Genomic DNA, 114403 nt, shown 5'->3' with positions numbered 1-114403 from the left:
ATACCCTGGAGAAGGAAAGGACAACCCACTCCAATATTCTTGCCTGGGAAATCCCATGGGCAGAGAAGCCTGGTGGGCTACAGTCCATGGGGTCACAAGAGTCAGACACAATTTAGCGACTAAACCACCACCAAAGAGAAGACCAAGGCTAGGTTATCACTGGAAGAAGAGCAGCCAGCTGAACCGAGATGATTTGGGACCACAGAGGAAGATACACAGTAGGGGTGGTAGTGCCACCTAGGGGGCATCTTGGAAATTTATGGGGCATTTTTCAGTTGACAAAAATTGGAAGGGATGGGACTTACTGGCACTTAGCCTATATAGGAAGCTACACATCCAGAAAGGCTCGAGAACTCCCTTCTTATGAAGAATTCCCAAGGCAACTTTTGAATGACTGGGTGGACATCATGTATGACTGTTTATCTGAGCCTGGAACTACTTATTTTCTCTAAGCATGTGAACAGAATAGATTTTGCCCATTTGGAAAAAGACTCTGTTTCCCAGGAATGCATCTCTGTGTACATTAAATCTACGCTTTGTTCAGCACTTTACGAAGAACTTGTTCACTCTTTTGGAACATCGGGTCACAAATGGCCGCACTGCCGGTGGTACACATGTCATCAGGGAAGCACCAGTTTCAGTTGGAATTGTAGCTGTCACATCCATCCATGGCAATTCCACATGAAGGGTGGGCACTGGGCTACTTCATTGTCTTCCAGTTTAGTTGGACCCAAGCTTTCCCATGGTGAAATACGTTATTATAAATTACTTTGAGGACTTCCCTGGTGGTCCCGTGGCTAGGACTCCATGCTCCTGATGCAGGAGGCCTGGGTTTCATCCCTGGTCAGGGGAACTGGATCCCACATGCCACAACTTAAGAGTTTGCACGCCACAACTAAAGATCCCGCATGCTGCAGCAAGGATTGAGCATTCTGTTTAGGACTGGAGCAGCCAAATAAATATTTTAAAAATAAAGAAATCACTTTGATTTCTTCTTTATATTACAATGAGGACATTGTATACAGAGTTGTGATCACAGTTGTCATACATGACGAAGGGATGATTCCTCTTGAGGTAGTCCAGGGGGCTTGACCCTAAAAGGCTTGAGAACTACTGTGTAATTGTGATGGTCCCAAATGGCAGTGGTGAGGAGGTAGTACAGTCTATCAAACTTCCCCTGGCTACGCTAGGGGGGGTTTCCCCCCACCACTTCTATCCTGGGACAGGAGACCCAGATGGAGATTCTTGGGAGGGGGAGGGATTCACAACTTGGTTCCCAGTTAATGGGTGATGGAATTTGCACAAGAGCTGGGCAAAGGTGAAAGGGCTGCCTCCTGCCCTAAATCCCTCATCTCTTCGCTCTGCTTCATTGACACTCCCGCCCACTCCCCGCTCCAGGCAGCTAACTTCACACAAACTCTGACCTCTTACTCTCTCTCTCTCTCCCTACTTAACTCTGGCCCAGAGCGGCCAGGACAAGACAGAAGGCAGGGATCATGAGCCAGTCACCCCCCAACGCCATACCGCTCCAGTCTGTGGGTTCCCAGGGCATCCTGGCTCCCCTGCCACGGCCAACTGATGTCCAAAATCCCCCCTCTCACTCTTGGGCCTCTCTGTGCAGGCCTCCTCCCTGGGGCCTCAGCTGTCTTCTGGCTCTGCAGGTAGGAGGCAGAGGTGCCTGGGTTGTTGCTGGTTGAGGAGACTGTTTGGAGGGTGTAGGTGTGACATGAGAAACCCGCTGGAAATACGTATTTCTGCCCAATCGCCCGCAGCATATCTTGGTGTTGGCTTCTCTACTCTGCACCTCCCACCTGCTCCTGCTTCCAAGTCTCCCAGCAGGAGGACTCTCTTTCTCCCCTGCCCAGCTCCTGGCTTCCAGCATCTTTGCATGTGGCGTGTCTACCTCCCTGCAAACTTGGATGGGCAGCAGGTGAGAGGAACTCCCTGGAGAGAAGGTGACAGGGTCCCAGCAGGGAGGAGAGGCTCAGGGAGGCTGGCGACTGCCCCACATTACTAGACCTGCTGTTCCTACAGGCTGCCTCTTGTCCAGGCTCCATCCTTACAGTTTCTTATTCCCGCCCTGGTGCTGACCAGTCAGAAGTTACCTCTGGCTCTCCCGACACCTGGAAACTGTGAGCATAGAGCAAGGGCACAGGGCTAGGGTGGGGTTGGGTGCTCCTCTGAGCACACAGGTGGACTTGGGTGCAGAGTTGAGATGGAGCAATGATGAAAGGGCCAGGCGCCAGCCAGAACTGTAGAGCAATGGTTCTCCATCCTGTTTCCATCTCTCCTCTCCACGTCCCCAACTTCTCCCAGCCTCCCTTGTGCTGCGCCTCTGTGGGGGGCCTGGCTGCCATGGCTTGGAGCTCTGGAACACTTCTATCCGAGAGGTACGTGCTTGGGGATGTGGAGGAGGAGGGCTGGACTAAGAGTGTTCCTGGGGTTGGGGAGATTCTTGTTTCCATTTTGTAGGGACTGAGATGCTCTAGGGGAAAGAAGTGGTGGTGGGGATCCCTTCCTGGAATTGTTAGGTTTTTGTTTTTTTTTTTTTGCCACATCATGCAGCTTGTGGGATCTCAGTTCCCCAACTAGGGACTGAACCTGGTCCATGGCAGTGAAAGCCTGGAGTCCTAACCACTAGGATTCCAGTGAACTCCCTGGAATTATTTAAGAAGTCCAGGCTGAGGTCACCTTGATCAAGGAGAATGTTTTCTCTTTGTCCTTTTCTCCTCTCCACCAGGTGTCCGGGGCTGTGGTGGTCTCTGGGCTGCTGCAGGCCACTCTGGGGCTGTTGGGGGGTCCTGGCCACTTGTTCCCCCACTGTGGGCCCCTGGTGCTGGCCCCCAGCCTGGTTGTGGCAGGGCTCTCTGTCTACAGGGAAGTAGCTCTGCTCTGCTCTGCTCACTGGGGCCTGGCATCGCTGTAAGTCCTGAGAGGCATGGTGCATGGTGGGCTGTGTGGGAGCAGGGGGAGGGGAGAGTTGCTACTCTACCAGTCCAGCAGCCATCTCAGCAGGGATAACACTTGTGGGTTTGGAATCCAAGACTTTCACTGGATTCATTTGGTCACCTTGACTTGTATCTTGTCTCCCACTCACCCCCAAGGGGCCCTCCTTCCCTCTCCATGGGGGCATTCTTCTCTGGGACCCCCTTTCATGGTATTCTGCCCCTCCCATCTCCACTCCCTGCCTCAGGGGCAAGCTTCCTCTTGCTCCTAAAGCCTTTTCCCTTTTCTAGGCTGATTGTGCTCATGGTGGTCTGTTCTCAGCACCTGGGCTCCTGCCTGCTACCCCCACGCCCCTGGAGACCAGCTTCAACCTCTTCAACCCACACTCACATCCTGGCCTTCAGGCTCCTCTCGGTATGTGGGGGTTTGGGCTGGGCAGTTGGAGTTAGGAGGGCTGGCATGGATTGCTTACTTGGCCCCTACTTGGTTGTTGTCTACCCCTTTAAGAAGGTTGGAAGGTTCTGGGGGAGGGGTTCTTTTCTGAGTCTTGTCCCTCAGGTCCTGATCCCAGTGGCCTGTGTGTGGATTGTCTCTGCCCTTCTGGGTCTCAGCATCATCCCTGGGGAGTTGTCTGCCCCCACCAAGGCACCATGGTTTTGGCTGCCTCACCCAGGTAGGTTTTCTCCTAGAACTCAGAACCTGCACTCAGGAAGCTTATAATATGTCAGGGAATACAGATACTAATTCAATAGTTACCTAAGTGAATGTAGAATTGCATGTAGTAGATACAGCAAAGGACATGTACCTGGTATGATGAAGGTTTATAATGGGAAAAATCTGACTTTATTGGAGAGGTTAGGAAAGGCATTCTTTTTTTAATGGTTTTTACTTTTATTTATTTATTATTATTATTTTTTGACCATGCCACATGGCTTGTGGGATCTTAGTTCCCCGTCCAGGGATCGAACCTGGGCCCTCAGCAGTGAGAGATGGAGCCCTAACCACTGGACTGCCAGAGATTTCCCAGGAAAGGCATTCTTGAGGAAGCGATCACTAAGCTGAGATGTGAGAGATGAGTGGGAGCTTATTAGGGAAAGGCAAGAGACAAGAGCATTCTAGGTGGAGAGAACAGCATACGCAAAGGCCCTGTGGTGGCCAGCAGCACAGCAAGTACAAAGGCCTGAAACAAGGCAAGTGTATATGGAGTGAAAGAAATGATGAAGAGTGTGGTTGTAGATGAGGCTAGAGAAAGAGGTAAGGGTCAGACCAAAGGGACCTTGTAGATCGCAGTCAAGGGATGGGGTTTTACTCTGAGTTTGATGGTTTTGTCCCAAGACATTATCTTCAAAGACAATGGGGCCTTTAGGCTTCTTGTGTCACAGGCTTTTGCAGGCAGGGGGATGCTTCAGACTTGAATCTGGCCCCAAAGTGGCTCTTTCTCCCTCCCCAGCTGAGTGGGACTGGCCCTTGCTGACACCCAGGGCTCTGGCTGCAGGCATCTCCATGGCGTTGGCAGCCTCCACTAGCTCCTTGGGCTGCTATGCCCTCTGTGGCCAGCTGCTGCATTTGCCTTCTCCACCTCCGCATGCCTGTAGCCGAGGGCTGAGCCTGGAGGGACTGGGCAGTGTGCTGGCTGGGCTGTTGGGAAGCCCCATGGGCACTGCATCCAGCTTCCCCAATGTGGGCGCAGTGGGTCTTCTCCAGGTATGTAAAAAGGAGTGTGGGGAGAGGAGCTGGGGGTGCAAGAGAGGGAAGGGAACGGATGGCTTGCTGTGCCCAGCCCTCCGTCAGGCTCTTCACAACGGCCATCTCATTGAGAGAGGTGCCTAGAATTGGTGGGGACTAGGAGTGTGAGGGAGACACTAAATCACTACTGAGCTCCTTCTGTGCCTCAGGTGTTTGTACCAGGGCTGAGGTTCTAGAGAGAAAGGAGTCAGATGAAGTCCCTGTTCTCCTGAGGACTTCAAGAGAGAGAGAGGTGGACACGTTAGGAGAAAAGCAAGTAAGATACTTTCCAAAAGTGATAAGTGCTATTAAGAAAACAAAGCAGGCGATGGGAAGGGGGCTGAGTAAGAGAGATCCCTTTAGGATGCTTCTTGGGAGAGTAACATTTGAGTTGGGATCCAAAGGATGAGATGGGTTGGCCAAGCAAAAAGCTTGAGTGGTCGAGGAGGTGTGTTCCAGTGTCTCTTCATCACGTAGGCTGGACCTCGGCGAGTATCCCACTTGGTGGGGCTGTTCTGCGTGGCGCTGGGGCTCTCCCCGAGACTAGCCCAGCTCCTCACCACCATCCCGCTGCCTGTGCTTGGTGAGTGGGCCCGTGCTTGGTGAGCGGATGTCTCAGCAGCACTGGTATTGAACTAGGATCCCCCAGCAGGGCCCAACTGGTTGCTTGTGGTTGACACCCTTTCTTTCTGAGAAGCCTCCCTAGTATATGGCTGTGAGTATGTGGCAGATGCCCTCATTTTCTCAGCCACATCTTGGCCTCCTGACTGGGCTTCTGGGCTCCTGGGCTTTTTGGTTGTCTCTGCCCATCACAACCTGCCCCGCCCTATAGTAAGTACTCTGCTGTGTCAGCCCTCTCCCAACCTCTTCAATTACTTCTGTATGAGACAGGTGGGATGCTGGGGGTGACCCAGGCTGTGGTTCTCTCTACTGGATTCTCCAGCTTCCACTTGGCTGACATTGACTCTGGGCGGAATGTCTTCATTGTTGGCTTCTCCATCTTCACGGCCCTGTTGCTGCCGAGGTGGTTTCGGGAAGCTCCAGTCCTTCTGAGCACAGGTGAGAGAAGGGGGAGGGACAGAGGAGTGGCCAGGCAGTGGGCAAGCAAGGGCTCAAGGCTTGAGTTTCTTTGGACTCCAGGCCCCACACCCTTTTCTGGATCTTGGGGATAAACAGTCTGTCCATTTGTTTAGCAAGTATTTACTCAACACCATGCTAGCTTCCTTGGGATACAAAGGTGCCTATAGATTTACAATCCAGTAAAAGAGATGAGATATGTAGAAATGTAACTAGAAAGGTGCAGATAAAGAGCTGTGATGCTCTGCAGTGAGAGAGATGGCTTCTGTTGGAGATAATCCAGTAACGTTGGATTGTAACATTGAGTTGATCTTGAAGGATGGTAAGATTTAAACGTTTTTGGTGAGAAGGTCATTACTGGCAGGGGAACCACAGTAAACAAAGATGCTGAAGTAGGAAGTCATAGCATATGCCCCAGGAGCAGCAAATAACTTAGTTTGTTGGCTCAGCTTAGCAAACAGCAGTGATTTTAACTGAGGATGGTTTTGCCCCACAGAGAACATTTGGCAATATCTGGAGACATTTTTGGTTCTTATAAGCAGGAGAGAGGTTACTTGCATTTAGAGGTTACTTGCATTTAGTGGGTAGAAAGATGCTCCTAAACATCCTATAGTGCCCAGGACGGCCTCTCTCAAACAGAGAAGTATCTGGTCCAAAATGTCAGTAGTACTGAAGTTGAGGAACTTAGGCTAGAGCATAGAAGATGAGAAGTAGGAAATAAGGTTGGGGATTTTAATACCAAACTTTCCAAAGACAGGGAGCCTGGAATCAAAGCATATCTGGAGGGCACGTGGATGCTCAGAAGATAGGGTGTTAAGCAGGGGTCCTGTGGGAAGGGTCTGGGTGTGGGAAATAGAGAGCAGGGGGACAAAGTGGGGAGGGGGAGATAGAACAATTCAGAAAGATCTGTCCTCCACCCAGTACTTAAGCTTAGGTTGGAAGTATTAGACCCTTGGTTTTGCATAGTGTCAGAGTCCCCCTCCTGCCTGGTCCCAACCCCTTGTAGGCTGGAGCCCCTTGGATGTGCTACTGCGCTCACTGCTCACAGAGCCCATCTTCCTGGCGGGACTCTTGGGCTTCCTCCTAGAGAACACCATTCCTGGTAAGTTGAGGCCAGGCCCCAGCAGACTGGGGAGTGGCCAGGAAATCATCACTCCCTGGGTTGGGCAATGACCTGACCACTTTGTCTTTTGCAGGCACACGGCTTGAGCGAGGCCTAGGGCAAGGGGTGCCACCTCCTTTCACTGCCCAAGAGGCTCCAATGCCTCAGAAGTCCAGGGAGAAGGCGGATCAAGAGTACGAGCTTCCTTTCTCCATCCAAAACCTGTGTCCCTGCATCCCCCAACCCCTCCGTTGCCTCTGCCCGCTGCCCCAAGACTCTGGGAATGAGGAAAGAGGGCCCTCTGAGCCTGGAGAGACAGCTGACTTGCTGCCTGACTTTGGGGACCAGTGCCCTCAGCCTAGCAGAGGAAAGTCCCAGTAATTACTAGGACTCCTACTCTGGTTGGTTTAGTCCTACCTCCCAGCTTGCTGAAGAACCAGATCACAGGCTCCACTTTCTCCCAGGAAGAGGATGTATGTGTGTGTCTCACACGGGCCCCCCAAAAGTCTCACTTCCCAATAGGTGTGTTTGCCTTTTCCTTTCTTAGTTAGGCCTGTTCCAGAGCAGGGGTTGTGAATGAATGAATGATATTTTGCCTGTGAATGATCTATACTCGAACCCTAGCATTCACTTAACTGATATTTATTGAGTATCTCCTATGTGTAAGGTCCTGGAAATACAGATATGGATAAAACATGGTCCCTCCCCTCTCAAACACTTATGATTTAAAAAGACATGTAGTTACTGGACTTCCCTGGCAGTCCAGTGGTTAAGACTCTGAGCTTCCAATGCAAGGGGTGTGGATTTGATCCCTGGTGGGGGAACTACTAAGATCCTATAAGCTTCGTGGTGCATCAAAAAAACAACAACAGTTCGATGCATGATACAGGGTGCTTGGGGCTGGTGCACCGGGATGACCCAGAGGGATGGGATGGGGAGGGAGGTGGGAGGGGGGTTCTGGAAGGGGAAAACATGTACACCCATGGTGGATTCATGTCAATGTATGGCAAAACAAATACAATATTGTAAAGTTAAAAAATAGATAAACTAATTAAAAAAAACACAACAACAATAAAAGACATGTAATTACTAACTAAAATCCAAAGTGGAAGTCAGTCTTCAATAAAGATTAAAAGAATGCTGTGGGAGCAAAGAGGAAGAAACAATGAATTCTGATTGGGGACAGTGGGAAAGACTTTACATAGAAGCAGCACTGGGGCTGGCCTTAACAAGAGGACTTGGGTTGTGGAACATGGATGAGGAGAATTTTTCAGACTTCGGTGTCCAGATGGAGCAAAACTGTAAGTTACACAAGGTACAAGATGAGTTGGATTGGTGATGGAGCATAAGTATGACAGTGGATGGAGAAAGGAGGCAGGAGAGGTACAAGATAAGGTCAGACCAGGGGAGGTATGCATGGGAGACTCATCTCTTAAACAACCGGCGTGCTGGTGGGACCCAAGAGAGAGTATCTAGTGAAGTTCAATCCCCTCATTTTATTTAAAAACAAAACAACAAAAAAGACACGTAGGGTAGGGAAATTTGACTTTCGGTTTTTCAACAAATCCAAATTCGTGGTCCCCTCTCCTGCATTTCGTCTGGCATTCTTTCTACTCTGCCAGGGCAACTCTGCTGTGCGGTGCTTAGTCGCTGCTCAGTCGTGTCCGACTCTTTGTGACCCTATGGACTGTATCCAGCCAGGCTCCTCTGTCCATGGGATTCTCCAGGCAAGGATACCGGAGTGGGTTGCCATGCCCTCCTCCAGGGGATGCATCTCCCCAACCCTGGTCTCCCGCATTGCAGGCGAATTCTTTACTGTCTGAGCCACCAGGGAAGCAGGACAACTCTAAGGAGCGCCTTTATCCTTCCATCTCCCTGCCAGGGAGCCCTCCGGGCCCGGGTAGCTCTCCGGCTCCGAGCACTCCAGTTATCAGCTCCTGGGGCCCAGATGCCCCACCCACATCAGGCCTGGGCTCCGCCCCAGTGTCCCAAGACCCCACCTCCCTGTAGTGGGGGTGGGAAATGCTTCTACTCTAGGCCTTTTCGTTGGAGCGGGCGGGCCAGCCTGCCGCGGGGAGGGTGAGAGCTCTCCCGGTCGCTCACGGTAGGTGGGGCCGAGCTCTAATCCGGGCCAGGGCCGGGGCCAGGCAGCGAGAGACTTCTTGGGCCCTGCGGGCTAGTCCTAGCAATAGCGCCTCCTCCCCGCATGTGTTCTGCCAGGAGGGACCCGCGCGCGGCCAGCGTTCTGGGCCAGGCCTCCGGGGATGGGCGGCGGGGGTGGTGGCGCGGGCCGCGCGTGCGCAGCTCGTCTCCCGGCCGCGGGGCGGGGTTTGTGGAGGTTCTCCTACCGGGCAACTTGCTGCGATGAAGCCGCCGGTTTTGGGCCTTGTTGCCCCTTGGGGAGTCCGGAGCCGCGCCTCACGCAGCCGGCTCTGTAAAAATAGAAACGCGGACTGGAAGGCCTTTCTGGCGAGGGCGAATGGAAACTGGCTGCCACCAGGCGGGGCTCCTGGGGTGGGGCTGTGGTAAAGGGAGGGCGGGTCCGCCCTCTCCCAGAGGGGTGAGGCGGGGCTGGGTCTAGCCCGGACGGTCGTTGGCGTTCTGCTGCCCTCTGCAGGATGGCGGAGGAACTGCTCCTAGAGGGGCTCATGCCGACCCGTCTTAGGCAACCCCACTCCGCTGTTGGCCCTCCGCACTTCCCCTCCCTTCATTCAGTAATTATAACAGGTGTACACATGACTTCCCTCATAGCTCAGTAGATAAAGAATCTACCTGCAATGCTGGAGACCCAGGTTCGATTCCTGGGTCGGGAAGAGCCCCCGGAGAAGGAAATGGCAACCCACTCCAGTATTCTTGCCTGGAGAATCCCATGGACAGAGGAGCCTGACAGGCTACAGTCCCTGGGGTGGCAAGAGTCGGACACGACTTAGCGACTAAACCACCCACCACTACACTTGAAGCTAATGTAATATTGTAAATCAGCTATACTTCAATAAAAGTTATTATTAGAAAAAAAAAAAAGAATAAACGGGTGAATCTGGTTACTGTGAAGTCATCCTAGAAGGAAATAAGAAAAAGCTGAGATATAGAGACCTCAGAACTGGACGTGTGTGGTGGGAGCAGCTAACTCTAGGTGTGATGCTGAATTTCTCAAACCTTTTTGGGGGGCTTGTTGACCGCCCCCCCCAGCTGCATTTTAAACTCCTCCCCCGCCCACAAAACACCATACAGTGTGAGGGTCTTGAGCATCCAGGCTTTCTGAAGTGACAGGCTCAGATAATGTACCCAATTTTGGTGACTGAGAATGCACACTTGGGGAGTGCCTAGAAAGGAGAGAAGGGCTTGACGACTTGCCGTTTGTGACAGACTTGAGGTTTGTAATCTTGGGCAAAGTGGGACTCTGGTCTGGTGAGGACTGGCTTCATCATTCCCATATCTTCTCCTCCCAGTAGGAGCAGCAGGGGAAATGTGACTGAAATACCATCCTCCAAACAGAAGGTTTTGAGGCTGCAGATAAAAATCACAATATATGCATTTCTATTTCACCTGCCTAGTGACTGTACAAATTATGTTACAAGGCTGCACTAGGTTATAGTTGGAAAAATAATGGCTTAGATTGAGATGAAAATGACTGGAAGCGCGGAGCCATATTAACCATATTAATGAAATCTAAGGATTTTCATTGTTTTCTTTATATTCTTAAAGATCTGCCTCCCCCAACTTCAGTTTGTATTTCTAGACTTCATTATATCACTTTTTTTTAACCCACAGGAAAAATGATCAAACTGCCTGTAAAGTAGCCATAGTTACTGAACGAACATCTGTTAGGTTAAGGCTACACATTTAGTTGTTGAAGTGGAAAGGTTGACTTCCAGGATGTTCAGCAGGGCGTGATATCATTGATGGCAGTGCTTTTGGTGGGGAGGTAGATGATGAGGGAAGTGGAGTTATTTCATGGTCTCTACCTTTGCTATGTGTCTTATATTGACTTGTTAGTCATTCAGGATCTTCCTGAAATGGAGTTGGGGCTTTTCTCTTTGCTTTTGGACATGGAGTTATTAGCTCTTTATTTGACCATAACTGTGGACTTCTTCCCTCCAAATGGGTATATGCATGTATGCACAAATTTTGCTTATAATTCCAGAGAACTTACATGCATTGACTCTAGATTAAGAATCCTTGTCTTAGAGAATGTATGTATATTTAGGGAAAAATGTATTTAGGGGACATATAAATGTATATATATATATGCATACAGTAGTTTAGGGAATATATATATGTTTAGTGAATATACACACCTCTAGTATTCTTGCCTGGAGAATCCCCATGGACAGAGGAGCCTGGCAGGCTACAGTCAGTCCATAGGGTCAAAAAGAGTCAGACACGACTGAGCAACTACACACACACACACACACACACACACACATTTAAAATTCTGAGAGCTTCCAGAGTTTTGTTTTTAGATAATGATCAAATAATTTGAGTTTTCTGCTCATGACACTTATGATGTTTTATAAAGAAGAACAATTTCTTCTCTTTTAGAAATTCTGGGAAAGGATAGCACTGACATATTTATTAGGAATGTGATAAAGATGTGACAAGAATGGTGTAGGTTTCCACATTGCTTTACCATTAGAAAGCAGAAATACTAGTACCCATATATTGAGGCTTAAATGCTATAGAAGAAGGAGATATTTTATGGCCTCTAGGAATTTAATATGAGAAAAAAAACTGTCAAAATTCTAGATAGATTTTTAGTGATAGGAGGTAGTAAGGTTGGTGCTCAGCTTATTACATACCTGGTGGGTGGAGGAGAGGGGGAAGAAAGTAAATCCATTCCTTCTGTTTTCTTAGGATTTTCGCAAAGCGTATTTGATACAGAACTGTCTGAGTGGTGTCAGACCTGCAGGACCCTGGAGGCACTTTGCTAAATTAAGACTCTCCTACAGATGGAGGAATTGGAGCAAGGCCTGCTGATGCAGCCGTGGGCATGGCTACAGCTTGCTGAGAACTCCCTCCTGGCTAAGGCATATATCACCAGGCAAGGCTATGCCTTGCTGGTTTCAGATCTTCAACAGGTGTGGCATGAACAGGTGGACACTAGTGTGATCAGCCAGCGAGCCAAGGTAAGTGTGAAGAGAAGTACTGCTGTGGGTGGCAGTGGACATAATTTCTTCTCTAGTGAAGGTCACGGAACATTACCATCTCCCATCTTGTTGGCCTATAGGTTGCCAAGGAAGGTCAAATCAGGATAAAACAATTGCCACCAGTGTTCTGCACTTCCGCCTCTAACCCTTGGATCTTTCCATATGGGTGTGGGTGTGCGTATATTTCTGTAGTGTATTCAGTAGAAGGAAGAATTGTGAAGTAGGCCAGAATTGTTTTCTTCTTTCCTGTTCTGATGTTTTTATTTTCCCTCACCTTTCTCTTCTGCCTACTGTCTTCTCTTTTAAAAATATATCTTCATTTACATGGCTGCATCGGGTCTTAGTTGTGATATGCGGGATCTTTCATTCTGGCTTGAGGACTTCTTCTCTAGTTTCCGTGTGTGGGCTCCAGAGTGCACGGGCTCAGCAGTTTCTGCACACGGCTAGTTTCCCCTCAGCACAGGCCCCTCACTTGCCCCTCGAGGTTCGGGATCTTCCCGAACCAGGGACTGAACCCTCATACCCTGCGTTGCAAGGTGGATTCTTAACCCACTAGACCCCCAGGGAAGTCCCCTGCCCACTGTCTTCCTAGTAACCAGAGCTTTCCTTTGCTGTTACCTATGAGGGAGGCCCAGGTGGCGCTAGTGGTAAAGAACCTTCCTGCCAATGCAGGAGACATAAGAGACTTGGGTACATTCCCTGAGTTGGGAAGGCCCCCTGGAGGAAGGCAAGGCAACCCACTCCAGTATTATTTCCTGGGAAATCCCATGGACAGAGGAGCCAGGCAAGCTGCAGTACGTCGGGTCACAAAGAGTCGGACACGACTGAAGTGACTTAGCATGCGTGCACAAGGGAGTCAGTTTCCTTTCAGCATCCTCACTCTGTACAACCCCTGCTGTCTTTTTAGGAGCTGAATAAGCGCCTGACTGCTCCTCCCGAGGCTTTTCTTTGTCATTTGGATGATCTGCTTCGCCCGTTGTTGAAGGATGCTTCTTGCCCTGGCACGTCTACATTCTCCTGTGATCATGTGGCAGAGGCACTGATACTACGGGTGCGGAGTGAGCTTTCTGGCCTCCCATTCTATTGGAATTTCCACTGCATCCTAGCTAGCCCTTCGCTGGTAAGTGCAGTTTGAACATGGGGTAGGGAAAGGGGTGCCAGCTGCTCCTCTTTCTCAAAGCTTCTCATATGAAGCTTTTGGCACTCTCTTTTTTTTTTACTTTGTAAACCCCATTTGAAATTCTTCTCCAATTAGAAAACTTTTCTTAACTAGAAAGAAGGCATAAAGGTTTCTTGACTGGTATATCTTTTCCTTACAAAAGAAGCAGACTTTGGGTCTACATGCTTGACTGGGTATCTTTAATCACTACTTGATTTGTTGAACATTTATTAAGCATCTACTATGGGCTAATTGTTGGTGTTTAGATTTAAAACAATATAGCCTATTGGTGGCTCAGATGGTAAAGCCTCTGTCTACAATGTGGGAGACCTGGGTTCTATCCCTGTTTCAGGAAGATCCTCTGGAGAAGGAAATGGCAACCCACTTCAGTACTCTTGCCTGGAAAATCCCATGGACGGAGGAGCCTGGTAGGCTACAGTCCATGGGGTTGCAAAGAGTCGGACATGACTGAGTGACTTCACTTCACTTCACTTCAGCCTATTCCTGGATTCATAATCTAATGAGAAGACAGACAGAAAGTAGGATAAAGGATGGTATATATGTTGATCAAGATAAGCCCAGGATGATTGAGAAATCTGGAAAACGTTTTTGAAGAGAGCTTCTGTGCTGAGTTTTGAAGATGAGTAGGACTAATTGGAGAAAATGAAAAAATCATTCTAGGCAAAAGTGCATTTTGAGAGGAGTGGAGGTATATAAGTGTGGGGCAAGTGGGGGAACTTCATGACTCCAGGAAGTCGTGAGAAAAGAGGTAAACAATGGCGAGATCTTGAAAGATTCTAATGAGTTGGATTTGATCCCAAAGGCAACAGGGATTCATTGAAAAACTTTTAGTAGGGGTTTAAACTGATCCAATTTGTAATTTATTAAGATCACTCTGGTAGTAGGGTAGGGTATATACAGTGCTGAGTACCTTTCGGAACATTATCTTGTCTTTTAATCCTCACGACTGTTCTGCAAGGTAAATATTATTATTGACATTTTTCAGAGTAGGAAGCTGAGATTCAAGGGAATGTGTCCAAAGTCATCCAGTTTATGAATGAATGAGCTGGAATTTGACGCCCAGCTAGGCCTGATTCATGAACCCATTTTCAGGGACTTGGGAGATAATGTCCTCTGCTCACTTGTAGCTCACTTCTAGGTCCCAAGAGCTTTTATTTATTTATTTTTATCTTTTGACTGCACTGTGCAGCATGTGGGTTCTTAGTTCCCCGGCCAGGGATTGAACCCACGGCCTATACATTGGCAGCCTGGAGTCTTAACCACTGAACAGCCAGGGAAGTCTCCCCAAGAGCTTTTATTAGTGATTAGTTAGTTGAGAGTGAAGAACTAGTTTGCAGGAATTACTTCTGCTAGTCTTTCTACCCTTCTATATAAACAGAGCTTGTTTCAGCATTAGAGGACAGGATCTTCTGTGGGTGTTTGAAGGTTGTAGTTTTATCAGCAGAGAGAACTGAAGACAAGTGGGCATCATTTCTTACCTTCCTTCTTTAGTCTCTCAGAGGTGCTGTGATGCTTTGGCATCAATAGGGTGATGGGACAAAGTGCTTTTCAATAAACTGTTCTGTTTTTTATCTGTTATTTTTGACCCAAGCTAGACTTGAGTGTTTGGAGAACCACTGCACATTAACCTCTGTATTTTTAAGGCTCATTGACAGTGCTTAGCAGGTAATAATCACTCACATTTGTTGATTTTAGTTGAGCTTATGAAAATTTCCACCTTGCTTTAGATAGAATTTATGTTTTTGTTCAAAACCCCGCTACCTTTTTCTAAGTAACACCAGGGGGCACTGTTCCCTCAATGATGCTTGTTGTGGCACCAAAACATTTGGGCCGCCTTGGGGAAGCCCTGGCAATAGCTACTCTTATTTTGTATCACACAGCCTGGAAATTCAGACAAGTGAGACTGGAGAGGCAGTTCTTGTTGAAAGCTTATGGGCTCTAATAGTTATTTCTTTCAAAAGAATACAGTAAAGGATACTTGTATAATGATAGTATAATGGAAAGTAATATGTTAAGAATGCTTAGCTCTCCTAGGCAAATTTCTCTAGTTGGAGAGCGGCAATTTAAAAAGAAGCAGCAGTATTTAGAGTTGAATGAGTCTTGGTTGGCAATGGGACAACAATTTATTAATAATTATGCTTCAAGATATATTATTCAAAGAAGAAGAATGCCATCTCAGGGAAACCCCTGTACCTGAGAAAGCTTTATAGGGGAAAATTTAGAACCAGTGGACACGGGCGAGGATGTAGGTGGATTCTATTTCAGGCTTGTATGTGTCTGTGAGGTCACACAGTCATAATTTTTGTTTGTTACTCATTCTTGTCATAGTTCTTATTTAATTCTTTTTGAATGAGTAACTCATGCCAAAGGCAAACACTTCAAATGGCATTTAAGGGTATGTCGTTAAGAAATCAGTCTACTTTCTATTCCCTTCCCAGTCCCTCATTTTCCTTTTCTAAAACAACTACTGCTTTCACATTCTTGTGAATTCTTAAGGAAAGCTACATATATGTTTGTGTGTATGTATGTATCTATACATTCATATATGAATATACGTATATATATGAATATACTCATACAGTCAGATACTATCTTTGGATATGTATGTATTTTCACAAATGTCAACATGCTGTTCACAGTGTCCAATACCTTGCTTTTTTCACTTAGTTTTAGAACTTGGAAATCATTCACAGTAATACATTTAGAAGACCTGCCTTAATATTTTTTTAATGGCCACATAGCATTTTGATGAATGAATATATCAACATGTATTTAGTTGATCTGCTGCCAGTAGACACTTAAACTGTTTCCATTCTTTTGTTGTTATATGTAATAAACACCCTTATATTTACTTTTTCTATGTGTAAAGGTGTGAGTAAATTCCTAGAAGTGGAATAACTGAATCAAGGAATATTTGCATCTTTAATAAATCGCTAACATAATGCCGACTTGTCTTCTGGAGAGATTATGCGGTATAACTCCTCCTCGTCATACAGGGAGCTTCCCCACCTCCTCTACCACATGGTGTATTCAAGTTAGTAATGTGTTGATAATAGTTTTCCTATCTCTGCAAGATATTATGGGATATATAAAGCTTTCTAACACAGAGCCCATTTCCACTTCTGGTCAACCTCTCTTCATCACCCACTCCTTCCCACTGTTCAGTCTTTCTATTATCTAATCTAATTCTTTTTTGTTGTTGTTATCTTTTTTCCCAGTGTAATTCTTTTCTGTAAATAATTTTATTTCTTTGTTTTTGGCCGCGTTGGGTCTTTGTCGCTGTGCCGGCTTTTCTGTAGTTGCGGTGAGCAGAGGCCATTCCCTAGTTGCGGTGTATGGGCTTCTCTTTGTGGTGGTTTCTCTTACTGTGGAACACGGGCTCTGGAGCATTATGGCTTCAGTAGTTGTAGCACATGGGCTCAGTAGTTGTGGCTCGCGGGCTCTAGAGCACAGGCTTAGTAGTTGTGGCACATGGGCTTAGTTGCTCCAAGGTATCCAGGAGCTTCCTGGATCAGGGATTGAACCCATCTCTCCTGAATTGGCAGGTGGATTCTTTACCACTGAGCCACCAGGGAAGCCCTAATGTAATTCTTGGTATTCCATATTTTGAGTTTCAAATTTGTCACCTCTTTGGGAATTTTATGATTCCCAGGAGTCACATCCAAAGGTTTTTGTTTTTTTTTCTTTTTTGTAGTGGAAGGAGCACAGGGTTTGGAACCAGCAGACCTGAACTTGTAACTCCACCACTTTGACTACTTGTATCAGCTTGGATAAGTTACTAAATTTTTATGAAACTCAGTCTCTTCATCTGTAAAATGAAGATTCCAATCATGACCTTACTACGGAGTTATGAGGATTAGATAAGAGAATATGTGTCATATTACTTGGCCTTAGTATTAAAGTGGACCTATGAGAGCAAATATTCCAATTCCGTAATTTTTCTTTTTAAAAAAGACAGGGATCATGAGAGTACTTGGGGGTGAAGTCGTTTTCACATCCAGGTGTAGTTGGAACCAGGGCTAGCATGTTAATCTGATTCCCAGTCTACTGCCTTTTTCATTAAATCCAAACGTGCTGTGTTTCATCTTGGGATTGATAACTGCTGTCCTGCTCTTCTGACTCATGAACATGTCTATGGGAAATCTGAAGACGTTGGGGAAAATTATAAATAGCTTTTCCTCTGGACAAGATTGGCGACTCCTGCTTCTATATCCACCACACTTCCTGACTTCCTTAGCTGTTGGGAGCTCTGTAAGGGCAGAGGCCTCGCAGGGTCAGAGCACATATTCGACACCCGGTAGGTATTTATTGAATTGACTTATTGAACTGCATCTTTCCATATGTTGCTGTCCATAGATGAAGGGGAAGGAGCGTCCCTGGCCTCTTACAGCACTTCAGTGTTTTTCCTTGTAGTGTCTGTAGATTTGCTTTGAAATCTATTGCTTCAGCCACAATGTCTTATTCTAATTAATTGATCTAAGACAGGGTTCAGCTAATGTCGAAATGAGTTATACCCCAATGATTCAGAGTGGTGTGACCCAACTCTGTGAAATTATTTCAGAAGCTGAAATACTCAATGATAAAAAGCTTTTAAAAAATGCTGTATAGACATTGGAGTCCTATCAATAATTGAAATAATCACCACATTTGATTAGACATGGCATTGATTAAAAACTGCTTCTCATCATGTTTCATGCTGTTTTATTTACTACCGCTCAAAGGAATTGCTGTGAAAGTAACCCCCAGAGAAAGGTTGGTTATTAACTTTAGGAGTTTCTATTATTTGAGTGCTGCTACCAAATAGATGGTGACGCTGCTCGATTAGCAGTGGCAGTTATTTTCAATTCAGCCCACCGACCATTGACTTGCTTTCAGATAAGTATTCACCTATTTTTCCTCCTGGTCTCCCTTGAAAAGGTCCAAACTTAAAACAATTCCTAGGAAAGAGGGTTGAGTCTAGAACAGATACATTTTCCAAAAGCAGGACTTCTGCCACACTCTAAATAGTACTGCCTGGAGCTTTAAGTTCATGCTAAGGACTGAGCCGGGAGATAGTACTTGGTTGGGGTGTACTGTGTGACAGAAAGCAAGGACCTGTCTCTATGGCTGGACTTGATTCCTGGCCTCCCACGCTGCACTGTTACCCCTGCATTTCTTGGATCCTGGTGCTGATTCAAAAGCTGGTGCCGTTAACCCCTAACCTCCCTCACAGTATCACACACCCAGTGTCTTCTCTTCTAATCTGTCTGTACTGAAAGGTCTCTTCCTCTCAGTTTGAGCTGTGATACACTTGAAGCCTTTAGTAATAAGTTTTACTAGAAAATTAATGGAAATGCACACAGAAGAGTCTGAAGAATTCAGACTTCTGATCCTGGTCCAAATGAGTCTAGCTTGTACACTTACTGGCCACTTCAGTACCTTTTCTTCACTTTAAGCCTGTGTAGGCTATCTTGTCTAAAAGTTCTCCTGTTCAGGCCTAGGGAAGGGGTTGGCATACTGTGGTCAGCAGGCCAAACCTGGTGTGCTGCTTGTTTTTGTCAAGTTATATTGGAACCCAGCCACCCCCATTTATTACATGTTGTCTATGGTGGTCTTCTTGCTACAACAGCCAAGTTGAGTATTGTGGCAGGGACTGTATGGGCCACAGAGCTGAAAATATTGACCATCTTGCCCTTACAGAAAAAAATTTGCTGACCTCTGATCTAGGGCATTTCTTCTTAGTGCCTCTTAAAAGAAACAATTCTCCTTGAGGGAAAGGAAAGGAACTTTCATAATACTTCCCAGTCATAAATGATCGAATTTAGCTATTTTTTTTTTGACTGGCTGTTGTATACCATGTGTAGGTGAATGGAATAGTTATTCTATATAACTATGCATTATCATGTAAGCATCATCTGGCTGCATTGCCATATGGCCATGCATACATCCTTCTTTACCTCTGGTTAAGAGCAAGCTGTGTGGAGGGCTGGCTTATTCCTTCCTAGGCTGGTCTTTCGGTGACTGGCTTGCTTCAGTTACAACAATGATCTTAGACTTTGCTGCATTTGTGGGGACAGATTGAAGCTCTGGCCTCATTGTGGGCTGTTATCAGCCCTGAACATTCAAAAAGTTAAGATCATGGCATCCAGTCCCATCACTTCATGACAAATAGATAGGGAAACAATGGAAACAGTAATAGGCCTTATTTTCTTGGGTTCCAAAATCACTGCAGATGGTGACTGCAGCCATGAAATTAAAAGATGCTTGCTCCTTAGAAGAAAAGCGATGACTAACCTAGATAGCATATTAAAAAGCAGAGACATTACTTTGCTGACAAAGGTTTGTCTAGTCAAAGCTGTGGTTTTTCCAGTAGTCATGTGTGGATGTGAGAGTTGGACCATAAAGAAAACTGAGTGCCAAAGAATTGATGCTTTTGAACTGTGGTGTTGGAGAAGACTCTTGAGAGTCCCTTGGACTGCAAAAAGATCAAACCAGTGAATGCTAAAGGAAATCAGTCCTGAATATTCATTGGAAGGACTGATGCTGAAGCTGAAACTCCAATACTTTGGCCACCTGATCCGAAGAACTGACCCTGATGCTGGGAAAGATTGAAGGCAGGAGAAGGGGACGACAGAGGATGAGATGGTTGAATGGCATCACCAACTCAATGGACATGAGCTTGAGTAAGCTCCGGGAGTTGGTGATGAACAGGGACGCCTGGCATGCTGCAGTCCATAGGGTTGCAAAGAGTTGGACATGACTGAGTGACTGAACTGAACTGATCAGCCCTGAAATGGTTCATAATTAGTGTCTGGGTCTGATTTGACTTTCAAAGTTCTCTACTTTCTGCTGTTGTTTGTCTTCTGTTACACTCCAGCCAGCATACTCTATTTTAGCTGCACCTACTTTCTTGAAGGTTACCTGGATCTTCTGCTTTTGTCTCTAAATTTTTGCTGAGAGTTGAGTCCACACTTAGCTCTTATCACCTGTATCACAGCCTTCTCTTTACATCATGAGTGAGGTTATCTGTTCATGTTTGCTCTCCTTTATTCTTCCCATCCTCTAATCTGTGCCACAAAGAAAATCCCTGGACCTCTTTCACATACTTATTAAGTTATTATATTTGTGTTTACATTCATGTAAACATGTTGCATGCTTATGAAAATATAAATTCCTGTGAAAACATTTGGTTTTTTTTTTAGTATTTTGTCCTAATACCTTATACAGCGTTAGGGAGTACTTAATGTGAATCTGCTGACTAATTAGTATCTTTTCCATGGAAGGTCTCCCAACATTTGATTCGTCCTCTGATGGGCATGAGTCTGGCATTGCAGTGCCAGGTGAGGGACCTGACAACGTTGCTTCATATGAAAGATCTAGAGATCCAGGAGTACCAGGAGAGTGGGGCTACACTCAGCCGAGGTGAGAGGACATTCTTTTAGACATCATGTGGGGTTTTTCATTTGTTTTAAACAATTTTATTTATTTATTTTTGGCTGTGCTGGATCTTTGTTGCTGTGCGGGCTACTTACTAGTTGCGGCGAGTGGGGACTATTCTCTAGTTGTGGTGCACGTGCTTCTCATTGCAGTGGCTTCTCGTTGAGGAGCACAGGCTCTAGGGCACACAGGCGTTAGTAATTGCGGCTCCCGGGCTCTGGAGCACAGGCTCATGAGTTGTGGCGCATGGGCTTAGTTGTTCTGTGGCATGTGGGACATTCCCAGATCAGGGATCAAACTCATATCTCCTGCATTGGCAGGCAGATTCTTTACTACTGAGCCACCAGGGAAGCCCAGGACATTCTTTGGGAGTTGGGTGGGGAGTGGTTGAAGGGCCTTTGGAAAGGGGGAGACTCATTTGTATTAGGGAGGTGCTTCCCTGGGTGCTGGGTGCTAACCAGGAACTGGAGATTAGATGACACTTCTTTTGCTTCAAGTATCTGGCTGGGGCCCAGGTGTCTAAGAGATGCTATAACTGAGTCAGACATGCCCTAGGCAATGGCCAGGAAAGACTCTGGAAAGCGGCCAACAGCTATACAAAATTGCATGAGGGCAAACATGACTTGGGACTTTAGAAGGCTGCATAGCTCCAACTTCAGATTAAAAATTCAATCCAACCTGTCTTTGTGGTGGGAAGACCTTTGAGAGCACATGCTGCCACTGAACCTGTTGTTATGGCTAATCACCCTTTCCTCCTCCTGCTTGTGCTCTCTGGATGTTGCACCTTTATCCTTTTCCCCAAGAAGTCCTGGGCTCTGTTCCCTTTGCATCTCACAGGTAGGGAGCTCATTCTAAGACTCATATTTCCTTTTTGTCTCCCTTGTTACAGATCGGTTGAAGACAGAGCCGTTTGAAGAGAATTCCTTCTTGGAACGATTTATGGTGGAGGTAAAGTGTTCGTTATTTCCTTTCTCCTTGTGCAGTCTTCACTTTATTTCCTCAGGTGCCTGAGTGGTTACTTGCATTTTGGGTATTGGGTTTGATTGCATGATTGAAAAATCTATTTTCTAGAAAAGTCACCTATAGAAAGTCTGAAAAGCTTAAGATGGAAGCTGGGGAGAAGTAGGGGGAAAGATGTAAAAGGTAGAAGTGGGCTGATTAACATTTGTAAAACATCTCTGCTGCAGTACCTAGGCATTTTATTTGGAATTCTCTTGGAAAGCTTGGTTGACCAGTTGCTAAATTTTTGCTTATTGAGATCTGATCCCAGGTTTGGATTGTGGAGTGAGGGTCTAGTCATTATTACTTGTCCCCTTGTACATCCTGCAGTAGGGGAAGGTAAAAAGCGCAGGGCTACCAATTGGGGACGGTCTTGTGGGCTCAGTAGGCTGTGGAAAATCACAGTGTTTATGCAAGGGGACTGGCAAGGGAATGAATGGGGAGTAGATAATTGTGGCCTGTCAGAAGCTCCTTCCTAGGTTTCCCTTCTAAGGATTGAGCCTGGCCAAAAGAAACATCTATTAAATGCCAAGCAGGGGGAATATTAATAATAGTGACCTTTGATAATACCAGTCAATATTGATCTTTTTCTCTAACTCTTCTGGGAGTTGTTGGTTGTACAGTTAGTACCCTAGTATTACTGCACTATTTTCTAATTATACATGTTACCCAGGTTGGTACTTTTATTATGTAAGTAAATAATGCTGTTATAATATTTATTATATGTATGGATTATTCATTTTTCTGTCTTGTCTTCTAGGCTAATTTGTCAGCTCCTTGTGGGCAGAGACTGTGACTCATACTTCTTTTGAACCTGAAATTCGTGCTTTTCACAGGGCTGGGTAACAGGCAGGTGTTCTTGATTCGGATCCTTCCATCCTGCCTCTGTCTATTGACTGAGCAGTAGCTGCATGATGCTTGAGGTCTTAACAGTGAGAACCAAACATGTGAACGGAGCCCTCAGTCCCTCTACTAAAGCGATTGTAATTCTGGAGGAGGAGAGATGCGTTGCTAAGTCTTGAAGCAGAACAGGTTTTAGGTATTCATGGGGAAAGAGAGACCATTAAACTAAAACTTGGGACAGAGAGATTTCCTAGGCCATTTTTCTTTCAGATAGCTTCTCCTGTCTATAGGTTTAGGTATTAAGGAAGTTAACGTAGGCTGGTATGACATACTTGTTCCATGCCTCAGCCCCTTAGTCAAACAATGTTAGGCTTATTCTTAGCTCATCAGGGAGGTCCCTTCCTATCTAGTGCCTGCATACCTATTCAGCTTGGTTTCTCAGCATTTTTTTTCTGTATATTTTATGCGTCAGCCATATAGAGTGGCTTTGAATTGCCAAAAATGTTGTTTTCTCTCGCCTTTGTGTCTCTACACACATTGTTCCTTTATCTAGAATGCCCAATGCCCTGGTCTTTTCTACCTTGTAAACTTCTATTAATCTTTCAAATGTCAGCTTCAGCTTCTTTGGGAGACGTTTACACACTGTCCTTGTAAAGATAATCCTTCTTTCCTGAGATGATAGTGCCTGGGTTCATGCCTCTATTTTTCAGCAGTTATAGCTTCATAATGATGCTGTTTGTATGCTTGCAAGAGTATGTCTTTTTCCACTGAGCTATGGAGTCTTTGAGGGCAAGAACCATGTTGAATGTGTTTCCATGTTCCCAGCACCAAATATAGTGCCTAGAAGTAATAGGTTCTCAATGAGTTTGTGGGTGAATATGTTGATAAACCTATGCTAGAGGGATTTTATGAAAATTGTGGCTGTGTGGGCTGTGGATCCAGTGTTGCTTGTTAGACTCATTTGGGATCTTCAGTTTTTCTTCTGATTTATTTTGTGGCTTTGATAAATCACTTCTCTCAGAGCTTCTATTTTCTCATTTGTAAAATTGGAGGCTCATTGGGGTGGGGGGAACACTGTGGAACTGAATGAGAAAGCATGTAGAAAACAGGTGTTAGCCTAGGAAGGAGATTGGTGTTTTGGAACCAACTTCAAGAATACTGGTCCTCTAGATTCTGGGTGGATCACATCCAAACTGCATAGACTTGTAGAGTTTTATTATATTTGGAAAGGATCTGAGAGATAGATAGGAGATTTCCATTTCATAGCTTAAGAAATTGGGCCTCAGGGACTTTCCTGGTGCTCCAGTGTTTAAGAATCTGCCTCGCAATGCAGGGGGATGCAGGTTCAATCTCTGGTTGGGGAACAAAGATCCCATATGCTGTGGAGCATGTTGCAACTAAGACCTCACACAGCCAAATAAATAGATAAATAAATAAAAGAAATTGGGCCACAGAAAGGTTAAGTGACTTGCCTAAGGTCACATGGTGGTAGCTGTAGGTTTAGGACCATCCACACTTCTCGACTTATAGTCTAGGATTATCCCTATTTTGTTTTGCTGCTTTTACTGGTCATGCACACAAATTAGAGGAGAGTCAAGGGCTGGGATAATATAGAATTCTTGTGACCTCTGGGATCACTGCACTGTCCTCAGAATGTCCTACAGAGCTGCTGAAACTAAAAGATTTCTCCCAGGACTGCAGTATTTCTTATGGCCACTGCATCTTTTTAGCAACTCTGCTTGCCTGGGGTCCTACAAACAGGACACAGAAGGGTCATAGGGTCACCCAAGACTGAGCTGAAAGGATGTGCCATCAAAATAAGCAACATAGGAAGATAAACAAACTGGGGACAGAGAGCTCGGAATGAAGGTACAGGGGGCCAGGACCGATGTCAGAGGGCTGTGCAGTTAGTGCCTGGGGTCTGTTTTCCTGGTTCTCACTGGGACTATTGCAAGGCAAGAGGCCATCAAGATAGGGCGTAGGGGGCAGTGGATGGGAGGTTTCTAGGACACTAAGACCAGGAAAAATATTTAAGGATTGAACAGGGGTTACCTCTCCATATTTAGACCTTTTGTTTTTCCTCTTCCCTTAAGAGCCTGATTTTCATTTCCAGGGAGCCCAAAGGGGCCAATCGATGGTGACCTAACTAGAGGAGAAATCCTGGCAATGCCCATTCAAGTCAGGGCTGGCCCTGTTCTCACAGAGGACAATATCCCCATGTAAAGCGTTTCCTAGGACGAGGGGCTGAGAGGCCCCTTTAGGAATGGTAGAGCCGTCAAGGATCTGGGGGCTGCGACTACACGCCAGTCGGAACGGTGTTGAGAAGGAAGTTTAGGATGAGTGGGCTGGCATGGCCCTCGCTCAGCAGGGTCCACTGGAGGGAGTTCCTTCTCCTGGTCCTGTCCGTGCCTCCCTCTCTTCATCTGGTTGCCATCAGGCCGTGCGGCTGCTGGCGTCCTCTTTATTTATTTATCCCAGTGTAATGGGGTGAGGAGGGAGCTGGCCTAAGGCTGGCATTCCGAGGCTATGCCACGAGCCACAGGCGGTTTGCATGGGTGTGTGAGTCACTGGGGCTGCCTGCTGCTCAAACCAGACGCGGCCGGGCTCAGGGACAGCAGGCAGCCCAAAATAGAGCCCCGCCCTCTGCAGCTGGCAACCCCTGGCTGGGAATCAGCCCCGGACTCTGAAACCTGGGCAGTTGTGTGAAGTTGGCTTGCTCGGGGAGGGGAGCCTTCTCAGAGATAGAGATTTTGCAGTTCTTCTTCTCTGTCTTCAGAGGAGAATATTCAGCATAGCAGTTACTCCCATGCCTTGTCAGACTTAAATAATCTGTTCCATGTAATACCTTTACCAATTTCTTTTTTTTAACTTTTTATTTATTTTTTTCCACTTCTTTTTAAAATTTTTTTCTTAGTATATATATTTTATTGAACTAGAGTTGACTTGCAATGTTTCAGGTGCACAGCAAGGAGATTCAGTTATACATAGACACATATATTATTTTTGAAATTATTTTCCATTATAGGTTATTACAAGATATTGACTATAGCTCTCTGAGCTGTACAGTAAACCTTTGTTGCTTGTTGCATATCTAATTTTTAAATTAGAAATCTACCATTCTATTCATACTAAGTCAAACAAGTGGAATCAAATGTCAAATTTTTTTAGTTAGGCAAACATTCATGTGTTCTATAATATATATAGTCCATATTATTTATAAATATGTATACAAAGGCTTTTCTACCATGCTTGATAATAAACTTTTTATTCTGTACTGGGGTATAGCTGGTTAACAATGTTGTGATAGTTTCAGGTGAAGAGCGAAGGGACTCAGCCGTACACATATATGTATCCGTTCTCCCCCAGACTCCCCTCCCATCCAAGTTGCACATAACATTGAGCAGAGTTCCATGTGACCAATTTCTTTTATATAGTTCTAGTTCTGCAGCTATGATTCACATTGATTTGACTCAGCATCCTGAATGTAGCCATGTCCTTTGTGTCCTGTCTAGTTTTAGGTAGTATTTTCATCCCTTATCTGGTTCCAGCCTGATTCTAGAGCAGAGACCTCAAGCTCTGAAGATCTTCATGGCTGCTCTTATGAAGCTGGAGCTTATGTCAAAGACACTTGGGGAAGATGGGGAGTCCTTTCACCTGAAAACCGCTCTCCTGTTAAGTTCACAGACAACTTCTACTTGGTTTCCTTGGCTGACTGTCCATCCTTTCGCTGACCCTCACATGCTAGTGTCCGCCAGGGCTGGTAACCCTCCATCCTCCCAGCCTTCACTCTCTCTCTGGTGATCTCATCCAGACTCTAGCTCCAGCTGTCACTAGCACACCCCTGAGAACTGGTTTTCTATCTCCGTTAGGTTTCAGGCTCATATTTCTTTCTGTATCTTTGACATTTCCACTTGGATGTCCCACAGGCAATACCCTAAACGTGTACAGAATTAATCATCTACTCCCCCAAACCCAGTTCTCGTCTATATTCCTTATCTTGGGGGAACTTGTACCACTATCTGTTCAGTTTTCTAAGCTGGAAACTTGGGAGTTATCCCCTCTTCTGTTTGTCCTTACTTCCAGAGCCCAGCTTGTTAACCCCTTAAACATTTTTTAAAAATTTCTTTATTTTGGCTGCCCTGGGGCCTTCTTGCTGCTCATAGGCTTTCTCTGGTTGTGGCGAGTGGGGGCTTCTCTCTAGTTGTGGTACACGGGCTTCTCATCATGGTATCTTCTCTTGCTGCAGAACATAGGGTTCTAGGGCAAGCAGCCTTCCGTAGCGGCCTGTGGGCTCAGCAGTTGCAGTTTCCGGGCTCTAGAGCACAGGCTCAGTAGTTGTAGCACACGAGCTTAGTTGCTCTGTGCCATGTGGAATCTTCCTGGACCAGGGGTCAGCTGTGTCCCATGCACTGTCAAGTGGACTCTAAACCACTGGACCAACAGGGAAGTCCTTATTAACCCTTTTCTGAATCTACTCTTCTTCTCTATTCCAACTTCCATTGCCTAAGATTAGCCATCGTCTGCCCCATTTTTGGTTTGACCATGTCACAGCTTCCTAATTTGTCTCGCAGTTAGTACTTTTTTCCTCCAGTTGGACTGGAAGTTATGTCAGAGTGATCTCTTCGAAACAGAAACCTGATGGTGTCACTCTTCTCCTTAAAGTCCTTAACTGGTTCCCAATTGCCTGCAGAAGTGAAAGCATTAGTCCCTCAGTGTCTGAATCTTTGCAACCCCATGGCCTGTAGCCCACCAGGCTCCTCTGTCCATGGGATTCTCCAGGCAAGAATACTGGAGTGGGTTGCCATTCCCTTCTCCAGGGGAATCTTCCTGACCCAGGGATCGAATGTCGGTCTCCTGCATTGCAGGCAGTTTCTTTACTGTCTGAGCCCCCAGGGAAAGTTCAGACTCCTTGCATGCCACACAAGATGGTTCATGATTTGGTCCTCTGACCTCTTCGGCCTGACTTCTGTCTTTCCCCAGTAGCACCCTGCCCTTCATCATGTTCAAGTATTGACAGCTTCCTGTCCATACATCTCGTGATCCACTAGCCTGGTAGTCTCTTCTTTCTTGTCCTCATGGCAATCTCTTGTTCAGCTTTCCCAACTCCGCACTGGTGTCATCCCTTTGTGAGTCTCCCATGACAGTTTTTCCCTCTCTTAGTCTGCTCTCCTTTCTCCAGGCATAAGTATACTACCCCGTTATCCCTACAGCCCCTTGTACTTTTTCTTTTTGACTATACCACGTGGCATGTGGGATCTTAGTTCCCCAACCAGGGATCGAACCTCTGCCCCTTGCAGTGGAAGTGCAAGTCTTAACCACTGGACTGCCAAAGAAGTCCCACAGCCCCCTGTACTTACCACTGCTGTAAAATTTGTCAATAGGGAGGATGTGGAAATGAAAAGGAAGGGTAGGGAGGCAGAGGACAATTGAGTTGGCTAATCCTTTCCTATTTAGGTTTTTCCTTTATAATGCTTGTCAATTCCTTTTTCTCAGTATGCTTTCTTAACGTGGCTTCCACAGCGTAATACTCTCCTGTTTTTTCTGTCTCACTGGTTGTTCCTTCTAGACTCTTTTTCTGGTTCTTTTCCCTTACCTCTTAATGTTGGAGTGCCCTAGGACTCAATCCTTGATGCTCTGATCTTTTTTCACTCCTTAGTGATCTCATCTAGTCTCATGTCTTTGAATATCATTGCATTGATGAATCTCAAATTTAGTCTTCATTCTAGACCTGGCCCCCAACTCCAGGCTGCCTGCTCAACATTTTGACATGGAAGTCTAATAGGATCTCACCTTTAATATGTCCAAAACTGGACTCCTAATCGTAACCCTCAAATTTGCTTTTCTGAAACCCCCTTCTCATGTTGATGGAAAGGGCTTCCCAGGTGGTGCTAGTGGTAAAGAACCTGCCTGCTAATGCAGGAGACAGTAAGAGACATGGGTTTGATCCCTGGGTTGGGAAGATCCCCTAGAGAAGGGCAGGGTAACCCATTCCAGTATTCTTGCCTAGAGAATCCCATGGACAGAGGACAATTCACAGGGCTGCAAAGAATCAGAAACAATTGAAGTGACGTAGCACACCTAACACAGCATAAGTTGATGGACTCTTCATCCATTCACTTCCTAGAGCCAAAAACCTTGGAGTCATCTTTGGAGTGAAATCAGTCCTTTTCCATCCTACATCCAGTTCATCAGCCTCTTGGCTTTACCTTCAAAGCACACCTGTAATTTCACCTCTGCTGCTACTACTCTTGTCTGAATTACCAGTATCTCTTACCTGAAGTTTTACATGAACCTCTTTATTAGTATCCCTGTTGCCACTTCTGCTCTCTTCTGGGCCCATTACCAACAAAATGATCTTATTAAAACCAGATCCCATCATGATACTCTCCTGCTCAAAGATGGCTTCACATTTCATTTATGGAGTAAAACCCAAAGACCTGATGATGGTCTGCAAAACCCTACATGATCTGGACCTCATCTCTTCCCTCTCTACCCCCCATCACTTCACTGAAGCTACACTGAACTCTTTGCTGTTTTTCTACATTTTGAGCATCACCTCTTTTAGGCCTTTATATTCCTATTCCCTCTGCCTGGAATGCTCTTTCTTCAGGTATTTGTATGGCCAAAACCCTCCCTTCTTTTCTGTCTGTATTAGTTATCTATTGCTGTATAACAAATTACTCCAAAACTTCATGGCTTAAAACAACAAATATTTATCTTCTCACACGGTTTTGAAGGTTGGGAATTGAGAAGTGGCTGGCTGGGTGATTCTGGACTCAAGAGTTTCTTCTGAAACCGCAAGTCAGGATCTCAGTTGGAAAGGCCGTCATCAGAAGGGGCTGGAGAATTCATTTCCAAGCTCTCCCATGTGACTCTTGGCAGGAGGTGCCATTTCATTGCCACATGGCTTCTCCATAAGGCCACTCACATGACACAGCTCTGGCCTCCTCCAGAGCCAGTAATCAGAGAGGCAGACTGAGAGACCAAGACCAAGAAGGCAGCTGAAGTCTTTTTATAACTTAATCTCAGAAGTGACACCCCGTCTTGACACCATCTTGCTATATTCTCTTCCTTAGAAGTGAGTCACCAAGTCGAGGTCACACTCCAGGAAAGGGTAATTGAAGGGGAGGAGACTTCCCTGGTGGCTCAGATGGTAAAGAATCTGCCTGCAACGTGGGAGACTTGGGTTAGATCCCTGGGTCAGGAAGATCCCCTGGAGAAGGAAATGGCTACCCACTCCAGTATTCTTGCCTGGATAATTCCATGGACAGAGGAGCCTGGCAGGCTACAGTCCATGGGGTCACAAAGAGTCAGACACAATTGAGCAAGTAACACTTTCATGTTTTGTTTTGTTTTTTTCTGAAGGGGAGGCATGTCAAAAAATGTGTAGACATATCTACATGAACTACAATCATGTCTTTGTTCAGGTGTCACCTTCTCAGTGGGTTTACCCTGATTATACTATTTAAGATTGTAAGCCACATCCCCACCCTTCTGCATCTGGCACTCCCATTTCACTTCACCATGCTCTACTTTTTATTTTTTCACCATAGCACTTATATTCCATATTAACATCCATATTAACATATTTATTTTATTATGTTTATGGTTTATGGCCTGTCTTCCCCCTGCCAGAATGTTTAAACTCGGTGAGGACAAGGATGTGTATTTTGTGCACTAGTTTATCCAAAATACCTAGAACAGTGCTTCCACACATGGTGGGCACTCAGGCAGTATTTGTTAATGGATGAAGAAATCATATCTTCTCACTTTTCCTTATTTTTACTGTCTTATGAATAGTAAACCATGAGACCATCATCTTTTGGTAGCCTGAGACTTAGACAGTACTGCTATGAACAGATGAGTAGCTTAAGGAGAGGACCACTGTCAGATTCCTGTTCTAGTACCTGTCTTGTTTCTTTGGCACTTAGTTTACTGGGACATAGTCCCGACTTGGGAAAGAAGTATAAACCTTGAATCTTTCATTATTGAGAGATCCTGTGTGTGTGTGTGTGTGTGTTAGTCACTCAGTCATGTCTGACTCATTGCAACTCCATGGACTATAGCCTGCCAGGCTCCTCTGTCCATGGGATCCTCCAGGCAAGAATACTGGAGGGTGGCCATTCCCTTCTTCAAGGGATCTTTCTGACCCAGGGATTGAACTCGGGTCTCCTGCATTGTTGGCAGATTCTTTACCATCTGAGCCACCAGGGAAGCCCATTGAGAGATCCTAGAACCTCTTTTTTAAGAGCCTGTTAAGAAATTAAATATCTCAAAAACCAAAGGAATAAGAACCTGACAAAATCCTGGAAAGAACATTAGTCATAGAGCCCAAAGTAAGTTATTAAGTTTCTTCCTTCTTCAGTCTTTCCTCTCTCTGGGCTCTGCTTCCAAGGTTGGAAGGGCTGCTCCTCAGCCTTGTTTCTGTTTTTCAGTATGTAGAGGAAGACATAGCATTCAGAGGATGTTTTTTTTTCAGTCTCCTTCTTGGGTATCATGAAGAAGGGTAAGTCTAGGTGCATGAGGACATCCTCCCTACGATTGTGTGTGTCAGTTCTCTGATCCTTGCAGCTAGTTCATCCTTACAGTATTCAGTATTGTGCATGTGTACTATGCCAGGTTCTATGAGCATAAATGATAATGTTGCCATCAAAGAGCTCACTGTGCTTAATGAATGGTTATAGGGGCCACAGTAGTGGAGTGATTGGAAACAGCTTCCTGTAAGAGATAGGACTTGAACTGGACTTTAGTTTTTTTGGGGTTTTTTTCAGATTTTTTCTAGGGAACTATGTGGAAGACATTTTAGGTGGGAAACACATGGACAAAGGATGTAAATTAACAAGAGTGGGTGAGGATCAGTAGAAAATAAAGTTAGTAAGGTAATACTTGAGTTGGGGAGCAGGGGGCTTAAATGCTGGCCTAGAAGTTTGGTGCTTTGTGCTAGTGGTAAATGTTTTGTAGTTCTTTTCTGCCTGTAATCCATTCAGTCCAGTTATTAACATCTGTCATTACATTCAGTGATGTTCAAATAGGGGCACATCTCCTAGAAGGGAGATGGGGTGCTTCCTGCTTACAATTAACTACTGTTATAGAGAGTGGGAAATCATGGGAAGTTTTGACTGGATAAGTGACATATGAAAGTGATCTTTGAGGAAGATTAGGCTGTCAGTGCTTTGCCTATGTGATCTGAAGAATAGTGGTGCCATTGACAGACTGGAAAAATCATGGGTGGGGCTCAATTAAATCTAATCTTGGGCCTATAAAGGAATGGCTTTCCTTATTTAAAACACAAGCCCACCAGTATTTGAGGTCTGGAATTAAAATCTCCAGGGAGGCAGGGATGGCCGCACATGTTTCTCAGCCATACTTCTTCTGAATTTTGCCTTTTCTTTGGGGTTTTCTCATTGGGATTCCTGTAGTCACCATCGAGCCCTGCTATCAGGGGTCACCACTTCTTTTTTTTTCCCAAAGATGTATAGAAAGGCCTCTTTGTTTATTTTTCTTTTACAAAGTTTTATAAGGGCTGGTACTTTCAAAAGGAAATGTATTAAAAATATGAAAAAAACCCACCAAAAATCTGAGGGAAAAACTAAAAGGAAATTGATATAGAAAATACAATGGGTTAAAATTACTCATTCCCAGAAGATAGGCTCTGTGATTCTGGGAATCCCAATAGTGAAGGGCTCTGTCACATTTAAATTCTCTTATCCTTAGTGAAAGTGTAGTCACTCCGTAGTGTCCGACTTCTTGCAACCCCATAGACTGTAGCCCACCAGGCTCCTCTGTCCATGGAGTTCTTCAGGCAAGAACAGTGGAGTGGGTTGCCATTCCCTTCTCCAGAGGATCTTCCCAACCCAGGGATCGAACCCAGGTCTCCCACGTTGCAGGTAGATTCTTTACCATCTGAGCCATAAGGGAAGCCCTCTCTTATCCTAACACACTCAAACCCAGATAACTACATGGGATAGGTATAGTATAGAATCATGTATGTCAGACTGGATAAAAGACAGCAGGGTTTTGTAGGGACCTGTGGGAAACTAGATGGTGCACATCTAGATACATCTAGACCCAGATTGGCTAACACAGTATAACAAACACCGCTGCAGGGGTTGGGCATCTCGCTTCATTCAAAGGAAGTTATCCACTCTTCTAAAATGGAAAACACTTTTTTTTTTCTCTCTCTGTTTAGCTTCACCAAATCCATTTGGTTTTAACCTCTGGTCTGAGAAATCCACTTAGTTCAGAGTTGAGTCATGAGGCAATGATCATTGATGCCTTATTTCTGGCAAATATTGAGTCTTTTTAGGCCTAACCTATAAGCTTCATGGGCTTCCCAGATGGTGCGAGTGGTAAAGAACCTGCCTGCCAATGCGGAAGACATAAGAGACATAGGTTTGATCCCTGGGATGGGAAGATCCCCTGGAGGAGGGCATGGCAACCCACTCCTGTATTTTTGCCCAGAGAATCTCATGGACAGAGGAGCCTGGCGAGCTACAGTCCATGGGGTTACAAAGAGCCAGACATGCCTGAGCATTCACACACACAATAAAAGCTTCACACACCTCTGGAACATCTTGCCATGATTCACACAGTTGAGTCTCCCCCCTCATCCCCTAGTAGAGGAACAGTTTTGTAAAAGTCCATTCATTTCAGTATGACCGCTTAACATAAGCTTTAGCTTGTTGAAAAAATAGTCAATGCCTTATATATAATCAGAGTTAATTAAAAAAACATGAGATGAGGATCTTTTTTAATACATGTTGAATTTAAATTGATTATAAAAATAGAAGTGGGAATGTTCAGGAAAAGAGAAGAAATTGAGTTGAAGCTTAGGTTGATAAAAGGACCCCTAGAAATAGATTTTGGAATATTCTATAAAGGAGCAACATTTGAAGGCATTAGAATGGAAGCATCTTTTACTGGGAACAGCATGGAGAAAGGAACAAAAGTCCAGTGATTGAGATTTGGGGAACAAATGTAATTGGAAGGTCGTAGGAGCCAGTGAAGGAAATGTGGGTGAGATAGGAAGGGAATCTGGGTAGAGGAGTAAATTAGCTAAGGAAGGGGAAGTAGCAGTTATCTAATACATACTGCCTGTGCTAGACACAGTGATAGGTGCTTTAGCTAAGGTATAACTTTTAATCCTTACAACAAACCCCTGAGGTTGGTGATATTATCCTCATCTTAAAGAAGCAGAGGCTCAAGGGCTAATTTGCTGCAGGTCACTTCAGGTCATGGAGTTTGTCTTGTTTCAAATCCCTTGCTCTTCCCATCACTGGGGAGGTGATCCACCATACTACTCACAGGAGAGGGACCAGACTGCCTGCCTGAGGAAAGATCATCATGCTGTTCGGGATCTTGGGCAACATCAGCGGATCATAGGCAGCTAAAGAAGGGTTGATTGATATGATGGAGACAGTGAATATAGAACTTTCACTGGGAAGTTCCACAGTGAGAAGGTAATGAGAGCTAGTTGGAGAGCTAGAAGTGGCCCAACAACCCCCCTTTTTAAGATGAGAAGACACATATGTGTTTGAAAACAGAGGAGAAGCCACTGGAGAAGGAGACATTTACACTGGTGATGTGAAAATGACAGTGTGAAAGCAAGGACCTACGGAGTGGAGCAAAGTGAGGGGATAGGCCTTTCTCTGGGATTTGCAGGTAGAGTGAAGACACAGGTGATATTTTGAAGACTGAGGACTTGATTTCTGCCTATTTCCATCTTCTTTCCCCAGGAGACATAGCCTTTTCATCCAGGAATTTTGCAGTTCTTTCCAAGGGCATTTAATTCTCCTAACTTAAAAAGAGCATCAGATGGTTCCGTGATGTTTCTATAATGTCAGAAATAGTGAAATGGACAGAAGTCAAAGTATAAGCTATATTCTTTCCCTCCTCTGAGCTCCCACAACGCTTTGTATCTTTCCTGTGTCACGTCTCACTTTGGCCTTGTATATGAGAATCTCTATACTTATCCTTTTAGGTGATAAACTCTTTCAAGGGCAAAACCATCTTGCTCATTTTGTTTCCCTTCTGAGTCTACCACAATGCCCAGTAGTAGGAGGCTCAAAATAATGAATGCTTGTAGTTCGGAGGTCTTGGCATTGGAGAAGTTTCTCCCGTTGTTCAGTGTCTCTGGTTATAGAAATGAAGAGGGAAAACAAATGTGTCAAATGACTTACCTTTAAGCTTTGCCTTATCTATTGACTTTATAACTTCAGCCTTACACCCATGTTCTCTTATGATGGCTTTTGCTTGTGGGTGAAACCTCCTTTGGATAGTGAGCCACAGTGAAACGTGAGACAGGGAGGCCTGGCGTGCTGCAGTCCATGGGGTCGCAAAGAGTCAGATTGACTGAGCAACTGAACTGAACTGAACTGAAACGTGAGAGTGAGACTGAGGTCTGTAGGTTGGCAGCTCACCTGTCCAATGTTTAGGGCACAGACGGCAGGATTTGTGGATGTCCTTGCTATCTCTTATAATGAAACTGTCAAGGAGAAATTGCTCCAGAGTCTCAGAAAGCATTTTTTTCATTCTGTGTGGGAGATCTTTGGTCTATTTATTTGTTGTTGTTTTTTAATTTGGAAATTTAAGCTCTATGTGGGCAGTACTTTTTAAGCACCAGTGAAAATATTAAACAACATGGAGTCATACTGAAAAGTTAAAACATGGTCTCTGTCCTTTAAAGTTGGACTTTTGAGAGATTAGGCATATTTACACATATGCAAAGAATATTCTAAATACATAAAATATGTTGTCTGAGAGGAGGAAGAAATAGATTCATTTGGGTGACATCTGGGGTTCATACCAGGCTAGTTTGGGTAAGGTATTTCTGGAAGGGGGAAATCTTGAGCTAAAAGTTCAGAGGGTTTTTGTATGATGATAGGCTGTTGAAGGAAAGACATGTCTAGGGACTTTATTCAGTTACACAATCTGAGAAGCTCTCCCTAGATATGGTGGTTTGAGGGAATCCTGCAGAAACTAACGGGCTTCCCTCATAGCTCAGTTGGTAAAGAATCTGCCTGCAATACAGGAGACCCGGCTTCGATTCCTGGGTCAGGGAGATCTGCTGAAGAAGGGATAGGCTACCCACTCCAGTATTCTTGGGCTGCCCTTGTGGCTCAGTTGGTAAAGAATCCGCCCACAATGTGTGAGACCTGGGTTCTATTCCTGGGTTGGGAAGATCCCCTGGAGAAGGGAAAGGCTACCCACTCCAGTATTCTGGCCTGGAGAATTGTATGAACTGTATAGTCCATGGGGTCACAAAGCGTCAGACACGACTGAGCGACTTTCACTTTCACTTTTTCTTCAAACTCTTTGGCATCTGTTACTCTTACACTTGAAGGCCAAGCAGTTCTAATGCTGCTTCAAATCTTTTACTCCGATGAAATCCTTACAGCTTGGTGTAAGTGAGGCTAGGAATGAAGAGGAGCTTTTGAGACAAGGATGCTGCTGCTGCTTGGTGTAAAGAAGGAATAGTCAGGGACTTCCCTGGTGGTCCAGTGGCTAAGACTCTGTGCTCCCAATGCAGGGGCCTTGGGTTCGATCCCTGATCAGGGAACTGGATTCCATATGCTGCAACTAAGACCCAGCACAGCCAAATAAATAAATAATAATAATAAAAAGAAGAAATAGTCAATGAGCATCTTAGCATTTAGTTCTCTGCAGCGCCTGGCAGCCAGGGAAAGAGCAGAGTGAAACTGCTGAATTTAGTGGGTACCTAACGAGATGCTCGGAGAAGGCAATGGCACCCCACTCCAGTACTCTTGCCTGGAGAATCCCATGGACGGAGGAGCCTGGTAGGCTGCAGTCCATGGGGTCACTACGAGTCTGACACGACTGAGCGACTTCACTTTCACTTTTCACTTTCATGCATTGGAGAAGGCAATGGCAACCCACTCCAGTGTTCTTGCCTGGAGAATCCCAGGGACGGGGGAGCCTGGTGGGCTGCCGTCTACGGGGTCGCACGGAGTCGGACATGACTGAAGCGACTTGGCAGCAGCAGCAGCAACGAGATGCTAGTTTCAAGCAGAATATCCCCCTAGTTTGGGGTCATCTTTGATACTGAGATAAATAATAACCAATATAACATGAGTGAGATTAGCTATCTACAGAAGGAACCCACCCATCTGTTTGTAAATATATTGATTCTGAGATGAGGTTACAAATCTCAAGGGCCCAGGCTAGTACCTTAAGAAGGAAATCATGGTGTCTCAGATACCTTGTTGAGAAGATTAGAGCTATAGAATTTTAAGAGCCGGAAGGGGCTTTATCAATCTAAGGATATATCAAGCCTCTTTGTTTTACTCATAAGGAAATTAGAGCTTGCAAAGATAAAAGAATGTAATGGAAAATCAGTGGTAGATTGGCACTAGGACCCAGGGCTCTGAACTTGCTGCCCAGTATTCTTCCATTGTGTCCCATTGCCTTGTTACATATTACACAGCTACACATAGAACTTCATGTGGGCACTGGACAAGACTGAGACCCATCTATGAGCAGTAGGGAGACTTCTAACTACTTCATAACTTAATTACAAGATGGGGAATGGGCCATGGCTAGAGAACTGCCCCAAGAACTACCTCATTGCTTACTCCACATCCTTTTCTTCTCTTTGTCTTTCACACCTGTAGGCTCTCATAAGCGGTTTGAGAAAAGCTGTTATATAATTAATTCATGAAGTCTGAGGAGATGTACTAACAAAGATCAGAATTGTATAGAATTTAGGAAGAGAAAAACCAGGGAGTAACAGTTGATTAATTTGTCTACCCCAGTGCTGCAACAATGCTAGTGTAGAATAAGGATGAATGGCCAGCTTTTTCTGCAGTGTATATGAACTATTCCATAAAGTCATTTGTTGTTTTTGCCTTTTTTTCTTTGTTTAGCAAGGAGGGCTCTCGGTTTTTATCTATCTTCTCAGGAAAAATCAGTGCAAGGTGTATCAGCCACTGGAATGGTTATAGCCCCCACCTTATAAACTAATAAACTGGCATTTTAATTTCTAAATTGGTCTCTTGTGATTTTAGTTAGTATCAGTCAATCCTCTGGAGTCTGATTATCCCTAAATTAACCAGTGAAGACCAAGTTAGAGACTCTGGACCTTTTCTGACGCCTTCAAAGTATAGACTCCCACAAGATGCTGCTTTAGCAGCCATTTAGGGTCTCTCAAACTGTATATCTCTTTCCCTGCCTCAACACTTCTTATTGAAAGCCCTCAATCTCAGGGGCTCCTCTAACTGTCTCTTGGAGTATCAGGGTGATTTTAAATGCACCATAGATCAGTCCTTGGAGAGTGCTTATTGAAGGCTCTGCCTTTTGCTCAGTGTGATAGATGGACATGTGGCCCCTTTCATTGAACCTAACATGTACAGTAAGAAATCCTCCCATCAGTTTTGAGGCTTTGCCCAGCTGGAGAAGCTCTTTGGATGGTGGATGGGAGGTATGAAATGCTAACTGGAAGGGGGTCTCTCTCAGCACTCCCTTAACTCGTAGCCTTCCTTTCTTTGACTTCATCCACCAGCAGATGGGGAACATATTGGTGCCCCATTGTCTCTCTCTGTCCTCTCATGCCCGTTTTAGGAAATTTAGTATCAGAGGACTTCCTGGAGTTTTGTTCCCCTGATCTATTGAGCCCTGATACCTCAGAGTTCGAGGATTGGTTCTGGCTGTACTGATCTGGTCAGAACCGCCTGGCTCAACTAGCAATCAACTGACACACAGACCCCACAGCCTCTCTCTCCTGAATCAAATGGCCATTGTACTAACCTCGTATTGAGGCTCAGAATGTCAGTTTCAAGCTTGTCCTCATATATAAATATAGGTCTCTCTAGATATAAAAAGTGAGAGAGTCTGTAAGTTGTTTTTTTTTTTCTATACCCCCTTTCATGGGGAAAGCTAATGAGATGCATATCATTAAAGACCCGATGTTTTGTGGGACGGAGCCTTTTAAACTGGATGTGCCTGGCTTAGTCATGGCAAATATTTACCAAAAAAAAAAAAAAAAAGGGACATACCATATAAAATTAGAGTTCTGAAAATAGTACTGAGAGAGGGAGAAAGAAAAAAAAAAAACCCAGGACAGAAAATACAGGCCAGTCTGTTTGGGGAAAAGGGAAAAAGAGATAAAATGAGAGAAACCTCGCAGTAAAAACAGCATCTTGGTAAACAGACTATAAAAAAAATTGTGACCTGCTTTCTGGCAGGCCTGGCGGCTGTCAAGCGGGTGAAGGTGGCGGAGCTGGCGTCTGTGTGGACACACGGTGCCCCGGGCGCACGGCTCCCCTGGCCGCGCAGGGCGTTAAATTTAGCCACATAATGATGGGCTTGAGGACAGCCTCTTGTTGACCACACCATAATTACTGCTTCGCTTTATGAATTTTATTTTGCTTATTCTGTTTCCTCCTTCTTTGGCATGAAGGAGGCTTGGAGTGGGGGGGAGTCCCGCCCCCACACCCCTCCCCTTACTGGACAAATAAGTCTTCATAGAAACTTGGACTCTTGAGCCATCAGGGTAAAGAGTAAGCTCCCTTGATGAATCAGAAAGGGAGGAAGCTTTCCTGGTCCCCCAGGCGCTTGATGGATCCTCATAAAGTCATAAGTAGGACTTGCCAGCCCTACTTCTCAGTGCTCTTGGAGAAAATGTCCCGAAGTCTCTGGTCTTAGAAGACACTCTCCTGTGAATCTGGGAGGTTGACACTGTTACTCTGTTTATACCCCGAGAGCTAGACCAGCAGGTGCTGTCGGATGTTTGTTTGGGTCTTTGGTCCTTGCTCCCTAGCTGGCTGCTAGAAGTTTAGTTTTAACAACATTCTGTGTCATGAAGAGGTGCACTGTTTTATATACATTAGTCTTGGTGATAACTGGATTCTTGAAGCTGAGACTCTAATATAATTAACTCTTCAGATAACTTAAAAATACATGTTGAGAATAAGTTGTTGAAACCTCAGATATCGTTCTTCTTGGGCCCTTGGAGAGGTGCCAATCTTCTTGATTTTAGAGTTAAAATAGCATCATTGGCCAGAGCATACCATGGGCTTTGTTGGAATGGTGCTCTGAGGCCTAGCTTTACCTACCACTCCTCAGAAGTATGCTCTTGGTCTCAGACCAAAAGTACCATATTGGGAAGAGAAAGTAGGCTGTAGAAAAGGCATAGGAAGAGCTGTATGGAGAACGTACTGGGTCATGGGGGGTGAAGTTCTTGAGTAGTGACCTAGGCTGGCAGCTCCCTATGGCCCCACAGTGGCCCTCCAACTGAGGAAGTGGTGGAAAAGGAAAAGCAAACAGGGGTTGTGGTCAGGGTACTGGCTTGTGTCTCATTGGCCAGGACTGTCCTGTTTGTGTGTTAGGGGTGGTAGGGCTCCTCCCGAAGCCAGGCAAGAACGTGTCAAGGAGAGGCTTCTTGCAGCTCTTGTTTTCCCAAAACAAAGGAAGCTCCTTGCATTGCTGGAAGTCGCGTGCTTGGATGCTGAGTTTGTTATTGCCTGATAACCTGGCCGCCAACTCCTGCCCTCCTCTTCACCCCATACAGCCAGTGGCCTAGCGGGAGCAGCTTCCTGTTCCTCATCCTCCACAGCAGATTCACTCTTTATTGTACCCAGAAGGGGGAAAGAGCTGGTCCTCCTACCCCCAGACCTCTCCTCTTCTCTTCCCGTGAAACCTTCTAGAACGGTGCTTTTCAAAGTAACCTGGTGTTACTGTGCATAACTCATCGCAGCACATGGCACACATGACACGTTCAATGCTTGAACCGTTTTATACCCTGTTCACTGAGGTGAGTCCTCTGAACTTGTGTTTGGATGTCATGGCAATATCGGGTTGCTATACAGGCTTTCAAATGCGTACACTTAACTTCTATACTTAGCCTGTGTGTGGTAACAAGGAGTCCATGGACCAGGACCAGTTTACTGATAACACTTTGAATAGCATTATTCTAGAACCATAAGACCTAGTGAGTTACAGCCATTCCCTACTGGACATACAGGTCCTACCCTAGACCTGTCCAATGGGGGATGAAAAATAAGTTCTGAAGGAAATTTAAGGCGGTAAGAAATAATCTGATTTCAATTGCCATGTCACGTCAAAGGGCTGTGATACTCAGGTGGAAGGCTGGACTGGAGGATTAAAGGTTCCTTTCCCAGTGCCAAGGTTCTGCGATCCTAAGGTTAACTGGTGAGGCCAGGAGATAAAGTTAATGGCCATGATGCTTTCCCCTTAGGGTATTGATTCTAAGCCTTAAACTGTGGCTCTAGGTGACTTAATGAGGTAAAGAAAGAAAAGGAGGGGATGTTTTCCATACACTTCATTTGCTAGTCTGTCATTATCATCCAGATATGAGGTCTTTCTTATACAGATTGATCATGTGTCTGGGCAGTATTATCTTAGTCTTCTGTTAGGAGGCCCCCAAATTGCTTCTAGAGGTTGAAAGATCTAGGATTGAGGAGAAAGTAAATATTGGCAAACTTGGTGGAATTCGAGTAAGAGATAAGAAATGGGCCTTGGGTTAGAAATGTGAACTCTTGGATGGGTGACCCGACAGTCCTCATTGGAGAGTGGGGGGCTGGGTGGGGATTATACTCAAGAAAGGACAACAAACCAGGTGGAAGCTCCTGATTAAAGTAAATCTGGTCACGTGTGCCTGCTGAAAATTAATCGGTCACTCTCTATTGACTTTAGGATAAAGTCCAAGCTCCTTAGTGAAACCATGAAGGCCCGTAATGATCTGGCCTCTGCCTACCTCTCCCACTCTTTTGCTAGGCCACAGTTCAGTTCAGTCACTCAGTCATGTCTGACTCTTTGCAGCCCTATGAACTGCAGCACGCCAGGCTTCCCTGTCCATCACCAACTCCTGGAGTTTGCTCAGACTCATGTCCGTCGAGTCGGTTATGCCATCCAACCATTTCATTCCCTGTTGCCCCCTTCTCCTCCTGCCCTCAATCTTTCCCAGCATCCACGTCTTTTCTAATGAGTCAGTTCTTCGTATTAAGTGGCCAAAATATTGGAGCTTCAGCTTCAGCATCAGCCCCTCCAATGAATATTCAGGACTGATTTCCTTCAAGATTGACTGGTTTGATCTCCTTGCAGTCCAAGGGACTCTCAAGAGTCTTCTCCAACACCACAGTTCAAAAGCATCAATTTTCTGGTGCTCAGTTTTCTTTATGCTAGGCCACACTCACCCCCAAATCTACACTTCCAAATCTGTACCCCTAAACCCATCCCTGATCTTCACTTTAGTCCAGTGAACTATGGTCAGCTCCTCGAGCTCATTGTTGTCTTGTCTCTAGTCCTGGGCATGTGCTCTTCCTTCTGGAAGTGCCCTGCCAATCAGCAGCAAAGCCTTCTCATCTGGATGACTGCTGTTCATTGTTTGGGTTTCAGAGAGGATGTCATTTCTGCCAGGAAATTTGCCCTGGCCCTCTGAGCTCAGGTTGAAAAGTGAAAGTTGCTCAGTCCTGTCCGACCGACTCTTTGTAACCCTAAAGACTATACAGTCCATGGAATTCTCCAGGCTAGAATAGTGAAGTGGGTAGCCATTCCCTTCTCCAGGGGATCTTCCCAACCCAGGGATTGAACCTGGATCTCCCACACTGCACACGGATTCTTTACCATCTGAGCCACCAGGAAAGCCCAAGAATACTGAAGTGGGTAGCCTATCCCTTCTCCAGCGGATCTTCCCAACCCAGGAATCGAACCAGGGTCTCCTGCATTGCAGATGGATTCTTTACTCACTGAGTCATCAGGGAGCAAACATTAGTTGTCACCCCTTTTTTTTTTTAAGGCTACTCTGTGCGGCTTGTAGGATCTTAGTTCCCCGGCCAGGGATCCAACCTGGGCCCCCAGCAGTGGAAGCATGGAGTCCCAACCACTGGACTGCCAGGGAATTCTCTAGTTGCCCTTCTTATGTGTAACTTTATTTGTTCTATCATAGGCCCTATCAACACTGCACTGTAAGTACTAGTTTTTCTGGCTCCTTCCACTACATGTAAGTTCCCCAAGAGCAGGAATATTATCAGTCTTGTTTAATTTGTCTGGTCCATTTTAAGTACTCAGCAAATTTTTTGGTGCTATGTATTCTGCAGAGAATTATTGCCTTTATTATTTAATTTGATTCTCATAACTATCTGGTGAAATAAGCAGGTTTCATTGAGGAAAACTCAACGTAAATATATTGATCACCTACTCAGAATTTTTAAAAGGCTATAAAAAGAGAGAACAAACTTACATAAAAAAATTTTGTTTTCACTCCCCTCAGGCCACTTCAGGATAAGGAGATATGATGGATTGGCTCAGAGAAATTTAATGACCTTGTGTCCACAAGTCATTGCAGTTGAAGCCAGACCTCATCCTTTGACTTTCTAGGACAGAGCTTTTTCCACTATCTCACACTGTCTCCGAGACTCTGTTCTAATGAAATATATTTGAGAAGAGAGGATACTCAGAGAGTAAAAAGCGTTCCTGTGACTCCCCTTAAATGTGCCCACTGAAACAGAGGTCTGAAATGATAGAAAAACGGCCAAGTACCAAACCTGAGCATCATCACATAGAAGGTCAAGGAAAAATGTTAGGACCATGGGATGTCGACATGAGCTGAGACACAGTTAGAGGGGAATCCTCTCTCTAGAGGGGAATCTCTCTATCTGGAGAAGGATCTAAGAAACACTGACATTTTCAGCTGCCAAAATGTTTCCCTTGGGGCTACCCTGGGAACAGGATGGCCGAGTGGGATGAGAACAGAGGGGGGTAGGATACTTTCTTGCTCACCCTCTTCCAGCTCTAACAATTTCTCAGCCACTGAACAAGTAAGGCAGAGCTGGAACCATTCAGGCTGCCTCTTGGTCCTTTTTTATCCTTCAGCTCTTGGGAGCTGGAGGGAATTGGTATCACCCAAATCAGTGGAAACCTCGTCTGTAGGCAGAGCTGGCCACAAGGCCAGGTTTCAAAATTATCCCTGCACCCTAGCCGTTAGGTAGAGAAGAGCACAGCCGGGTTTTCTTGCCAGCAGGGATCAGTAAATTCTAGCCATACAGGACCCAGACGCTCTTTGTCCGGCAATGTTTTCCCAGTGTCTCCTGGGGAGTGATTCAGGGCCAAGGTGACAGTGGGTTTGGAGCTTAGATGAAAGGATCGCGGGGACCACAAGACAAGATCCCTTGTGTGGTGGCCGGCTGGAAAGAGGAGGGAGTGAGTGTGTGTGGAGGTCAGTGACGCAATTCCCCTGGCTTGCAGCGATGGAGGAGGAGAAGGCTCCACGGGTATGTCTCCTTATAAAGAGGCCCTTACCACATGAAGCAGGGGTGAAGGTGAGCCCACTGTGAGTCACCCCGGAAGGGACGCCGTGTGCCCGAGCCCAGAGGAGAGGACTTGTGGATTTCCCACCCTTTCCTTCTATGATTTTATGCGTAATATGGGTTGGTTTAGTCACTCAAGTTGCGCTGCTTCTCTTTCTGCCGTTGAATCCACTCTGTCTCGTCCCCCTGCACCATCCCTGACATGTGGAGATTCTAAATCAATTTGCTCTTGATTTTTATAGTTTGTTTTTTAAATCCGAAGTTTGATATCTGTTGATTTCAAGAAACCCAAAGCATTACTAATTGTGTTTGCCTTGGAGAAGATGGCCTGATGGCTCTTTGCCAAGCATGGTTGTTCTTAGACTATATTTGCTCTTCCTTCTTATCTTCCACCAAGGCAGGTTCATATCCTGGATTGGAATCTGAAGAGATTCTAGGGGCCCTCCGAATCCAATTGCTCCTCAGTTGAAAAGCGACTCTAGTCTGGGCTTTATTGAGGTCTGGGACTGCAGAGAGCTCCGGGGAGTGTCCCTGTAATCAGCCAGCCACCAACCCCACACTGCCTTGTAATAAAGCAGCTCTATATTTGTTCTGTTTATAGTCTCCTCTGTAATAATGCCACAGCCCTCACTGCGCTCTCTTTGGGGAGATTTTCTGGGTAATAGAAAATTTTGAAATGTTAAAGAGGGTGGTAGACTCAGAAAACATTTTTTATCTATGATGTGCCTTAAGTTGGGAAGATGCCTGGGAAATCCAGGCAGCCAGTGAGTGCTAGTGGGGAGGAGTGTGCTGTGGCGAGTCTGTTGTGTGTGAGATGCTGTTTCTCTAGGGACCGTGCAGGAGAAGGGGAGGTGTGGGAGACACTGTGGTTGTTGTAGGTGTGGAGCGCACCACGCTTGCCCGTGGTGGCTACAAGTGGAGCGTATGGTCGGAATGGGGAGTGTGAGAGGTGTGCAGAGGGGCCAGTGCAATTATGGAAAACCCTGTTTGGGCAAATTTCAAAGCTGTCAGGTATGTTGGATGGTGAGACTAGAAAGTTAACCTTTTAAAAGCTCACATTCCGTTCATTCTTTGACTGCCGTCCCCTGTCCCCTGTCCTCGGGTCCCCAACATTTTCAGGCCTCCAGTGGTGCTGACATTCCTTCTTCCTTCCTGTTCCTTTCAATTTCTCATCTCTTTCTTTGTTAAACCAGGAAGAAGTTAGAGACAGACTATTCAGGAGAAGCAGTGGATGGGGAGCCACACTGATCTGGGCCAGTGAGAGCCAGCCCAATGGCCCAGGCTGACGCTTTGAAGTCGAGCTACATGATGAATGCTGGGGGTTGTTGTCGCCAGGGCTCTCGTGAACAATTCTGATTCCTCCTTTTTCCCTCCCCACTTCTACCTCTGCCCACCCCCACCCCCCGGATTCTATAAATACTTTATTATATGGCACTAGTAAAACTTCAAGTATTTCTTTTATTAGAGCTGCATAATATGGTAATTGTGTGACAGAACACAGCTCCGTGAGCAGCCGCCACCCTCTTCCTAGGTGTGGCCTCTCACCACCTCAGCTGGGGCTCGGCCCACAGGCCTCTCTGTTCTTCTGCATGTGTGTGTAAAGGGGGCTGGGTCAGATTTGCAGACAGAGCTAAGGGGTCAAGGCCTTAAGTAGGATCAGACGAGAGGAGTAAAGAGGTGTTTGCTAGTTTTAAACAAAGTCTGTTTTGGGGTGTGAGTACAGCAGGAATCCAGTGATTAGCATTAATTCCCTGCATGGGGCACTTAACCTGCCTTTCAGTAGTATTGTCATGTGCCATAGAAGTAGAATTTTTAAAAAATTTTTATTTATTTTTTAATTGGAGGGTAATTACTTTACAATATTGTATTGATTTCTGCCATACATCAACATGAATAACGTATTTATTTTTGGCTGCGCTAGGTCTCCGTTGCTGTGTGATGGCTTTTTCATTGTGGTAGCTTGTCTTGTTGTGGAGCATAGTCTAGGGCACGCAGGCGTAAGTAGTTGTGGCTCATGGGCTTAGTTGCTCTGCAGCGTGTGGGATCTTCCTGGACCGGGGATCAAACCCCGTGTCCACTGCATTGGCAGGTCAGTTCCTCATCCCTGGACTCCCAGGGAAGTCTTGGCAGTAGGTTTTGAACTTAGACCCAGAGCCAGGGGTGCATGGGTTTCTTTGGTTGACTCTGATTCAGGGTACTTCTCCTTTATTTTTAATAACAGTCATCATTCTTTCTGGTGTCTCCTGGGTTCAGAATCTGTAAGTGCTAAAAGAACCCAGTCTCTTTATCTCTTTCTCCTTCGGTGTTAGAACATCTTTTCCCTTAAACCCAAGTCACTGGTCTCTATGTCCTCTTATTTCACGGAAGGTGTAGGGCTGGAAATTCCACAGCCTGTAGGTCTTTCATTACTGTTAATGTGTGACCTGCTAACTGTATTTTGTTGTCTAAATGAGCCTGATTATTTGATTCTGGTTTTTGTCCAACAAAATCTGACTTTGAACCTTCCCTAGCCCTCTCCAGTAGCTCTTGAACTAGGTCAGGGTATCCCTACCAGTTCTCTGCATTGAGGATGACTTGAGTTTTCTGCATCCTTACTTCTGCAGAGCTTGTGAACTGGGATTTCTGCCTGGATAGCAGCTAACAGTGCTCTTGGTGCCAGGGACGTGGGCACAATGTTTAGTCCTTTCTTAACTGCCCTTGTGCCCAGTGTTTGCATAGGGGCCAACCCCCAACCAGACTCTGCCATTCAGTCTTTACTCCGCATGGAGTCGTATGGGCATATGCTCTTCCCACCTTTTGGGGCTAGCCAAGGTTAATATTAGACCTTCTAGCTGGGCTGCTGTTCCCGAAAGCCACAGGGTGTTGTTAATATTCATGTGACCGCAGAGGCTCATCCATATTCATGAGGTATCTGCAGCCTTCCTTCGGGCCCTTAGCTTGGAGAAAACAAGAATGATTGGAGTTTCTAGAAGTTAAAACTAACCTTATTTCCTGGAGTCTGTTGAGGAGGAGGCAAGTCTTAAGAGTAAATGTCTGGGCCAAGAGAAAAAGGAGTTTTCATGCCAGTATCCTGAACTGGTCTGACGACTTAGTGGAGTTGTGCTGGATGGCTGCTGTTCCTGCCATTGTCCTTGTTCCAGTGTGTTGAGTACCACTGGGTTTAGGTTCTTGTACAAGGTGCTCTGAGGGGTAGGAAACTAGCATTGGTAAGTACTTAGTGAGTGCTAGGGATACAGTGATAACTGACATGATTTCTGCTCCAAGAAGCACGTGAAACAAGGGGAGATGGTTAGGTGTACACGAATCCAAAGTGAGAGTGCTGTTCTGGAGATAATACAGAAAGCTCTGAGCTAGGACAAGTGAGGAAGTCATTCTCTGTGGGGAAATCAGTGAAGGATTCCCTGGGAGCTCTTGAAAGGAAAGGAAAGTGGAATTTCCTGTGGTTCCTTTAATAACCCTCAACCAGGCGTAAAGCCCCTCTAAATGCTTGCCCTAGGCACCCTGCTTACCAGCTTTGCCTGCTACACCTTTTGTCGGATGCTTCGACCATTCCAGTATCTTATTTAATAGAACTTCTTTTCTCTATAAAGTATCCTTGTACTTCCTAGGTGAGAAAATTTCCCCCTTTTTTTCTTTCAGATTTAACTAGTAAGAGTTCCCAACTGCAACATAATTTTTGGCATAGTTTGGTTATTTAAAAACATTAACAGAATTCCAGATTATATAATTAAAAGAAGAGGAGGAGAGCCTGAGGCCATCCTTCTATTGCAGGATTTTGGCGTCATGTTTGAAAGATGCATAGAGCCTTAGTGCCCATAGGAAAATCAGAACAGTAGTAAGAGTGGTGGAAATAGAATTAAAAAAAAAAGTCCAAGGAAAATAGGATTAATTAAGAGAGTAGATTGAGTCATAGCTAATTCTTCTAAATATGAAAAATTAGTGCCTGTAGAATGTGCTTTTCAGCATTCCAAAATTTTATTACAAGAAAGGATGAACTTGTATTATAGCAATAAGGATATAGTTGAAGTAGAAAGAATAGTTTTTCACCTGACTAGAATGTTACCAGGGAAACTTTGGAAACTACCTTGCTAGAATTCTTTAAGACTCTTTCCCTAACAACAGGTGTCATCTAGCCCTGCTTAGAAAGCAATAGGAGAGGACATGGATAACCCTGAGATTCCATGGTTAACTCTCTATTCCCCACGATTTGCTGGCTTGTGCTACAGCCCAGCAGAAGCTTCTTCTTCTTCTACAAGATGACAATACTTTTTATGGAGCCCCACATATTTCCTGTGGTGACATTTGGGGAAATACTTGCATATAATTTAAGCTGTCAATCCCAGGCAGCCCTCCATACTTTCTACTAAAGACCTACTAAATCCTTCTTGAGGTCTGAGGAAGCTGACCTTGGAAGCTGACATGCAGTTCCTAGAGTTAGGTCCAGGAATGGGTTTTAGGGAAAAAACACTTCTTCATAAGGAATATGAGGAAGGAATAATATTAACAGTTCTTTTTCTGTACACATTCATTGTCCCACTCTGTGTATCTTTCTCCTTATATCCTCTTATATTTCTTCATTCTCTTTACAAAGTCTGTTTACATTTTTGTCTTGATCTTTGCTGTTCACCCAGATATTCTTTAAGACAGGTGAGAAATTGCTAGACTACCTTAAAGAATCAGATAAATGATGCTAAAATGAAGGATCCTTGAGAGCTGGGTGCTTGTATGTCTTATTCACCACTGTACCTCCGGCTTGTGCCTCCTAGGTGCTGCAGAAATATTTGTTAAATGGATGAACAAATGTTTATATTTGTAAGATGAACTGACTGCTCAATGAGCATATTGCTTATTAGAATGTTTGCCCAGACCATAGTGAGGACCACAGGAATGGTGGAGCAATGCGAAGTATCTAAGTCATTGCTTGTTGGTGACACTGCTTTCATTCTACTGTTGGATGACAAAGGATCATGTCATCTTGGTGCAAAATTAGAATTTCTACCAAAACCAAGAAAACCAGTATGATACAGAAATATTTTAAAACTATATAGAACTTATTAACTAGAGTAAAGGCTTGTTGAGTGTTCACAGTTCTCAAATCAGCAAGACTCTTGGAGAAGGAACTTCAGAGACCCATTGTTAAGACTGGAACTCAGAACCCAGTAAGACGGTTCTGGCTAACTGGAGTTCCTACGATGTTGGTCCAAGGGAACTAGGAGAAGTGTGGAGTCCTGAAGTTGTCCATTGTTTGGATTCCATTCCTTTAGGGCTTGTGATGAATTAAGGTGAATTTGAGGTCCATCCAGTTTTAGGATGTAGTGTACGCAGCTGTCAGGAAAAAGACAGCAGGTGGCGCCAAAACATTGTCCTACTTCTGGCTCTGGCTTGGGGAACATTTGAGGTGGAGAGGGTTCTCTCAGGGACAGGGAGGGGGGACTGGCTACCTCGGTTGTTGCTCAGGTAAGAAATCCTTGCGGACTCAGTGTCTGCTCCCTCCCCCTCTCCCAGGGTCTGGACCCCTACTGTCCTACTTCGGCCAGAGGACTGGTGAGGAGAGGGGGTTCCCAGCAAACCCAAGAGTGGAGGAGGAGCCCGTTAACTTCTGTCCCTGCCAAGACTGGGTCTCCTTCAGGGCCCAGTGCTGCCAAGATGCCCTGGTTCCTGAGGCTCTTGCCTCATTCTATGATCCTCTATTTTTTCCTTTCTGTGAATTTCATTCTATCTTTTGACAGATGTCCATCTTAGGATACCTTTCTTGTTTCGGGACACTTTCCTCATGGGTAGATCTCTTTTTTTTTTCGACCCCAGTTTCTCTGAGAGGCAGGGAGTGGTGAGTGGGGAACACTGGCTCCCAGACGAATTTAAACTGGAGGTACTGCCCAGAGGGCGGAGAAGGACAGGGAAAGCTGTTTCATGAGAGGCTCTTTGGTTCTGAGAAGGCGGCAGGACACTGTCCAGACCATGGGACACCAAAGCGAGTGTTACGAGTCACCTCAGGATCTGCCAGAACTCAGAGGCCGGCTCTTTGGCATCCAGGTGCTGGAGCAGGCACGGCTCCCCGGCCCTGACCAATTCCCACAGCCCCGTCACCAGCTCTCTTCCATCATTGTCCCCAGTGCCCCTGGCCTTCCCCACTCCCTGCGCACACCCGCCGGGCTGTCTCCAACCTTCATTCCTTGAGCTTGTTCCTTGGGCCTCCCCGCTTCCCCGGGGCGGGCTTAAGGGCTGGGCGGAGCTGTCCGCCCGAATCCCCTGTGGGCCCTTTGGTTCCCGGTTCTATATATATCCCTGTCCTTCTCTGCGCAGGGTTTGATACGGCTTTATGGGCATTTCCATGCGCTTCACAGGCACAGCCATCACAGAGGCGTGTTTCACCCGAGAAACCTCAGCGGAGCCTGGCCTGTGGCGGACTCAGTCTGGCCCCTGAATCAAGGCTCTCTTCTCTCCCTGCCCTCCCCCGCCCTCCCCCTCCGTGTCCCCACTGCCTACCCCCAAGTGAATAACAGAGCTCTGGGGAGCACTCAGCCTCATTGGCAAAGTGTTTTGGAACTCAAGAGACTCATGGAGAATTCTTGAGTGTCCAGTTTCTCCACTCAGTTAGCTGGGGAAGGTGTGAACCCTGACTTCTGGCTTAGACTCTGCTGTAATAGGGCAGGTGGGCATTCTCGAACAGAATGGAACCTAGTGGCTGCTGGCAGGTTCTCTTGAGGCATGTGAAAAAGGAAGAAGAGCCTCATGAACTGGGGCCAGAGGAGCCAATGGGGGCCTAGTGTGAGGATCAGAGGCAGACCTGGGTCATATGAGTTTAGAGTGATGAAAAGGGTACTCAACCCAGTGGGTAGGGAAGATGCTCCTCCAGGGGCCTTCCTTTTGGCTCATTCTCTGCCCAGTAGATGAACTGGTGGAATCTGGCTTAGAAAGAGAAAGTTTTCTTAGATTAAAGGGGAAACTTGTCAAGCAGGCTAAAATTTGCATGAGGAAGCAATAGACCCTCCCCCCATTTTAGGATGTCTAACATCCCCAGGAATCATAATAGGTACCATTTTAGGGGGTACCTTTGAGTGCTAGGCCCTCTGCTTATAAATCTTGTTGGGACTCTTCACCACCTTTTTATGAGTTGGTATTTCTCATGGTATAGAGAGAAACTGAGATTCAGAGAGTATAAGCTTCCTGAAATCACTTAGCTAATAAATAAGGGATGAAGCCAGCTTTCAAAGGAAGTCAGCTAAGTCTGAACCCATGCTCTTTCGTGCTGCTTCCCTAAGGAGCCCATATAAGCAGGTGACAGAGCTGCTCCTGACTTAGTTTGTGGTCTGAAAAATGTTTAGTCTCTTTCCGTTATTTAAAACTTCACATTTCCACGTGGTTCTCTGAACCTGACACCTGTGTTTACTTGTGAGTTTCCCTGACATTCTGGCTGATTCTTCCAGCCTGGGAATTCCCAGGGCACCGGGATGCTTGGCTGTGCCCATAAAGGATTGGCCCATCTGTGTGTGCATCTCTTTGTTATTATCCAGCTGAGCTCAGGCAAGAAGGCAGCGCACTGTACCGTTGTTGCCTCAAGGCCTTCTCCTCTGGCTTAGAGACATCGGTCCATTTGTGACTCTGCTGTCCAGAGTGGCCTGGCTAGGTATTTTCTTTTCCCTGCGATGTTTACTGTTCTTTCGTGGGATTTCAGATTTCCATGATGGCGGAAGGCTTGTAAAATGTAGGGGTGGGGAAGGGTTACAGTGGCAGGAGCCTGGGCCAGGCCAGGTCGAGCCAGCAGCACAGACAGCTTTTATAATGGTGTGCAGGGCTGGGAGGCTTGTAAAGGCGATGCAGGCAGATAGGGGGATAAATCATGCAAGCAGTGGGCAGGGTGGTGAGCCGAGGTTAGGAATTAACTTTGTGTTGGATGGAGCCCAGGTTGTGGGATGGGAAGAGAGGCCTCTCCTCTTTTCCTCTCCTCTCAGCTCTGTTCTTTGCCTCTCCTTTCTGTTGGCCCTATTCACTGCAGGCTGTGACATGTTTGCGTAGCCCTTCCTGTCCCTCCTCCAAGTTGCCTGAGCTAAATCAACAAAGGAGAGGGTACCCCAGAGCAAGGGAAGAAAGTCCTTCATGCTTCCACCAATCAGACTGCTTTGTTCTATTGCAAATACGGGATGGAACTGGCTGCCACTTTCCTTTCTATAGCCATGCGTATATCAGGGTGCCTATATCGAGTTCCCTTCTGCTTATTCTCATGTATTATGACTTTTACCTAGAAAATTGACCTGATTCCTTCAGGATCGTAAAGAAAGCAGAAAATACTCTTTCAGCCCTTGTGAGGTTACTCATCTTGAAGTAAGATCTTAGCCTGTCTGAGCCAGGGTGTAGACCTTGACAGGCTTATTTTGAGGGCTCAGGCAAATCCAGATTGCTTCTTTCAGGAATTATATTGGAGGATAGCCTCTTTTCCTCGTGGAGTCTCTGTGTCTCATGTATGGAAATGAGGAGGGAGCTGGGAGCAATGCAGAGTCAGGCCACATGAGCAGTCGGAGTGGACTTTGTGTGTGAAAGAAGTCAAGGTTAAATTTTCTCTGAAGACATGTGCATGTGTATATAGTGGCTGAGGGTTAGGTGGTAGGTGCTTTTGCAGGGGTAGTGTTTATAAGCCTCTTCAGGTCAGAGCTACATCTGTTACGATCTTTATTCTTCTTTATTCCTTCCTCTTTATTTGTGCAGCCCTTCATGTGATGCTTTACAAATTGCAAGTGATCAATAAATGTTTTTGACTGTGTGTTTTGGCTCCTGACTGGCATGAGCAGTCAGCCCCTTCTTCCATTGCTGTCTTCCCCCTCAGCATCTCTCACTGTAAATTGTCCCTCTAATCATCACAGCTTTCAAGTGGATGGCTCAGCCCAAACAAAAGTCATTGACTGCATTTCTTCCTCCTCAGATCTGTAATAATAGCACTGCCACTTTTCTTTCTAATTAGGCCCTGATTGAAAACTGGTTGTATGTGGACTTTTCTTCTTCTGTTCAGCTTTTTAGTTCCAGTGGTGGAAAAATATTCAGCTGAGGTTTGGGTTTTTCTTTTCTCCACCCCCCCAACCCCCAGTTTTTTTCTTCTCCTTTTTCCTTCTTCTTCTTTTTAATATGGTGGATTCTTTTGGAAAAGCTGTCCCCAGCCTGTTGGATCCCCACTCACAAACCCCAGCCTTCTCCTAGAAGACCGGGTCTTTTCAAGTGGTTTGCATTGAACACGTCGGAGCCCCCAATGCCTGTGACAGTTTCTGTTAATTATAGAGGCTCTTTCCCCCTCTCACATTAGTCAAAGGAGTTTTGTGTATTTTAACAGCGCTTTCCCTTGGCTTGAATAAGACTCTGTTCAGACATTTCCTAGGGCTGGTGAGTGGGCAGCTCTCACTGGTACCCGGTAGCAGTGTTTCCTTATTTACTTCTCTAGGGGCTTCAGAGATTACAGGGGGAAGGATCTTTCCTCATGTGCTCGAAATTTAGTTGTTTCTGGGTTACAGACATAGTTCTTACCCAGTCAAAAACTCCTGCAGTGTCTGAGCCTCAGATAGGGAAGAGATATGCACTAGTGTATGGAAATGCTCTCCAGGTCTGTGAGTCCCTTCTTTGTGCTTTCACTTCACTCCCAGCCTTATCTAGGCCCTGTGTGAGAGTCCCCTGCTTGTTTGAGCAAGCTCTGGGAGCTGGTGATGGACAGGGAAGCTTGGCGTGCTGCAGTCCATGGGGTCTCAAAGAGTCGGACACCACTGAACAACTGAACTGAACGTGATCTGCTGCGGGACTGCCCTGACAAGTCAGTCTCCCAGTTTGGCTAGGAGAGAGCGGAAGATCACGGAAACGACCAGTGTTCAACTGCATATCCTCAGTGGGGCTGAATCCTGTTGAATTTGGACAGCCAGAATTTAGTCCGGTAGGGGATTGAGAGGTTCTCACAGATGAAGCTGTGGGTAGGGTTAAAAGACCCCCTCATCAAGCATCTCTGAACATGTCAGTTTTTAAAAAAAATTTTATTGGAGTATAGTTGATTTACAATGTTGTGTTAGTTTCCGGTGTACAGCACAGTGAATCAGTTATACATATATCCAGTCTTTTTTAAGATTCTTTCCCCATATAGGGTATATTCTATATACTGTTTACAGAGTATTGAGTAGAGTTCCTTGTGCTATATAGTAGGTTCTTATTAGTTATCTATTTTATTTTATTTTTTTTTTTAGTTATCTATTTTCTATATAGTAGTGTGTATATGTCAGTCCGAATCTCCCAATTTATCCCTCGCCTCCTCTTATCCCCTGGTTATTTGGACCATAAAGAAGACTGAGCGCTGAAGAATTGATGCTTTTGAATTGTGGTGCTAGAGAAGACTCTTGAGAGTCCCTTGGACAGCAAGGAGATCACACTAGTCAATCCTAAAGGAAATCAACCTTGAATATTCATTGGAAGGACTGATGCTGAAGTTGAAGTTCCAATTCTTTGGCCACCCTGATGCAAAGAGCTGACTCATTAGAAAAGACCCTGATGCTGGGAAAGACTGAAGGCAGGAGAAGAAGGGGACGACAGGACGATATGGTTGGATGGCATCACCGACTCAATGGACATGAATTTGAGCAAACTCTGGGATATAGTGAAGGACGGGGAAGCCTGGTATGCTACAGTCCATGTGGTCGCAAAGAGTCAGACACAACGACTGAACAACAACCTTAAATTTGTTTTCTATATCTGTCACCCTCTTTCTGTTTTGTACCTAAAGAATATAAAAAAGATACGTTCATTTGTACCCTTTTTTTTAAGGTTCCACATAGAAGTGATATCGTGTACTTGTCTTCCCCTGGACATGTCACTTCTAATTGCTGGATAATAATCATTGGTCCCACTGTGACCTTTATTATTTTCTTGGAGATTTACTTAGCTGTGAATTTCTCCTTAAGAATAGCTTGCTTTTGAAGATCTTGTTTTCAGCTCCTACACGATTTTCTGAGCCAAGACACCCCCTCTGTCTGAAGCACTGGTTTTACTTTGGATGAGAACATTGAGGCAGGAGGATCTTGAAGAGTGACAGACTGGCATGTTCTGTTCAGGCTTCTCCTGGGAACACTGGCACTTAGAGTGAAGATGGATTTTTTGGAGTATTAAATGGGTGACACTTATAATTACGGTAACGCCTAGTTCCCTTTTTCTGGAAGTAGGGAATTCTTGAAAATGGTATCATTTCTGGCTATAGCTTAACAGGTAGGAAATCTTAGGTCCCTACAGAGAAGATCTGCTAGTTTAGCTAGCCCAGATTCTTCTACGTTCACAGAAGATGGAACTAAAACTTACAGGGGCGAGTCCTTTGCTCATGGAAAGAATGGGGCTGGAGTAAAGAAAGGACTCTTTTTGACAAAAGAATAGCACAAGCTCTTAGAAGTCCTGAGTGGCTGGGGGCATTCTCTTTGTCCCTGAAGAAGGGTAAAACCAGAGTGTTACAGAAATTCACAATGATTCCATTTTAAAATCACTTCTTGGGTCACAATCCAGGGAAACTGATTCCCCACATGGATTGCAACTTTCCCACTCGCTTCTTTTCTTTCTTGTCTCCCCCTCCCCAATTTGTTTGGAGTCTCTGCCTTAGCACGTGTTTGGTCTACCAAATGCAAGTCATCTTCCTGTCCTGTGACCACAGAGACTGCAGCGTTGGAAATTCCTCCTGAATTGCTGACATGGTTGTGCTGTACATTGTTTATGTTTTATGACACTCGTTTAACAATATAAACTGTAATATATTAAGGTAAAACATTGAACAAGTGAAGCAGAGTTGAAAGATACCAGTGACGTGTTTGCTTAGCACGGAGGAGGTAAAGGACTTCCATTTCATCACTGCCTTTCTCACTTGCCGTAAGTGATAGATACTGGTTTGCTCCATGCTTTTAAGGTGTGGAGTGTAAACAGTGCAAATAGTGTGCTGCATAAAGGCACAGGAGCTGTCTAGAAAACTGGTGATTAATTTCAGCAAAATCTATTCATGTATTGTTCAAAGTTGAAATACTTTCAGAGTTCTGATTCTTGATGGCACAACTAGAGGGGAAGGTGTTGTCATGCCTTATGTAGAGATTGGATCCAGGCATTTTTCGTGTATTCTTATTGGTCATGAAAGTCACAAGTATAAAGGAAAGTGTAAAAAAGGCATCAGAGGTTTGGAACAGAACTAAGTTACCCTGCATCTGTGATGTTTGTTCCTGAAAAACCTTAGTTTGTCAGAGATCAGCTTTCAGGGAAATAATATTGATGAGTCCTTTCTCCTCCTGCTTATCTAGATGTTTTGCAGCTGAGAGTGTGGCTTTGGGGGGCTATTTCAGCAAGCTGACCTCTTTGTCATCCTGTAGCAAGGAAAGGATTAGATATGTGCCTTTGTTGTTGCGTTAGTTGCTCAGTCATGTCTGACTCTTTGAGACCCCATGGACTGTAGCCTATCAGGCTCCTCTGGCCATGGAATTCTCCAGGCAATAGTGGAGTGGGTTGCCATTTCCTCCTCCAGGGGATGTTCCTGACCCAGGGAATTCGAGTCTCCTACATCTCCTGCATTGGCATGCAGATTCTTTACCACTGAGCCACCTGGGAAGCCTGTAGGTATATACCTTTAGGAGGCTTTTAAACAAGTCCAGAAGAAGCTTAGGCTCTCCCTTCTGACCCCTGACTTTGCTCTTAGAGAGACTGCAGTTTATTGGCCAGTTTGGAGCATAAAGCTGCACAGTTAGCTGGAATAGAATGAATAAAAAGAATGATTGATATCTGTGTGGTATTTATAGTTGGCAAAGTGCTTACACTCACATTGTCTTTCGGTTGTGGTCTTTGTGTAATTCACAAATTAGGGCAATGTTTTTATATTACCACCCCTATTTTATAGATGAGGAAGCTGGGGTCCCCAAATGTCCCAAGGTTACATAGCAAGTAAGCAGCGGAGCCAAGACTCAATCCAAGTCCATTTAGGTTGTTCCACTGGGTTAAGTTGGTCACCTGGTCTTCTACCTTATGACTCTTGGTTTGACTAAGGGCCAGGGTTCAAAAGGATAAGCTCCCCAGTGTTTTCTCCATTCAGTTTCAATCTCTGTTCTATTTCTCACTATTTTTAGCAGTTTTTCCTTCCTGACACTTCCTTTCCCCTCTCTATCCCTACTTCTCTGAGCCCCCACTTTCAGAGACAGCTTTATTTGCTTTCCTAGAAATTCCTCTTTTAAGGCTTTTGGGAACTTTGACCTACCAGTAGTAACTACGTTTAAGAGAGTGTTTAAAATGTCTCCTGCCCCTCTCATTCATCCCCCACCCCCAAAGCGTGGCCTCGCCCCATCCTGCCATCACGCCGGCCAAGCGCGTGGGGCAGCTGTGGTCAGTCCCATTTATAAAACTGGTAAATATGGGACCAGTTTCTGTCCCCTCCAAAGGTCAATATTTGTGCAGAGTTTAATTTTAACTTAACAAGCAGTTGTTTTCTGCAGCTGCCCTGGTGTGTTGTGTTGTGTGTGCTTTCCTTTTCCTTCATTCCCCCTGACTGTGTGCGTCTGTGTGTGTGTGTTTATCTGTATCCACACTGTAGACTTGGTCTGGTCTTCAGACCTGCAGCCCACTGGCTTAGCCAGGCTCTGTCTCACGAAGGACACTTGGACTGAAGGCAGCTAGATAAAGAGAAGTGGGCCTTGCATGTGGAGACAACAGATAGTTTTCTAGGGGGTCAGGGGACAGAGAACACTATTGAGCCTTCAGTGATTCTAGTATCATCATTAGGATGTCACCTTCCTCTGCAGGAAAGATTCTAGAAATGTGAGATTTGAGAGAAACGATCCCTTCTTTTAAAATCTGCACCATCCTCCTCTTTTGCTTTCTAAGGAGTGTTAACCCTCATGCAAGAACCCTGGGTTCTAAAGTTGCTTCTTGCATAAGGTGAGGGGAATGTGTAAGATAATCTCTTACGGCCTCTCCAGGTTTTTTTTTTTTTAAGTTTTTAAAAAAATTATTTATTTTTGGCTATGCTGGGTTTTCATTGCTGTGTGTGGGCTTTCTCTAGTTGCGGCAAGCAGGGGCTACACTCTAGTTGCAATGGGTGGGCTTCTCAATGCAGTGGCTTCTCTTGTTGCAGAGGGTGGGCTCTAGGTGAGTGGGCTTCAGTTACTGTGCCCCACAGCATATGGAATCTTCCTGGACCAGGGATCTAACCCGTGTCCCCTGCATTGGCAGGCAGATTCTTAACCACTGGACCACCAGGGAAGTCCTCCAGTTTTTAATATGGTATGATTTCCTGAATAATAAAGCATCCGCCTGGGTCAGTTCAGTTCAGTTCAGTCTCTCAGTCGTGTCTGACTCTTTGCAACCCCATGAACTGCAGCATGCCAGGCCTCCCTGTCCATCACCACCTCCAGGAGTCTACCCAAACCCATGTCCATCAAGTCGATGCCATCCAACCATCTCATCCTCTGTCGTCCCCTTCTCCTCCTGCCCTCAATCTTTCCCAGCATCAGGGACTTTTCAAATGAGTCAGTTCTTCACATCAGGTGGCCAAAGTATTGGATTTTCAGCTTCAACATCAGTCCTTCCAATGAACACCCAGGACTGATCTCCTTTAGGATGGACTGGTTGGATATCCTTGCAGTCCAAGGGACTCTGAAGAGTCTTCTCCAACACCACAGTTCAAAAGTATCAATTCTTTGGTGCTCAGCTTTCTTTATAGTCCAACTCTCACATCCATACATGACCACTGGAATCAAGAGTAAATTCTATTCCACTTTCTAGCTTTAAAATCATTTAACAATTGATTCTTGAGCTAGCCATTTTCCCCTCTAGCCCTTAGTTAAGGTGATAATGACCTTTGTTCCTTGGAAGGATTTTGTGTTAATGGGTGAGATTTTATTTAAAAGAACTCTGAGCTGTTTAAATAAAGAGAAATACTTTAATACTAAGTTCATCTTACCTAACTACCTGAGTCCCCTTTCACCAAGGTATTTACATTTTTTTTCCCTGCTTGTGATCAGTGGAATGTGGGCTTCAGCCTCAGTGGCCACCTCCTTACCGTTCCTTGGACATCCCAGACATGTGCCCCACCTTAGGACCTTCGTACTTGCTGGTCCCTCTTCTGAGAATGCTCTTTCCCCAGATACCTGCTTAGCTGGTTCCTCCACTTCCTCCAGGCCTTCTCCCTGTGCCTTCTAGTTGAGGACTTTCTGGCCACCCTATCTAAAATTGCGTTCCCACCCCTACCAGTACTTTCTGTTCCCTTTCCCTGCTCTTTTTCCTTAGCAATTATCATGACCCAACATACCCTCATGGCTCAGATGGTAAAGAATCTGCCTACAATGCAGGAGGCCAAGGTTCAATCCCTGAGTTGGGAAGATCCCATGGAGAAGGGCATGGCAACCCTCTCCAGTATTCTTGCCTAGAGAATCTCATGGACAGAGAAGCCTGGTGGACTACGGTCCATAGGGTTGCAGAGAGTCGGACACGACTGAAGCGACTTAGCATGCACAACATACCCCAGACTTTACTTCTTACTTTTTTTATTATGTTGTTTTCCTCCCCTGTGGAGTCATGGATTCTCAGTGAGGGCAGGGATCTTGTGTGTGTGTTCATTGCCATCTCACCAGTGCCCCTAGAACAATGCCTGGCATATGTATTTGTTGAATACATGGAAGGACGGAAGGGGGAGGGAAGGAGTAATTTTTCTAAACTGATGATTCTTCCTAGGGGGTACATAGCCCATAGAGGAGGTGAGGAGAACGCTTTGGAGGCCTTTTCAAATTCCGTTATGTGCCCCCACCAACTCCAGGATGGTTAAGAGTCATTGCATGATGACCTATAGTTGCCGATGAAAATATTTGGTATGGCTCATGTGTGTTGGTTGGGAAAAAAAGTCGAGAACCACTGCCCTAGGCAGGCTGACAGCCGTGCCCCCTCTTGGCCTGGGTGTTGCAGGCAGCCCTCATGGTAGGAGATTTGTTGTTTGCTGTTTTTCTCCTCCTTCCCACCTTTCCCTACCTCCTATATACCCCCAGCCTGTGCCCCCTTTCCCCTCCCTTTTCCTTTATTCTCAGCCAGACACCCACCCACCTCCAGCACACAGAGGCTGCCTACATTGTGAGTGGTTGCAGTCAGGACACAGAGAGCCCTTGACGGCAGCAGGCACTTCATGTGACATCAGCTCTGTGGCTTTAGGGGGAAGGCTGTGGCTCCAGGTCCCCAAGGGAGGGGGCTGTTTTTCTCTTCTTGATCGTTCACGTTGGTGCCCGTCTGACTTATAAACTTTAATGGCCAGTTTTAAAGGTTACTGCCATGGGGCACCTTTGTTGCCAGTTTTAGTTTTTTAATTTGGAAACTTTTTTCCCCTTGTGGTCTTGGGAGGAAAGATTTGGGGCCATTTGGGGCTGGGAATTGGTATTTGTGGGTGATGATGAGATAACATAGCAGCATTCTGGTTCTGGCTCCAATAACCAGAATCTCTGGCATATTATGCAGTGGCCCAAATGAACCCCAAAGTGAAAAGGGGAAGACTGACATTGGGCTGTATAGTCTTGGGCAGTATCAGTTGAGGGATGTAGAGGATTGGGAGCTTGTTGGGCAGTCTGAGAAGAAGGTCAACCAAAGTTTAGGCATTGGAGAACCAGGAAAGGAAGGAGACATCTCACTTTAATTCTAAGCCCCTTACCTCTTCCTCCATCTCTAGTTGTAATCCTTTGCTCTGAATATGAACATCATTGACAATGGTCAGGTATACTTGATAGTTGAGAATGTGGCCCATTTTTGGTTGCCTCAATGTATCATGGATATAGACCTAACACAGAAAGCTTCACCAAGTCTTTTTGCCAAGTCTTTTTGCTGTTAATCTGTATGCCTTCATTTATTTATTTATTACAAAAGCAAAAAAATGAAACAAAAACCTTTTTCCACTCCAGGTAACTTCACAAAGCTTCATATGTCCAAAAATGGTCATTGCCCACCTCAGAATCATCTGTATTCCTAGGGGAAAAGCCATAGGATAGAATAACACTCAAGTAGTAGCATCTTGGAATCAGAAGGGATTGTTTATAGATGGAACTCTAATAAAACTAAAAAGTACCCGGGTACTTGTCTTGTTGTGGGGTAGTAATACAAACAAATGGGTAGATCATCTAACAAATAGACCCCAAGAAGGGGCAAGCATAGCAATCCACGAATGCTTGAACACTTACTCAAGAGATATGCTCTTTATGGCCTGTTGGCTAAAGTCCTTGATAGCTAAAACCTGTATCTCCCTAGTATCTGAATGGATTAGCCTGAACTCAGCATTCATTTTTGGATGATCTTAAAGAATTCAGGAAAGGATGCTGGTGTAGAAGGAAGGGATAGGTGAGCTCCCCAAGATATGCAGTAGGCGGGCAGACTCCTTGGAACAGTTTTGATACCTTCCACAAGACCTATAAAATAGGGTCTTGGATTCAGATCTCACTCCAGGCTGTTCTTCCTGGGCTGGACAAAGCTGGGTTTGCTTCTTGTTCCCTGGGCGGGGGAGGAGGTGTGGGGGTTGGCTCGGGGCTGGGCCACAATTAGTGACCTGGAAGCTGGGCTGGGCACCCGAGAGGCTATAAATAGCAGGCATGGAGCAGTCGCTGAGCGGACTCGAAGCCCAGCCAGACTAGCCGCGTTTCAAGTGGTCTGGGTGGGATTTTTTTTTCCCCTCTGTTAACTATTTGTACATCTGGTTTCCTCAGTGTTAGTGGGGGCAAAGGAGGAGGGCGGGGCTGTGAGCAGAACCAGAAGTTCATATGTGGAGTAGCTTCTTGGTTAGTTTTGCCATGTATGTATCTTGGTGCTTTGGGTGTCCTTAGACTTGTAGGCATCTGGAACTAAAAATGGTGACGCCAGAAGATAAGATCTCAGAGCAGGACACGTGGTATGGGAAATGCAGAGCTCCCTAAAGCATGGTGAGCATTCCTGAAGAGGGAGAGAAGTGGAGTCTCACATGGAGCCACCCAGATTATTTTGGAATAGAGGGGGGCTTCTTAGTTCTCAGGACTCTATGAAACAAGCCCTCTGTCACAGCCAAGCCAGTCTGCTCACCTTCCTCCTTACAGGCATTGCTAATGCTTGCTTCTCTGCTTGAGTGCTTGTCATCTGCCCTGGATTTGAAGGCAGAATACTTTTTTTTAATTATTGCAATATGGTTGATGTACAGTGTTATGTCAGTTTCAAGTGCACTCCATAGTGATTTGACGTTTGTATACATTATGAAATGATCACCATTTAAGTCTAGGAACCATTTGTCCTCATATAAAGTTATTACGGTATCATTGACCATATTCCTTATGCTGTAGATGACATCTCTATGGCTTATTTATTTTATAACTGGGGATTTGTACTTCTTAATCCCCTTCACCTACTTTGCCCCCACCTTACCCATCTCTCCTCAAGCAGCCACCCAATTGTCCTCTGTGTTTATAAGTCTGTTTTCATTTTGTTTTATTTGTTTTGCTTTTTAAATTCCACTAATAGGTGAGATCATATAGTGTATGTCTTTGTCTGACTTATTTCACTTAGCATAATACTCTCTAGATTCATCCATGTTGTCACAAATGGCAAGATTTTATTTTTTGTGGCTGAATAACATTCCATTGTGTATATAAATATGTGTATGTGTGTGTGTAATATCCCATTATATTATATATATAGAACATATATATAATATTCCATTGTATATGTGTATGTACATATACAAATGTGTATATGTATATATTCGTTATTCATTCATCTATTGACACTTAGGTTGCTTCCTTAACTTGGCTCCTGTAATTAATGCTGCAGTGAACATTAGTGTTACTTTGACTTGAATTCCAGTTCTCCCACTCATTTATTTGTCACTTGGACTAACAAATATTTGAGTTCCCTGGGCTCCTGTTTAATACACCTGTCAATGAGCAATTTTAATAAAATACCCCCTAAGGTTTATACTAGCTTTTATAAACCCATATATTGATTTCAGTCAGTCCATTTCTATTTTTTCTTCTCCAGAACGTATATATCTCTTTTTCGTTTGCATATACCATATGTTTCCTTGCAGCTATTTTCTTGCTATTTTCACATATTTATATTTTGTCTCTTCAAGTAGATTACAAGTTCTTTGAAGCAGGAAGCCCTATCTTCTCTATTTCTACCACTCACTGCACTTACTATGAATGTTGTAGGCGGCATTGAAGCCCACTAACACTTCCCTGGGAGGCTAGCAGGCAGACTTGCAGGGGATTGGAACAGGAAGCAATGAATCTGTTTTCAGCAAACTGCACTTTGAGAGGTGACTTTGTTAGCATAAAATGGAAAACAGCGATTTAGAGCATAGATAGGAGATTGCATGTGTTTTTCTGAACCACAGGATTCCAGTCCTATTGCTTTCTGATTCTCTTTCTTTCTACTGTTTCTTCTTTTATCTTCCCTTGGAGGAGCTTTTACTTATGGGTACAGTGTGAAGCAGTGGTTTTTTTGGACACTGCTTTAATATAACCCTGAGTATGGGGCTATATTTTGCATAAGGGTAAAAGGACTTTCTGTTCCAAGCATAGGCTCTTTGTATTAGGTTTCAGTTCTTTCAGTTTCAGCAGTCCATCTGTTTGTAGACCTGTATGCCTGAAGATGAGGATAATAACACTTGTTGATAGCTGTGAAAATGTCTGTGACATTGTTTTCTCAGTCCAAGGAGAGCAGTGTCTCTCCTGGTTAGCTTTCCTGTCCCAGGGCTTTGATCTTCCATCCCTTGTTTCATCCTTTCTCCTACTTTTAGCTCTTTGGACCAGGCTAAACAATTCCTCCCCTCTTGGGTGTTTACACTCTCCCAAAGTTAGCAGCAGGTTATCGTGTCCAGTCTCAGGCGTCACTGAGGCCATCTGCCTGGCTTAAGCCCCTAATCACTCCTTTTTCATCCTTTCCTCTCCCACCTCAAGTCAGTTATGTGGCTCTTCCTAGAGCTCCCCCAAACTTATTTCCACAGTTTTGGTGCCAGAATGCCCGATACTCACCACATGAACCAAGGAAGAAAGAGACTGTTTCTCTAACCCCGAGGCATGATGCCTCCCAACCCTGGGATTTGAGGCCAGGAACTTAGTTTTGTTCTTCATGTAACAAACATTTATTGAGCACCTATTATATGCTTTCTTCTTATTAGACACCAAGAACGTAATTCTGTTTTATTAAACTTAGCAGACATTTAAGTAATGACTGTTTACAAGGTATTATGTTAGAAGATGGGAGTTCAAGAGTAACTGAATCCAGAACTTGGCCTTCAAGGAGCTTATAACCCATTAGAAGGGTCCCAGACATGTATATATTGAACTATAATGTAATGCAGAATGACATGAGAGCAAATGTGGGTCCAAGTAATGAGCTTTGGAAGGAAAGAATAAACTAGGCTTGATTTTGGCTCTTTGAAGGAGGTGGAGTTGTGGGCGGCAGGAGGGGATCAGAGAAGACTTTGAAAAAGAGAAAAATTTGAGCTGGACCTTAAAGGATAAGAACTTCCCTAAGTAAAGAATGTGGAAAGGGATATTAGGCAGAGTGAACCACATTCATTCTTTGTTCCCAGAAATATTTTTTGAGAAGATGGGAAAAGGACATATTAACCAGAACAGCACCTATTCCTTCTTTAGTTATTTGTGAGTGCCAGCTGTGTGCCAGTCACCGTTCTAGTGGCAGTGACAGAGCAATGACCAAAACAAAGTCCTAGCTCTCAGAGAACTGATAGTTTGGTGAGTTGTCTAAATGAATGTGGTCTTTTTTTCTCTGTCCCATTGCTATAGCATTCCTCATGCTTCCTACTGTGCTAAGTTCTTTGAACTGAGAAAGATTGTGTCTCTTAACTCTGTGGGCTTTGTAATCTATTTGGTGTCACCTACATCTTTCTATATTATTTCTTCTTAGCTAGAATTTTGATATGTCAGTAACAGGGACCAGATTCTGCACAATCCTTAGACAGCAATGATGACTGATACTTTTGATAAGCACCCCATGTCATTAGAGGGGCTTCTCTGGTGGCTCAGTTGGTAAAGAATCCTCCTATATTTTGATAAACACCCCATGTCATTAGAGGGGCTTCTCTGGTAAAGAATCCTCCTGTAATACAGGAGACCGCCTGCAATACAGGAGACCCAGGTTCAATCCCTGGGTCGGGAAGATCCCCTGGAGAAGGAAATGATAACCCACTCCAGTATTCTTGCCTGGAGAATCCCATGAACAGAGGAGCCTGTTAAGGTACAGTTCATGGGTCTCAAGAATCTGACACAACTTAGCAGATAAACCACCACCACCACCATGTCATTAGGAAGTGATAAGTTGTCTTTATTTTAGTGTTATTTTTATTTTACAATATACTTTCAAATTCTTTGAAAATTGATAATCTGTATATGTAACAAATAGTAAATATTAAACTAGAAAATGTGATTAACCAGAATATCCCCTTCTCAGTCAAGCATGTGATTGATAGTATAATCATAGTTACCTTGGCTGAATCTTCTCTGTTTCTTTCAGTTACTATACTGATTCTCAAGGCCCATATTCTGCCCACTGATGTATGTTTCTGTTTTACCCATGGTCTTTTTATGGCTTTAGGCCATTTTAATTTGGTCAAGTTAAGCCTTTCTTCCCAAGTCTGCAATTGCCTTTGCCTCAATTCTAAGAGAGGCTGACAGTAGGAATGAATCCAAAATTCCATTCATTTTATATTCACCACATCTGGGTTTCTTTTAGCATCATTTTTCCTCTTGAGAACATTTTCAAGGTTCTCCCAATTTTCTAGTTTTTTTGGGCAGAGGAGGGGTGCCTTTTATAAGATTACTAAGAAGTTTCCAGGACTGGTTATCTAGTCTTGAGTCTATTTATGTATATCTCCCTGCCTTCTCTCTTTTTTTAAAATTTATTTATTTTAATTGGAGGCTAATTACTTTACAATATTGTAGTGGTTTTTGCCATACATTGACATGAATCAGCCATGGGTTACATGTGTTCCCCATCCTGAACTCTCCCCGCCTTCTCTACCACCTTCTCTAGTTTGGTAAATTCTAAAATTTTATAAGGTAAATCCTTTCCTTTTTTCATTTACTCTGTAGGTATCTTATTCTTGAAACCCAGGATGTGGGTGATGTTTATCATCTCTTCCACTTTGTTTCCTATAGAACCATTGATTGTCTAAAGAGTAGTCTTGATATATCTTGCATGCTCTTAAAAAGGGACACTTCTAGGCAGCTAATGCTAAGTCACTTTAGTCGTGTCCGACTCTGTGCAACCCCATAGACGGCAGCCCACCAGGCTCCCCCGTCCCTGGGATTCTCCAGGCAAGAGTACTGGAGTGGGTTGCCATTTCCTTCTCCAATGCATGAAAGTGAAAAGAGTACTGGAGTGGGGTGCCATTGCCTTCTCCGCTTCTAGGCAGAGAGAGCAGCAATTAGTTTTCATGTCTCTTGATTTCACTATAGCAACTACCCTTGTTCAGCAGTTCTGGACTTCTCTAGCTAGATTTTGCAGTTGTTAACACCATTCTCAGCCACTAGGGGACACTCTGTTTCCCTTGGCTCTTTTGGCCTAATTGTGGGAGAAATATCCCCTTGCCTTTAATCAATTGGGCTTCCCTTGTGGGTCAGTTAGTAAAGAATATGCCTGCAATGCGGGAGACCTGGGTTCAAAACCAGGGTTGGGAAGATCCCCTGGAGAAGGGAAAAGCTACCCACTCCAGTATTCTGGCCTGGAGGATTCCATGAATTGTATAGTCCATGGGGTTCCAAATAGTTGGACACGACTGAGTGACTTTCACTTTCACTTTTACTTGGTTGGTATCTGGTCCTGGGGCCACCGCATTCGGCCCTGCGGGTTGTATACTGCACAAATAAGGTATGATGCCCTGGTATCACGAGATGCAGTGGTTCTGCATTTAGTTCAGCCAAGGCAATTTCACTTAAAACAAAAACAAAAAAAACCTTAGACAAAACAAAACCCAAAATACCAAAACCAGAATCAAAAAAACAAAAAACACATTTGGTTAGGAATAAATTCTTTCCCACACCATCACTACATTATTCATATAAATAATGCAAGTTCTACTAAACAAACACCTTACGTATGTGTGCTGTGTGAGTTAGGCAGGCCTGGGTTTGACAGTCAGGGTTGACTGTACCACATTTACTGGCCATATAATTTTGGTTGAGCAAGTTACTTAACTTTTCTGAATAGGGGCTCCAGAGTTCAGGTGGTTTGGGTCCAAAACATGGTTCTACTCAGTTATTAGCTATGTGACTTTAAGAAAATACTTAACCTATTTGGCTTCAGTTTTTTTCTGTAACATGGGCATATTAATGTACTCCATAGAGTTGTAAGAGCTCGATAAGATAATATACTTAGGTACTTTTCATAGTGTCTGGGCATGTAATAAACACTCAGAAGTATTGCTTATGTGTAGAACTGTTATTCTCATATTTCTTTCCATTTAGGAATCAGTGTATTTAATAAGGATGGTATCCCGTTGGTTCAATGTTTATGTATATAAGTAAATTTGAAATTGGTTTCCATTATCCTTAAACTGAAATATCCTTCCCCGCATAAACAGAAAAACAAAACAAAAAGAGTTCACATTAAATCAAGAATGAGATCTTCTTTTATCAGCTGGCAAAAATTAAGATTGATTATTATAACTTTGGCAGGAGTGTGGGGAATTGGGCTTTCCTTACACAGTTTTAGTGGGAAGGTAAGTTGATACATTATTTTGGGAGGGCAATTTTTAATCGAGCAGGTAGGAATGTAATCTGCAGAATTATTAAAATGCGAAGATGTGCACAAGTATGTTCAAAGGAGCCTTATTTGTAACAGGGAAAATCGGAAACAGTTTAAATGCCTATTGTTATGCAGATATGAAAAAATTATGGCTTATCCATTCAATGTAATACAAGGAAGCCATTAAAAAGAATGAGGTAGACCTTTCTATACATTGAAAAGGTGGCCATGATATACTATTAAGTGACCAGAGGAAAAAACATAAAGTCCCATTTTAGGGGAAAAATCATCTCTATGTATGTTTATGTAAGAATAGAAAAAAGTTTGGGAGGATATACACCAAGTTGTTCACAGCGATCGCCTCTGAGCAATGGATTGGAGATGAAGAGAGAGAATCTTTCACTTTTGTAGCATTTAAATTTAAGTGTTTAGTGTAGAACTTAGATATTGTCAGTATGTTTCTTTGTAATTTTTTTAAAAGGAAGAAAAAGTAAATTGATGAGTTTACCCAGCACCAATTCCATATCCTGAGAGAGTTCTTTGCCTTTTCTTAGTCCAGTTGGTTTAGCTTTCAGGGCTCACTGGTCCTTGTTCCTTTCTTCAGTCTTGTCTGGTTGGGTGGGTGTATTGTAGGGGTAATTCTCAGTCCCTCTGGGAATTTACACTCTAATTCTAGAGTGTAAGCTTTAGATCAAGTCCTCTGGATTCTTGGCCATATTCCATTGCTCCTTTAGAGCCTCTCTGGCCTTCATAGATCACCCTAATTTCTGATCTTCTAATAAGGAAAGCACTTTCCTAATTGGCCCCAAGAATTCTACTTACCTCTTTAGGCCTATCTGGACTAACCTTACATCAGTTTCACCCTTCTTAGCTCCTGGACCCTTGAAAACCCCCTTCTCATCTCCTGAGAGATATGCGTCTGGTTGGTTGACTTCCTAATATTAAAACTGGTGCAGAAATTTATCCTTTTGCTCTAGGCTAGTTCTAGCCTCCTAACAAAATAACAGAAGCCTTCCTTTTTCTCTGTTCTGAAGATTTGTGTCCTCTATACCACCACTCCCCTTAGTGGACCTCCCACTGGATTCCACTTTCCAGTTTGAGGAGCACATCTTGCATTTCCCTATTCTGTCCTCTTTTCTGACCTTTCCGCAATTCTGAACACTTCCACTGTGCCTTCTGGGATTAATACAACATCAGCAGACTCTTCTTTATCATCAGTCTCTTATCTGGGCATTTCTTTCTCCTTTCTGCTCAGAAACCTGGCTTTCCCCTGAGGATTCTTTTTTCCACCCCTCTCACATGTTGGCTATTCTCCCATAATCCTCTTACCGCTGAGTGGCTTCTCTGGTGGCTCAGATGGTAAAGAATCTGCCTACAATGTGGGAGACCTGGGTTCAATTCCTAGGTCAGGAAGATCCCCTGGAGAAGGGACTGGCAACCCATTCCAGTATTCTTGCTTTGGAGAATCCCATGGACAGAGTAACCTGGTGGGCTCTAGTCCATGGGGTCACAAAGAGTCAGACACGACTGAGCAACTAACAGACACACACATGAAAATGGGGGTTACGTGTCCTCGGTGCTTCTAATCGCTGCTTTCTGACCGTTCTCCCTCCTCTTCCGTAAAAAGCCTGGCTTTGAATCTCGAGTCATCAGATTATATCGTCCATTCTTCATTGCTGTCGTGATACACTGACTGAGTCATTCCAGTTCATTTCTTGAGGACTTTAGCTCCTGAATCACCATCACTTTCTCTAGTCTTCTATCTTGACGTCTGCTCTGTCTCGTTCATGATTGCTGTGGACATACTATAGAACACAGGTTCTCAACATGGGGAGACTTTTGCCTTGAGGGAACATTTGGCGACGTCTGGAGTCATTTTTGGTTGTTACCATTTGTGGTGTGGGTGCTGCTAGCATCTAGTGTAGTGTGTAGCATCCAGAAATATTGCTCAGCATCCTAGAGTGCACAGGATGTGGCCCCCATGACAAAAAATGTCTAACCCAAAGTGTCAGTAGTGCCACTGCTTAGAAGTTACCTTAGGATCTACTGTGGACTTTGTCATCAACAGGTAATCGCAACCCCTCCGTAATCTCAATTTTATACATCCTACTTTCTAACCATTTCCTTTTCTTATCATTCTGGCTCTCTCGCTCTACCTTGACTCAACATTCCTTTAATTCCACAGAGACCTCCAGTCCATTGATCTTACCCTCCTTTCATTGTCCTGACCCCTTTGATGTCCTGCTTCCTTTCTTTACCCAGTTTCTATGGTCAATCATTATAATCACTTCCTTATATGCACTTTTGATTCTATTGCCCATCTCTTGTGTTGTATACAGTTAAATCCAACTTTTCTACTTCTTCATACCTGCATATGCAGCCAAGCATAGTCAGGGGGAAAAAAAAACAAGCATGCCAAACTAATTTCAATTTCAATTTTTTTTTTCTTACTTTCGGCTGCATGGGCTCAGTTGTTGTGGTACTCAGACTTAGTCACCCAGCAGCATATGGGATCCTCATTCCCCGGCCAGGGATTGAACCTACATCCCCTGCATTGGAAGGCAGATTCTTAACCACTGGACCACCAGGGAATTTCCTCAATTTAGATTCTTGACCAAGACCCTCAGATGCACTCTTAATACTGCCAGGCAGTCATACTTCTCTAATCCATTCACTCTCCCATCATTCTAGATGACTATTTCATACCTTTTTCTCTTTGCTTAAGTCCCTCTCACCTTAAGCTTACTTTCTGATTTGCTGGGGGTTGGGGTTGGGGGAAGAATCAACAAGAAGTGAACTGTAACAGACTTACGTCTTCTACTTACTACTAACATATATACCCTCATCCACTGCCTTTCTGCTTGTTTGCATGGATAACTTAGCCATCTTCCTATCCAAAAACAATTCCTCTATTTGTGCAGTTAGATGCCATGTCATCTACTAAGGAAATTGCTCTAGTAATTCTTCCCTCTCTAACTTTTTGCTTTCTATAAGTTTATCATATTAGCGTACAAATATGCTATTATTTTTTCTATATTTTAAAATTTTATTTATTTATTTTTGACTGTGCTGGGTCTTTGTTGCTGTGCTGGTTTTTCTCTAGTTGCAGTGCACAGGCTTCTCATTGTGGTGGCTTCTCTTGTTGCAGAGCATGGGCTCAGTAGTTGTGGCTCCCAAGCTCTAGAACACAGGCTCAATAGTTGTGGCACATGGGTTTAGTTGCTCCATAGAAGGTGGTATCTGCCTGGACCAGGGATTGAACCTGTGTCTCTGGCATTGGCAGGCAGATTCTTTACCACTGAGCTACCTATTTTTCCTATCTTAAAAATCCTTTAAGATAGGATTTTTCTATTTTTTTCCTATCTTAAAAATCCTTCTTTTGATATTTTTTCTATCTTAAAAGGAAAGGGAAACCCTATTTTTCCTATCTTAAAAATCCTTCCTTTGATATCTTGCTTTACCCAGAAGTTACTCCCATACTTCTTTGCCCCCTTTGCTGCAAAACTCCTTTCAAGAACTATCGATTTTCATGATGTTCAATCTCTCTCTTGTTCTCTCTTAAAACCCCACTAAAGGGGTTTTGACTCCCCCCTCTAGTGAAGCTGTTCTTGAAAAGGTCATTGCTGACTGTCGCCTTGCAAAATACAATAGTGAGTTCTTGGTCCTCATCTTTTTTGATCTACAGGCAGCTTTTGATATAGTTGGTCACCCAGTCCTTTTCAACACACTGTCTTCCTTTGGCTTCCAGAGTTGTGCCCTTTCTTGGCTTTATCTTCAGCTTCTTGGTTACTTCCTCACAACTCCTTTGCTGATTCCTTCTCTTCTGCACTCTCTCTGGGGCTCAGTCCTTGGTCCTCTTCTCTACCCACATTCACTCTTATTGGTGATTGCATTCCATCTCATGGCTTTAAACACCATCTTTATGCGTGTATCTCCAGCCCAGATCTTCTTAAACCCCACGCTTGTGTTTCCAATTGCTCATTCAACATTTCCACTTCAAAGTCTAATAGACATCTCAAACTCAACCTATTCAAATTGAATATTTCCTCTGCTTTGTGCTCCCACAAATCTTAAAAAGCCACTCTGGAACTAAACTCAGTGGAAGTGGGGAAGGAAGAAAGCTGATTTGGCCAAGTGTTTCCTTAGCTTTTGTATCGTATCCACTGCCCACCTTTCCTTTCTAGAAAGGGACTAGTATAGCCTTTCACAACCCTTGGTCAATCTTTTCTTTTAGACCTTCCCTTTGGTGCCCTTCTACTCTGGCTGGTGGCCTTTGAGATGGAGTGGGGGATGGGGGTTGTTATTCTCTGGGGTAGGTATCAGAAGGAATAAAATTCCTCTCCCACCCTCTTCCTGTGTTTCTGTGGGTTGGAGGGCCAAAGCCTTGACAGATAATGTTTTATGATCGGCAGGTGTTCCCAATGCCCTGTAACCAGAGCTTAGATTTGGTCCTTCCTTCATCCTCTCACCTGGAGATGAACCCTGAAGTAGCTGTTCTATTCCCTTGGGTCAGCCTGGTGTCAGGGCTGCCTGTTCTCACCTCCTAAGTGAACCTGAGGGTAAGGGTTTAGCAAACTCAGTGGGAGCCTTAAACCCACAAGATTATGGCTTCCTGCAAGGAAGTGGAGAGTGTATCAGTTAGGAAATGCTTAATAAGGTAACCAGGGCTTTCTCTCCTCCTCAATGAAACCTGTATCCTAAGAAGTATGAGATGTACTGTACCTAGAAATGAGTCCCTGGTCTACACCTGGGAAAGCAGACAAGGAGTGCAGAAACCCCAGGCTGAGGGACTAGAAAACCTCAGGAAACACCTTTTAACCTCAAGCCTGATTATATCCATTTAGGAAAATTCCCTCTTAATCAAGCCTGCCTTGATCCCCCCATAGAGTCATTCTCTCTTTTTTCAGCCCCCTTCTCCCACCATCACCCTCAGCTCCACCATAGCATGACCTCACTCCTGAGTTGTGGTCTGATTGAAGTGCATCTTTTAACCTCCGCTTTTCTCCCAGTATTCCACCTTTTACTGATATCTCTTTAATCCTTGTTAGGCCTGCTTAGTTTTCCCCAGACACTGGATTTCAGAGTCATCATTGGACAACTTTGGGTCACACCCTCCATCACCACCCCAGCCATGCATTAGGCAGGTGCCCTGTTGTGAGTATTTTGTTGTGAGCTGAACTGGTAGCAAGAAACTGAGGTCTAGCAATAACCTGCTAACACTTCAACTTTCTAACCCTGAGGCCTCCTAGGCCTCTTGATTTTCTGGAAAATGACTTTGTATGCAGAATTTTTTTTATTAGAACCTCAGACTTCTTGGAATCTGTGCCCATCTTGAAACTCAGAGTCCAGGGGTGCCAGGAACTGGTACAAGTCTGAAGAACATGTGTCCCAATGGGTTTACTATGCTTGGACTTTGATGCAGTGTTATGTTAAGTATTTTTTACTTTTTCATTTGGATATTTGATTTGATTTGGTTTTCACTATCTTTTAAATACTCTTACTATAAAATGTTATTAGAAAATATATGACACATATAAGGTATGCTGTGCTGTTCTTAGTCTCTCAGTCGTGTCCGACTCTATTTGCCTCCTTGGACTGTAGCCCTTCAGGCTCCTCTGTCCATGGGGATTCTCCAGGCAAGAATTCAGGAGTGGGTTGCCATGCCCTCCTCCAAGGGAGCTTGCCAACCCAGGAATCACACCCAGGTCTCCCACACTGCAGGCAGATTCTTTACCATCTGAGCCATCAGGGAAGCCCAAGAATACTGGAGAGGGTAACCTATCCCTTCCCAATCCAACGAGCCAGGGTCTCCTGCATTGCAGGTGGATTCTTTACCAGCTGAGCTTCTAGGGAAGCCACTTGAGAGGTATATAAAGGATAATAAAACAAATACCATGTACCCAACACTCACTGAATTTTTGAACAATTGACAGTGATATTTGCTCCATTGTCCCCTCACTTCTCCTTTCCTCTTTTCCCCCAGGGGGATGACAAACAGTGGGAAGAGCAATGGGAGAAGCCTTGGAGGTCATTCTGTTCTCTTCTCCACAGAAGTGGCCCCAGGCCTACATCTGTCCAGGGGGAGTTAAGTGTTGACCATCAGCATTGCTTTTGTAGTAGGAAAGCTGTTCAGGACACAATTTATCCCCCTCAGTTTTTCCCCCTCAATGAAATGGAATATCTCTTAAAGATACATCTTCTAAGAGGCCTTCTGACAACTTTGGTTTCTTCTTCTGGCCATTTGTACCTTTTTCTTGCTCTTGCCCTCCCTAAACCTAGACCTCTACAATGATTCAGATGATACCAAAACGTCTTCGGTGATTTGTCATCCTAATCCATTTCATCGGGCTCCTACGAGCTCACTCTGTAAACTGCCCAGGTTTGCCTGCCAGGTTTAGCCACATAGGGAGAAGAAAGGCATGTTTCCCTCCTCCTCAGAGGCTTTGATATTGTCAGTATCTGCTATAGTGGGTTTGTGTACATCAGCAGCAATGGGCTATACAAAATTAAGATTATACATGTTCTGCGCTCTAAAGGAATTCATAATCCAGTAGGATGTTAATGTACACAAATAAACACAATGTATTATAAACACGGTTCAGTACACTCATTTGTTTAAAGGATTATCTCAGTAGTTAATTGTAAAGAAAAAAATCCCCTCAATTAGTTTAAGTAAAAAGGAAATGTAGTGAAAAGGCACAAGAAGATCTGTCAGTACCTAATTCAGGATGAGATGGTTGGATGGCATCACTGACTCAATGAACGTGAGTTTGAGCAAGCTTCGGGAGATGGTGAAGGACAGGGAAGCCTGGAGTGCCGCAGTCCATGGGGTCTCAGAGAGCCGGACATGACTGAGTGACTGAACAACAATGACAACCATGTCTCACAGAAACTGGAAAGGCAGTGTCTTTCCCCGGGACCTCCAGACCCACCCATCTCTGCTCTTCATAGTGACCTGCTGCCTGGTTTGTTTCTGATCCTTTAAGTTATTGACTGACATGTGGCTTTGGCTTGCCTTGTTACTCTGACTAGGTGTGCATTGTCTTTCTGTTGATAAGTAAGCAAGCACTGTTACCCAATGAGAATCTTTATAGCAGAAGTTTTTCACCCTGGTCCATAAGCCCTTTGAGAATTCGTGCTTAGGATTCAGGGTTCTGTGAATTGGATGGGAGGAAAGTTGCATCTTTATTTTCATTAACCTGTAACTGAAATTTAGCATTTCCTTCTATTATAAACGTAAGCAAGGTTAGAACAGTTATCATCAAAAAGCCTACAAATGATAAATACTGGAGAGGGTGTTGAGAAAAGGAAACCCTTCTACACCGTTAGTGGGAATGTAAATAGGTGCAGCGTTGTGGAAAACAATATGAATTCCCTAAAAAAACTAAAAATAAAGCTACCATATGACCCAGCAATCCCACTCCTGGGCATATATTCCAAAAAGATGAAAAATGTAATTCGAGAAGATATATACACCCCACTGTTCATAGCAGCATTATTTACCATAGCCAAGACATGGAAACAACCTAAGTGCCTATCAACGGATCATTTGTTTAAGAAAACATCACATATATATATATATATATATATATATATTTATATATATACATACACACACACATACATAGATATTGCAATATTAGCCACAAAAAAGAAAGACAAACATCATGTATCACTTATGTACAGAATCTTCCCTGGTGGCTCAGATGGTAAAGAATCCTCCTGCGTTGCGGGAGACCTGAGTTTGATTCCTGGGTTGGGAAGATCCCCTGTAGAAGGGAACAACTACCCACTCCAGTATTCTGGCCTAGAGAATTCCATGGACAGAGGAGCCTGGCAGGCCACAGTCCATGGGGTCGCAAAGAGTCAGACTTGACTGAGCCACTTTCACTTTTCATATACAAAACAGAAACAGACTCAAAGACAGAAAACAAATTTATGGGTTATCAAAGGAGAAACAGGGTAGGAGAGATAAATTAGGAATATGAGATTAACAGTTACAAACTACTATACATAAAATAGATAAACAATAAGGATTTACTGTATAGCACATGGAACTATATTCAGTATCTTAACCTATAGTGGAAAATAATCTGAGTATCTCTCTATCTATATCTGATCACTTTGCTGTAACCTGAAACTAACATAATTATTGTAAATGAACTATATTTCAATTAAAAAACTAAACAAATATATGCAGAAAATCACCATGTTATTAGCAGTTTCTGTGACTTTGTCACCAATAGAAATCACAGATCATCTTATAGTTGCTACAGATATTGTGAAATATAGTTTATGCTTATCACTGTATGAAATTCTGGTGGCTATTTGGTCCACTGTGAGAGCTTATAATTTAATATGTTAATAAAGAAGTACATGTATTACTCTGTTACACATTTTAAAAATATTTGATGGCATTTTAATGCCATATTCATATGAGCTAGTTATTCATATAAACATTCTAAAAGCAAGAATAATCGGTTCTGGCAAGGGATATATGTCTGGGGTGGGCTGGAGTGGGAGGTAGGGATAGGGAGGTGAGGGTTTCCTTTTAAGTCCTACAGAGAAGGAATAACTAGAGTCCTTAGCACTTTTCAAATTCAGTGTTCCAAGATTCTCACTATGGCTGCTTCCAGTAGTCTGAGCTTCTTTAGCATTGAACCTGACCATGCCAAGGTGGCTTCTTGCAAAAGCCAGCCTGAGCTCAAGGGATGCTCCATGAAGCTTTAGTTAATAGAGTCAGCGGCAAATTCTCTGGGAATAGGCCAAGGGAACACTGTTTTCCAGGACTGGGAGATAATAAAATGGAAAGAATTATTTTAAAAGCTGCTTCAGATTCTTTATTAAATGAACAAAGTGTGTATGCAAACACATACACACACATACATGGTCTCAGTCCTTTAATAGCAGGAGATGGTTGTGACCCTGATCCCCTAGTCCCGAATGCTGATAGGAATAGCTTTACAAGGAGAGAATTTGCTGAAATGGCTCCGAGGTTGTGTTGTTTGGCCTCGCTTAACCTCGGCTGGGCTGTGAGCATGGGAGTCTGGGACTGCAAAAGGATAAGATGTTCCTAGAGTTGCAGCCTCTTGTTTCTGGACTCAATGAGAGACTGGCAGCCCAGGACTCATCTCTGACTGGGCTAGTCTGAAGAGGTTCTCAGCCAGGATTAGATAAACGTCTATCCCAAAGCTCTGCAGCAAATATAGACTATAAGCTCTATGAGGGCAGCGGCCATGTCTCTACCCCCAAGCTGAATTCCCAGTGCATACTTCAGAGCCTGGCACACAGAGGTATTCAGTGAATATTTGCTGAATGAACCTGAACTCTAGGAGTTTATAATCTACTGGGAGAGATAGGAAACAAGTAAACAAATAATTGAAAATTATTATGACTGTTTTGAGGAAAAAGAATAGAGTGCTCTAAGAACAAATACTTTAGGTAAGGGTGCCAGGAGAGGTGCCATTTAAACTGAGATCTGAAAGATGAGAAAGAACCAGCCACTTGAAGAGTAGGGGAGATAGATACATAGGAGATGCCCGTAAGCCCCTGCCTGGTTAGTAGTAATGCTGAGAAGGAAGTCAAAGTCTGCCTGCCTGTTTATCTAGATTCTTGTAGGCTATTTGTAGAAAAAAGAAGGGGTCTACTGTTGATTCATGGTTAGTGTGTTCACCACTGCCCCCACCCTACCCCCGTTCTTCACATATCCAGCTTGGTTTTATAATGCCTCAGACCTAGTGTTTCTGACTGGCAGTCAAAGACTCCAGTGTGTGCCCAGCAATAAGAACAATTATTTGTTTATGTGACTGACTCCCCAACCAGACTATGAGCTCCTTGAAGGCAGAGAACTCTTTCTTATCCTTAGGACACAGCGTACTATCTGGCACAGTCAACAGTTTTTTTGTTCAATGACTTAATTAATAATAACAGTTAATATTTAGTGTGTGCTTTCTGGGCTTCCCTGGTGGCTCAAAAGGTAAAGAATCCCCCTGCAATGTGGGAGACCCAGGTTTGATCCCTGGGGCAGCAAAGTCCCCTGGAGAAGAGAATGGCAACCCACTCCAGTATTCTTGCCTGGAGAATTTTATGGACAGAGAAGCCTGATGGGCTACAGTCCATGGGGTCGCAAAGAGTTGGGCATGACTGAGCAACTAACACTTTTCTATGTGCAAAATGGTGTAGTGAGCATTTCACATGCATTACTTCATTTAATCCTCAAAATTACTCTAAAATGCAGGTAGTATTCTTATTCCCATTCTACAGTTGGAGAAATTAAAGCTTAGAAAGATAAAAGTGATGGACTTGGGATCTGAGTGTTTTGCCAAATTGAAGTACTTCTGGCTTCCCTGGTGGCTCAGAGGGTAAAGCGTCTGCCTGCAATGCGGGAGACCTGGGTTTGTTCCCTGGGTCGGGAAGATCCCCTGGAGAAGGAAATGGCAACCCACTCCAGTATTCTTGCCTGGAGAATCCCATGGACGGAGGAGCCTGGTAGGCTACAGTCCACGGGGTCGCAAAGAGTCGGACACGACTGAACGACTTCACTTTCACTTTTCACTTTGGTTGTATTCAAGTAGCTGAGGTTGCTTAGAACTTCAGGAGAGTGGAATTAATATGTTACATACATGATCTCATTTAACAGTCCTCGCAACAACCCTCATTGATAGGAATTATTCTACTCATTTTATAGAAAGAAAATTGAGGCTCAAAGAGATTAAGACACTTAGCCAAGATCATGAAAAGGGGGACTTCCCTGGAGGTCCAGTGGTTAAGACTTCACCTTCCAGTGCAGGGGGTGTGGATTCGATCCCTGGTGGGAGAACCAAGGTCCACATGCCTTGTGGCCAAAAAAGCAAAACACAAGACAAACAACATTGGAACAAATTCAACAAAGACTTCAAAAATGGTCCTCATTTTAAAAAATCTTTAAAAAAATATAAAGACACTTAGCCAAAAATATGTAAGTGGTGGGCTTATTTCCAAGGCTAAGCCTATGTGACTCTAGAGCCCATGCTCTGTCCCCATTGGGTGCTAACGCCAGTCACTCGGCCACTAGGCAGGAAACTACTGTCAAAATCCTTTGAAAGAAAAAAAAAATCCTTTGACAGTTGTCCAGGCCTGCCTGTTGGGAGGCTGAGAGTCTGTTCCAGAAAGAAGGAACAGAGAACAGACATAGGAGAGTGGAGAATAGAGACTTTATCTTTTCTAAAAAATAAAAATTTTTTTTTGAAAAATTGGGGTATGATTCACATACCATAATATTTACCGAAAGTATATACAATAAAAATGTACAATTCTGTGGTTTTACAAGATTCATAAGACTGTATAACTACAACTGCTATCTACCTCCAGGACCTTTTTATCACCCCCCCAAAAGAAATACTGTACCCACTTGCAGTCATTTTCCATTCCCTTCTCCCCCATTCTTAGATAACACTAATCTACTTTCTGTCTCTATTTGGAGTCACCTCTCCTAAATGTTTCATACAAATAGAATCATACAATATATGGTCTTCTGTGTCTGACTTCTTTCACTTAGCATTGTTTTCAAGGTCCATCTATTGAAGCAAGTATCTACTTTATTCCTTTTTATGGCAGAATAATATCCCTTTATATGGATATCTTAGAAGAAATGGAGTAGCCATCATGGTCAACGAAAGAGTCCAAAATGCAGTACTTGGATGCAATCTCAAAAATGACAGAATGATCTCTGTTCGTTTCCAAGGCAAACCATTCAGTATCACGGTAATCCAAGTCTATGCCCCGACCAGTAACGCCGAAGAAGCTGAAGTTGAACAGTTCTATGAAGACCTACAAGACCTTCTAGAACTAACACCCAAAAAAGATGTCCTTTTCATTATAGGGGACTGGAATGCAAAAGTAGGAAGTCAAGAAATACCTGGCATAACAGGCAAGTTTGGCCTTGGAGTACAGAATGAAGCAGGGCAAAGGCTAATAGAGTTTTGCCAAGAGAACGCACTGGTATTAGCAAACACCCTATTCCAACAACACAAGAGAAGACTCTACACGTGGACATCACCAGATGGTCAACACCGAAATCAGATTGATTATATTCTTTGCAGCCAAAGATGGAGAAGCTCTATACAGTCAGCAAAAACAAGACCAGGAGCAGACTGTGGCTCAGATCATGAACTGCTTATTGCCAAATTCAGACTTAAATTGAAGAAAGTAGGGAAAACAACTAGACCATTCAGGTATGACCTAGATCAAATCCCTTATGAGTATACAGTGGAAGTGACAAATAGATTTAAGGGACTAGACCTGATAGAGTGCCTGATGAACTATGGACAGAGGTTCGTGACATTGTACAGGAGACAGGGATCAAGACAATCCCCATGGAAAAGAAATGCAAAAAAGCAAAATAGCTGTCTGGGGAGGCCTTACAGATAGCTGGGAAGAGAAGAGAAGCAAAAAGCAAAGGAGAAAAGGAAAGATATTCCCATCTCAATGCAGAGTTCCAAAGAATAGCAAGGAGAGATAAGAAAGCCTTCCTCAGCGATCAGTGCAAAGAAATAGAGGAAAACAACAGATTGGGAAAGACTAGAGATCTCTTCAAGAAAATTAAGAGATACCAAAGGAACATTTCATGCAAAGATGGGCTCAATAAAGGACAGAAATGGTATGGACCTAACAGAAGCAGAGGATATTAAGAAGAGGTGGCAAGAATACACAGAAGAACTGTACAAAAAAGATCTTCACGACCCAGATAACCACGATGGTGTGATCACTCACCTAGAGCCAGACATCCTGGAATGTGAAGTCAAGTGGGCCTTAGAAAACATCACTACGAACAAAGCTAGTGGAGGTGATGGAATTCCAGTTGAGCTATTTCAAATCCTCAAAGGTGATGCTGTGAAAGTGCTGCACTCGATATGCCAGCAAATTTGGAAAACTCAGCAGTGGCCACAGGACTGGAAAAGGTCAGTTTTCGTTCCAATCCCAAAGAAAGGCAATGCCAAAGAATGCTCAAACTACCGCACAATTGCACTCATCTCACATGCTAGTAAAGTAATACTCAAAATTCTCCAAGCCAGGCTTCAGTAATACGTGAACCGTGAACTTCCAGATGTTCAAGCTGGTTTTAGAAAAGGCAGAGGAACCAGAGATCAAATTGCCAATATCCGCTGGATCATCGAAAAAGCAAGAGAGTTCCAGAAAAACATCTATTTCTGCTTTATTGACTATGCCAAAGCCTTTGACTGTGTGGATCACAATAAACTGTGGACAATTCTGAAAGAGATGGGAATACCAGACCATCTGACCTGTCTCTTGAGAAACCTGTATGCAGGTCAGGAAGCAACAGTTAGAACTGGACATGGAACAACAGACTGGTTCCAAATAGGAAAAGGAGTACATCAAGGCTGTATATTGTCCCCCTGCTTATTTAACTTATATGCAGAGTACATCATGAGAAACGCTGGGCTGGAAGAAACACAAGCTGGAATCAAGATTGCCGGGAGAAATATCAATAACCTCAGATATGCGGATGACACCACCCTTATGGCAGAGAGTGAAGAAGAACTAAAGAGCCTCTTGATGAAGGTGAAGGAAGAGAGTGAAAAAGTTGGCTTAAAGCTCAACGTTCAGAAAACTAAGATTATGGCATCTGGTCCCATCACTCCATGGGAAATAGATGGGGAAACAGTGGAAACAGTGTCAGACTTTATTTTTTTGGGCTCCAGAATCACTGCTGATGGTGACTGCAGCTGTGAAATTAAAAGACACTTACTCCTTGGAAGGGAGGTTATGGCCAACCTAGATAGCATATTTAAAAGCAGAGACATTACTTTGCCAACGAAAGTCCGTCTAGTCAAGGCTATGGTTTTTCCAGTGGTCATGTATGGATGTGAGAGTTGGATGGTGAAGAAAGCTGAGTGCCGCAGAATTGATGCTTTTGAACTGTGGTGCTGGAGAAGACTCTTGAGAGTCCCTTGGACTGCAAGGAGATCCAATCAATCCATCCTAAAAGAGATCAATCCTGGGTGTTCATTGGAAGGTCTGATGTTGAAGCTGAAACTCCAATACTTTGGCCACCTCATGCGAAGGGTTGACTCATTGGAAAAGACCCTAATGCTGGGTAGGATTGGGGGCAGGAGGAGAAGGGGACGACAGAGGATGAGATGGCTGGATGGTATCACCGACTCGATGGACATGGGTTTGGGTAGACTTCAGGAGTTGGTGATGGACAGAGAGGCCTGGCGTGCTGCAATTCATGGAGTCGCAAAGAGTCGGACACGACTGAGCGACTGAACTGAACTGATATGGATATACCACATTTTGTTTATTCATTCATCAGTTAATGGACAGTTGAGTTGTTTCCACTTTGGGGTTGTTATGAATAAAGCTGCCATGAACATTTGTGTATAAGTTTTGTATGAACATACATTTTCATTTCTCTTGGGTATATACCTAGGAGTGCAATTGCTCGGTCATATAGTAACTCTATTATTTAACTTTCAGGGGAATTGCCAAATGGTTTTTCTTATATTAATAAACTTTTAAAATAAAAGTATAAGATGCATATAGAAAAGTGCCTCTATCATAAACCAAGAGCTTGAAGAATTACAACATGAACATAGCTATGTAATCAGCACCCAAATCAGGAACTAGAAAATTACCAGTACTCAGTACCTACTGTCTCCAAAGGGTCACTGTCCTGACTTCTAATAAATAGATTAATTTTGTCTGTTTGTGGAATTATATGGTATATACTCTTGTGTGTCTGACTTCTTTCACTCAACAGATTTTTTTGGAAATTCATCCATGTTGATAGTACTTTGTTAATTTTCATTTTTGTATTTTATTGTAAGATTGGACCACAGTTTATTCATCCATTTGTGTTGAATGTTTCATGGTGGTGGTGGTTTAGTTGCTAAGTCATGTCCGACTCTTGGTGACCCCATGGACTATATATATAACCCACCAGGCTCCTTTGTCCATGGGATTTTCCAGGCAAGAATACTGGAGTGGGCTGCCATTTCCTTCTCCAGGGGATTGTCCCCACCCAAGGATTGAACCTGGGTCACCTGCATTGGTAAGACTGATTCTTTACCAACTGAACTAACTGGGAAGCCCTGGATGCGTCATAGTTATGCATATATTTAGATTTCATAGATACTGCCAAGCAGTTTTCCAAAGTGACTACATCAATTTATACACACACAAACAATATATAAGAGTTCTGGTTTGTACCACGTCCTTGCCAACACTTGTATTATCTGTCTTTTCCTTTTAGCCATTTATAGTGCATGTGTAGTGGTATCCTATTGTGGCTTTTTAACTCCCCCAGTAACTAAAGAGGTTCTGAACATTTTCATGTAATTATGGATCGTTTAGCTATGACCAAGCCTTTTGTCAGTTTTCTATTGGGTTATTTGACTTTTTCCTATTAATTTCTCAGAGTTCTTCAAATATTCTGAAAATGAGTCAGTCCTTTGTTGGTTGTATGTTTTACAAATATCTTCTCCCACTTTAGAGCTTGCTTTTTAACTCTCTAAATTGTATCTTCTGATGAACAGAAGTTCCTAACTTTTATGTAGTCCAATTTATCAATCTTTTCTTATGATTTATGTCCTGTTAAGAAATCTTTGCCTACCTAAGGTCATGAAGATAAGACCCTTATCATGAGCACGCGTGTGTGTGTGTGTGTGTGTGTGTGTGTGTGTGTGTGTGTTATGGGAGGGTGGTGCATCACCCTGTAAAGGAAGATTTCAGGAGGTGGAGAGGATGGGTGGGGTGGGGGTAGGGAAGCCCTGAGATCACAGCCTCCGTGGTCTGTGTTCCCAGCTGTCAAGCGTGTAATGGGGAGTGAAAGAGAATCCCTTTGGTGGTAGAGGTCCTACAGATGATACTACCAGGTCCTCTAAATCACCTCTGTGCCCTGCAGACCCAGCTGAATGTCCTCTCTTCTCCACTAAAACAGGGGAAAAATGAAATATGTGCTCCTGCAGAATGCTGGGGGCATAGGGCAGGGGTCACGCGCTTCAGTCAGATGCCTGCTATATGGCTGTGATTTTCTTTCTGTCGTTAGACCTGATGCTTTTTTCTTTTTGGTTCTCACCTCCTCATTTCATTTCCATTTGGAGAAAGGATGGTGAGGCGGCTGACTTAAGAGGGGGGCTAAACTATCCTTCAGACTGGTTGTCCCGGAGAGGCGGGTCGGTGCCCCTGCCCGAGCCAGAGCTGACAGGAGCTGCTTGTTCTTCCTGGAGAAGGAGTGGGAGTAGAGAGAGAAGGAATGAGAGTTGCCGCTGCATTTTCTGAGGGGCTCTGAGGATTCCTCCCCCCAGGAAACCACTCACTACAGCCCCTCACTACAGTCCCCCCCTACTACAGCCCCTTTGCTGCTTGTTAGTTAGAAAGCCGTGGTTTGTGCTGGGGCTGGGTGGGGCTTCAGGGACAGTTTAGGCTCTGGCTCTGCAGAGGGGAGGGGGTGGTTATGGAGCGAGCAAAGGGTCACAGCTTAGGCTGTAGCATTTGCTTGTCACCTTGAGGAGTTCCACCTTGTCTAGAAAAACCTCCTTTCAGAGGCAGCACCACAAAGGGCTCTTATGAGAGCAGCGGCCCCTGCCCCCACCTTCACTTCCACTCCCTTTACCATTATTTTTCTTTTGGGGGCAGAGCTGAGGGGCCTTCCTGCTATGACTTTGAGGGTCTGTACTTATTTGAAAAGGAGATTTAGAGTTGAGAGCCTCCCCGTACCAGAGATTCATTTCTCTGATTTTCTAGTCCCATTGGAGGACAGTCAAGGAGTTAATAAGTAAGGTATTTCTTCTTTGGAGGGTGTTTTGTCTTTTCCCTCTGTCAATCTCTTGGGCTATTTGAAGATTTAAGAAAGAAGGCAAGAGAGGTACATTCTAGTACTATGAGGTCTCAGAACCAGGACCAAGCTTCTCCTGGGGAATGGCAGGTGGGGGATGGAAGGGACAAACGGCTGTTTCTGGGGGTGATTTTTTAAAAAATTATTTTATTTATTTATTTTTGGGTGTGCTGGGTCTTCATTGCTGCAAAGGCTTTTCTCTAGTTGCGACGAACAGGGGCTACTCTCTAGTTGCAGAGTGCAGGCCTCTCATTGGGGAGGGCTCTCTTCTTGAAGACCATGGGCTTTAGGGCGCTCAGGCTCAATAGTTGTTGCACATGGGCCTAGTTGGTATGTGGGATCCTCCTCCAGGGGTGATTTTTAAGAAGCCACATAGTGGAATGATTCAAGTGTGTGTGTGTTCTGGGGTTCAGCTTCCTGGGCCTTTGGCTGCCCCATTCTGCTACTCTCTAGCTATGGTCTGGGTCAAGTTTCATAACCTCTCTGAGCCTTTTTTTTTTCCCTGTATAAATTAATGAGACTGATTATTAGATTATCAGATTACTTAATAGGCTTACTGTGGAGATTAACTGAAATAACACATTAAAATGCTTTGTAGGACATGTATTAACTTTAAAAAGGCATCCCAATATACATTAGGTGCAGACAAGTATTATTTAATTCCACTTATACAAGGTACCTGGAATAGTCAAATTCATAGAGTCAGAAAGTACACTGGTAGATGCCTGGGAGGAGATGGGGTTGGGGCGGTGTGGTTGGGGGGTGGAATGGGGAGTTAGTGTTTAATGGGGACAGAGTTTCTGTTTAGGAAGGTAAAAATTTCAAGAAATGTGTATTATACATTTGTATGTATACATGTATGTTATACATAAATGAGAGTTATACAACAATGTGAGTGTACTTAGTGCCACTGATCGGTACAGTTAAATATGGTTAAAATAGTATATTTTATATTATGTGACTTTTACCACAATAAAAAAATTTCCTTTTTAATGTTTTGCCTAGTGCCTAGTACACTTAAAGCATTCCAAAATGTTAATCCTACTAATAAAATTCAAGCCTTCTGTTTGGACCTCTCTTTATAGTCTTGCTTCCCATCTCCCTTCTCTTCTGACTTTGCAGTTCAGGGAGCTACCCAGGCCTTCCTTAAGCAAAACCAGAAAAATCTAGACTTTATCTTAAACTGTTTTGAATTCTGCACCTATTTTATCTCAGTTGCATTTCCAGCTCCATGAGGGAGAGTGAGGCACAAAATGACCCCATTTTGAAGAGCGGGCCACACAAGATAATGATGTAAGGATTTGACTGAACTGTATGCATGCTTGGATGGGTGAGTGTACGTGCGTGTCCATTCTCCCACCTAGTTGTAAAGGTAGGGAGGACAGAGGTGAGCTATAATGAATGTATAAGGTCTCAAACAAAAGATTAGGTTCAGGCCTATTTGTGTTTTTTCCTTAGCAATGCCCACTGCTGTGGGGGTGGGTGCACAGGAGCCAGAGGCCGACGGGAGAGCCTGGCGAGGTCAGTCTCGGTGGGGCATGGTGGTCAGGGTGGGCCTTGTGCGACCCAGACCCAACAAAGCCAAACCAGACCAAACACAGGAGCAGATCAGCTGTCTCAGCAACTTTACAGACAATCTCAAGGGCAGCTTGTCTTGTATCCTTAGTGTGCCGGGTCTCTCCCAAGTCACCAAGGTTTGTTGTCACTGAACTAAGGGAATTCAGAGGGGTATTCTGTGAGGGTCAACACACACAGGGACCCCTTGGGCTAGGATATTGCCTGAAACACTGCATCCAAGTGAGCTGCTGTGGAAACATTTCAAGGGAGGCGAACGGAGATTGAGCTGGTTGTCTGTTAGAAACCTGGACATTAATAAATTTTTTTTTTAAAAATGGGACTTACCCAGCAGTCCAGTGGTTAAAACTCTATGCTTCCAATTCAGGGGGCGGAGGTTCAATCCCTGGTCAGGAAACCAAGATCCCACATGCCACTCAGTACCTCCAAAAAAAACTGAAAAATAAAAACTTAGACATCACCACCACTTCTCTTTTCTCTGTCCTATTAATTTTTTTTTTTTCCTCAAACTCTGAAGAAACTGTGAGATTAATCCCATCAAAAACATATGACTAAAAAAAAAAATATGACTCTTGGGACTTCCCTGGTGGCACAGTGGATAAGAATCTGCCTGCAAATGCAGGGAACATGGGTTCGATCCCTGGTCCAGGAAGATTCAACAGTGTGGGAGAGCAACTGAGCCTGTGGGCCACAACTACTGAGCCCAAGCTTTAGGGCCTGAGAGCCACAGCTGCTGAGTCTTTGTGCTGCAGCTACTGAAGCCCATGCACCTAGAGCCTGTGCTCTGCAATAAGAGAAGCCACTGCAGTGAGAAGCCCATGCACTGCAACAGAGTAGCACCTCCTCGCCACAATTAGAGAAAGCCCACTCAGCAACAAAGACAAAAATAAATAAATTAAGAAAAATTATTTTTTAAAAAACCCATATTTGAGTGACCTATCTGCAGATTATGTTTTTCTATTTTCCAAATAGCCTTTTGTGAGTGTATATTGCTTCACAGTGGAAACAGTGTCAGACTTTATTTTTGGGGGCTCCAAAATCACTGCTGATGGTGATTGCAGCCATGAAATTAAAAGACGCTTACTCCTTGGAAGGAAGGTTATGGCCAACCTAGATAGCATATTTAAAAGCAGAGACATTACTTTGCCAACAAAAGTCCGTCTAGTCAAGGCTATGGATTTTCCAGTGGTCATGTATGGATGTGAGAGTTGGACGGTGAAGAAAGCTGAGCGCCGCAGAATTGATGCTTTTGAACTGTGGTGTTGGAGAAGACTCTTGAGAGTCCCTTGGACTGCAAGGAGATCCAATCAATCCATCCTAAAGGAGGTCAATCCTGGGTGTTCATTGGAAGGTCTGATGTTGAAGCTCAAACTCCAATACTTTGGCCACCTCATACGAAGAGCTGACTCATTGGAAAAGACCCTGATGCTGGGTAGGATTGGGGGCAGGAGGAGAAGGGGACGACAGAGGATGAGATGGCTGGATGGTATCACCGACTCGATGGACATGGGTTTGGGTAGACTCCGGGAGTTGGTGATGGACAGGGAGGCCTGGTGTGCTGCAGTTCATGGGGTCGCAAAGAGTCGGACACGACTGAGCGACTGAACTGAACTGAACTGATTGCTTCACAATGGAGACACCATAGCAGAACCTCTTGCCCAGGCCTCACTAGGGAGCAGAAAACGATGGTGAGAAAAGGTTCCTGTTGGAACCATTGTTGGACAGGTTGGGCCATGTGGAATACTTTAGCTAAAATTTTTCAGAGAGTAAACTGTGCTTTGTGTGCTTCTGAAGTAGGAAGCTTTATTCTCCACTATTGTACTCAGCACCTCCCCAAAAAAGAGGGTAAGGAGAATGGAAGTGAAACCTAGCCTTGTGGGTAGGTCCTGTACATTGGGAGAGTAAGGGGGATCTTTGAGAGGCAATGAGAGCATCTGTGGGGAGGTCAGGAGACATCATTTACAAGGAGCAGGCAACCCTTACATGTGTTATCTCATGCAGTCCTTCTAACAGCCTCATAAAAGTGGATACTGGTCTCCTCACTGTTCTGGTGAGGAGACAGAGGCTAAAAGAGGTTAGTAACATAGCTGCTGACTGGCAAGGCCAGGGTTTAAAGCCAGGACCTTGGTCCTTACTAGAGCCTGAGGATTGGGCTTGTGTGGTGATAGTGGACAATGAACTACCCAGAGGTTACTAGCTAGGTTTCTGACCTAGCTGTATCCCCCTGACCTAGGCTTTGACTAGTCACTGAATTGATGGAAGATCATATATTTTGGGAAGCACTGGGGAGAGGTTCATAACTGGGTGAGACACTGGCTTCTCTATGTCCTAGAGCATTAGGGCATTTCTTGAGCTTCCTTTGTCCTGCCAAGGGAGGGGACAGCATTTCTTGGTGACTTATTCTACTCTCTCCTTTAATCCTTTCACAAACTCTGACGTAGATGTTGTCTGTCTCAGTCCTCTCTCCCCAGGCCCCATATCTACCCATCCCTCTATCTGTTTCTCTCTCAAGATAACACATTGACTAAATACCACAACTTGCCCAAAATGTCACAGCCGGCAAATAGAAGACCTTAGGTACAAATCTGAGTCTTTGAGGCTCTAAAGCCAGAACTTAAATCTTGTTTTTACTTCTCTTTTCTTTTAGAGAGGTGTTTTGTTTTGTTTTGTTTTGTTTTGGTCCTAATTCCTAGACAGTTTTGCTTCTTCTTTGAGTGAGAAGCCACTTTGGGCTTCCTCTTTTTAAACTTCCTGATACTTGGCGTTGGTCATTGGATTCACCTTTCTCACTCAGTCTGCCTCTTTTATTATCCACACTGAGTCTGTTCTGTTGATCCAGGGGCCATTTCAGGTTATCTCTGATTTTATTATAAGTTTCTGGATCATCACTCTGTAGCCTCTGCCTTATGTCCTGGAATAGAGTTATCCTTGATTCCTCTGTCGTTCTATATACCCAATCCATCACTGAATCCTATCAGCCATTTGTTCAGTTCAGTCACTCAGTCATGTCTAATGAACTGCAGCAACCCCATGGACTGCAGCACGCCCGGCTTCCCTGTCCATCACCATCTCCTGGAGCTTGCTCAAACTCATGTCCATTGAGTCAGTGATGCCATCCAACCATCTCATCCTCTGTCATCCCCTTTTCCTCCTGCTTTCAGTCCTTCTCAGCATCAGGGTCTTTTCCAATGAGTCAGTTCTTCACATCAGATAGCCAAAGTATTGGAGCTTCAGCATCAGTCCTTCCAATGAATATTCAGGAGTGATTTCCTTTAGGATTGACTGGTTTGATCTCCTTTCAGTCCATGGGACTATCAAGAGTCTTCTTCAACACCACAGTTCAAAAGCATCAATTCTTCAGTGCTCAGCTCTCTTTATGGTCCAACTCTCACATCCATACATGACTACTGGAAAAACCATAGCTTTGACTAGATGGATCTTTGCAAAGTAATGTCTTTGCTTTTTAATATGCTGTGTAGGTTTGTCATAGCTTTTCTTCCAAGAAGCAAGCATCTTTTAATTTCATGGCTGCAGTTACCATCTGCAGTGATTTTGGAGCCCAAAAAATAGTCTGTCACTGTTTCCGTTGTTTCCCTATCTATTTGCCATGAAGTGATGGAACCAGATGCTATGATCTTAGTGTTCTGAATGTTGAGTTTTAAGCCAACTTTTTCACTCTCCTCTTTCACTTTCATCAAGAGGCTCTTTTCTGCCATAAGGATGGTGTCATCTGCATATCTGAGGTTACTGATATTTCTCCCGGCAGTGTTGATTCCAGCTTCATCCAGCCGAGCATGATGCATGATGTACTCTGCATAGAAGCTTAAATAAGCAGGGTGACAATATACAGCCGTACTTTCAAATATATCCAGAATCTGATCAGGTCCACTGTTGCCACCCAGACCCAAGCTGCTGTCATCTCCCACTTGGTTAGTGCAGTAGCCTCCTAACAGATCTGCCCACTTGTCTTTCTGCACTCAAAGTGATCTTTTAAAAATGTATGTCAGATCGTTTTACTCTCTTCTTTATAACCTCCAGTGGCTTCCCATCTTATAGAATAAAAGATCATGTCCTGTATTATCTTGTGATTTCACACAAACATGTGTCCACATACCTGCCATGCTCTTCCTCTGATAATAGGGGGACCACCTAATTTATCATTCAAATTGGGACACTCGTAAGAGAGAAAAGAAGCTCTACTGATAAATGATAGTAAACGCAAACTGAGGCTGATCAGGCAAACTGGGAGGAATCTGGTCACCAGGTCTAGAGAGCCACATGGAGCATTCTCTTACTTCCCCTAGGTCTTTATAAAGTGTCACCTCACAGTGAGGCCCTCTTTGACCACTGTTTAAAATTGCATCACATTTCTGCCCTGATCCCATATTGCCTGTGCTGATTTATTTTCCTCTGTGGTGCTGACACCATCTGATAGAGTGTGTGTTGTTGTTGTTTTTAAAATTTATTTGGCTGCGCTGGATCTTGGTTGTGGCATGTAGGAGCTATTAGTAGTTCCCTGACCAGGGATCAAACCTAGGCCCCCTGCATTCAGAGGGTGGAATCTTAGCCACTGGACCACCAGGGAAGTCCTAGAGTATTTTTTTTTAATTTATTTTTAATTGGATAATAGTTGCTTTACACTGTTGTATTGGTTTCTGCCATACATCAACATGAATCAGCCATAGGTATACATGGTGTCCCCTCCCTCTTGAACCTTTTTCCCACTCTCCACCCGATCCCACCTCTCTAGGTTGTCACAGAGCACTGTCATACAGCAAATTCCCACTGGCTATCTGTTTTACATATGGTAATGTGTAAGTTTCAATGCTGCTCTCTCAATTTGTCCCACCCTCTCCTTCCCCTGCTGTGTCCACAAGTCTGTTCTCTATGTCTGTGTCTCTATTGCTGTCTCACAAATAGGTTCATCAGTACCGTCTTCCTAGATTCCATATATGCGTTAATATACAACATTTGTTTTTCTCTTTCTGACTTACTTCACTCTGTATAGCAAGCTCTAGGTTCATCCACCTCACTAGAACTGACTTAAATTCATTCCTTTTTATAGCTGAGTAATATTGCATTTTGTATGTACCATTATCCATTCATCTGTTGATAGACATCTAGGTTGCTTCCATGTCCTGGCTATTGTAAATGGTGCTTCAATGAGTACTGGGGTACATGTGTCTTTTAGAATTGTGGTTTTCTCTGGGTATATGCCCAGTAGTGGGATTTCTGGGTCATACAGAAAATGGCAACCTGCTCCAGTATTCTTGCCCAGAAAATTCCAGGGACAAAAGAGCCTGGTGGGTTATAGCCCATGGGATCACCAAGTTGGACACGACTGAGCGTACACACACACACACACATCATACACGGTATTTTTAATACCTGATTTTTTTAAGAACTCTCCATACTGTTCTCCATAGTGGCTGTATCAATTTACAAGTTTATCAATTTATCAATTTGTCAAGTTCCCACCAACTATGCAAGAGGGTTCCCTTTTCTGCACGTCCTCTCCAGCATTTATTGTTAGTAGATTTTTTTTGTTGGTGGCTATTCTGACTAGTTTGAGGTGATACCTTATTGTAGTTTTGATTTGCGTTTCTCTAATAATAAGTGATGTTATACATTTTTTCATGTGTTTATTAGCCATCTGTATGCCTTCTTTGAAAAAATGTCTGTTTAGGTCTTCTGCCCATTTTTTGATTGGGTTGTTTGTTTTTCAGATTTTGAGCTGCATGAGCTGCTTGTATATTTTGGAAATTAATCTTTGTCAGTTGCTTCATTTGCAATTATTATCTTTTCATCTTGTTTATGTTTTCCTTTGCTGTGCAAAAGCTTTTACGTTTAACTAGGTCCCATTTGTTTATTTTTATTTTCATTACTCTAAGAGTATATGTTTTAATTGTTGTTTGTTGTTGTTATTCAGTTGCTAAGTCGTGTCCAACTCATTGCAACCCCATGGACTGTAGCACACCAGGCTCCTCTGAACCTGGAGTTTGTTCAATTTGATGTCCATTGAGTCAGTAATGCCACCCAACCATCTTAGCATCTGCCACCTGCTTCTCCTTTTGCCTTCAGTCTTTCCCAGCAAGTCAGTTCTTCGCATCAGGTGACCAAAGTATTGGAGTTTCAGCTTTAGCATCAGTCCTTCCAATGAATATTCAGGGTTGATCTCCTTTATGATTGACTGGTTTGATCTCCTTGCAGTCCAAGGGACCCTCAAGTCTTCTCCAGTACCACAATTAGAAAGCATCAATTCTTCAGCACTCAACCTTCTTTATGGTCCACCTCTCTCATCTGTACATGTCTATTGGACAAACCATAGCTTTGCCTATAAGGACCTTTGTCGGCAAAGTAATGTCTCTGCCTTTTAATATGCTGTCTAGGTTTGTCATAGCTTTTCTTCCAAGGAGCAAGTCTCTTTTAATTTCATGGCGGCAGTCACCATCTGCAGTGATTTTGGAGCCCAAAAAACTAAAATCTGCCACTGCTTCCACTTTATCTCCATCTATTTGCCATGAAGTGATAGGATTGGATGCCATGATCTTAGTTTTTTTAATGTTGAGTGTCATGCCAGTTTTTTCATTCTTCTCTTTATATGTTTTAATTAGTTATGTGTACTGTTGCTATCCCCTCTCTAAAATGTAAACTTCAGGAGGACAAGGGATTTTTATTTCTTTTGTTCAATGTTTTATATCCCCAGCATCTACATCATCCCAAACACTGTAGATAACCAGTAAATATTTGCCAAATGAAGGGATGAGGGAGCAAGATTCTGTTCTAAAGAGTCTTTCTCCTTGGAGTTCTCTTCCCAAACCAGTTTTCTTGTTCCTTTCTATTTATTTTGGTGACCCTTTGGTAATTTGACACCTTAGAATGGTTTTCCAGTGTGCTCTTACCCCTAAGAGGAGCTAATGATGCAATTAATAGGAAATGGCAACCCACTCCAGTGTTCTTGCCTAGAAAATTCCATGGACAGAGGAGCCTGGGGGCTACAGTCCATGGGGTTGCAGAGTCATGACTGAGCACACACACCATGCTTTCCTAACCTGACTTGGGCCCCCTAGGGAGGGAAGTTTGTACAAGAGGGAGGAGAGGATTCTTACCCCTGGGAAGTCACATGTTTGGGGCCCTGCCCTGGAAGATATGATATTGTGACAGGCAGTGTCAGATCTTGGGGCTGTGCCAGCTTCTGGGGCTGGTGCCAGAACCAAGGACCTACTCAGGGCTGGTGCTGGGAGCTCCAGTTTGCTGCTTTCACCTTTCTCCTCTGTCTTATAAACCTGTGTACTTCACCTGTGGGTCCATACAGAGTAGAGTGAGCAGTGTCTCAAGGTCCAGCCTTTCCTGACCCAGACTTCTAAAATGTTTTTTTCCTGAAGCAGCCTCAGAGGAAAGAGTGGATGAAATGGGGGTGAGGTCTGGGGGTCAGATCAGACCTTTTGTTTCTAATTGGAAGTGGCAACTGGGATGGCTCCAACATCCTGTTGGGGTCAAGAGGAAGGAGGGAGACTTAGAATTTCCAGACCACTGGAAGTGAGTTTCAGACTCAGTGAAGGTGGGAGTTATTGTTAAACAGGAGGGAAGTTTGGGGCCTAGCAACCAAGAGGAGCTGCCAGAAGGACAAGAAGGGGTGATCAAATGCCCTTTGGGTTCTGTGACTTTGGTTTTCCTAAAGCTTTTGATACGGCCATAAAGCAGGGGCCAAAGTCCTGGTGGGCTGGAGGTGAGAGAGTGACAGAGCTCTTGGGACTAGAGTGTGATGTGGCTCTTAGTCACAGTACTAGCAGGAAGTAGTGAAGAGGTTCTAGTGTAGCAGAAAACCTGGAAATGCAAACCTAGAGGAAACGCCTGATTCTTCAACGTGACGTCTGTAATACCATATTATACTGTATCAGTAACAGTTTGAAGTCAAGGAAGCCTCAGCAGGTAGTTGTATAGCAGAGAAAGCCACTTTGTGAAACAAAAGGAATTCCTTTGGGCATATCCTTAATTCAGAAAATGAAGTCCTTTGCAGTTTGGTGGTTATGAATTAGCTGTCCAGTCTCATTTCCCATCAGATATGCCCACCTATGGGCTTCCCTGGTGGCTCAGATGGTAAAGAATCCACCTGCCAATGCAGGAGATGAAAGAGACACAGATTAAATCCCTGAGTTGGGAAGATCCCCTGCAGTGGGAAATGGCAACCTACTCCAATATTCTTGCCTGGAGAATCCCATGGACAGAGGACCCTGGTGGGCTACAGTCCATGGGGTCGAAAAGAGTCTGACACAACAGAATGACTGAGCACATGCCCACCTGGCCTATCTTTTCACACCTTTGTGCCTCAAATACTTCCACTACAAAGTCTAACCTTGCAAAGGCTTAACTCAACTTCACCACCTCTGAAGTGTTTTGCAAGACTCTCAGTGAGACTTTGTCCCTTTCTTCTTTGCTGGGTTATTATTGCTCTTTGTTTATAACCCCCTTGTAGCATAATGCCTGGAATAAAAAAAAAAAACAACACATACAGGTTCCTTTTTCTATCTGAAAGTAAGAGCATTCCTGTGAAACCTTTCATAAGTTGAAATGGTGTAAAGTGAAGAAGCAATTACCTTTCTTCGTAAAAGTGAAAATCTTTTTTGGATTTCTTCTAGTTAGCAAAAACAGGTACTAATGTAGGCTTTTCTTAAAAGCAAAGTTGTTTAGCTGCTGAGTCATGTCCAACGCTTTGCAATCCTATGAACTGTAGCCCACCAGGCTCCTCTGTCCATGGGATTTCCCAAGAAAACTGGAGTGAGTTGCCATTTCCTCCTCCAGGGGATCTTCCCAACCCAGGGATCGAACCTGCGTCTCCATGTCTCCTGCCTTGCAGGTGGGCCCTTTACCTCTGAGCCACTGGGGAAGCCAAAAGCAAAGTGGCAGAAAGCAGATTTACAAAAAGTGGGGGATACCTGAATCTGCCTCTTTCCTATGTGTGACTCTAAACTTTTAGAGGCAGGTCCTCTGACTTATTTATCTTTGTACTAACTCCGTCCCGTTCTGAGGCAGGAAGGACTGGTGCATCCACTTCCCCTCCCCCAGTCCTGTAGTAACTGGCTCATGATAGAATCTAAGTAGCCTTTTTGCCAAGTAGGATTGATTGTAGGTTAATCAGATGAACACATTATACAGTAGACTGACCTGGCTCTTCTTCCCCTCCCCATTCTGGGCAGTGACCCGCTTGTGGCTGGTACACCTTGCTCCTGGCTCAAGTGTACTATAGCAGGGGGCACTGCTGTTTGCTTTTCTTAGTCCTGACTCCAGCTTCTCCCTTTGATCTCTGCTGCTCGCCCCAGCTCACCCCTACCATTGTCCTGCCCAGGGAAATAATGTTTCTCCTTCCCAGGCTCAGGCCTCACCACCTCTTCCCTCGAATATTCTGAGAATGATGCCCGAGGAATCCGTGATGATGGGGAACAGATACAACAGGATTATGGGTATGACCCTTCAGCCTTCTGAGGGTTCCAGGTAGGGCCAGTTGCCTCCTTGTTATCTGCTAGCTTTTTTCTTTTCCTTGTCCCCCGAGGGACCTTGTTTCTGATCTGGATGGGAATATATACAGATGATCTGTGATGCCAGGAATTAAGGGCCTGTAACCCTAGGGAAGACTGTATTGTCCTTTAGACTAAAATTCTATGTTTCAGAGAAGTCTCTAGGGTAGTTGTTATATGTGAGGGCCCTGAAGCCTCATGGTCTGGATTCTAATCCTGTCCCACCAGTTACTAGCTGTGACTGTTTCAGCAGGGTAGGGTCATCCTCATGCCCACCATGTCCATTCATTCACACGTAGTTACTGAGCCACTCCTGTGAGCCAGATTGTTCTAGGTGCCAGGGAGATAGCAGTGAATAAGACAAAATGGGTTGAACATTTAAATACTTAGAACAGTGTCTGTGCTGTGCTTAGTCACTCAGTCGTGTCCGACTCTTTGTGACACCATGGACTGTAGCCCACTAGGCTCCTCTGGCCGAGGGGATTCTCCAGGCCAGAATACTGGAGTGGGTTGCCATTTCCTTCTCCAGTGGATCTTCCCAACCCAGGAATCGAACCCAGGTCTCCCACATTGTGGGTGAATTCTTTACCGTCTGAGCTACCAGGGAAGCCCAAGAATACTGAAGTGGCTAGCTTGTCCCTTCTCCGGGGGATCTTCCCAACCCAAGAATCAAACCAGGGTCTCCTGCATTGCAGACAGATTATTTACCAGCTGAGCCACCAAGGAAGCCCTAGAACAGTGTCTAGCACATAGTAAATATGGGTTCTCTTCCTAGTGCTTTTCTGAGAAGGGATACTCAGATGGGATGACCTTTGGCAGCAGCTGCAGGATCAGATCTCTCTGAGAAGGGGAAGGATGGAGGAAGGGCTAAGATACAGGTTCTGAATTTGGACTTAGTTCCAGGACAGCAATAGCTTGAATGGCCTTTTATTTCTGGCACTTTATTTTGAGACTAAATACATGCACTGGTTAAAGGTCACTCTGGAAATTGTATGAGTCTGTTTAGTTCCGTAGAAAGGGCAGGAGGAGATGCCCCCGTGGACTGCCTAGATTCCAGCTGGCTTTTTTGTACAGATAGCACAGTGCCCACCAAGCCATGTGTGGGTGACTCTAAGAGAGGCCACGCTTCCTGAGCAGCATGAAGGGACATCCCAGAGACATGAGATGTGAGGACAGAGAACAACTGTTTGTCTCTCTGCTGTCAGGGCTCTCTGGCCATGGGATAGAGGACTTTCTGCTGGAAGAGATGGCTTGGGAGTTGGAGAGCTGAACTTAGGAAGGAGAATAAGGTGAGGATGAGGTCCATCACCTGTTTCAGTTCATTCCTTAGGGAATGCTGCTGAAGAGGATGTTACACTCTGAGTGTGATCACTGCTGGAAGCAAAGTCTGCACTCAGGGCTCCTGATTCACTGTCTGTGGTTTCCAGTGAAAGTTCAAGACTGACACAGTTTTTTTGCAAGTTGGGTTGAAATAGAAATCTATGGAGTAGAAATCTTTCCTGGAATCAACCAGTTTTTCAGCTACCACCATGCTTGGAGGAAAGAGCTGTGTAATCTTGACCATGGTTCAGCAACTACCTCACTGTTTCTTCCACTTTCTCTCTTCCATCCTTCTCCCACCATGGGTTTGCAGAAATGCATGCTCTTATAGCACAACAGAAGTGCCCTCGATGTGAGATGTGGGCAATCCAGGATTCTTGGGTTCGTTCCCATATGAGCTGCTGGCATGGCTTTCCTTTGAGACCTGCTAACCTGGCTGGGAACCATGACAATCTGCATGCACAAGGACAGATGAAGTGGCTCTGGGCCCTTTCCAAGATTCTAAAGTACAGCCAGGTTTAGGTCCACTGGACACCATATTCTTTCATCTCATTTTGATTGCACTTTCTTAAGTTTTCAGCCATTACTTAAACTCAGTTCAGTTAAGTGTATGAAACTTAAACTAGGCAAAACATTTTGCTTTGAATGTAAATTCATCGTTCCTTCCATAATGAAGGAAACAGATAAATATGGTGTGATTATGGCAGGGTTTCTCAACTTTTTTTCATTATCAATTTCCAGAGGAACCTTTTAAGACATTTTTCTCTAATTATCCCCTCTAAGGAAATTTTAATACCACAGGTATACCAAAACTCTGTTTCTGTACTATTTGTGTATCTGGGTCATATACATTAAAAGAGTAAGATTTTTTTACCCCTCCCACCAAGAGCAAATTTTCTCCTCCCTGGGGGGGAATATCACCCCTATAGTGAGTTCACGGATTATAGTAAAGCACAATGGGATTGCATAAGTAATATAAAATGGCAGGCAAGCCTCCAAACTTTGTAAACTTTGTTTCTTCCATCTCCTTTGACTGAACATCATAGCTCCATAATTTATTCTTGTCTTTCAGTCTGTCATCTCCATTTTGCTCTCTTTCTCTTTTCCTTGATTTCATCCTTTTTTCTCTCTCCAGTGTAGAAGTTTTGGAGTAAATTTGATTAAAATAGTAGTCTGGGAACTTCCCTGGTGGTCCAGTGATTAACAATCTTCCTTGCAATGCAGAGGGTGGGGGTTCCATCCCTGGTCAGGGAACTAAGATCCTACATGGCATGCAGCAATTAAGCCTGTGCACTGCAACTGCTGAGGCGGTGTGCACCACAGCTAGAGAGTCCATGCACTACAATGGGAGATCCCACATGACAACTAAGACCAGATGCAGCCAGATAAATAAATAAATAAAATAGTAATCTACACCTCAGGGATAATTTAAAGAATGTGATTTTCTAAGAAAGTTCTCTAAAAGGTTATCCTTTTGGAGGAAAGAAGCTACAAACCTATGAGGTATTCATGGGGAAGCATAACAGATGTAAGTATTGAGAGAAATAAAAATACTCATTTGGAGTTGCCTTTCAGAAGAGATGACCTCCCAAGAGATCTTTGTATCAGTCCCAACGGGTTTGGCTATGGATGTCTGTATTGGATCTAGTGTGTTAGTTGCTCAGTCATTTCTGACTCTTTGCAACCCCATGGACTGTAGCCCACCAAGTCCCCCTGTCCGTGGAATTCTTCAGGCAAGAATACAAGAGTGGGTAACCATTCCCTTCTCCAGGGTATCTTCCTGATCCAGGGATCGAATTCTGGTCTCCTGCATTACAGGGGGATTCTTTACCATCTGAGCCATAGCTTTACCATCTGAGCTATGACCAACCTAGATAGCATATTAAAAAGCAGAGACATTGCTTTGCCGACAAAGGTCCATCTAGTCAAAGCCATGGTTTTTCCAGTAGTCATGTATGGATGTGAGAGTTGGACTATAAAGAAAGCTGAGCACCAGAGAATTGATGCTTTTGAACTGTAGTGTTGGAGAAGACTCTTGAGAGTCCCTTGAACTGTAAGGAGATCAAACCAGTCAATCCTAAAGGAAATCAGTCGTGAATGTTCATTGGAAGGACTGATGCTGAAGCTGAAACTCCAATTCTTTGGCTACCTGATGTGAAGAACTGACTTATAACAAAGACCCTGATGCTGGGAAAGATTGAAGGCAGGAGAAGAAGGGGACGACAGAGGATGAGATGGTTGGATGGTATCACCGATTTGATGGTCATGAGTTTGAGTAAGCTCCAGGAGTTGGTGAGATGGACAGGGAAGCCTGGCATGCTGCAGGCTCTGGGGTCACAAAGAGTCAGACAGGACTGAATGACTGAACTGAACTGAGCCACTAGGGAAGCCCCATACTGGATCTAACTTCTGTATATAAACTCTTTTGGGGTTGATGCCAGTTCTGCCAGTGGGATATCAAGTTTTTCTCTAGCAATCCCATGTAACCCGTGATAGCATCTCCTCTCCCCTGTAGAAACTACCAGAGGCATGCAGTGTTGGTGATGGAAGACCCTTCGTCACAAATCTGCAGAGTATGTATATGGCAGTCACCAGACAAGTGATCCAGGTGGGACAGAAGCATCATGACGCTGGTACGTAGCTCCAGAGGTGTTGGTCTCCCTGGGGTTAGAGTTGGGGTCTAGGTTTGTGCTGTCCATTATGGTAGCTCTAGGCAATAGTGACCATTTAAATTTAAATAAATAAAAATTAAATAAAATGAAAAACTCATCTCATTTGCACATTTCAGGTGCTCAGTAGCCACATATGGCCAGTGGCTACCGAGTTGGACAGCACAGATCACAAGTATTCATTCTGTCACTATAAAAAGTTTTATTAGGACTGGTCTACATGCTTAGAATTTTGTTGTTGTTGAGTCACCAAGTTGTGTCCGACTCTTCACGTGCAACCTCATGGACTGCAGCACACCAGGCTTCCCTGTCCCTCACCATCTCCCGGAGTTTGCCCAGGTTCATGCCCATTGAATCAGTGATGCCACCCAATGGAGAATTAGAGAACCAGAAAAAAAGTTAATCCCCCTACCTGAGATGTGGCAGGCAATACAGAGAATAGTTAGCTGTTTTGAGTCATAGAAACTCTTGTCCTGCGTGGTTACAATTGGCCTGGGGAATCTTCATAGTAGAAACAGCCTTCTGAAAGTTAATTGGAAGTGAATTTGTGTCTGTTTACATATTAGTACCAAGGCTTGGACAGAGGGGCCTGGGATGCTACAGTCCACGGGGTCGGGGTCGCAAAGAGTCAGACATGACTTAGTGACTATAAACAACCACAACAACCAAGGCCAGGCCTTTATCAGAATGCTTGATAAATGCTAATGCCTTCCTGATAAGAAGAAGGCATTTATCACTATCTTCCTTTGATCTTTCTGGTTTCAGGAGATCCCCAGACCTCAAGTAGTGCTTTCTCGCAGGGAACTAATAACCAACTTTTGAACCAGCCAGAAGAGCCGGTCTCCTCAGCACCATCCCACCAAGGACCTGAGATAGAGCCCACAGTAAGTCATGAGCAGCTTCCTAGATAGCATTTCAAGAGTTGAGAGTGTCTGGTGGAATTTCCTGGTGGTCCAGTGGCTAAGACTTCTCGCTCTCAATGCAGTGGGCCAGGTTAGATCCCTGATCAGGGAACTAGATCCCACATGCTGCAGCTAAGAGTTTGCATGCTGCAACTGAAAACCCCACTTGCTGTAACTAGAAGATTCCATAGGCTGCAGCTAAAGATCCTATGTGCCGCAAATGAGACCTTGCACAGCCAGATAAACCAATAAATATTAAAAAAAAAAAAAAAAAGAGTTGGGAGAATCTTCATCTTTAGCCCCCAAGCTGGTGGTCCCTGGAATTGTCACCAATTTGACCCTGCCTTAGCCCAACATGGGGGGATATTTGTGATCTAGCATCCAAATTGTGGATTGTGGATTTCTAGAGGAAAAGTCATGGTCTTTTCCATCTTCTTTTCTGTCTTCCCTTGCTGTCTTCTCTCTGCAGTTCTTCCAAATGATGGACCTTGGCTCCATTTCAACCTTTTTGCACTTCCAGTGATGGTGTATGAAGTTGTTCCCTAGGGGAAAAGGGGTGCGGTGTGCCTCTCCTGCATAGACTCTTCCATCACATTCACAGCCTGACATGGACCTTAAAACCCCTGCATCAGTCACCTTTCTTAGCCAGAGCCATGGGAGCAAGGAAATTCTTTTCCTAACTTAAGTGCAACTGTTCAAAACCTCTATTAACTTGGATTCCTTTTTTTTCTAGATTTCTTCAGGCCCTATGCAGAGACCTCAGCTGTTGAAAGTCAAGAAGAAGAAGCTAAGGGGGCTTTTCAGTTAACTTGTCACCATCTCAACTGCTGAGGATGGACTCAGAGAGTAGTTTCCTAGTGTCACCTTGGAAGGAGCTCCCATGGCAGCAGCATCTCTGACACAGAGTTATATAGTCAGAGACTCCACCATAATGGCCAGATAACTGAAGCTCATGTTGACAGGCATGGCTACTGTTAACAAGGGAATCCTGGCTCCAATCCATTGGGTACTGGCCTTCCTTGTCCAAGTGGAAGACAGTTTCTGGGAATCCCACACCCTCCTTTCTTTTAGGGAAGGTTCTCTAGGCTTAGGATCTACCATGGACTTTAGGTATATGGGGCAGGTCAGCAAAAAGGCACAACATAACCAAGGAAGTCTTGCCTGTCTTTCTAAAGAGTCCTTAACTACTCCCAGATGCTCCTCAGAGACACTCTGTTCTCTAGCACAGAATAAAAAGCGCTCACACTCCTGCTTTTGAGATTGCTTATCTGTGGAACATATAACCAACCCATTACTGGATCCCAGCCCACTGATGTCTCTGGATGAAGTCTAGGCCCTTGTCCAATCCTTCAGGATTCTTCTTATGCTTCTCTTCTGTGGCTTGTGCTAAGCCTCCATTGGGGAGCATTGATCTTGAAACCTCTCTCCATAGTCTTGTGCCCTATGGCTTCTGTGCTTCTTGGTCCAGCTTGATATGGGGTGTTTTTATCTGTTTCTGAGGCATAGTCAACAGGTTAAACCACAACATGGGATTGAAATGACAAAGAACTGTGAGCCCTAGGGCCAAGTTAGTTTCCTGGAGTGGGAGAAAAAAGAATTTTGCTCTGCCATCCTTCACTTCAGATAACAGAGTAAATAGAAGAACTAGAAAAGATAGGATGACTGGGAATAGGAAATGGCCACAGTTTGCTGGGACCAACAGAATTGACGTATAGAATGAATAGTGCTTAGCAGGAAAAGATATAAAGCTTGTATGAGATAGACTTTCTCAGTTAGAAGGTCAACTTTTTGGACAAATCTAGCAAGATTTGGAACTTCCCTGGTGGTTCAGTGGTTAGGACTAGGTGCTTTCACTGCCACGACCTTGGGTTCAATCCCTGGTCAAGGAACTAAGATTCCACAAGCTGCATGGCTCAACCAAAAAAAACAAAAAAAAAGGATTTAACAGACTAGCATTCGTAAAGCTCCTTGGCCATCTCTGCTAGGTTTTCCTCTATAGGTAAGACCATCCGAATCTTTACCTTGGAGAGACAGGAGGGAGAGTATAACTCAGATGTTCACTGGGAGGTGTTAGGTAGAGGAAGGGGTTGGGGCAGAACCCACAGAGGCCTTTTCTGGTTTATTTACTTATGATAGTCAAAGGCCTCCTCAGTCACGTATTCTCTCTTAGGACTGAGAGAGAAACGCATAGGACTGGTGTTTCTGTCCCCATGTCAAGTCTTGAGAGAAAGAGGACCATCCAAGTAATAATAAAATAATGATGATTATAATAACAACAATAAACAGTTACCATCTATTAAGCAGTTAATGTATACCAGCTACTCTACTAAGTGGCAATGGTGGTTTAGTCAATAAGTGTGTCTGACTCTTGCAACCGCATGGACTGTGGCCTGCCAGGCTCCTCTGTCCGTAATATCCCAGGCAAGAATACTGGAGTGGGTTGCTATTTCCTTCTCTAGGGGATCTTTCCAACCTAGGGATCCAATGTGCATCTCTTTTTTCTCCTGCATTGGCAGGTGTGTTCTCTTCCATTTGTGCCACCTGGGAAACCCCCTTATCAGAGGTCACACAGCTAATAAGTAGCAGCCAGAATTTGAACCCAGACTGCTGAGTTCTGAACTGCATTATTATATACCTCACTGAAAACATTTTCCAGGAAGGATGTAAAGTCCTTTTCTGTCTTCAGCTGTGACCATTCTTTCCCGTGACCCTGCCTGTTTTTAAAAGGATGTTCTTACTACTCCCAGTTAGCTCTTCAGGGCTTTCCCAATGGCTCAGTGGTAAAGAATCTGCCTGCAAGGTGGAAGACGCAGGTTCGATTCCTCGGTTGGGAGGATCGCTTGGAGTAGGAAATGGCAACCCACTCCAGTATTCTTGCCTGGAAAAAAAAAATCCCATGGACAGAGGAGACTGGCGTGCCACAGTCCATGGGATTGCAAAGAGTTGAACCTGACTGAGCGACTGAGCATATTAGCTCTTCAAGGGAGGAGCCTTGGCAGACTCCAGGACTTACCCCAGGCCTTCACCTGCTGGCAGAGTCTGAGAGCTCCACCATGGCTCATTCCCAGTTGCTGCTGATAAGTTTCTTTTACCTCCAGGCCAGTGCCCCTGTCTGTGCCCTGGTGGTGACTGTCAAGTACATAGGGAACTATGGAAAAACAATCTATCAGATGACTCACTTTGTTGTTTAGTTTCTCTTGCCATAGTATAGATAGACAGATTTCAAGGTATGAGACCACATGGAAAATGGAGAGACTTCCCCAGCAAATTGGAAGAAAATAAGGGTTCTTCACTCTAGGTAATCCCTCTGCCCTAAAAGCAGTCTCAAGAGAAGGCATTTTTTTAATCAGAGGGGGGATCAGGGGCTTGTGAATCCCCTAAAATTATAAATAAAATCCTTAGAGCATATTTGTTTTCATGTTCTCAAAAGAATGTGTAACTTTTTAAAAAGGTTAAATGAGAATATGCCTAATGACTTTCCTGCCCACCGCCCCTTGTATCCCCAAAGCTTGCTGCCCCCATGGGACTATTGCCCAAACGCAATAGTTATCCTTAGAGAAACATTGCTCCCTGTGGCTCTGCCTCGGGCATTCTTGCCCTGAAGCCCTTGCCCCCCAAAGCAAGGGGCGGTGTTTGAAAATCATTTATCCCAGGGCAACTCCAGGGAAACCCCTGCCTTGACAAATTGGCCTAGCCAGGCTGTATTCCAGCCCTGCCCCCTGGCTTGGGCCCCTCCCTGAGGCCCCCAGCCTGGCCCAACCCCCACTCCGTATGCACATAAAAGGGTCGAATTCTCGTGGCTGCTCCATAAATTTTATTCCGTAAATATTAGTTTTCCCTGTGTTTAATAAAGCAGTGGCCCACCTCCCCGCCTACCCGCCCGCTCCCCGGGGCCGGGGCTGGGGCCAGGGCTGGCTGGTGGGAGAAGGGACTCTTTCAATTGCTTTGGAGTATTTTTAGAAAAAAAAATAATATAAGGTGGTTTACAGCAGCAAGCCAGCAAACCAGGAGCAGGACTAGGGACCTCGAGGAAGTTCCTGCAGGAACTTGACCTAAAAAGTAGAGAAATAGCGCCACCTAGGCTGCAAGGCCTTCTTGGCCTTGCTGGTGGTTCACCCCTCCCCCACAGTCAGCCCAGACAGACCAGCTCTTTGCTGGGAGACAAATCTTCATCCCTTAGCACTGCAGCTGGGCAGCACCTCCTCTCCTCTGGCTTCACTGAGGGCTTCCCCAGCAGCCCCCCAAAGGCAGAGCCAGAGCCAGAGCCCGGAAAACCCCACGAAGGTCATTCTCTGTTCTGTCACCGGTCAACCAACCTCCAGATCAAAGAGGGTCTCCAAAGGGTAGTAAAGTTATGGAAAAGGGAGGAAAGAGCTTCTAGTCTCTGCCCACTGAATCCTGGAGTTCCTAGGGTGTAAGGTGGCAGAGAGTGAGATCTGAGCTCCTGTACTCTGGACTGGAAAGAATCTGTTCCTCTTGACTGGATCCTTCCATGGGTCTGATGCGGTTCACCTTTAGGGAGCACTTGGGGGAGGAAGAGATGCTCAAGTCTCCTGAACATTCAGCACAATGCTTTTTTAATTTTGTCCTGTGGTCCATTTGAACTCCCTTTTCTTGCTTTCCTGTTCACATAAACCTCCTTACCTCCTCCTCCCAGGTCAACTGGGAGATAAGCAGGAGCCCAGGTGTCATTCTCTACAGACATGGTGGAAATGGGAATGGGAAAGGCCGTGCCACCTGGATTTGGTCTCATTCTTGACAGTATTCTTGCCTGGAGAATCCCATGGACAGAGGACCCTGGCAGGCTATAGTCCATGGGGTCACAATGATTTGGACACGACTGAGTGACTAACACTTGACATTGTCATCGGGGGCATTTCCTTCTTTCCAATTATTCTGTCCTTCATTTCCTCCTATTTACAAAGCTAAGGGGATTTGCTCCACAGACTGTTGGGGAAACTTAAAATCCTCTTAATTAACCTTCCTCATGTCGTGGTAAGCTCATTTTATCTGTTCTTCCCACCTCCTCACTATGCTATTAACGTAATCCGCATTTATATACACATTTCCTATGGGCTTTTTGTTTCCATCCTTACATTGGGTTATACTCAAGAGTATAACTTTGAGAACAGGGTCAGTTTTTAATGCTAACTCAAAAAATAGCACTGTGCTGGTATTACACTACTAAAGGGTGCCACTTTATGTTAACTGGGTTTTCATACAATCATGATATGCTTTTCTGAGCTCTACCCAGAAGTATTTTTCTGTCTTTTAATTTTCCTGAAGAAGAAATAGTTCAAAAGGAGCAAGTGACTTTCTACAAGGAAGCCACCAAACTCAGAGCTCAAGACCTTTGGTTCCTAGTCCCTGTTACCAAAATGAGTAAATGTATGGACTCGCAGAATTGTAGTGGATTCTGCTAGGCACTTAGATACAGAGAAATGCCAGATTAAGGGAGCCCGCATTGTGGAGGGAGGGTTTTCCCCAGCTGCTGTGCCCTCCTATGAGTTGCCACAGGGTATTCTTGTCGAGGGCTTCTTAATGCTCTAACTTTCTTCCAGGTTCTCTTGGACAGAGCTTCAGAAGATCCCACTCTGAGGAGAAACATTCAGAGAGGGGAGGGTGTGAGGTAGCTTGCCTGCATGGGGAGGTACCCTAGGGAATCCATCTCTACCTGAGGATCTAGAAGCCCACCTATCCTCTGTCTCCCAGCCCAGACCCATCAAGGAATGCTGTCTCCTGAGACTTTGTTTATGGTGGCCTCAATGCTTTCCCTCAATTCTGGGGTCTCTTGTCTACCCTGGCTCGTGGGAAGTCATGAGGTAGCACCGAAACATTCTAGAAAAGGCTCAATCTCTTCTCAGCTGTGGAATCCTACCTGCTCTCAGTTTCTCTGTCCTGGAATCCAACTGATTTTGTGTGGTTTCTACACTTCTGGACCCTCTGAGTGAGTGCTAGCCTCTCAGCACCTAACTCTCATGGGTTCCTGAGAATCTGGGCCAGCCTAGGGGAACCCGGAAGAAGCACTGGAAGAACTCCAGGGTGTGGGGAGCGCACAGCCATTGACTCACCTGGGAATACCGTGCCAGGTTACTCGTCTTGCTGGGCCGAGGGCCAGGATTTAGAGGAGTACACACCTCCCTTCCCTCACTTTGGGGTCAGAACTGGGGAGTAAGGCTTGGGGGGCTGCTGGGAGTCCCTTCTGAAACCTGGGTGTTGTATTTACTTTTTCATATTGGCAGCTGGAAGGGGAAGCCCATCCCAGCTCAGCATTGTTGTCTAACGTGGTTAATCAGATCCCATAATCCTGCTGTGGAAATATTGGGCCTCACTCAAAACAATAGAGACCAAGAATATTGTGGTTAAATTTCAACCAGCTGCCTCCCTGGCCTGTTTGCCTAACCCCTACCCCCCTCTTCTGGGCCAGAGTCCTCCTGGCTTTATGGACCCCTGATAGGATCACAACCGGTCAGAAATGGGTGACAGGAGAAGAGAGGATGGAGTAGGGGAAGGGTAATCCTCTCAACTGGCACTCCATCCTGCCTCTCCGCTGCCCAACCTCCAGGCCTTGAAGAGTGAGGAGGGGGTGGTGAAATGAGTTTCTGCTTGTGGGGAAGCCCTCCCCACCCCACAGGGTCTGGATGTGTGTTCAGGGGTTAAGAACAGTACTGCTAGGAATCCTGGGTGGTAAAGAAATCCTTTACTCAAGACAGAAAAAAGACTCCTGCCAGATGAGAAGGAAAGACTGCTGATTTCATCTGTTACTGCTACCTGGTGCTTCCAGGGCACAAAGCAAAGCCAGTTGGTCGTAGGTCGCATATAGGGAATAGAAAGGCATTGGTTGGGGGAGAGGGAGCTGGTAATAAACATTTCTGTTTCATTAGTAACCTGATAAAACAGCAATATAAATTATACTGTGATGGTGTATGAAGGTGGTACTGATATCCCAACTTGAGTGGTTTTCTAGTAGTAGTAATGTCCATTATGTAGCTCTTTAATAAGTATGAGTTAACTGTGGCAAGGTAATTTATATAATTAGAATAGCAAGACAGAGGGAATAGGTAAGCTGTACAATGGCATTTTGAAAAAAAGAAAAAGATGCAATGTCTGGCTTGTGCTAAAGGGCACAAGTGAACATGGTGCTACGTTCAGGAAAAGGCAGAGGACGTTCCTCTTGTAGGTTCTAGGACAGCCAGCTTGTGAAGTGGCCAACTTTGAGTTGGTACTTGGCTGTCATGCACCCAGGATGCACTGGGCACAAGGTGCCACCACGCTGCTTTCGGAGGTGTCACCAATGAAGTGAAGTAGAGTGAGGCCCCAGTTCCACACTGTGGACTGTTGAACGGTCAAAGTGTACGTGTGTTCTTAGGACTTGAAGAATGAGATAGCAGAACTGTGCCTGTACTTAATTTCTTCGTCTAGGCTTCCCAGGTGAGTAAAGAATCTGCCTGCAATGCAAGAGACATGGGTTCGATCCCTGGGTTGGGAAATCTCCTGGAGGAGGGCATGGCAACCCATCTTGTATCATTGCCTGGAGAATCCCATGGACAGAGGAACCTGGCGGGCTATAGTCCATAGGGTTGCAAAGAGTTGGACACCACTGAAGCGACTGAGCACACAGTCTCTTCATATAGGGCAGGGATGGAGCAAGAGCAGAGAAGCTTGATTTTTTCCCACCTGGAGTGCTATGTGATAATTCAGGGACAAGCATGGCTCCTATAGATCATTCATTAAAGCCATTTTAAAGCAGGGACAACTTGTGGGAGCGGAGTTTCCCACCAGAAAGACGTCTGGAAAATATCTCCTGGGACTGAGAATCTAAAAGATGTGTATGCTTCTGGGTAGGAATCTCAAAAATACCTTCATGGTAGTCATCAAATGGAATGGAAGCAGGTATGAAACTGATATCAAAATCATTTAAATATGACAGAAAACATTTCAACCATTAAGAAGCTTGGGTAACTAGTGGGAAGAATTCAATGTGAAGAAAGAGCCCCCATGGAATCTCTAAAGAATGCTGTACTCCTGGCCAGGAAGGGATATGTAAGGAACCAAGTTGGTTATACTGCACAGAGACTTGAATTGCAAAATGAGAAAGTCCAACAGGAACATTCCAGATCACTGCAAAGGAATTCAAAGGAATGGCATGGGTTTGTTGGAACTGTGTTGGGAATGAGATACAAAAACCCATATTCAACAAGAAACAGGAATACTTAGATGTGTATTAACTCACATATATTTGAATGCTCATTCACTAGCACTGTCACCAATGGGGGTATTATGCTATGTGCTGTATTTTGCCACAAAGACATATCTTCTGCTCTCAAGAAGTCTGCAGGCCAAAGATGACATTTAAAACACAGGTTTTTTCCCACCAAAGTTTTTCAAGAGTGTGTGGTAGAAAGTGACAGCCATGACTATGTATCTCTTTTTAAATTTTTTTAAATTTATGGATAAATCCTGTTTTATTACTCCTTTTACCTAACTGTCTTGTGTCTATAGTTACATCTCAATACATAAATTGCTTTAAAGGGTCAGTTATCTTCACTCTGAGCGTCATAAAATGTTTGAAAAACACCCTTGTGATCAGAAAGCAGAAAGTCAACCTTATTCACTCCATTTCCCCCTTGCTTCTTTTTTTTTTGGATGGGGGGGCATGCCACGTGGCTTATGGGATCTTAGTTCCTTGACCAGGATGGAACTCAAGTCCTCAGCAGTGCGAGCGCTGAGTCCTAAATATTGTACCACTGGGGAATTCACCAGCTTGCTTCATCTTTGATCATACTGGTCTCCTTGTTATTTCTCTAATATGCAGACACCTGAGGGCTTTAGTTCTTTGCATTTCTCTCTGCCAGAAGCTCTCTTCCCTTAGGTATCTGCTTGAAATCCTCACCCCCTTCAGGTCTGGGCTTAAATCACACCTTCTCAATGAGTCCTCCACTGACTACCCTGCTTAACAGTGTCACCTGCCTCCTGACCTTAGATGGCTGCCCACAGGCTGGCTGTACTCTCAACCTTTCACCCTGTTTCAGGTTTTGTGTTCATAGTCCTTATTCTTTTCTAACACATTATATATTTGTTTTTTAACTTTTATTTATTTATTTTTATTGAGGTATAGTTGGCTTATGATGTTGTGTTAGTTTCTGGTGTACAGAAAAGTGATTTTTTTCATATTGTTTTCCACTATAGGTTATTACAAGTAATATACAAGTAATATTACAAGTAATATAACTATATTACAATATAGTTCCTGGTGCTATACAATAGGACCTTGTTGTTTGTTAAATTTATATATAGTAATATTTTGTTTATTTTTGTATTTATTTTTGTCCCCCTGGTGCCTCCCCACTAGAATAAAGCTCCATAAGGACAGGAATCTTTTTTTTCTCACATCTTGAGCACTTCACACAGTGTCTGGCATTTAGTAGGTGCTCAGAAACACTTGTTGAGTCAATATATGAAGGATTATCACACTCACCCATCCCCCCTCACACACACACCCCCCTTCACACCAGCAGTATCTTGAAGTGGTCTTAGAAATGTGTGGATATCAATGAATGTAATCTTTTTTGTTTGGGGCAACCAAGGTGAGGAAATTGGAAAATGAGTACTGAATGTGTACTAAATAAAAGTATGCATATGCATGCATGCTCAGATGTGTCTGACTCTTTTGTGACCCCATGGACTGTAGCCTACCAGGACCCTCTGTCCACGAAATTCCCCAAGGAAGAAAACTGGAGTGGGTTGCTATTTCCTTCACCAGGGGATTTTCTTCCAGGGGATTCTTTCCAACCCAGGGATCAAACCCGAGTCTTCTGGAGTTTCCCTCATGGCAGGCGGATTCTTTACCTTTGAGCCCATCGAGGAAACCGAGTCATAAAGTGAGAGTGGGGTTAAATACCATTTTGTTAGCTATAACCACAACAGAATGAATTTGTCATTTTGCAGAAACTAAGAATGCAAGTTATTAAAATGCAAGTGGCTGTATACTTTCTTGCTTTCTTTGGCTATCGACTCTTGGCCATACATCAGGCATCCTTAGGGTGCTATCTTGACCAAGAGAGACAGCTGAGTGTGGGGGGACTAGTACAGAAAGCTGACAGGTGTGTTAGGAGTGTTGCTTGAGTATTAAAAGAGTAGAACCCTGTCCCCTTTACTGAACATTCACTGAACTAGTATCTTCCAAGAGTCTCTTTAAGCAACTAATTTCTTCCAAACAGAGACACTGGGATGGACATAAAGTTCATTAATCAGTAAACATGTTATCATCCATATTCAGAAATATATTTATATATGTGTGTCTTTCTTTCTGCAAAGGTTTTTCTGTCTATAAAAGTTTCCCACAGCCTTTAGTCTCTGACTTGAAGGGAAAATACTCTTTGTAACTAATTATGCTACTTTTTCCTACCCTGTCAAAGTCATCAAAGTAAGGTCTTGAGAGCTTGAATCTCTCTGGAGTGCCTTGTAATGAGCTTATTGTTAGGGCAAAGGTAACTTGACATTCCCATTTTTAATCAATAGCCAGCATTCATAGCACTGTTAGTTTTGAGTGGCTCTAATTGGATCTCCAAATGTGTCCTGCCCTGATCAGAAGCTTGAAAGACAGGCACGCTTCTTTCCTTCCTGCATATGGGTGAAATTTGGTGGAGTTGCTAACCTCTTCAAAAAATCAACCATAGGAGTCAGGCTGATGCCAGCCAGTTGGGGAAATGATTAGTCAAAGAGAGTATGAAGCTTAAAAGCCCAGGATGAAGATAACAAGAGTCTCCTGGATTTAGAGAGGAAAACCAGTGACTTGAACAGAGGTTAACAGCCCAGCATGCTTGCCTTAGGAATTACTCACCAAGAAGCTGGATTATTATGGAGTCTTCTCCGATGGCTCAGCGGTAAAGAATCTACCTGCAATGCAGGAGATGTGGGTTTGGTCCTAGGGTCAGGAAGAGCCCCCGGAGGAGAAAATGGCAATCTGCTCCAGCATTCTTGCGGAAAATCCCATGGACAGAGGAGCCTGGTGGGCTACGGCCCATAGGGTTGGAAAGAGTCGGACATGACTGAGCATGCACACACGCATGCAAGCAGGCCTGGATTCCAACTCCTGCCCCTCCAACTCCCTCACAAGCTCTGAACCTCAGTTCCTCATTCATAAGACGAAGATGGTTGTGTATACGTCATAAGGTTTGAGTGAGGAGATCACATCAGATAATATTAGGGCTCCCCCCTTTTACTAGGTCATCCAACTTGGCTCTTCATGATCACAAGTGCCACTGCCCTTTCCTGAATGTCCTCTTCATTCCTTTCAGTCATTCCTTCCTCTCCTTCAAAACTGATTTCTGGATTTCCCTGGTGGTCCACTGGTTAAGAATCCACCTGGTAGTGCTGAGGATGTGGGTTCTATCCCTGGTCCAGGAACATTGCACATGCTGCAGGGGCAACTAAGCTCATGTGCCACAACTACTGAGTCCTTTCGCCCTAGAGCCCTGGAGATGCAACTAATGAGAAACCCAAGTGCTGCAACTAGAGAAAGCCTGGGCTAGCAACAAAGATCCATCACAGCCATAAATTAATTAATTAAATTAAAAAAAAACTGATTTCTTCCAAGAGGTCTAACCCTAGACCAGTCGTTTCTTAATTCCGTATTCTTCTAGATCAAGTTCATCTTATCTATTAACCTATCTAATTTAGAATGCATTATTCTGTACTCGTTTATGAGTGGCATTCATGGCTTTGATTGCCTTTTATTTTCATGATTTACCTTTGAAGTTGAATAGTAAATACCTTGAGGACAACAACTGTCTCTTCTGTTTGTCTGTTTGCATTTTCTGTCCTTTTGGGCCTATTATACTAGCTTGCACGGGGTAGATGATTCCCTAACGAGGTGGCCCTAAGCCCCACCACTGTCTTGGGCACACATATATGAGCATTCTTACGTATTTCCTGTGGATGAGTAATAGGAATCAGGTGTTTTATAACAATTTTTAAGAGAAGTTTTGCCCTAAATTCAATCTTTCTTTCTCCTTTCATCTCTAATGCAAATTCAACTCCTTTCCTAAACGTTTTCTGGCCTTAGAGATTAAGGCCATTATCCTGCTTATTATCCCATATGCATGGTCTTGAAGAGTTGTTCAATTCAGTTTCAATCTTTTCTCCAAGTGAAAAACAGTTTCCTTAAGCTTCTCTTAGAGGTTCTATCTTATAACCACTTATTAATGCTGCCATTCTTCCTCTCATTTCTTCTCTTAAGCTGTGATCCTGTTGAATACAGCTCTCTGGGTAAGATCTGATCAGTGTCAAATAGGAATTATTTATGCAGTGCTAATGTAGCTTGATCAAGGATAGGTGATCTAGGATAGGGGACCATGGAAGCCTATGGGATTAGCCCCTGTTTGTCTGCATTGGGAGAGGTACCGAGCTGGCTGAGTAGTGCACCCCAGAGATCTGAACAGGATTGCGGGGCTGGGTTCTTGAACCTGGGAACACATGTGTTAAAGCACTTTGAAAGCTTTCAAGGAAAAGAAGCAATGTTAGAGTCATCTGTGACTGGCAAGTAATCTGTGACACGGAATCTGAATGCAAATAGAAGGACGAACACAGGGTGTGGGGAGGAAGCACAAGCCAAGGGAAGTCAAGGAAACATCCATTTTGTTTTCAAGGGACAGACACCCCTCCACCCTGGTGGAGCCATCCTAAATACCCCTTCTGTGGGCCTCAGTTTCCTCTTCTATATTACAAAGTGCTTGGATTAAACTCTCTTCTGAGTCCCTTCCGATTCTGAATTTGTATTCACAAAACTGATTCAGAGAAAATGTGAGTATATCTGTGAAAAGCTACCAATGTCCCAAACTCAGACTGAACTGGATGAGTGAGCACTGCCCAGAGAGCCAGTCTGCTGGGTGGGCACTGGGGCTCTGGGGTCAGCTGGTGGCAGGAGCTGCTGGGGTGGGGCTGGGGTTTGAATCCTTCTGCCAGGAGCAAGTTGCTTTTCTTCCTAGAACTGCAAAATCTTCATTTGTCAAATGGAGAGGATACTAACACATTTGGAATTGTAGGTTTAAATTAGATAATGCAAGCAGAATGCTTGTGTAATAATATCTAAAAGCTTCCATTTATCAAGCACATAAGCAGTATCTATTGTATTAATATTCTTGAAATGAGAATTTTTAAACCTTTCCCACCCTTTTATTTCTATCTCTATTAAATTTGTAGAAAATATTGCAACCAAATCAGGTAATTTGTTGTAGTGGTGTTTGTTTTCTAACACACTTGCCTTTTCTCATTTTAACAGAATGAATCCTAATTCATTCAGTCTTCCTGAATATCGTATTAAGATACACACACCATCCATGCTTACATCTCTAGCTGCCATCACTCATTCTCTGTTCTTTTTCATTTGTGAAATAGAACCAAGAGAGTAATTATTTAGCAGCTCCCGTGTGCCAGCGGCAGCCAGTCGGGATTCCTTATTCCGTTGATGTCACCATTTAGATGCTCTTCTCTACACCTTGGCCTATTCCTCCGCAACTTCACTTTGCTCCTTTCAACAATGTTTCCACGTCCACCTCGTCCTCCATCTGACTCGTCATGAGGCTGGATGCCCCACTCCCAGCTTCGCACCGGGATGATACAGAATTCAGCTCCACCAAGCTGAGAGGGCGCGCCTCCCCGGGCCAGGGTGGGGCACCAGGTTACCAGCGGCCTCCTGCCTTTTGGGTTTACTTCCCCGCAGGGGACACCGTAGGCGGCTATGCGGTCCGGCCACTGTCCCCCACCCCTCGCGTCCGGCCGCGCCGTGGGTTGCGGTCTCCGTGGGGGCGGCAGCTCCTGTACTGGAGGTTTGCGCCTGGCGGGGCACCCCGGAGCCGCGGGGAGCCCAGAGGCGAGGCCAAGGCGGGGTGGGGCGCGTCCGGGCGGGGAGGGCACACTCAGGCAGTGCGGGGGGCGCAGAGGGCAGGGGCGGGCGGACGCGCGGCGGAGGAGCGAGCGGAACGAGGGCTGGCTAGTGCCGGGGCCGCCCGCCCGAGGGGGAGGAGGCTGCGCTGCCCTTGCCGCAGGTTTGCTGTCGAGCGCGCAGGAGGCAGGGACATGGGTAGGGTGCGGTCTGCGCGGGGCCCGAGCCCGGATCTCTTCCATTTCCCCTCT

The 114403-nt window shown here is 44.5% G+C and overlaps 2 protein-coding genes across 6 annotated transcripts; both read left to right on the top strand.

Annotated features, from left to right (window-relative positions):
• Positions 1-1496: 1496 nt before the first annotated feature.
• SLC23A3 (solute carrier family 23 member 3) lies at positions 1497-7955 on the top strand. 2 transcript variants are annotated; one of them, XM_081581713.1, is made up of 12 exons: positions 1497-1661; positions 1773-1930; positions 2035-2132; positions 2317-2390; positions 2741-2922; positions 3237-3360; positions 3505-3619; positions 4397-4650; positions 5149-5254; positions 5563-5730; positions 6755-6850; positions 6945-7955. In XM_081581713.1, exons 1-12 carry the CDS (start codon positions 1497-1499, stop codon positions 7229-7231), a joined length of 1827 nt encoding a protein of 608 aa, XP_081437839.1. In that variant the 3' UTR covers positions 7232-7955. The 2 variants fall into 2 exon arrangements, with proteins under 2 accessions (XP_081437839.1, XP_081437838.1); XM_081581712.1 differs by having other exon boundaries at positions 2035-2156.
• Positions 7956-8856: 901 nt separating this feature from the next.
• NHEJ1 (non-homologous end joining factor 1) lies at positions 8857-101515 on the top strand. 4 transcript variants are annotated; one of them, XR_014080569.1, is made up of 9 exons: positions 8857-8954; positions 11800-11976; positions 12905-13117; positions 20440-20578; positions 21483-21541; positions 95232-95353; positions 99212-99329; positions 100131-100249; positions 101001-101515. XR_014080569.1 is itself a non-coding variant. In XM_081584116.1 (8 exons), exons 2-8 carry the CDS (start codon positions 11800-11802, stop codon positions 101073-101075), a joined length of 900 nt encoding a protein of 299 aa, XP_081440242.1. In that variant the 5' UTR covers positions 8857-8954; the 3' UTR covers positions 101076-101515. The 4 variants fall into 4 exon arrangements, 2 of the variants coding, with proteins under 2 accessions (XP_081440242.1, XP_081440241.1); XR_014080568.1 differs by having other exon boundaries at positions 11705-11976; XM_081584116.1 differs by lacking the exon at positions 95232-95353.
• Positions 101516-114403: the final 12888 nt, after the last annotated feature.

Source organism: Giraffa tippelskirchi, chromosome 3 (assembly GCF_054371585.1).
Source record: "Giraffa tippelskirchi isolate mGirTip1 chromosome 3, T2T-mGirTip1v1.2.pri, whole genome shotgun sequence".
Taxonomy (NCBI): Eukaryota; Metazoa; Chordata; class Mammalia; order Artiodactyla; family Giraffidae; genus Giraffa; species Giraffa tippelskirchi.
This window is presented reverse-complemented; position numbering and strand designations above follow the sequence as displayed.

What these genes read in the sequence shown, in the direction of transcription:
- SLC23A3 (XM_081581712.1), top strand. Translation starts at nt 1,497, where the DNA reads ATGAGCCAGTCACCCCCCAACGCCATACCGCTCCAGTCTGTGGGTTCC. An exon ending in TCCAGTCCTTCTGAGCACAG is followed by an intron (nt 5,731 to 6,754) that starts GTGAGAGAAGGG and finishes AACCCCTTGTAG; the next exon opens with GCTGGAGCCCCTTGGATGTG. An exon ending in CCTAGAGAACACCATTCCTG is followed by an intron (nt 6,851 to 6,944) that starts GTAAGTTGAGGC and finishes TGTCTTTTGCAG; the next exon opens with GCACACGGCTTGAGCGAGGC.
- NHEJ1 (XM_081584116.1), top strand. Translation starts at nt 11,800, where the DNA reads ATGGAGGAATTGGAGCAAGGCCTGCTGATGCAGCCGTGGGCATGGCTA. An exon ending in TGGAACGATTTATGGTGGAG is followed by an intron (nt 21,542 to 99,211) that starts GTAAAGTGTTCG and finishes TCTCCCCTGTAG; the next exon opens with AAACTACCAGAGGCATGCAG. An exon ending in GACCTGAGATAGAGCCCACA is followed by an intron (nt 100,250 to 101,000) that starts GTAAGTCATGAG and finishes TTTTTTTTCTAG; the next exon opens with ATTTCTTCAGGCCCTATGCA.